Raw genomic sequence first — 144,179 nt, 5'->3', positions numbered from 1 at the left:
TCTCATATCCGAACCTCTACTCATCGCAATGCCTACCATATGTGTGTGACCCTCTAGGCCCAATATCGAGCTGGCCGTGAATCATACCTGTCAGAACTCCTTCTAGCTCAGTGAATTATTATCTCTGTAATAATTCACTCGACTCATCGACTACGGACGTACTAGGCCACTACGCCGTAGTCCCCAGACGATACAGGGGAATCCAATCCATTGGACCTGTCTGTCCTCAGTTACCGTGTACCTATAGTCCCTCATCCATCTAATATTCCAAAGACCGTATATCGAGCATGGTGTTGTCAGACCCATACGGTTTCTTCTCGAGTCTCGCTCTAATCGGATTCTCCCGGAGAACTCTTTCTCCCTTAACCCGAATGACCCTGGCTAGGGATTTGTTTGAGCAAGAACACATGGGATATTCCTCTCAAGATGCCGAGAGTGGATGATCCTCTATCGACACTCAATAGCCCTCGTAAGGTCGACTACCACTCCCAATGACTAATTGTACTAGATCTGGGACAGCCAAACCTATAAGTCTGGTATCAAAGAGTGGAGCACTAATATAGGACATCCTTGGTGTCTCAAGTCTAAGGACCAGATACACCACTAGGACTACGGAATCGCTGTCTGACAATAAGGCATCATCAACCATCCAGCATTCCGTAAGTGGATCAATCAGTGAACTCATTCTCCAATGAGCACCTGTACTGTATCCCTAGTGTCCCTACACAAGCAGCTATGAGACCAGCTGCATCCATCATATGGACGGGTATACAGCACACCAGTATGTCCGGTTATCACGATATCCCTCTCGAATAACCTATGACCGGGATTATTTAGGATATATGTTTAAAGGTGAATCGATCTCACTATCGTGATCTCATCACGATCCGATTCCCATTGCACAAATCCAAGGACATCACAATATATATATGCATTTATGCAATAGTTATAAAGTGATATACGCCAAAATATAATAAGCAAAAAGATTCTATATCAAGTCACATGTGCCATCACTCATGTGATTGGCTTGTTGGGCACCTATGACTAGCAGGGAATGTGTATGATTAGCTTATAAGGGCCTAATGAGTGTACTACATAACATCCCGCTTAAGCATTTTGGTCCGTGGTTGTAAGGATCATAATTGAGTTATTGGCCAGTTAGTTCATCAGACTCGGGTCGTGACAATCGGGACAAGAAAATCAAACATTGTGCTAAGAAGTAAATTTAAAAAATTAAAAAATGAGCATGATAATTGCATGTTAACCTCTTATACGCAGTGTGAAGAATTAGATTCATATAAAAAGGAAAATTTAGTATTACAACAAACTTTAGAAAATTTTAAAATTGGAAACAAATCTTTAAACATAATCCTTGTTAATAAGAGTCATGTACGTTGAAAGGAAGGAATCGGCTTTATGAGTAACACTCAACAAAAGACAACTACTTTTGTTAAAGGACCTACTTTACATGTTCCCTCTATGGTTAGGTATAATTTTTGTGGTAGATGTTGTCATTTTGCTTATAAATATTCATTCAAAAATTATGACTCACATAAATTAGTTTGGGTTCCTAAAGGAATTATAAATGACTTTATGCCTAAAGATAAGATAGATAGATGTAAACATAAGAAACCAAAAGTCAAATGGGTACCTATAGTAAACCCACCTTTCTTGTAGAAATGTCTACAATCGAGAGCTAGGAGCAAAAGTTAAAATTTTGATAGTGGATGCTTAAGGCATATGACCGAAGATCCAAAATACTTCACTAAGCTCACTAGCCGAAACAATAATAATAAAAGAAAATTTATTGAAATTAGAATTATTGGCAACAAATCTTTTGATTAAAGATGTTTTGTTAGTTAATGGTTACTGATCTTGATAATTTTTGTGATAAATCTTATTTTTCAATTTTAAACATGATGCATGGTTGATAATTTTTGTGATAAATCTTATTTTTTAGTTTTAAACATGATGCATGGTTTTGACATAAAAAACTTGGGTATGCTTGTATGAAATCAATCACATGAATTGAAACAACTAAAAAGAGAAAAGGATTTTTCTTGAAAATTTCTCAATCTTTATCTTATTGAGTTTTCAATAAGAGATTGATGAATCTATTTATGATATTTTTGAATCTCTGGAACTATAAAAGTGATTTTGATGATTTGAATTTGAATGAGATTTTTTCAACCGAATCATGAACTTTCTTTTGATTTCTTAACTTGAGGTATCTTTTTCGGGAATCAAAATCTTTTTATCTTCTATAATTTCTTTTTTTTATCATTTACTAAAGAGAAAAATTATGCAAACAAACTATGATCTTGAGATTTTTTTATCATTCACTATGATTCTTTCATTTTATTAAAGAGAATTATCCGAATGAATCTTGGTTTCTCTTTTGATTTCTCGGAATTATAACTTAAGATTTTTTTTATAAATCAAGATTGTTTACTATGATTCTTTCTTTTCACTATTTGAATTATCCAAATAAACCATAATATATCACTTGACTTCTTGATGTTTATAATTTGAGTTTTATTATGTACAATTCCTTTGTATCTATAGTTGTATACCTTTTGTCATGATTTGAAAATTGATATAATGGGAAAAGAATTGCAACATTGTATTATTCCCTTCTTTTTTACAATGACAAAGGGGGAGAAAGTTTTGCTAGCTTGCACATTGCAAAGAAAAGAAAAATTACTAGCTTGCACATTGCAAAGAAAAGCAATAAGTGCTAGCTTACTCATCTCAAGAGAAGCAAAAATTGTCATCTTGTATATCTCAAAAGAGAAGTAAGGATTGTTAAACTTGCATATTTCAAGAAGAAGCAAAGTTGCTATACTTGCACGTCTCAAGAGAAGCAAAAAGTGCTAGCTTACTCATCTCAAGATACAAAATTTTCAAACTTGCACATCTTAAAAGAGAATTATTAGCTTACACATTTCAAGTAGAAGCAAATATTGCTAACTTTCACATCTATAAAACTTGCTAGCTTGTATGTTTTAAGGTGATGTAAAACTTGCATGTTTCAAAAACTTACTAGTTGCACTTTTCTCTTTTTTGTTGATGACAAAGGGGGAAAAGTTATGATGATAATTTAAAATTTGAATCTTGCATGGTATGATGTACTTTAATGTTTTCAAAGTTATAATTTAAATTTTGATGTTTTGGCATTATACATCATGATGATGTGAAATTATGTTTATAATGATGATGTAAGTAATGTTTATTTTGATACAATGTGTTGCATATGATTAAAATCATTTCAACTTGGATTAGAAGGATATCATTTATTTGAATTCAAAGTTTAATTCAATATGATATCATTTATCATAGTTAGATTATAAGTTGAGTTAGTATTGAGAGGTAATCCCACTAACTCAATTAGGGGCCAACTAGGCCCTCAACAAGGCTAAACTAGGCATGTTGAACAATCCATTCAACACTTGAAGTCACGAACAGTGATGCCACCGCCTAGTGACTCAGTCTCCTAGGTGGTATGGGCGATGGTATCACTAGCAATTAATGTTGTCAGGCGGTGGTACCACCCTTGTTAGGCGGTGGTACCACTAAAGCTCAGTCTCCAAGCTTTGTCAAGCAATCGTACCACCCAGATTGGGCAGGGGTACCAACTAGTGTCAGTCTGCAGGCAAGAGTACCACCCAATAATGGTGGTGGTACCGCCAGTACCCCAAAATCCAAGGATGTGATACTTTTTTGCTCCAATTCTGAAGCCATTGGGGCCTATAAATACTCCACCATTTTCTGCATGAAAGGGCATGAAAGTGTGAACAATATCTTGAAATTTTGGGGTGTTAAAAGTGTTGTAAAAGTGAAAAGAGTCCTCCTCCCTTTCTAGTGTTAAGATTATTCAAGAGAGTTGTGAGGTTTGTAAGGGTTATCTCCTAAACCTATAAAAATGAGAAAGTGCTGTAAAGAGGTGGTTGGTCTTCACCTATTAAAGGAAGACCATTAGTGGATGTTGGTGACCTCGACGGAGGAGGAATCGAAAGTGGATGTAGGTCACAAAGACCAAACCACTATAAATTTTGGTTTGCATTTCTATTATTCTCATTTACTTACTTTGCAATTGCTTCACTTCCTCCTTACTTGGCTTTCACTACCCTTACGAACAAACATACTTTCAAGCTATTTTTCGAGATCGATTTTTGTTCAATGTATAAAGATTTTTAAACCAACGCTTTTATCCACCAAACTAATTCACCCCCCCTCTTAGTGCTGACTCGATCCTAACAAATGGTATCAAAGCACGGACTCTCGATTTGGTTTAAAACCCAAGAGAGATGACTTTTGCCGACAATCAAGAGGGTCATTCAATTACACGTCCACTCATATTCAATGGGACATATTACAAATATTGGAAGACTAGAATGAGGATCTTTCTAATTTCAATGGATTTTGAGTTATGAAACCTTATGAAAAATGGCTTTCAAAAGTCTTCTCTTCTAATGAATGATTGGAATGAGTTAAAGAAGAAGACTTTCGCTTTAAATGTCAAGGCTATGAATGCTTTATTTTGTGCTTTAGATAAAAACGAGTTTAATCGAGTGTCTATTTGTGAAATAGCTTTTGATATTTGGCATACACTCGAAATTACTCATGAAGGCACTAGTAGACTAAAGGAGTCGAAGATAAATATATTAGTTCATACTTATGAATTGTTTCAGATGAAGCCAAGTGAAACTATTGTCGATATGTATACCCATTTTACTAGTATCATCAATAGTTTGAAAGCTCTTGGCAAATGTTTTTCAAACTTTGAACTTGCTAATAAAATCTTGAGATCCCTTCCAAAGAGTTGGGACCCTAAAGTAATGGTTATTCAAGGGGCTAAGGATTTAAATAACTTTCCTCTTGAAGAACTTATCGGGTCACTAATGACTTATGAGATGACTTGCAACACTCATGAAAAGCTTGACAACAACCTTCCAAAGAACAGGAAGGATATGACATTAAGAACTCATGAAAACCACTTGAAAGAAAATTCAAGTGATGAGGACTATGATGATGACTTAGCACTCTTGACAAGAAAGTTCAAAAAATTCATAAAAAGGAATAAATTAAAAAATAACACTAAAATAAAATTGAACCCAAGAAAGAACAAGTTATATACTACAAATGCAAGAAGTTAGGACATTTCAAAAGCGAACATCCCCAAGCAAACAAGAAGCAACCAAAGAAAAAGAAGGCTCTTAAAACAACTTGGGACGGCTCAAGTGCATCCGAAGAAGATGAGCCAACCAATATAGAGCAAGTTGCTCACTACACACTAATGGCTATCGAAGATGAGGTAAGCAGTTCATTGGATGCAAATTTATCTTTTAATGAATTACTAAGTATTTTTCATGATTTATTTGATGAATGTAAATTAGTAAGTAAAAAATATAAATTGTTGAAAAAAGAGCATACTTCTCTTATTAGTGATTTTGATAGATTAAAAATTAAGCATGATGAAAGTTTAGCTCCTTACACAAAATGTGATGAATTAGAAATGCTTAAAAATAAGAATTTGCAACTACATGAAACCTTAGAAAATTTGAAATTGGTAGCAAATCCTTAAACATGATTCTAAGAATCGTGTTCATAAAAGAGATGGAATTGGCTTTATGAGTAACACTTATAAAAAACCAACCATCTTTTTTAAAGGCCCAACTTTGCATGTTTCATGTCGAAACAAATGTAACTTTTATTACAAATTTGGACATATTCTTTATCAATGTCCGTTTAAGAGATGTAGTCCACAAAAATTGATTTGGGTTCCTAAAGGAACCATTAAGAACTCCATGTAAAATGATAAGTTATGTCGATCGATTTTTGAGGCACCCAAAGTCAAATGGATATCTAAAAATCACCATTTTTTTGTAGAAATGTTTACCATCACAAGCTAGGAGCAAGAGATGGTACCTTGATAGTAGATGCTTAAGACATATGATTGGAAATCCATCTCAATTCTCTAAGATCACTAGCATAGACGAAGGGTATGTCACCTTCGGAAACAATAACAAGGGTAAAATCATTGGCAAAGGAACTATAGGTAAAAATCTAACTTTTTGATTGAAGATGAATTGTTGGTTGATTGCTTAAAGTATAATCTTTTGAGTATTAGTCAATTATGTGATAAAGGATACATCATTAGATTTGAATCCAATACTTGCATTATTAAAAAACCATACAAAAACACATCTATGATTGTCCTAAAATAAAATAATGTATACATTATTGACATTGATGATCTTTGTAATGAAATATGTTTTTCAGTTTTGAATGATGATACTTGGCTTTGGCATAGAAGATTAGGTCATGTTATCATGAAACTAATCTCTCAAATATCATCCAAAAAACTTGTTAGAGGAATTCCTAACATTAAGTTTGTTAAAGATAATGTGTGTGATGCATGTCAACTAGGAAAATAAATAAAAAGTAGTTTCAAACCAAAGAATCAAATAAGTACCTCTAGACCATTGTAATTGATCCATATGGACTTATTTGGACCAATTGATACATCAAGCTTAGGAGGTAGCAAATACGTCTTTGTCATTGTGGACAATTATAGTAGGTACACTTGGACATACTTCTTGGCATACAAAAGTGATTGCTTTTGGTATTTTTCTAAGTTTTGTAAACTTGTTCAAAATGAAAAAGGCTTTATGATTTCATCAATTCGAAGTGATCATGGTAGTAAATTTTAAAACCATGATTTCTAAATTTTTTATGAATCTAATGGATACAACCATAATTTCTCTACTTCGAGAAATCCTTAAAAAAATAGAGTAGTAGAAAGAAAAAAAAAAGAAATTTATAAGAAATGGCAAGAACCATATTGAACGAACATAACCTACCCAAATATTTTTGAGCCGAAGCCGTTAATACGGCATGCTATGTCATGAATAGGGTTATAGTAAGACCATTATTTTTCAAAACTCCTTATGAATTATGGAATAACAAAAAACCCAACATTTCATACTTTAAAGTTTTTTGTTGTAAATATTTTATCTTGAATGAAAAAGATGCCTTAGGAAGATTTGACGCAAAATTTGATGAATGGATTTTTCTTAGCTATTATTCTATTTCTAAAGCCTTTTGTATTTTTAACAAAAGAGCTTTGATTAAGTTGTCTTTAATAAAGTTTCTGAACTTAAGAAAAATGAGTTTGATGATGATCTTAATTTTGATGCTTTGAATTTAAATGAACCCTCTCCTCCAACTAGCAACTTGAATATATCTTCTTCCAATACATTCTTACCCAAGGAATGGAAGTATGTAGATGCTCATCCTAAGGAGTTAATCATAGGAGATACATCAAAAGGGGTTCAAACTCGTTCTTCTCTTAAAAAATTTTATGTCAATGCCACTTTTCTTTCTCAAATTGAACCTAAATGCATTGACGAGGCCTTGAAAGATGATTCATGGGTTATCGTAATGCAAGAAGAGTTGAACCAATTTGAGAGAAACGAGGTGTAGAAGCTTGTTCCTAATCTAAATGACCATTTAGTTATTGGTACTAAATGGGTTTCTAGAAACAAGCAAGATGAATTTGGAATCGTGGTTAGAAACAAGACTAGATTAGTGGCCAAGGGTTTCAACCAAGAAGAATGTATCGATTATAATGAAACCTTTGCTCTTGCATGATTAGAAGCCATAAGGATGCTTCTTGCCTATGCTAGTAGTAATAATTTTAAGTTATTTCAAATGGATGTCAAAAATGCTTTTCTTAATGGCTTTATTTCTGAAGAAGTTTATATTGAACAACCTCCGGGATTTGAGAATGATAATTTTTTGAATCATGTGTTTAAATTAACTAAAGCTCTCTATGTATTAAAACAAGCCCCAAGAGCTTGGTATGAGAGAGTTAGCTCCTTTCTTATCTAAAATAATTTCTCTAAAAAAAAGGTCGATACTACATTGTTTATCAAAAATTTTGAAAATAATTTTCTTGTTGTTCAAATTTATGTTGATGATATTATTTTTTTTTCTACAAATGAATTCTTATGCGAATCGTTTGCCAAGAGTATGAGTCAAGAGTTTGAAATGAGTTTAATAGGTGAACTAATTTTCTTTTTAGGCTTACAAATCAAACAACTTAATGATGGTATTTTTCTTAGTCAAACAAAATATACATTAGACTTACTAAAACGGTTTAATATAGATAGTTCAAAGGCTATCAATACTCCTATGAGTAACTCCACTAAGTTAGACATTGATAAAAGTGAAGAAAGCTTCGATCAAAAAGTTTATAGGGGTATGATAGGTAGTTTGTTAGGATCAAGAGCACTAATGGGGGGGGTGAATTAGTGCAGTGGAAAACTTTCAACATTTAAAACTACGTTCATACGATAAAGGCGATTTTAGTAGAAAAATCGATTCGTAAATCACTTTAACTTGTGATTAGGCAAGAAGCAGTTAAAACGAATCTGTTAAGGCAGTTTACAGTTATGATGGAAATCAGAATGTAAGCGCAAACTGAAATACGATGTTCATACGGTAAAAGCGATTTCAGTAGAAAAGCTAATTCGTAAATCACTTTAACTTGTGATTAGGCAAGAAGCAGTTAAAACGAATCTCTTAAGGCAGTTTGCTGTTGTGATAGAAATCAGAATATAAGCGCAAACTGAAATACGATGTTTGTATGAGAAAAGCGATTTACATCTAAACACGATTCGAAAAATATTGAGCTTGGAAATGCAATCATAAAAGCGCAGAAGGAAGTAAGCTATGAAGGAGGTTTGTAGTAAGGATAATAAGCTCAAAGTAAATGCAAACCAGAGAGCAGCGCGATTTAGAGTGGTTCGGTCAATCTTGACCTACATCCACTTCTGGCTTCCTCCACCGATGAGGTCACCAATGTCCACTAGAGGCCTTCCTTCAATAGGTGAAGGCCAACCACCCTTTTACAGATTCACTCCTTTTGACGAGCTTAGGAGACAACCCTTACAAACTTTTCTCTCCTCTCTTGAAAGTTTTGAACTTGGAAGAAAAGAGGGAGAAGAACCTTTAGCTTATACAACACTTTTGAGCTCAAAAATCTCAGAGTAAGATCAGGATTTTGGTGGTTTTTCGTTGCTCTTTCATTGCTGAAAGAGTGGGATATTTATAGGCCCCAAACTAGTTTGAATTTCGAGCTCAAAATTGTCAATTCTCGAAATTTCGAGGTCTGGCAATTGCACCGCTTGACTGGGGCGGTTGCACCTCCTAGTAGAGCTCGAAGACTGAGCCTCTAGGCAGTGCCACTGCTTGTCAGGGGCGGTTGCACCTCCTGACAGAGCTCGGAGACCGAGCTCAGGCGGTGCCACCGCCTGACTAGGCCGGTTGCACCGCCCAGCCAAAGCTCGGAGACCGAGCTCAAGCAGTTGCACCAATGTTCGAGGCGGTTGCACCGCCCAACCAGAACTCAGAGACTGAGCCCTGGGCGGTGCCACTACCGACTCAAGCGGTGCCACCTCTGGGCGAGAGATCTGGGTCCGAATGGGTTGATCTATTCGACCCAATTTGGTTCTTTCAAGGGCACAATTGCCCCTAGATAAGTTAATGGGATCACCTCCCATTTCTAACTTAATCATCGTGCTAACTATGATAATTCTTAAGACTTTTACTACAGCTTGCTCCGGTGCGTCAATCGCTTCTTCCGACGAGCTTCCGGCGAACTTCCGATGGACCTCTAGTGATGCTCATGCGAACTTCCGGCAAACTCCTGGACTTTAGACAATCCACTTGGCGAGTTCCGACGAGCTTCTTTTGGTAAGCTTCTGGACTTCTCGGATTTGTTCCCATAGAACTTCCGACGACCGTCCGGACTTCCGTCAAGCTCTCGAACTTCCAACGTGATCATAGTCTTGACTCCGGCGCAACTCCTGCTGCATGTCTTACTTTCATCGTAGTTAATCCTGCACACTTATCTCAACATATGGATTAGATAACAAATGACAATTGACATCATCATCAAAATCCGAGATTCAACAATCTCCCCCTTTTTTATGATGATAATCAATTGATAACGGAGTTAACCTTAACTCCCCCTATCTATGTGCCATAATTGAGATAAGTCATTCTTGAATTCAAAGCCTTTGAATTCAAGAGACATATTGATAAGTTAAATTCGTTTAATCTTATCAATACTCCCATCATGATGTATCTCTCTGTATGATGTCAAGACTCGACATCCATTTTCAAATTTCAAATGTTCATTATAGTAATGATAGTAATTCATCGTATGGAAAGATATCAACATGTAAAATTACAATGCAAGTTCTTGATATCTTAATATGATGCAAATATGGCAATCATAGCAAACATGGCATAGCATCAATAATCATATGTCTGCTTCTTTCAACATAATATGGCATTTATAGCATCAATTCATATACTTCTCCCCCTTTGTCATCAACAAAAAGGAGAACGATATAAGCATCTTTTGAATATACGTGTGATGCCATAAGTAGGTTCATATCATTTATATGATACAAATATCTCAAGAAGACCATGACATGGAGATTATTTACATAGAGTGAAAACTTCTTCCTTTTTATTTGTTATTATCCTTTTTGCATGAAGGAGGAAAGCCATTTATGTAGTTCAAATCGATAGCATGCTTTACAAGGATCAGGATATTTATGTGAGTAAAGTCCTTGCAAAAAAATCTTCCTTTTATAAGAAAGAATCATCAAATTTATTTCTCAAAGGTAATATTTTTCACATGATAAGTCTAAAAGCCATGCATTTGCTATATGATTCTTTTTGTCAAGAATTAATGATGTGAATCAAAATCTGAAAGAGAATAATGTATTCATGAAATCCGATTGGAACCGAAAATTTAATTTAACACTTTCATGCAAAACTATGAAAACATGCTCATCGTTTATGAAAATTTTTGTATTAATTTCCAACATGTTATTTTTGGCATGTAATGGTGATTAAGTGATTTGATCATTCAATCAATAAAGTCTGAATAATAAGTTTAACAAGTTTATGCATTCGGACACATCATCATGGCAATACATCAACATCATGGTAATACATCAATATTATTATGTCACATGACACATCAATTTCAAGGCTATATTACTTTCACATTTATCATGGAAACCATGACACAAGGTTTTCAAAGTTGGTATTATAGAAACATTTAATATCAACACGAAATCCGACAATGAGTAATGAGATTGAGCAACGTAACCTTGCATATTCTTGCATCAAGTAACCATAAAGCATTGTGATCAAGGTGAGTAATATAAAGAGTTTACAATAATGTAGTTGTTACAACAAGAGGTTATTGTGTCCATATACAAGTTTTATTCAGGAGGAGGAAAATTAAAGTGCCTAAATAAAGAGTCAAATTGTCAATGAATTAGCTACAGTTCAAATAGGATTTGATCTTAACGGTGTTCAAGCCGATCTTGTCTTTGTTCAAATCGGTCCATCTGAATCCCAATGTCTTCAATGGATGATGCATGAGCTTGCTCAAATGGTTGTGTTTCCTCAAAAGGATAGATCGGATGAGATTGTGTGCCCCTAAAGACTGGTGTTTCGGGTTCTGGTTCTAGTTGAGGGTGATCGGTTCTTCTAGGCATTCTAACCCAATTACCATTTCTATAAACATATCTCAATCGATAAAGTAGATTTTTGTTTATTATGCTAAATCTATCCACTTTCATCACTTCTTCGTCGGGTGGGATTTGGATATCGTAGGCTTTAAGGATTCTAGTGATTATACCACTATATGGAAGCATCATGTCTCTCTTAGATAGTTCTATCATGTTTTGTTGGATGAGGTATCCAAAACATATGTTATGTCCTTTCATGATCCAATACATGGTTCCTAACTCCAATTGACTTGCTTCATCATGATGATATTGTTTAGAGAGAATGATGCTAGTTAGGATATGATGAAGTACTTTAGTGTTTAGTGGTAGTACGTGTTCACAGCTTTTAGAAACTATCACTAAGTTGGGATTACCAAAAATTGTTCCTAAGGCTTCAACATATGTTGTCCCAACTATTTCATTGTCCCATGATCCTCTAAAATAAAGTCCTCTATTTTTTACGGGAATGCCTATCATGTCACAAATGATTTTATCCGTAATAGAGATGTGTTGTCCTAAGAGATAGGTGGACATTCTTTCTTCTTCATCTACTTGTAGATTGTTGTAAAATAGTCTAACAAGTCTTGGATAGATGGGTTCACTAATTTGTAAAATAGGGAGTAGATCTAGGTTGGCAAACCATTGGATTGTCTCTAAGTCTCTTAGTTCATCTAAATCTACATGTTTTCCCTTATTGATACTTCTAAATTCAAAGGAGGAGAATTTTTCAGCATGATACTTTGAATCAAAGAGGGTAAGATCAAAATCTTCCACTAATCTCCTCTTTCCTTTGTCCCTTGAGGATCTTCTAGAGCCCATAACTACTGTTATTTGAGAGGATAGTAATGAGCAAGAGTAAATGAATCAAAAACAGAATTTAGAGGGCTCTTAGAGAATACCTTGAGTGAGATCTTCAAGAGAAGGAGAAATTGTTGATCTTTTGCTTCGAAATGAGGAGGATTTGGGATGCTAAGATGGGAGAAATGGAGGTGGAGAGGCTTTGGAAGAGAAAAGAGGGGAAGGGAGTAAGTTGGGGTCGGTTCCACCACTGGCCCTAGCTCGGTTTAATAGGGTGCAAGATTGCGAGCGGTTGCATTGCTGGCTGGGGCGGTGCAACCGCTTGCAACCTGTGACAGCCGACGATGCTACCGCCAGCTGGAGCGATGCCACCGCCTGTAGGCAGTGAGCACTTGTTTTGACTACTGTGTGGTCTATTTTTAATGTTTCTTACTTGAGAAGAGTTTTTATTTATGGAGCAGTCAACTTTACTTACGTAACTACGTAGGAATTTTCATTTTAAGATGAGACATTTACACAATCAAGATAGATCTAGTGACACGCATATTCTTCTTCAAATGTCGTATTCATGTTTGTGACAGTTTATCCATGTTGGTAAGCTTTGCAAGTTCATGACAAACTTTGCTTACAAGATGTAAGTTCATGATATAGTTGAATTTAAAAGTAACGAACTAATCAGTTTGATGGGATCAAAAATTCAGAGGATATGTGAGGGTACAAATATGGGTTTCCAATTCTGAGGGATCAAATAGGTCTGTATTGCTTTTGTAATTTTAGTTTTCTAATTTTCTTTTTGTTATTTATGCTTAGGGAGCATCACGTGTTCTTTTTGGATCTTGGGTTATGAATATCTAGAATCCAAAGAGTAGGATATTATTTCTTGCTCCCAGCTTGGGATGGTTTACGTTTCTACAAGAAAGGATAATTTTTAGGTACTCATTTACTTTTGGGTGCCTCAAAAGTTGATCTATATTGTTTATCATGTTGCATAGAGTTTATCATGGTTCCTTTAGGAACCCAAATTAATTTATTCGGACTAATTTTCTTGAATGGACAATAATGTGTTTTGTGTCCATGCTTGCAACAAAAGTTGCATTTGCTTTGGTGTCGAATATGTAGGATTGGGCCTTTTATGAAGGTGGTTGGATTTTGGTGAGAATTTCTCACAAATCCGATTCTACTTCTTTTGGGAACGTGACCCTTGTTTGTAAGGATCATGTTCAAAGACTTGCTACCAACCTCAAATTTTTTCAAGGTGTCTATGAGTAGCAAGTTTTGCTTTTGGATAGTTTCTAGATCATGGCATTTAATACAAGAGCCTAAACTATTATGATATCCAGTCTTTAACTTATTGAAATCACAATTAAGACATTTAATAATCTTGCATTCATCAAATAAATCATGGAAGGCATTTAATAACTCATCAAATTATAAATCTGCATCAATTAAATTTGTTACCTCCTCTCTTATGGCCATTAAGACGTAATGAGCAACTTGCTTGGTGTTGGACTCCTCTTCTTCAGACGAGTTCAAATCATCCCATGTTGCTTTGAGCGCCTTCTTCTTTGATGTTCTCTTCTTGGCTTGGGGACAATCACTCTTATAGTGTCTCAACTTTTTGCACTCATAGCAAATAACTTGGTCCCTTTTGGGTTCAAGTTTATTTTTTGCGTCATTTTTAAACTTGTTTCTCTTAATGAATTTTTTGAATTTCCTTGTTAGAAGTGCCAAGTCATCATCACAGTCCTCATCACTTTAGCTTTCTCTCAAGTGGTCATCTAAAGTTCTAAGTGTCATATCCTTCCTGTTCTTTGGAAGGATGTCTTATTGCTCTTCATGAGCCTTGCATGTCATTTCATAGGTCATTAATGACCCGATTAGTTCTTCAAGAGGGAAGTTGCTTAAATCTTTAGCCTCTTGAATAGCAGTGACTTTAGGGTCCCAACTCTTAGGAAGGGATCTTAGAATTTTATTTACGAGCTCAAAATCCGAAAAGCTTTTGTCGAGTCCTTTTAGACCATTAACGACATCCGTGAAACGGGTGTACATGTCGCCAATAGTCTCGCTCAGTTTTATTTGGAAAAGTTCGAAAGAGTGTATCAAAGATTGATTTTTGACTCTTTTACTCTACTTGTACCTTCATGGGTCACTTCGAGTGTATGCTAAATATCAAATGCGGTTTCACAAATCAAAACACGATTAAACTCATTTTTATTAAGCGCACAAAATAAGGCATTCATAGCCTTTGCATTAAGAGCGAAAGTCTTCTTCTCCAATTCATTCCAATCGATCATTGGAAGAGAAGATTTCGAAAAACCATTTTCGATAAGATTCCAAAGTTCAAAATCCATAGAAATAAGGAAGATCCTCATTCGGGTCTTCCAATAGGTGTAGTCCGTCCCATTGAACATGGATGGACGTGTAATAGAATGACCCTCTTGGTTTCCGGTGTATGCCATCTCTCTTAGATTTTAATTCATTTGAGAGTGAACCCCGCTCTGATACTAATTGTTAGGATCAAGAGCACTAAAAGGGGGGGGTGGTGAATTAGTGCAGCGGAAAACTTTCAACGTTTAAAACTGCATTCGTACGACAAAGGCAATTTCAGTAGAAAACTCGATTCGTAAATCACTTTAACTTGTGATTAGGCAAGAAGTAGTTAAAATGAATCTGTTAAGGCAGTTTGTAGTTATGATGGAAATCATAATGTAAGCGCAAACTGAAATACGATGTTCGTACAGTAAAAGTGATTTTACTAGAAAAGTCGATTCGTAAATCACTTTAACTTATGATTAGGCAAGAAGTAGTTAAAATGAATTTGTTAAGGTAGTTTGCTGTTGTGATGGAAATTAGAATGTAAGCGCAAACTGAAATACGATGTTCGTACGAGCAGCGCGATTTAGAGTGGTTCGGTCAATCTTGACCTACATCCACTTCTGGCTTCCTCCACCGATGAGGTCACCGACGTCCACTTGAGGCCTTCCTTCAATAGGTGAAGGCCAACCACCCTTTTATAGATTCACTCCTTTTGACGGGCTTAGGAGACAACCCTTACAAACTTTTCTCTCCTCTCTTGAAAGTTCTGAACTTGGAAGAAAAGAGGGAGAAGAACCTTTAGCTTATACAACACTTTTGAGCTCAAAAATCTCAGAGTAAGATCAGGATTTTGGTGGTTTTTCGTTGCTCTTTCATTACTAAAAGAGTGGGGTATTTATAGGCCCTAAACTAGTTTGAATTCCGAGCTCAAAACTGTCAATTCTCGGAATTCCGGGGTTTGGCGGTTGCACCGCCTGACTGGGGCGGTTACACCTCCTGGCAGAGCTCGAAGACTGAGCCTCTGGGTGGTGCCACCACTTATCAGGGGCGGTTGCACCTCCTGGCAGAGCTCGGAGATTGAGCTCAAGCGGTGCCACAGCTTGACTAGGGCGGTTGCACCACTGTTAGAGGCGGTTGCACCGCCCAGCCAAAACTTGGAGACTGAGCCCTAGGCAGTGCCACCTCTAGGCAAGAGATCTGGGTCCGAATGGGTTGATCCATTCGGCCCAATTTGGTTCTTTCAAGGGCCCAATTGCCCCTAGATTAAGTTAATGGGATCACCTCTCATTTCTAACTTAATCATCGTGCTAACTATGATAATTCTTAAGACTTTTACTACAGCTTGCTCTGGTGCGTCAATCGCTTCTTCCGGCGAATATCCGACGGACCTCCTGTCACGGACAAACTTCTAAACAGGATGTTTGATGTAATGCTTGGGTATGTCCGTGTCTTTTGTTATGTTCATGCTTTGTACAGCATGTAGAGGGACGGCCGAAGGCTTATAAGTCCCATTTTAGTTGGGTCGGTGGCCGCTTTAGGCTTGTAAATAAAGGTTGTGTCATATGGACACGTAGGAGAGATTTTCGGTCTATAATGGACCATTTTACCCTTTGTTGTGCAACTATTCAGAGCTTGTAAAGTCTGTTTGTAATTTGCATTGTCTATGAAGTGTTTTTCGAACATGTTTGCTTGTGGATCCCGAGTGAGGCGTTTTCTCTATCTTGTTCTCTCTTTTGTGGGTCCTAAGGGACCAGGGGAGGCTTCAGGGAGGCTGACCTTTGCGGACGGACACGCAAGGGTGCCGCACGACTTAGGCAAAACCAGCTAAGTCCGTGACAGATGGTATCAGAGAGGGACAAGCACTCATAAAAACACTTAGCATGCAAACGTAGGGGACCTAGCGGGGCTGCGTTCAGGGCAGTCAGCACACGCACGACCGTTTGGGGCAAAACGGGCATTGAGATGTAGGGAAAAGGAGTCGCTCATAGGAGCGGGCATCTGAGATTGGCATTCAGAGGAATGGCCAACCCTTCGCACAAGAGGCACCATGAGAACAGACAAGCTTGGAAGAATTTGAAGCGCACAAAGGTTGGGATGGCTGAGTTTGAGCTACGGCTCAACATTGACAACCATACCTGATGGTGCTCAAGGCAAGCGAGGTGCTTGGCAAAAGGATGAGACCATGCAAGGTGGAATGAGTTGTTCAACGAACAAAAGAGTTATGCAAAGCTCACAGAGGTGAGGGGAATTGCTAGCTCGAAGAATTTGGTACTCATGCAGGGGCTTATATGCGGACGATGGAATGTTCGTGGCCATCCCAAGGCGACCGAAACTCGGCGCCATGGAGCATTGAAACTTTCTCTTCGGCATGTGAAGGATACGTCCGTATGAGGCTGAAGGGTGCAACTAGTTCAACATGTTGCTAGGCCTTGAGGAGTGCAGCGGGGGCTGTATTGACGTGGAGTCGCAATCTAGCAAGTATGTTTGCAGGAGGTAGAACAATGCACAGTTTGTTCAGCAGATCGGAGTAGTCCAAGGGGATGGTGGTCTCCGAAATGAAGAGAAATGTTGCTCCAACAGGATAGTTATCCAGGAGGGAGAAGTCCCGGCTCTCCAGAGGGAGAATCATGTGGGGCGGACCTCACAAGTTGAGGAGGAGTACCTCAACAACCAACAACCTCACGAAGCTCGATGGACTGAGCAAGCGGCGAGGAGTCGTCGCATGATCTCGCTTGAGAGAATTCATTGGTGGATGCATTGCGAGATCAAGTGGGGGAGCGACCCAAAACAACACAAATGAAGGCACACTCGGAGTCGATATGGAGATCAGACTCAAGGGAGGGCTGACCCGTGGAATGGTGGGCGCGAGGGCCACCATCAACTCAATGCAAAAACGAGGAGCGGAGCAACTTGGGTGTAACTTGGCGAAGTACCCAAGCCGCATTAAGGGAGCCAGCATAGAAGATGGAACATGGAGCAGAGGCATAGTGCTTTCCTTGGACAAAGGTCAAGGACATGAACTCTTGCAGAGGCAAGAGCAGGATCATGTTGTTCCATGGGTCATTCATTCTGACGAAGCGGACTCATCTTGCATGGTGCCAAAGACGAAGGGAGCTTCGGGGCACATGCACTTCATCTCGGAGGAGCATTTGATGGAAGAACTAAGGCGATTCAATTTACGGACGCGAAGTTGAGTTCAGAAGGCCTTAGCATGGGGAAAGAGGATGCAGAGGTGGGTACTCTTGAAGAATATGCCACAGTGTTGTCATTCAAGTTGCTATGAAGGAGGCGGTGCGCAGCGAAGATTGTGCTGGTAGGGGCAGAGGCCCAGGATCCAGACAATGGTGCACTGATTGCAGCGAAGTCGGGGGACTTCGGAAGCTACTAGGCGACGGACTATCCTAGAGCGGTGCTTCATCTAGGTGTGACCCAAGAGTGGGTGGATGAAGGTCGATTGCCAAAGGAGCGAACAATATCGAAGGTGGAAGAGACCCTGCGATGTACTAGCAGAGGCCACACATGGAGGGACTGTTGAATCTCGGATTTTGATGATGAAACTAATTGATTGTATTTAAATGTTTGACTACATTTTGAGTGATACAGGTCTACTCGATCAGGATTAGATAATTAACGCAGGAGGAATTGACGTTGTGTCGGAGGAGATCACGTCAGGATATTGGATGGCAGAAGGCTTCGGGCGTCGGGCATCGAGCCAAGAGCGGAATTGCGCCAAGGATATCGGCGTTGTGGAGATCAACCGTCGATTGGGCAACAAGCCGCAAGAGAGGACGATGCGCCGAAGAATCGGACGAAGCGCCAACCAATGACGTGCCGAGCAACAGAATGTCAATTCGCTTTATAATAATTGTCTAGATCGGAGTAGAGTTTTGGTTTGTGTGTGCAGGATTAACTACGATAACGATGAAGACATAAAGCGAAACAAAGTGCTGGAGTCAAGTGCGAAGGATTCGTTGGGAGTTTGAGAGTTCGACGGAAGTCCGAAGGTTCGTCGGGAATGCTGCCGGAACTAGCCGAGAATGAGTAGGGAGCTTGCCGAAGGGTTTTTCGGAAGCTCGCCGGAAGGTTCGTTGGAAGTTCGCGGAGCTCGCCGAGAAAGATCGGAGCTTACCAAAGAAGCTCGTTGGAACTCGCCAAGATCAAATCGTAAAGTCTAGGAGCTTGCCGGGAGTCCGCAGAATGGTTTTCGAGAGTTTATCGGGAGACCGTCGGAAGTTCGCTGGAAGCTCGCCGGAAGAAGTCTTGACTTGTGGACTTTGTAATAGCTTAGAAAATGTCTTTAAATTCGTAGTTAGCACATTAATTAGGGTTAGGATTAGGTGTTAATCCTATAACCCAAGTAGGGGCCAATTAGGCCCAAGTTCGGACTAGTTTGGGGCAAGATTGAAGCCCAACTAGTGGCTGAAAACACTGTAGTCGGGCTGAAAACACTGTAGGCGGTGGCACCGCCCAACACCCGAGAGCTAGGCGGTGACACCTCCTGGCTGGGCGGTGGCACCGCCCAGCACCCGAGCCCTGGGCGGTGGCACCGCTTGGCTAGGCGGTGGCACCTCCAACAGCGGGAACCCAAAGAGAATTCAAATTTTGAAGCTCAAATTTGAATCCTCTTGAGGCCTATAAATACCCCTCAAATCTCAGCTGAGAGAACAACTTTTTGAGCAGCAAGTATTTGAGAGAAAAGCCTTAGAAAAGTGTTAGCTTGTCTTGTTTTCAATTTGCTAGTGTTCACCTCCTTCTTTCTTGTTGAAAATCTGTAAGAGAGTGAACCGCTTGTAAAAGTTGTAAGAGGGGTATTCACCCTTCACTTTCAAGAGATTTGCTAGTGGAAGGTGGAAGCCTTATCGAAGAAGGGCCTCGCAAGTGGATGTAGGTCACTTGACCGAACCACTTTAAAAACGGCGTAATCTCTGGTTTGCATTTCTTATTGTCATTTACATTACTGCAAATCTTCTTACTTGCTTTGTTTCATCATTACCTTTGCTGCGCAACTTTAAGAATACGCTTTCAAGTTAAGCTTTTCAAGTTCCGTTCTTATCGTACGAAAAATTTGTCGAAATCAATGTTTTAATCCGCTGCACTAATTCACCCCCCCCTCTTAGTGCCACTCCGATCCTAACAATTGGTATCAGAGCCACGGTTTTCTACTTTGGTTTAACACCCAAATAGAAATAACTCCTTATGGCTTTCAAGAGGGTCACTCTCTCATTCGTCCTCCCTTTTTCAATGGGACGGACTACACTTGTTGGAAAACTCGAATGAGAGTTTTCTTACTTTCTTTGGATTTGAATTTATGGGACATAGTCAAAAATGGATTTGAAATGTCTTCTCTCCCAAAGAACCATTGGAATAATTTGGAGAAGAAGATGTTTTCTTTAAATGCAAAGGCTATGAATGCCTTATATTGTGCACTTGACAAAAGTGAATTTAATCGCGTTTCGATGTGTGACTCGGCTTTTGATATTTGGAGAACTCTAGAGGTCACTCATGAAGGCACTAGCCGAGTGAAAGAGTCCAAAATCAATATTCTTGTGCATTCTTACGAACTTTTCCGGATGAAACCAAGTGAGTCCATCGGAGACATGTACACCCGGTTCACGGATGTCATCAATGGACTCAAAGCTCTTGGTAAAAGTTTTTCTAATTTTGAACTAGTCACTAAAATCTTAAGATCCCTTCCAAAAAGTTGGGATCCAAAAGTTACGGCCATTCAAGAGGCCAAGGACCTTAAAACATTCCCTCTCGAAGAACTTATTGGGTCTCTAATGACCTACGAAATGAACAATGTGACAAAAAAGAAACTCGAGAACAACCTTCCAAATGATAGGAAGGATTTGGGACATAGAACACATGAAGACCACTCGAGCATAAGCTCAAGTGATGGTGAACTTAAACTACTAATGAAACAAAAATTAAAAAGCAAAAAGAATGGAACTACTTGCTTTGAACGCAAGAAGAACAAAAGTTGGGATGAATTGAGCTCTTCCGAAGACGAGGAGAAAATCAAGAAAGGCGAGGTGGCAAACTATGCCTCACCCTCTTTCAACAATGAGGTAATCAAAATCCCACTAATTTATTTCGATATTACATAATACTTTCTTGAGTTATTTTTAATTTAGTTTAGGATTAATTTTCTTGAAAATTGCATGTGTTATGTTAATGCAGTAAAATGTTAAATATAAATCTAATGCTTATACACCTAGTAAGATTAATCTTATATATGTGCTTGAGAAGCAAGAATTTGTATTTTGACGATTTCCATATTGATTTTCAATGACGATGCATGACTTTTGAACGGAAGGCTTGATGATTTTTTTTTTATGAACCTTATCTTTGGTTTTTAAACATGATGTATAGTTTTGACATAAGAACAAAAATTTGAAGCATGCTAATATAAAGTCAATCATATAAAGTAAAACTAAAGAAATTTTAAATATCTATAAGAATCATTCAAAATTATGTTCAATAAGACCTTACTTGATGTTGTAATGAAACCATTGAAAGTTTTGATGCTATGATTTGATGATTTTATGCATGAGATTGTAAAGTTATACATGATGATTTTTATGATTTATTGGTCTTGATGGTTTTTATGATAAAATTCATTTTTCGATCCTAAATGTTGATGCACATTTTTATCTAGCATAAATGACATGAATTTAAATAACTAAAAAGAGAAAAGCATTGTTCTTGAAAATTATTTTTCTCTATCTTGTTGATTTATATGAATCCCTTGAAAATGATTTTGGTTTGATGATTTGAATTAGAAATGAGTTATATCAAAATCATGATATTGATTTGACAAAATTGAATGAGTTGAAAACAAATAATGATTTTTCTCTTGAATACAACTTGTAATATTTTTACATATATATTTTCATCTTGATTTCTCGATATTCGATACATGAAATTTTTCCATGAATCAAAATTCTTTCATGATGTGATTCTTCTTGGTATTCACTAAAAATGATACATTCAAATTAACCTACTCTACTTGACATCTTGATAATTTATGACTTGAATATCATGTATAATATGCTCATAATGATGATTGAGTTATGTATGAAAAATGGAAGATATAGTTTTAAAATTTTGCATGTTCGAATTTGAAAATATTTGATATGCATGAAAATATTAAACATTTTGAAACCATGTTTTAGTGTTATGCTTAATGATCATGCTTAATAAATTTCGAAATTATGGATGATGAATCTTTTACGATTTATGGATCATTGATTTTTACCATAATGAAAGTACCTTATTGATTTTTGTTGTAATAAATCTTACTCTTTCGGTTTTAAACATGATAAATGTTTTTATTTGGTATAAATGAAACAAAATCATATGTTTTGAAATAATTGAAAAGAGGATAACATTCTTGAAAATTATTTTGCTCAATCTTATTGATTTTGATGAATCCATTTGTATCATCTTTGTGAATCTCTTGGATTTTGATAATGATTTTGATGATTTAAATTTGAATAATTTTTTATTGAAATCATGATCTTGATCTCTTGAAATTCATAACATGAAATCCTTTATGAATCAACATTTTCTTTTATATTTAAACGGAGATTTGTCGAAATGTTTCATAGTCTTTTAGTATTCATAATCTTGACAATTATGTTTTGAAACTTTATGTAAACCAAGAATGTTCATCATGATTCTCTCTTTGAATATTTAAAGAGGAGAATTTTCTAGATGGTTCATGATTTTGATGATTGAATATTTGATATGCAGGAATTGAGATCTTGCTCTCCTACCACTCTTTTTGCTATTCACCAAAAGGAAGACTAATTCTAATAAACCATGATATGCTATATGAATTTTATTGTATTCATGAAGTAAGATCTCATCACTAATTTTTGTTTATATTCCTTTATGTGATGATATGAATGTATGAAACACTTATGATATGATTTTTTATACAATTCTAGGTATTCGTGAAATATTAATCTCATCACCCAATTAATTCCTCTTGATACTCCTAATGTGATGAAGTGAAATTATGCATGAAATACAAATGGGGATAAGTTTTTGGTAGGATATAATTTGACAAATTGATACCATCATGATATGAAACATTTATGATTTGCAATGATATATGCAATACTTGTGCTTTCTAATTATGATGTGATGTATTACATATGATGTAAATTATGATTTAAAATACTATGAGTTGTCGCTAAAATGATGTATTATAAATATTGATTTAATGTTTTGTATCATGAATACTCTAAATGATGAATATTTGGTATCATGATCAAAATGTTGACAAATAGTTAAAAATTTTATTATCATGTATGATATCCTTATAATGTTGATCGATTTATTCAATATCATGCATGAATAAATATAAGGTTTTTGAAAATGTGCATATTCTAATTTGAAAATATGATGATGCACAATTAAGATTGATACTTACCTTTGTCATAATTGATGTAATGGGTCTTCCCTTCTTTTTGACAATGATAAAGGGGGAGATAGCTTGCTTGCACAAGTCAAGAAGATGCAAAAACTTGATTGCTTGCTTGCCTATCTTAAGTAGCAAAGATTGCTAACTTGCTTATTTCAAGAAGCAAAAGTTGTCTTCTTGAACATCATTATCTTGCCCATCTCAAGAAGCAAGACTTGCAACCTACACATTGCAATAGGAAGTAAGAATCGATAGCTTACACACTTCAACAAGAAAGCTATCTTGTATTTGCTTTTGAAATTTTTACTAGCTTGCATGTTACAAAACTTGCTCACTTTTTCAAATACTTTGCTAGCTTGCACTTTGTAAAGGAAGCAAAAATAACACTTCTCAAAAGAGAAGAAAAACTTACTGTATTGAACATCTTTAATATGCTAGCTAGCATGATGTACAATTTGCTATTTTGAATATGACAAAGAAATACTATCATGCACATTGCAAAGAAAAGCAAAGTGCAATCTTGCACAAGTGTTGAATTGCCATGATTGAACTTAAGAATCTTGCTATACTTTTGTGCTTATATGTTGTGATGAAAATCTAGCTTTATGTTGTAAAAACTTGCATATCTTTTAAAATAGCTAGAGCTACTTCTCCTTTTTGTTGATGACATAGGGGGAGAAGTATATTGATGACTTCATGCATTGAATTAAATATTTTATATATTTGCATGATAGTTTAAATGTTTTTCATAACATGTGATGAATGTTACTTGGATTTGGGATAATCCAAGTGTTTTATCAATGGCATATTGATAGGGGGAGTTTAGTTAAACTCCGGGGAGTTAAGGTTAACTCCGTTAGTCATCAATTAGTTGTCATCATCAAAAAGGGGGAGATTGTTGAATCTCGGATTTTGATGATGAAACTAATTGATTGTGTTTAAATGTTTGACTACATTTTGAGTGATACAGGTCTACTCGATCAGGATTAGATAATTAACGCAGGAGGAATTGACGTTGCGTCGGAGGAGATCACGTCAGGATATTGGATGGCAGAAGGCTTCGGGCGTCGGGCATCGAGCCAAGACTGGAATTGCGCCAAGGATATCGGCGTTGTGGAGGTCAACCACCGATTGGGCAACAAGCCGCAAGAGAGGATGATGCGTCGAAGAATCGGACGAAGCGCCAACCAATGACGTGCCGAGCAACAGAATGTCAATTCGCTTTATAATAATTGTCTAGATCGGAGTAGAGTTTTGGTTTGTGTGTGCAGGATTAACTACGATAACGATGAAGACATAAAGCGAAACAAAGTGCTGGAGTCAAGCGCGAAGGATTCGTTGGGAGTTTGAGAGTTCGACGGGAGTCCGAAGGTTCGTCGGGAATGCTGCCGGAACTAGCCGAGAATGAGTAGGGAGCTTGCCGAAGGGTTTTTCGGAAGCTCGCCGGAAGGTTCGTTGGAAGTTCGCGGAGCTCGCCGAGAAAGATCGGAGCTTACCAAAGAAGCTCGTTGGAACTCGCCAAGATCAAATCGTGAAGTCTAGGAGCTTGCCGGGAGTCCGCAGAATGGTTTTCGAGAGTTTATCGGGAGACCGTCGGAAGTTCGCTGGAAGCTCGCCGGAAGAAGTCTTGACTTGCGGACTTTGTAATAGCTTAGAAAATGTCTTTAAATTCGTAGTTATCATATTAATTAGGGTTAGGATTAGGTGTTAATCCTATAACCCAAGTAGGGGCCAATTGGGCCCAAGTTCGGACTAGTTTGGGGCAAGATTGAAGCCCAACTAGTGGCTGAAAACACTGTAGTCGGGCTGAAAACACTGTAGGCGGTGGCACCGCCTAGCTGGGCGGTGGCACCGCCCAACACCCGAGAGCTAGGCGGTGACACCTCCTGGCTGGGCGGTGGCACCGCCCAGCACCCGAGCCCTGGGCGGTGGCACCGCTTGGCTAGGCGGTGGCACCTCCAGCAGCGGGAACCCAAAGAGAATTCAAATTTTGAAGCCCAAATTTGAATCCTCTTGAGGCCTATAAATACCCCTCAAATCTCAACTGAGAGAACAACTTTTTGAGCAGCAAGTATTTGAGAGAAAAGCCTTAGAAAAGTGTTAGCTTGTCTTGTTTTCAATTTGCTAGTGTTCACCTCCTTCTTTCTTGTTGAAAATCTGTAAGAGAGTGAACCGCTTGTAAAAGTTGTAAGAGGGGTATTCACCCTTCACTTTCAAGAGATTTGCTAGTGGAAGGTGGAAGCCTCATCGAAGAGGGGCCTCGCAAGTGGATGTAGGTCACTTGACCGAACCACTTTAAAAACGGCGTAATCTCTGGTTTGCATTTCTTATTGTCATTTACATTACTGCAAATCTTCTTACTTGCTTTGTTTCATCATTACCTTTGTTGCGCAACTTTAAGAATACGCTTTCAAGTTAAGCTTTTCAAGTTCCGTTCTTATCGTACGAAAAATTTGTCGAAATCAATGTTTTAATCCGCTGCACTAATTCACCCCCCCCTCTTAGTGCCACTCCGATCCTAACAGGGACCACAATTCGAGTTCATCCCACAAGGATCAGAATGCAATGGAGATGTCACCCGGAGGCGACATGGTGCAGCGAATAGTGGCAGAACAGTTCGTGGCAATGCGATACACACAATCTGCCCCGTGAGGGACAAGATCATACGGAGGTATAATCGGGAGCTACTGGGAGCTCCACTTCGGTGAACAACACGATGGTAAGAAGGGCTATGGATTCAAGAGTGAAGGCCATGGTACCACAGAGGTGGGTCTTCCGTGCGTGCATCGAATTTTGCATCGGATGAAAGTCTTGGTCATCAACATATGGGGGCTGTGTTCCACCAAGGGAAAAGTTCGAATGCAAGTACCAGTGAGTCCCATGGGAGGGACTTGATCATACAACGGTATGATCGAAGCAGCTGGAGAGTTGGACTGCTCCAGAGCTCATATTTGCTTAAGGGAGCCCGACAAGTCAGAGGACAAGGTCGAGTAAGCGAATATTGCTACCAAGGAAGCTAAGGAGAGCAGAATCGGTATAAACCCTACAACGTGATGGCAAAGGCCATGTATGGGAATTGCAGTCCGTCTTTCCATCGACCAAAGGGAGCTGCTTAGAGAACACAGAAGTGTTGAAGCAGGGGGTCGAAAGGGGCGAGGAAGCGACGATGAGTCTAGAGGGACTTAGCTACCCAAAATCCAGCATCAGTTAGAATGGAGGTGGACTCGGAGGAGTACCACAGAGGCATGTCTACTGATTGTGAAAAAAAGGGATGCAGATGCGAGTCGACGGATAGTAGTGCCATGGGCATGGCAGCGCCATGGTACCGCAGAGGCGGGACTTCCGTGAAAGTCATTGATCCCTTGGTCTCATGAAGGGAGAGCGCTTGGTCGTGAAAGGGGCCAAGGAGGTGGAGCATGCAGAGGCAAACTCCAAGTACCGAGATAAGGTGGAAGGGCAGAGGCCAAGAAACTTCGTAAGACCGGTGTCAATGAGTTTCTCATCAAGATAGCCGAAGGTGAAGGACTTCGGGTCATGCAAGAGTACACGACCAAGGAACGAAGTAGTCAGTACGCGGTGCTGGACCTTTGCTACTCAGGGGAGTAGGCGACAGAGTTGATGGAGAAGATGGTACAATCCCAGAGGTGACCAAATCTATTAGGAAAATTACTCCAAGTTGGGGTGAAAACTTCCTGCATTCCAGAAGTTCAATGGCATTGAGAAGGTGAATCACAGTAGCTAACTCAACGCAAGGAGTGCAAACACTTCAAGTGCTTCAGAAGTGTGAGCAAAGAGCAGGCGAAGGCCAGTAACCAGCTCGATGTATGGAGTACAACCTCGAGGAGGCGGGCGAAGTCAAGTAACCTTTGCCTTCTCAACTCTTAAGAGAATGGGCAAAAACGAGTACCCCAATTCTCTAATCTATCCAGTAGAGGAGCTCTGCATATGTTCAAAGACCCTTCGAAGATAATGGAAGACAATAGTTGTCAAATCCTCACCAATGGTGATCAGTGCTACTGAGAGTAGATTGTCCGCTTCATTTCCCGACGAAATGCCAATCGAAAGCGAAAGTGATGCGAACCTACTTGGATGTGACAACTAAGTGGAAGAAGAGTCAATGAGCAAATTTTGTGGAGGAAGGACCCAGAACTTCAGAAGTTCGCGAGACGATGCTCGTTAAAGCTCCAACAAGCATCCACCCAGTTCAAGCAGCATGAGGCATTTGAGATACTAGCGTAGTAAGAATGGTCTTTTCCTTCATTTGAAGGATCCGCAGGGACCAACAGGGATCAACACAACTCAGCCAACCCCACACCGGAGTCAGAGTCATGGGTGAGTTGAAGCAGCATGGTGGATCAAAGGTTCGACTACTCGAAAACAACAGTAGAGAGCAGTTGGGAGCCAAGGGACGCATTGCAGCTGGAGCAAAAGATTGAAGACTCAGTAGAGGCGAGGAGTTGTAGTGTCGACAAAGGCATCGACGAGGACGTCGAAGGAATAAGTGGGGGAGAATGTCACGGACAAACTTCTAAACAGGGTGTTTGATGTAATGTTTGGGTATGTCCGTATCTTTTGTTATGTTCATGCTTTGTACAGCATGTAGAGGGACGGCCGAAGGCTTATAAGTCCCATTTTAGTTGGGTCGGTGGCCGCTTTAGGCTTGTAAATAAAGGTTGTGTTATGTGGACACGTAGGAGAGATTTTCGGTCTGTAATGGACCATTTTACCCTTTGTTGTGCAACTGTTCAGAGCTTGTAAAGTCTGTTTGTAATTTGCATTGTCTATGAAGTATTTTTCGGACATGTTTGCTTGTGGATCCCGAGTGAGGCGTTTTCTTTGTCTTGTTCTCTCTTTTGTGGGTCCTAAGGGACTAGGGGAGGCTTCAGGGAGGCTGACCTTTGCAGACAGACACGCAAGGGTGCCGCACGACTTAGGCAAAACCAGCTAAGTCCGTGACACTCCGACGATGCTCATGCGGACTTTCGGCAAACTCCTGGACTTGCGACGATCAACTTGGCGAGTTTCGACGAGCTTCTTTTGGTAAGCTCCTGGACTTCTCGGATTTGTTCCCGCAGAACCTCCGAGGACCGTCCAGACTTTCGTCAAGCTCTCGAACTCCTAACATGATCATAGTCTTGACTCCGGCGCAACTCCTGCTATATGTCTTACTTTCATCGTAGTTAATCCTACACACTTATCTCAACATATGAATTAAAAAACAAATGACAATTGATGTCATCATCAAAATCCGAGATTCAACATAGTTTACTATACTTCACCGCAACTAGTCCGGACATTATGTTTAGTATAGGACTTTGTACTAGGTTTCAATCTAATCCTAAGTTATCTCATCTTAAAGCAGTTAAACGAATTCTTTAATATCTTAAAGGAACCAATAATCTAGGATTATGGTATCCAAAATCCAAAAACTTTAACCTAATTGCCCTTTTTAGTAATTAGCAAAAAGAAACATGGGAGTTCAAAACAAGATAGAAAAATATCATGTATCAAATATTGAGAAAGCAAGATGATGATTCATATAAAAAATATTACAAGTTATAATCAAAAGAAATATCATCATTCATTTTCAACTCATTCAATTTGTCAAATCAACAAATTATCAAAATTACTTTCAAGAGATTCAAAATGGCATAAATAACTTCATCAATCTCTTAGTGAAAAATCGATAAGACAGAGAAAATTTTTTTTTTAAGAAAAATACTTTCATCTTTTTAGTTGTTTCAATTTAAGTGATTGATGCTATTTTCTTTTATGCCAAATCCATTCATCATTGATTAAAACCGAAACACAAATTTTATCATCAAAATCATCGTGACCAATCACATTAAACTTAAGGCTTCTTTTAAATAAGAGATTTGATTTATCATTTTAATTCTAATGATAATATATATATTTTTTTATGTGTTTCATTTTATGTGATTGATTTCATATAAGTATGCTCAAGTTTTTTATATGAAAACCATCCATCTTGTTTAAAATCGAAAAAGTAACTTTCATTACAACAAAGATCAATAAACCATAAATCACAAAAGTCATCATGCATAATTTCAAAATATAAACTCATTAAGCATGATTTCATTAAACATAAGGCATCTTCAATCAAAATTAAAAAGTAATACGGAAATCAACATGATACACACTATTGCTTCTTAATGTTGAATCTCGGATTTTGATGATGAAGTCAATTGTCATTTGTTGTCTAATCTATGTGTTGAGATAAGTGTGCAGGATTAACTACGATGAAAGTTAGACAAGCAGCAGGAGTTGCACCGGAGTCAAGACAATGATCACGTTGGGAGTTCGAGAGCTTGACGGAAGTCCGGACGGTCGTCGGAGGTTATGCGGGAACAGATCCGAGAAGTCTAGGAGCTTGCCAAAAGAAGCTCATCATATCTCGCCAAGTGGATCGTCGCAAGTCCAGGAGTTTGCCGGAAGTCCGCAGGAGCATCACCGAGGGTTCATCGGATGATCGACGGAAGTTCGTCAGAAACTCGCCGGAAGAAGCGATTGACTCACCGGAGCAAGCTGCAAAAATTGTCTTAGGATTAATCGTAGTTAGCATATTGATTAAGTTGGAAATGGGAGGTGATCCCATTAGCTTAATCTTGGGGCAATTGGGCCCCTGAAAAATCAAAATTGGGCCGAATGGAGCTACCCATTCAGACCCTGATTGCACTAGGAGGTGCAACCGCCCAAGCCAGGAGGTGGCACCGCTTGGGCTAAGTCTCCCAGGGAGACTGGGCGGTGCAACCGCCCCAGCCAGGAGGTGGCACCGCCTGAGCTCAGTCTTCGAGCAAGACTGGGCGGTGCAACCTCCCCTGACAGAGAGGTAGCACCGCCTGAGCTCGGACTTCAAGCTTTGGCAGGCGGTGCAACCGCCTTAGTCAGGAGGTGGCACCGCCTGGGGCTCAGTCTTCAAGCCAGACTGGGCGGTGCAACCACCCCTGACAGAGAGGTGCAACCGCTTGGGCTTAGTCTTCGAGCTCTGCCAGGCGGTGCAACCGCTCCAATCAGGAGGTGCAACCGCCTGATCCCGGAACTCTGGGATTTGATCATTTTGAGCTCCAAATTTGAACTGGGTTGGGGCCTATAAATACCCCACCCATTCAGCACTGAAAAGATATAGACCTACACCGAAATCTTAATCTTTTCTATGATTCTAAGAGCTCAAATTTGTGTAAAGCCCAAAAGTTCTCCTCCTTTTGTTCTTCAAAGTTTTGAGCTGTAAAGAGAGGAGAGGAAAGTTCTGTAAGGGTTGTCTCCTGAGCTCGTCAAAAGGAGTGAAACTGTAAAAGGGCAGTTGGCCTTCGCCTGTTGAAGGAAGGCCTCTAGTTGACGTCGGTGACCTCGTCGGTGGAGGAAGCCAAAAGTGGAGTAGGTCAAGACTGACCGAATCACTCTAAATCATGGTTTGCATTTACTTTGAGCACTTTATCATTTCTGCAAACCTCCTAAATAGCTACTGCCTTCTGCGCTTTTACGAACGAGTTTCTAAACTCAGATCTTTCCGAATAAGCATTTAGACGTAAATCGGCGTTTTCATACGATCATTACATTGCAGTTTACGTTTACGTTTTAACTCCAATTATAATTGCAAACTGCCTTCTGTGGATTTACAGAACATATCTCTAAGTTCAGATCTTTCCGAATTTGCGTTTAGACGTAAATCGGAGTTTTCGTACGATCATTATATTGCAGTTTACGTTTACGTTTTTACTCCAATTATAACCACAAACTGCCTTCTGTGCATTTACAAAACATATCTCAAAGTTTAGTATCTTCAAAGTTGACGTTTAGACGTAAACCAGTTTTATCATACGAACATCGCATTTCAATTTGCGCTTGCATTCTGATTTTTATCATAAGCTGCAAATTGCCTTTGTAGATTTACTCTAACGTCATCTTAAGCTAAAGGAGTCTAAGAATCTGGTTTTATATCGAAAGCATCTTTGTCGCAGCTTTCGATTTTAATCGCCGAAAGTTTTCCGCTGCACTAATTCACCCCCCCCCCTCTTAGTGCTCTTGATCCTGACAATTGGTATCAGAGCAAGGTTAACTCTCTAACGGATTAAAACCCAAGAGAGATGGCATATGCTGAAAACCAAGAGGGCCATTCTATTACACGTCCACCCATGTTCAGTGGGACGGACTACACCTACTGGAAGACCCGAATGAGGATCTTTCTTATTTATATGGATTTTGAACTATGGAATCTTGTCGAAAACGGATTTTCGAAGTCTTCTCTTCCAATGATCGATTGGAATGAATTGGAGAAGAAGGCTTTCGCTCTTAATGCAAAGGCTATGAATGCCTTATTTTGTGCGCTTGATAAAAACGAGTTTAATCGTATTTCAACTTGTGAAACCGCATTTGATATTTGGCACACACTCGAAGTGACTCATGAAGGCACAAGTAGAGTGAAAGAGTCAAAAATCAATCTGCTATTACATTCTTTCGAACTTTTCCGAATGAAACCGAGTGAAACCATTGGCGACATGTTTACCCGTTTCACGGATGTCGTCAACGGTCTAAAAGGACTCGGAAAAAGCTTTTCGGATTTTGAGCTCGTAAATAAGATACTAAGATCCCTTCCTAAGAGTTGGGATCCTAAAGTCACTGCTATTCAAGAGGCAAAAGATTTGCGCAACTTCCCTCTTGAAGAACTAATCGGGTCATTAATGACCTACGAAATGACCTGTAAAGCTCATGAAGAGCAAGAAGACATCCTTCTAAAGAACAGGAAGGATATGACACTTAAAACTTCAGAATGCCACTTGAGAGAAAACTCAAGTGATGAGGACTGTGATGATGACTTGGCACTTCTAACAAGAAAATTTAAAAAATTCTTTAAAAGAAACAAGTTTAAGAATGATGCAAAAAATAAATCTGAACCCAAGAAGGACCAAGTTATTTGCTATGAATGCAAAAAGCCGGGACACTACAAGAGTGATTGTCCCCAAGTCAAAAGGAGAACATCAAAGAAAAGGCGCTTCAAGCAACATGGGATGACTCGAGCGCGTTCGAAGAAGAGGAGTCCAACACCGAGCAAGTTGCTCATTACGCCTTAATGGCCATTGGAGATGAGGTAACAAATTTAATATATGCAGATTTATCTTTTGATGAATTATTAAATGCTTTTCATGAATTATTTGATGAATGTAAGACTATTAGTAGAAAGTACAAATTGCTAAAAAAGGAGCATGATAGTCTTATTTGTAATTTCGATAAGTTAAAAGCTGAACATCATGATAGCTTAAGCTCATGCATAAAATGCCATGATCTAGAAACCTTCCAAAAAGAAAATATGCTACTTAAGGACACCTTGAAGAAATTCAAGGTTGGTAGCAAGTCATTGAACATGATCCTTACAAACAAGGGTCACGTTCCCAAAAGAAGTGGAATTGGATTCGTGAGAAGTCCTCACCAAAATCCAACCACCTTCATAAAAGACTCCATCTTACATGTTCGACATCAAAACAAATGTAACTTTTATTGGAAATTTGGACACAAGACACATTATTGTTCATTCAAGAAAATAAGTCCAAATAAATTGATTTGGGTTCCTAAAGGAACCATGATAAATTCTATGCAACATGATAGACAAGTTAGATCTATTTGTGAGGGACCCAAAAGCAAATGGGTACCTAAAAATCATCCTTTCTTGTAGAAAACTAAACCATCGCAAGCTGGGAGCAAGAGATGATACCTTGATAGTGGATGCTCAAGGCATATGACCGGAGATCCATCTCAATTCTCTAAGCTCACTAGCATAGACGAAGGCTATGTCACCTTCAGAGACAACAAGGAGGGTAAAATCATTGGTAAAGGAACCATAGGTAACAAATCCAACTTTTTTATTGAAGATGTTATGTTAGTTGATGGTTTAAAACATAACCTCTTGAGCATTAGTCAATTATGTGATAAAGGATATATTATCAGATTTGAATCTAATGCTTGCATCATTGAAAAACCACACAAAAACATATCTATGATTGCATTAAAACAAAATAACGTATACACTATTGACATCAATGACTTGTGTAATGAAATGTGTTTTTCTGTTTTGAATGATGATGCTTGGATATGGCATAGAAGATTAGGTCATGCTAGCATGAAACTAATTACTCAAATATCATCGAAAGAACTTGTAAGAGGAATTCCTCATATCAAGTTCATCAAAGATAATGTATGTGATGCTTGCCAATTAGGTAAACAAATTAAGGGTAGTTTCAAATCTAAGAATCAAATAAGCACCTCTAGGCCCTTACAATTGATCCACATGAACTTGTTCGAACCGATCTCCATATCAAGCCTAGGAGGTAGCAAATACGCCTTCGTCATTGTGGATGACTATAGCAGATACACATGGACTTACTTCTTAAAACAGAAAAGTGAATGCCTTAGATATTTTACCAAGTTTTGTAAACTTGTTCAGAATGAGAAAGGTTCTATGATTTCGTCAATTAGAAGTGATCATGGTGGTGAATTTCAAAACCATGATTTCCAGGAATTTTGTGAACTCAATGGATACAACCATAATTTCTCTACTCCTAGAAATCCTCAACAAAATGGAGTAGTAGAAAGAAAAAATCGAAATTTACAAGAAATAGCAAGAACCATATTGAATGAACACAACCTACCCAAATATTTTTGGGCCGAAGCCATAAATACTGCATGCTATATTTTGAATAGAGTTCTAGTAAGACCCCTACTAACCAAAACTCCCTATGAGTTATGGAACAACAAAAAACCCAATGTTTCATATTTTAAAGTCTTTGGGTGTAAATGTTTTATCTTGAATGAAAAGGATAACTTAGGAAAATTTGATGCTAAATCCGATGAAGGAATCTTTCTTGGTTATTCTTCAGTTTCTAAAGCCTTTCGTATCTTCAATAAAAGAACTTTAATTATCGAAGAATCCATTCATGTTGTTTTCAATGAGATTTCCGGAATCAGGAAAAATGATTTTGATGATGATGTAAATTTTGATTCCTTGAATTTAATTGAAACCCCTTCTCCAACTAGCAACTTGGATGCATCCACTTCCAAAACATCCTTACCCAAGGATTGGAAGTATGTAGATGCTCATCCCAAGGAGCTAATCTTAGGAGACACGTCAAAGGGGGTTCAAACACGATCTTCTCTTAAAAATTTTTGTGCGAACGCCGCCTTTCTCTCCCAAATTGAACCCAAATGTGTTGACGAAGCCATGAAAGATGATTCATGGATTATCGCAATGCAAGATGAATTGAATCAATTTGAGAGAAATGAGGTGTGGAAGCTTGTTCCTAGGCCAAATGACCAATTAGTTATTGGTACTAAATGGGTCTTCAGAAACAAGCAAGATGAAAATGGTATCGTGGTTAGAAATAAGGCTAGATTAGTGGCCAAAGGTTTCAACTAAGAAGAAGGTATCGATTACGAAGAAACCTTCGCTCCTGTGGCTCGATTGGAAGCCATAAGGATGCTCCTTGCCTACGCTAGTAGTAATAATTTTAAGTTGTTTCAAATGGATGTTAAAAGCGCTTTTCTAAATGAATTTATTTCCAAAGTAGTTTATGTTGAACAACCTCCTGGATTTGAAAATGATAGCCTCCCTAATCATGTGTTTAGATTAACTAAAGCTCTCTATGGTTTAAAACAAGCCACAAGGGCTTGGTTTGAGAGACTTAGTTCTTTTCTTATCAAAAATAATTTCACAAAAGGCAAGGTTGATACTACATTGTTCATCAAGAGTTTTGAAAATAATTTTCTCATTGTTCAGATTTATGTTGATGATATTATCTTTGGCTCTACAAATGAATCTCTTTGTGAATCTTTTGCTAAAACTATGAGTCTTGAATTCGAAATGAGCTTAATGGGAGAATTAACATTCTTCTTAGGCTTACAAATCAAACAACTAAGCAATGACATCTTTATTAGTCAAACTAAATATGCTATGAATTTATTGAAAAAATTTAATATGAACAACTCAAAGGCTATTAACACTCCTATGAGCACCTCCACTAAATTAGAAATTGATGAAAGTGGAGAAAGCTTCAATCAAAAAACTTATAGGGGTATGATAGGAAGTTTGCTTTATCTCACTAGAACCAAACCAGACATCATGTTCAGTGTTGGACTTTGTGCTAGATTTCAATCAAATCCTAAGATATCTCATCTCAAAGCAGTTAAAAGGATATTTAGATATCTTAATGATACCGCAAATCTAGGATTATGGTACCCAAAAATAGAGAATTTTGAGTTAATTGCTTATGCTGATGCTGACTTTGCTGGCTGTAGACTAGATAGAAAAAGCACATCAGGATCATGTCAATTTTTAGGAAATGCCCTTGTCTCCTGGTCATCTAAGAAACAAAACTCGGTTGCACTATCAACAACCGAAGCTGAATATATTGCAGCTAGTGCATGTTGTGCACAAGTTGTGTGGATGAAAAACACCTTAGAAGATTACAAAGTTAATCTTAAAAATATTCCCATTAAATGTGATAACACAAGTGCTATATGCTTGACTAAGAATCCTATACAACACTCAAGAACAAAACATATTGATATTATACATCAATTTATACGAGATCATGTTACTAATCATGACGTAACCATAGAGTTCATTGATACTAAACATCAACTAGCTGATATCTTTACAAAACCTCTAAGTGAAGAACAATTTGATTTCATAAGAAGAGAATTAGGAATGTTGATGTGTCCGAATAAATAAATTAGTCAAAATTATTTTTCGGACTTTATTGATCACCTGATTGCCATTACATAACATGTGTTGAAATGTTTTGTCTTCATGATTATATTTGAAAATCTGTAACATAATCTTGTCCGAATGCATCTCATTACCTGAATGTTATAAATCAGATTTTCTCGTACACTTTTATGATAAATATGTTTCTGAAATAGATCTGATGAAGTGATTCCTGCGTATAAATTCCATCTTGAAATATCTATACTTGTACAAAGGATTATAACAAAAATGGGGAAGAAGTATTCAAAGCAATCTATGTATAATGCCTTCCTCTATATGCGTGCTTATAATATTTTCCTAGTATCACAACTACCATGCTTTTTGTTGATGACAAAGGGGGAGAGATATATGAATTGATGCTATAAACACTAATGCAATGATTATGCCATGCTTGCATCACCGAGAAATATATGAATTGATTAGATGCTATAATTATGCCATCCTTGCATAACCAAGAGACATATGAACAGATGCAATAATTTACATTATGCCTTGAGTTGATACCTTACCATGTGAAGAAATGCAAAACATGCTAAAAATATTTGAAATATGTACATCATGTAATGATATCAAAACATTACTTCACAGCTTTACATGTTGATATTCAACTACATGATGAATAATTACAATCACCATCATATAAAATCTGATGATGGATGTCAAGTCTTGACATCATCCTTAGAGAGATACATCATAATGGGTATCATGATGGGAGTATTGATAAGTTCAAATGATCTAACTTATCAATATGTCACTTGAATTCTTAGGTCTAGAATTCAAGATTGACTTATCTCAATTATAGCATATAGATAGGGAGAGTTAAGGATAACTCTATTATCAATTGATTGTCATCATAAAAAAGGGGGAGATTGTTGAATCTCGGATTTTGATGACGAAGTCAATTGTCATTTGTTGTCTAATCTATGTGTTGAGATAAGTGTGTAGGATTAACTACGATGAAAGTTAGAGAAGCAGCAGGAGTTGCACCGGAGTCAAGACAATGATCACGTTGGGAGTTCGAGAGCTTGACGGAAGTCCGGACGGTCGTCGGAGGTTCTGCGGGAACAGATCCGAGAAGTCCAGGAGCTTGCCAAAAGAAGCTCGTCATATCTCGCCAAGTGGATCGTCGCAAGTCCAGGAGTTTGCCGGAAGTCCGCAGGAGCATCATCGAGGGTTCATCAGATGATCGACGGAAGTTCGCCGGAAACTCGCCGAAAGAAGCGATTGACTCACCGGAGCAAGCTGCAGAAATTATCTTAGGATTAATCGTAGTTAGCACATTGATTAAGTTGGAAATGGGAGGTGATCCCATTAGCTTAATCTTGGGGCAATTGGGCCCCTGAAAAATCGAAATTGGGCCGAATGGAGCTACCCATTCGGACCCTGATTGCACCAAGAGGTGCAACCGCCCAAGCCAGGAGGTGGCACCGCCTGGGCTAAGTCTCCCAGGGAGACTGGGCGGTGCAACTGCCCCAGCCAGGAGGTGGCACCGCCTAAGCTCAGTCTTCTAGCAAGACTGGGCGGTGCAACCTCCCCTGACAGAGAGGTAGCACCGCCTGAGCTCGGACTTCAAGCTCTGGCAGGCGGTGCAACCGCCTCAGTCAGGAGGTGGCACCGCCTGGGGCTCAGTCTCCGAGCCAAACTGGGCGGTGCAACCGCCCCTGATAGAGAGGTGCAACTGCCTGGGCTCAGTCTTCGAGCTCTGCCAGGCGGTGCAACCGCTCCAGTCAGGAGGTGCAACCGCCTGATCCCGGAATTCCGGGATTTGATCGTTTTGAGCTCAAAATTTGAACTAGGTTGGGGCCTATAAATACCCCACCCATTCAGCACTGAAAAGATATAGACCTACACCGAAATCTTGATCTTTTCTGTGATTCTAAGAGCTCAAATTTGTGTAAAGCCCAAAAGTTCTCCTCCTTCTGTTCTTCAAAGTTTTGAGTTGTAACGAGAGGAGAGGAAAGTTCTGTAAGGGTTGTCTCCTGAGCCTATCAAAAGGAGTGAAACTGTAAAAGGGCAGTTGGCCTTCGCCTGTTGAAGGAAGGCCTCTAGTTGACGTCGGTGACCTCGTCGGTGGAGGAAGCCAAAAGTGGAGTAGGTTAAGACTGACCGAACCACTCTAAATCACGGTTTGCATTTACTTTGAGCACTTTATCATTTCTGCAAACCTCCTAAATAGCTACTGCCTTCTACGCTTTTACGAACGAGTTTCTAAATTCAGATCTTTCCGAATCAGCATTTAGACGTAAATCGACATTTTCGTACGATCATTACATTGCAGTTTACGTTTACGTTTTAACTCCAATTATAACTGCAAACTGCCTTCTGTGGATTTACAGAACATATCTCTAAGTTCAGATCTTTCCGAATCTGCGTTTGGACGTAAATCAGAGTTTTCGTATGATCATTACATTGTAGTTTACGTTTACGTTTTGACTCCAATTATAACTGCAAACTGCCTTCTATGCATTTACAAAACATATCTCAAAGTTTATTATCTTCAAAGTTGACGTTTAGACGTAAACCGATTTTATCATACAAACATCGCATTTCAGTTTGCGCTTACATTCTGATTTTTATCATAAGCTGCAAACTGCCTTTGTAGATTTACTCTAACGTCATCTTAAGCTAAAGGAGTCTAAGAATCTGGTTTTACATTGAAATCATCTTTGTTGCAGCTTTCGATTTTAATCACCGAAAGTTTTCCGCTGCACTAATTCACCCCCCCCCCCCTCTTAGTGCTCTTGATCCTAACACTTAAAAACATACATAAGATTAATTTTATTAGGTGTACAAGCATTAGATTTATATTTAATATTTTATTATATTTTCATATAACATGCAATTATCATTATCAATTTCAAAATTACTATCATGATCCTAATTTTTTTTTATATTTTATTATTTTATTAATAATTTACATATAATTTTTTTAAAACTAATTTAAAAATAACTCATGAAATAGCATCATGTAATTTCAAAATAAAGTAAAGAAGTTTCGTTTGAGTTATTTACCTCATTGTCGAGAGTCACCAAAGCGTAGTTCGCCACTTCGTCTTCATCGGTTTGCTCATTGTCTTTGGATGCACTCGTTTCGTCCCAAGTCATATTGAGTGCTTTTTGGTTCTTTGGTAGCTTCTTCTTTTAAAGTTCATTTTTATTTTTTGATTTTTATTTTAAGAATTTTTTAAGCTTTAATGTGAGGAGTTCAAGGTCATCATCATCATCACTGTCATCACTCAAGTGGTATTCAATTGTTCTAAGTGCCAAATCCTTCTTGTTCTTTGGAAGGTGGTTCTCATGTTCATCATATTCATCATGTGCCATACAACTCATTTTATAGGTTATTAAAGACCTAATAAGTTCTTCAATCGGAAAGTGGTTCAAGTTCTTTGATTCTTGTATTGCCGTTACTTTCAAATCCTAATTTTTAGAAAGTGATCATAAAACTTTATTTACAAGTTCAAGATTCGAAAAACTTTTACCAAAAGCTTTTAAACTATTGATGACATCCGTAAAACGGGTGTACATGTCTCCAATAGTCTCACTTGATTCCATACAAAATAATTTAAAATCATGTATCAAAATATTTATTTTAGAGTTTTTAACTCTACTAGTGCTTTCATGTGTGATTTCGATTATATGCCAAATGTCAAAAGCCGTTTCATAAATAGAAACTCGATTGAATTCATTTTTGTCTAAGGTACAAAATAAAGCATTCATAGCTCTAGCATTTAAAGAAAACATTTTCTTCTCTAAATCATTCCATTTGTTCATTAGAGTAGAAGAGTTTTAAAAACCAAATTCGACTATATTCCATAAATCGAGATTCAATGAAAGCAAAAAAACTCTCATCCGAGTTTTTCAATAAGTGTAGTCTGTCCCATTGAACATGAGAGGACAAACGATAGAAAAGCCCTCTTGAAAGCCATTTCTCTTAAGTGTTAAACCAAGTGAGAAATAACGTGGCTCTAATACCAACTGTTAGGAATGAGTCGGCACTAAGAGGTGGAGGTGGGGGGGGGGGTGAATTAGTGCAGTGGATAAAACACGTTGGTTCAAAATTTCTTCGTACGATAAAAATCGATCTCAGAAAGATAACTTGAAATCTTATTCGTATATGTAGTGAAAGCAGTAGGCAAGTAAAGTAGTTTGCAGTAAAGGTAAATTGCTCAAATATAAATGCAAACTATTTTATAGTGGTTCGATTGTTGTGACCTATATCCACTCCACCGATTCCTCTTCCGTTGAGGCCACCGGCATCCACTAACGATCTTCTTTCAATGGGTGAAGATCAACTACTCTTTTACACCCCTCTTCTCCTTTTCATAGGTTTAGGAGTCAACCTTTTACAAGTACTCACTCCTCCCTAACCAGAATTCTAAACTTAGAACTAGAGGAGGGATCTCTCAAGTAATTGTTATAGCATTTTTTCACTTTTAAGCTCTTTGTGCTTATGTATGTTAACCAAGGATGAGAAGGGTACTTATAGGGCTTAAGTGGATTCAAACTTGGAGCATAAAATGGTCTCATCCCAGGTCCTGGCAGTACCACTATCTATGCTGGGCGGTACCATCGCCTATAGCACTGACATTGGGTGGTACCATCGCTTAGTCTAGCGGTACCACCACCTAGTCTAACAGTACCACTGCCCTATCTGGTGGTACCATCGCTTGACAGTCTCTCGGAGACTGTGTCTGGGCGGTACTACCACTCAGATTGGCGGTACCATCACTTGACATAATCTGAAAGACTGTGCCACGATGGTTCCACCTGTTTGGTTATTATTTGGGCCTTTTTACTTGGCCCAATATAGCCCAAACTTTGGCCCAATTGGCCCATAATTGAGTTGGGCTAATTCCAATCCAATTATGTGCTAACTATGAATTTTATGGCATACACTAAGCAAATTAAGTCTGGTTAGTCTAGGTTTCTTCCGACGATCTTCCGGCGAACTTTCGATGATCTTTCGACAATGTTCCAATGGACTCCCGGCAAGCTCCTAGACTTTATGATGATCTTCTTGGCAGGTTCCGATGAGCTTCTTTGGCAGGCTCCTAGAATTCTCGGTCAATTCCGACAGAACTTCCGACGAATGTTCGGACTTTCGACGAACTCTCAAACTCCCAACGAAATCTCATTCTTGACTTTGGGACTTCATTTTGCTTTATGCCTTTATCACTATCATAGTTAATCCTATACACTTAAAACCTACTTCGATCTAGATAATTATTATAAAGCAAATCAAATGTTGTCCGACATGTCATTGGTTCATCGATGCTTCGTCCGAATCTTTGGCGCATCGTTCTCTTTTGCGGCCTATTACCTAATTGGCCAATTGACCTCCGCAAATCTAATATCCTTGGCGTAGTTTTCGCTCTTCTTGACTCGATGCCTTAACTTATGGCTCGAAGCCTTATGCCGATACGTCGACCGATTCTCTTGCTCGATGTCTAATCTTCTAACATATTTTACTCCGGCCCAACATGATTCTTCCTATTTTAATTGTCTCTCCCTGATCGAAGCTTCATACGTCACTCAAAACGTAGATCAAATCATAAACACTATCAATTAGTTTCATCATTAAAATCCGAGATTCAACATATTCTACTTATAACATAAGGTTTACAACCACAAATACAAAGGAATTTCACATCATGTTATGAAAGATAATATCAAATATCATGTGAATGCTAAAAGACATGATTCATTTTGAAAAATCTTTTCTTAAATAAAAAAAAAATCTTATGAGATCAAATAGTAAAAGATATTCAAAAGAAGTTTTAAGTCATGAATTCCTAAATAGATATTCTCTTTAGTAAACAACAAAAGAATTATAGGAGAATAAATAATAAATGATCTTGATTCATGCATAAGAATTCTCAAGTTGTCAAGATCATGATTCATATATCAAAGAGTTTCAAGTTATAATTCTTGGAATTCAAGATCATGTTATACATAAGACTCATTCAAATTCAAATTGTCATATTATTACTTATCATCAAAATCACTCTTCTTAATTCATAAAAAAGATTCATCTCTTAGAGTCACTTGTGGAAAAAAAAATCGAAAAGCTTTAGAGATATTTTCTAGAAACATGTATTATTTCCTTTTTGTTTCAATTTAAGTGGTTTGATTTCATACAAGCATGCTTTTATCTTTTATGCCATACAAAAATATGCATCATCGTTTAAAATTAAAAAATCAACTTTCATTACGACAAAGATCAATAAGCCATAAATCATGCATAATTTCAAATTATAAGCTCATCAAGCATGATTTTAAACCATCATTACTTCAAATTATCACTAAATTATTACATCAATAAATCATCAAGCATGTTTTCATTGAACACAAAGTATCTTCAATCAAAATAAAAAAGCAATATGAAAATCATCAAGATACACATTATTGCTTCTTAAAAGCATACATAGGATTAATCTTATTAGGTGTATAAGCATTAAATTTAAATATAATATTTTGTTCCTTTATTATACGAGATACAATTGTCATGATCATTTTTTTTTTAATTTATCAAAAACACTAGAACGAGGAGCATGATATTTTTTACCCTTTTTTTATTTTACTACTAACTAATTTAAAAACAACTCATGATAAACATCAAATTATTTCAAAATAAACTAAGGAGATTTTGATTACCTTGTCGTCGAAAGCCGTTAAGGTGTAGTTTGCCACTTCGCTTTTGTTAGTTATTTTTTCATTTTCGGATGTACTCGATTCGTCCCAAGCCACCTTGAGTGTTTTTTTCTTCTTTTATAGCTTATTATTTTTAGGTTCATTTTTATTCTTTAATTCTTGTTTTAAGAATTTTTTAAGCTTTGTAGTAAGAGTTTAAAGTCATCATCACTTGAACTTTCACTCGAGTGGTCTTCAATTGTTCTAAGTGCCAAATCCTTCATGTTCTTTGAAAGGTTGTTCTCAAGCTCTTCATAAGTATTTCAAGTCATCTCATATGTCATTAATGACCCGATAAGTTCTTCGAGAACAAAGTGGTTTAAGTACTTTGATTTTTAGACTATTGATGACATCCGTAAAACAAGTGTACATGTCTCCAATAGTCTCGCTTGGTTCCATGCGAAATAATTCAAAATCACACATCAAAAGATTTATCTTAGAATCTTTAACTCTATTAGTGCCTTCGTGTGTGGTTTCAAGAGTGTGCCAAATATCGAAAGCGATTTCGCAAATAGAAATATGATTAAATTTATTTTTATCTAAGGCGCAAAACAAAGCATTCATAGCTTGACATTTAAAGAGAAAGTTTTTTTCTCAAACTCATTCCAATCGTTTATTGGAAGAGAAGACTTTTGAAAACCAAATTTGACTATATTTCATAAATCGAGATTCAACAAATGCAAGAAAACTCTCATTCGAGTTTTCCAATATGTGTAGTCTGTCCTATTGAACATAGGAGGACGAACGATAGAAAAGCCCTCTTGAGAGCAAAAAAAAAATATTTCTCTTAGGTGTTAAACCAAATGAGAAAGACATGACTATGATATCAACCGTTAGGATCGAGTCGACACTGGGGGGTGAATTAGTGCAGCGATAAAAATATGTCGGTTCAAAAAATCTTCGTATGATAAAAATTAATTTCAAAAATATGAGTTTAACTTGAAAGCATATGAAAGAGTGTAATGGAAGTAAAGCAAGTAAGTAGTAAAGGTAAATTGCACAAAAGAAATGCAAACTAGATTTTTATAACGATTCAATCATCGTGACCTACATCCACTCCACCGATTCCCTTTCCGTTGAAGATTAACTACCCTTTTACACCCTTCTTCTCCTTTTCATAGGTTTAGGAGACAACCTTTTACAATCCTCTTTTACAAGGTATCCCTCATACACCTCCCTCAGAACTCTCTCTAAGCTTTAGGAGGAGGGAACTTAACTTTCTAATATGCTTTACAACTTTAGAATCATAGAGTTTTGCTCAACATTCTTGCTACTCCATGTAGGAATAACTGGGGTATTTATAGACCCCAAATAACTTTAAAACTTGGAGTCAAGATTCAAATCCCTGAGATTTCGAGGTACGGGTGGTACCACCGCCTGTAGCCTAACACTGGATGGTACCACCACCTAGAAGATTGTGTCTGAGCGGTACCACCGCTTGACATAGTTTTGGAGACAGTGCCACGACGGTTCCACTTGTTGGGTCATTGTTTGGGCCTTTTCACTTGGCCCAACATAGCCCAAACTTGAGCCCAATTGACCCCTAATTGAGTTGGTCCAATTGTAACTCAATTATATGCTAACTATGAATTTTAAGACATACACTAAGCTAAATAAGTATGGTAAGTCTAGGTTTCTTCCGGCGAGGTTCCGACGATCTTTCGACGATCTCTCAGCAATGTTCCAGCGGACTCCCGACAAGCTCCTAGACTTCACGACGATCTTTTTGGTGAGTTCCGATTAGTTTCTTTAGCAAGCTCCTGGACTTCTCGATCAATTCTGGTAGAACTTTCAACGAACATCCGGACTTTCGACGAACTCTCGAACTCCCAACAAAGTCTTGTTCTTGACTCCGAGACTTCATTTTGTTTTATGCCTTGATCACTATCATAGTTAATCCTGCACCCTTAAAACCTACTTCGATCTAGATAATTATTACAAAGCTTGAATCAAATATTGTCCGACATATCATTGGTTCATCGACGCTTCGTTCGATTCTTTAGCGCATCGTCCTCTCTTGCATCCTATTGTTTAATCGGCTAGTTGACCTCCGCAACTCCGATTTCCTTAATGTAATTTCTAGTCTTCTTGCCCGATACTCGAACCTATGGCTCAAAGTCTTCTATCGATACGTCGACCGATCCTTCGGCACGACATCCAATCTTTTGACATATTCTACTCTGGCCCAACATGATTCTTCCCGCTTTAATTGTCTCTCCTTGATCGAAGTTTCCCGTGTCACTCAAAACGCAGATCAAATAAACGCTATCAATTGGTTTCATCATCAAAATCTGAGATTCAATAGTGATGTCCATGGATATGTGCAATAAGAATCGGATCGTGATGAGATCACGATAATGAGATTAATTCACCTTTAAACATAAATCCTAAATAATCCCGGTCATAAATCATAACTTAGATTGATTTAGAAGATTGAGGATGAAGGATTCAACACTTTCAATAGAGATTGCAGATTTAAAATAATGTTTTTTAAGCTCTTTTCTTGCTCACTCAAGCAAGAATAAGTAAGATATATATAGGCCTAAAATGACTTTAAAAATAGAGCTAAAAAGTCTTATTCCTGGGTTTTCAGGGTACTTGCAGTACTATCGCTAGTGTTGGGTGGTACTGCTACTTGCAGCACTGAGTACTGATGGTATTATCGCTTGATAGTCTAGAAGATCATGTACTGGTAGGACTATCGCCAGTCTGGGTGGTACCTGTTGAATCTCGGATTTTGATGATAAAATCCATTGATGGGTTAATTTATCTAATCCATATTATTGAGTTAAGTGTGCAGGATTAACTACGATAACCAGAAAACACAAAGCAAGGATACCGGAGTCAAGTTCGATGGACGTTTAAGAGTCTGAAGAATCGTCGGAGATGCTGCCGGAACCAACCGAGAAGAAATAGGGAACCTGTCGGAATTTTTGAAAGTTCACCGAAGAGATTGTCGGAGGTTCACGGAGATCACCGAGAAGGCTCGGCTACTCATTAAAGTCATCACAAGTTAGGGAGCTAGCTGGGAGCCCATCAGAAGAAGTTCGTCGGAAAGCTCGCCGGAACAAGACTCGACGTTCGTGGTTGAAAAATTGCTTAGGATGTGTTTTGTTATGTAGTTCACTTATAATTAGGATTAGGATTAAGAGATAATCCTATATCCTGGTTAGGGGTCAACTGGGCCCAAAATTAGACTTGGTTTGGGCTAAATTTGAAGCCCAACAAGTAAACCGAAGGGTCTAGCGGTGGCACCGCCAGACTGGGCGGTTGCACCGCCCAGCGCCCGAGAGCTGGGCGGTGCCACCGCCCAGCACTGTCAGTGTCTGACACTGACAGGCGGTGGCACCGCCAGCATCGGGAACCCAACGAGAATTCAAATTTGGAGCCCAAATTTGAATCCTCTTGAGGCCTATAAATACCCCTCAAATCTCAGCTGAGATTACAACTTTTTGAGAAGCAATTGATTGAGAGAAAAGTCTTAGAAGAGTCTTTGTTAGTCTTATTTTCAATTTGCTAGTGTTCACCTCCTTCTTTCTTGCTGAAAATCTGTAAGAGAGTGAACTGCTTGTAAAAGTTGTAAGAGGGGTATTTACCCTTCCCTTTCAAGTGATTTGTTAGTGGAAGGTGGGAGCCTCATCGAAGAGGGGCCTCGCAAGTGGATGTAGGTCATTTGACCGAACCATTGTAAAATCGGCATAATCTCTGGTTTGCATTTACTTATCGTCATTTATATTACTGCAAACCATTTGTACTTTAATGCTATACTATTTTGTCTCCGTCTTACTTATCTCTTCAAGTTAAAATGCAATCGAAACGGTTTTAAATGAAAACGTTGCTTTTATCGTACGAAGTTTCCGAAAAGTGTTTAAATCGTGAAAAGTTTATCGCACTTCACCGCTGCACTAATTCACCCCTCCCTCTTAGTGCCGCTCCGATCCTAACAATTGGTATCAGAGCAAGGCTCACTCTCTTAATACCCAAAAGAGAAGGCTTACTCTGGCATGCATGAGGGTCATTCTATCACACGTCCACCTTTGTTTAATGGGTCGGATTATACTTATTGGAAGACTCGTATGAGGATCTTCCTCATTTACATGGATTTCGAGCTTTAGACTATTGTTGAAAATTGATTTCAAAAATCTTCTCTTCCGATGAGCGAATGGAATGAATCGGAGAAGAAGGTTTTTGCTTTAAATGCAAAGGCTATGAATGCCTTGTTTTGTGCACTAGACAAAAATAAATTTAATCGTGTTTTAATTTGTGATTCGGCTTTTGATATTTGGAGAACTCTTAAGGTCACTTATGAAGGCACTAGCCGAGTGAAAGAGTCCAAAATCAACATTCTTGTGCACTCTTATGAACTTTTCCGAATGAAACCAAGTGAGTCCATCGGAGACATGTACACCCGGTTCACGAATGTCATCAATGGACTCAAGGCTCTTGGTAAAGATTTTACTAACTTTGAACTAGTAACTAAAATCTTAAGATCCATCCCTAAAAGTTGGGATCCAAAAGTTACGGCAATTCAAGAGGCTAAAGACCTTAAAACATTCCCTCTTGAAGAACTTATTGGGTCTCTAATGACCTATGAAATGACATGTCAATCTCATGATGAGCTCGAGAACTCCCTTCCAAAGAACAGGAAAGATATGACACTCACATCACAAGAAGACCACTTGAAAGGAACATCAAGTGATGAGGACAGTGACAATGACATTGCACTTTTGACTCAAAAATTTAAAAAATATTTAAGAAAGAATAAATTTAAAAATAATACAAAAAATAAGTTCGAACACAAGAAGGACCAAGTGATTTGCTATGAATGCAAAAAACCGGGACACTACAAGAACGATTGCCCTCAAGCCAAAAAGAGAACATCAAAGAAGAAGACGCTCAAGGCAACGTGGGATGATTCAAGCGCTTCCGAAGAAGAGGAGTCCAACACCGAGCAAGTTGCTCATTACGCCCTAATGGCCATCGGAGAAGAGGTAATAGATTTAATTGATGCAGATTTACCTTATCATGAATTATTAAATGCTTTCCATGAGTTATTTGATGAATGTAAGACAATTAGTAGAAAATACAAATTGCTAAAAAAGGAACATGATAGTCTCACTTGTGATATCAATAAATTAAAAACTGAATATCATGATAGTTTAGCTCCATGTATAAAATGCCATGATCTAGAATCTCTCCAAAAGGAGAACTTGCTACTTAAGGACACCTTGAAGAAATTCGAGGTTGGTAGCAAATCTTTGAATATGATCCTTACAAATAAGGGTCACGTTCCTAAAAGAAGTGGAATCAGATTTGTGAGAAGTCCTCACCAAAATCCAATCACCTTCATTAAAGGCCCCGTCTTACATGTTCGGCACCAAAGCAATTGTAACTTTTGTTGCAAATATGGACATAAAACTTATAAATGTCCATTCAAGAAAATTAGTCTGAACAAACTAATTTGGGTTCCTAAAGGAACCATGATCAACTCTATGCAATATGATGAACAAGTTAAATCAGTTTTTAAGGCACCCAAAAGAAAATGGGTACCTAAAAATAATCCCTTCTTGTAGAAACATACACCATCACAAGCTAGGAGCAAGAGATGGTATCTAGATAGTGGATGCTCAAGACATATAACTGGAGATCCATCTCATTTCTCTATGCTCACTAGCAAAGAAGAAGGGTACATCACCTTCGGAGACAACAACCAAGGGAAAATCATTGGCAAGGGAACCATAGGTAACAAATTAAAATTTTCTATTGATGATGTCTTACTAGTTGATGGATTGAAACATAATCTCTTGAGTGTTAGTCAATTATGCGATAAAGGTTATATCATTAGATTTGAATCAAATGTATATATTATTGAAAAACCAAACCATAACATGACTATGATTGCATTAAAACAAAATAATGTCTACACCATCAACCTTGATAAACTAAGTAATGAAATGTGCTTCTCTGCTTTAAATGATGATGCTTGGCTTTGGCATAGGAGACAAGGCCATGCAAGCATGAAACTAATATCTAAGATCTCATCTAGAGAATTAGTGCGAGGAATTCCAAATATAAAGTTTATTAAGGACAAAGTATGCGATGCATGTCAACTAGGTAAACAAATAAAAACTAGTTTCAAATCAAAAACTCAAATTAGCACCACTAGACCATTACAATTGATTCATTTGGACTTATTTGGACCAATTGATACGACAAGTCTAGGAGGAAGCAAATATGCATTTGTAATTGTGGATGACTATACTAGATACACTTGGACCTATTTCTTAGCTCACAAAAGTGATTGTTTCAAGTGTTTCTCTAAATTTTGTAAACTCACTCAAAATGAAAAAGGTTTCATGATTTCATCAATTCGGAGTGATCACAGTGGCGAATTTCAAAACTGTGACTTTCAAAATTTTTGTGAAGTTAATTGATACAATCACAACTTCTCCACTCCGAGGAATCCCCAACAAAATGGAGTAGTTGAAAGAAAAAATAGAAACCTATAAGAAATGGCAAGAACTATGTTAAATGAACATAGTTTACCTAAGTATTTTTGGGCCGAAGCCGTAAATACGACTTGCTACATCATGAACAGAGTCCTAATAAGACCATCCTTATAAAAAACTCCCTATGAATTATGGAATAACAAAAAACTAAATATTTCCTATTTTAAAGTTTTCGGTTGTAAATGTTTTATTTTGAATGAAAAGGATGCCTTAGGAAAATTTGATGCTAAATCCGATGAAGGCATCTTTCTTGGTTACTCTTCTGTTTCTAAGGCTTTTCGGGTTTTTAACAAAAGAACTTTGGTAATAGAAGAGTCTATTCATGTAGTTTTTAATGAAATTTCTAATTTAAAGAAAAATGATTTTGATGATGATCTTCATTTTGATAATTTGAATTTAAATGAACCCCCTCCTCAAAATAGCAACTTAGATGCACCTTCTTTCAAAATTTCCTTACCCAAGGAATGGAAGTATATAGATGCTAATCCAAAGGAGCTAATTATAGGAGATACATCAAAAGGGGTTCAAACTCGTTCCTCTTTCAAGAATTTTTGTGCCAACGCCGCCTTCCTTTCTCAAATCGAACCTAAATGCATTGACGAGGCCATAAAAGATGATTTTTGGGTTATCACAATGTAAGAGGAATTGAATCAATTTGAGAGGAATAAGGTATGGAAGCTTGTTTCTAGACCTAGTGACCATTTAGTCATTGGTACTAAATGGGTCTTTAGAAACAAGCAAGATGAAAATGGTATCGTGGTTAGAAACAAGGCTAGATTAGTGGCCAAAGATTTCAACCAAGAAGAAGGTATCGATTACGAAGAAACCTTCGCTCCCGTGGCTCGATTAGAAGCCATAAGGATGCTCCTTGCCTATGCTAGTAGTAATAATTTTGAACTGTTTCAAATGGATGTCAAAAGTGCTTTCTTGAATGGTTTTATTTCCGAAGAAGTATATGTCGAACAACCTCCCGGATTTGAAAATTCTCTTCTTCCTAATCATGTATTCAAATTGACTAAGGCTCTCTATGGCTTGAAACAAGCTCCTAGAGCTTGGTATGAAAGGCTTAGTTCCTTTCTTATTTTAAATAATTTTACCAAAGGCAAGGTTGATACTACATTGTTTATTAAATATTTTGAAAATAATTTTCTTATTGTGCAAATTTGTGTTGACGATATTATTTTTGGCTCTTCGGATGAATCACTATATGAATCATTTGCCAAATGTATAAGTCATGAATTTGAAATGAGTTTAATGGGTGAATTAACTTTCTTTTTAGGATTACAAATCAAACAACTTAGTGATGGTATATTTCTTAACCAATCTAAATATACATTAGAATTGTTAAAACGATTTAACATGGATAATTCAAAAGCAATAAACACCCTTATGAGTACTTCGACTAAGTTAGATATGGATGAAAATAGTGAAAATTTCGATAAAAAAACATATAGGGGAATGATAGGTAGTCTACTCTACCTCACCGCGACTAGACCGAATATTATATTTAGTATAGGATTTTGCGCTAGGTTTCAATCAAATCCTAAATTATCTCATCTTAAAAGTGTTAAAAGAATATTTAGGTATCTTAAAGGAACTCCAAATTTAGGATTGTGGTATCCAAAATCTAAAAAATTCGATTTAATAGCTTATGCAGATGTCGATTTTGGCGGGTGTAGGATAGATAGAAAAAGTACATCCGGAACATGCCAATTTTTAGGACATGCACTTGTTTCTTGGACTTCCAAGAAACAAAATTCAGTTGCACTATCTACGGTGGAAGCCGAGTACATTGCTGCAAGTGCATGCTATGCACAAGTTGTTTGGATGAAAAATACATTAAAAGACTATGGAATTCACTTTAAAAATATTCCCATAAAATGTGATAATACTAGTGCCATATGCCTTACTAAAAATCCAATTCAGCACTCTAGAACTAAGCACATCGACGTTGGGCATCATTTCATACGCGATCATGTCCTTAATAATGATGTTGTTCTAGAATTCATTGACACAAAGCATCAATTAGCAGATATATTTACAAAAACTTTGAATGAAGACCAATTTGAATTCATTAGAAGGGAATTAGGTATGTTAAATTGTCCATAAACAATAAACTTGTTCGAATGGATTTTCCATAAAGTTTTTCATCTTCTCTCCGTTCCTCGGTGAATCTAATCCTTCTCCTTCAATTCTAAATGACATGTTAAATTATCTTATCCTACCTTGAGTCAAACACCGCTCCAATCTACTCAAGATTAATGATTTTATGACATTTTGTGAATCTCAAAATTGATTTTTTTGATTATAAGTTTCAAGTTGACAATTTGAATTTGAATGAGTTTGTATTCGAATTATGATCTTGACTTATTGAAGTTACTACTTGAAATTTTTTATCCCAATCTCTTCCTTGTACATCTATAATTTCTGTTATTTATAGAAAGAAGAGATTCGATAATATGGATGAATGCTGAATTTTCCTTTAAGATGAACTTTGCATAAATATTTTAGCATACTTAATTTTGAATGTTAAAATCTTTGTGCTTCAAGTCTCATTCCCTTTTTGTTGATGACAAAGGGGGAGAAAAGTGATGACTTGTATCATTTTAATAGCATGACTTATATGAATTGTAAAAGCTTTTCAAAATCCTTGAGAATATGCCTTGCAAAATCTTTGAGAATATCGCAAGATCGATTGATCATATTGAAAGCATGTCTAACATGTATATCATGAAATTCATGTTGAAAATCTTTATCTCCTGTCGTAGTAAAAATTGTCTCTTATCATTCGATTTGAAAAGGATTTTCATCGAAGTTTTGCATTTACATTATGCTTAATGAGAATAACGATAAGTTCTACAGTTAGAACTTATCGGTTTATGCTTGAATTCAATGGGATGGAATTCAAGTGTTTTTATCTTCTCATAATATGGCATATATATAGGGGGAGTTATGTTTAACTCCGTCATCAATTGATTGTCATCATCAAAAAGGGGGAGATTGTTGAATCTCGGATTTTGATGTTAAAATCAATTGATGGGTTAATTGATCTAATCCATATTATTGAGTTAAGTGTGCAGGATTAACTACGATAACCATAAAACACAAAGCAAGGATACCGGAGTCAAGTTCGATGGACGTTTAAGAGTCCGAAGAATCGTCGGAGATTTGCCGGAACCAACCGAGAAGAAATCGGGAACCTATCGGAATTTTCGAAAGTTCGCCGAAGAGATCGTCGGAGGTTCACGGAGATTACCGAGAAGGCTCGGCTACTCATTAAAGTCATCGCAAGTTCAGGAGCTAGCTGGGAGCCCATCGAAAGAAGTTCGTCGGAAAGCTCGCCGGAACAAGACTCGACGTTCGCGGTTGAAAAATTGCTTAGGATATGTTTTGTTATGTAGTTCACTTGTAATTAGGATTAGGATTAAGAGATAATCTTATATCCTAGTTAGGGGCCAACTGAGCCCAAAATTAGACTTGGTTTGAGCTAAATTTGAAGCCCAACAAATGAACCGAAGGGTCTGGCGGTGGCACCGCCAGACTGGGCGGTTGCACCGCCCAGCACCCGAGAGCCAGGCGGTGGCACCGCCCAGCGCCCGAGAGCTGGGCGGTGGCACCGCCTGGGGTGGGCGGTGGCACTGCCCAACATTGTTAGTGTCTAACACTGACAGGCGGTGGCATCGCCAGCATCACAGACCGTGTGATGTGTGTGTACTTATGATTATTATTATTAGGGCATGTGAGCCTCCATTTTATTTCTTGTTTATTATCGGGCCTACGTGCTAATAATTAAGTTGTAATCACACGAGGAGGTGCAGTAGGAGCATGGGAGAGATAGCGGGACCCATGAGATGGACGATCGTGATGCATGGAGATGTGTTGAGATACCGACAGAACCGACGAGGATAAGATGTACGATCATACGACATAGAGATACACCACTGCACACATAGATCTTGATGTGAGTGATTAAGCCCACTGGCTCGGGCCTGATCACATTAGGCGGTGGTCCATGATTATCTAATGTGATTGCTCAAATGATGTGTGATTGCTTATATTCATACTAGATATGTATGTATATATTTGCACGCAATATAGATATATATTAAATATGTATATGTGTGACACGTTATATTAGGAGACAAAAAAAAAAAATCTCCTCTATTTATAACTTACTCAGCAAGTCACTTGAGAAGTTCATCTCATCTGAGTGTAGCAAAATCTAAATTTGCATCAACCATCAACGAAACCAACCGGCAAAAATATCTTTAAGTAGCGAGATCAACAATTAAAATGAAAGAAACCTAAAGAGAACTACTATAACAACCATGGAACATTTGAAGAATATCACCAATTCCATCTACCATGGAATAAAGACAAAGCATGAAATCAAATGGATATTACTAGAAAACACACATTGTAGGCTAAGAACAATGCAAAACGAAGTAGTTGTTTACTACCAGGGGCAACTGTGGAAAAGGTGACGATGATTTAAAAGACTAAGTGTAACTTCCATCACATCCTTCTCACCTCAACTTCTTTAACAAGGAAAAAAATCATTGAAACCACAAAGAAAGCAGCAGACAGATCAGCCAGAAACAGTTGTATTCAGAATGGACTATGTGCCACTATACCACACAGTTGCTGACACCATCCCAAGCCACTGTCCCTCTAATGCATAATCCTATAAATCCTATGATTTTAATGAATAATTATAATGCACAATTCCATGAATCAATGACAATATGGCAAGGGACCTAACGCAGGGATCCCATGATTTTAATAAAATTGCTCAGTTGAACTACAGAAATTTTACATGTATAACAGCTGCCATATATATGTCAGCTAAAGAAGCAAACTTTATAAGCATCAATTAGGCCAAAGTAGTCAGTCCTAACCAATTCTAAAACTCACAAGCCCAGAACTGTAGCCAGACTTTGTAAGTTGCATAAAAGAAAATCAAAAGGAAAAAAGGGCTATCACTGTCGAAGAGGTTTAAAAAATCATTAATTTTCCTCAACTGGCGTACATAAAGATGCACATAACTACCACCGTACAACTACAGTCAACTATTGTCGCTAGACAAATTCAGTACAAGCTTGAAACTTTTTATCAGATATTTCACATGCTTAAACTCTGACTACCCTGGTCATCAAAATAAAAAATTGCCTGGTGCAGTTGCTCAAGCATGGCAGGCTGGTCGGTGTAATAACTGGTCATAAATTGCTGCCATACATATGGATCAAACAAATAATTCTAGCACACATGCTCACGTAGTCCAACACACTAGCACATACAAGCAGGCTTAAAGGCAGCAAACCATGATCATAAGTTCAGATGTTAAATTATCCCAGAAGTTCTTTTTCATAGTGGAACAAAAATATAGAAAAAACAAAAACATCAGAAATCTAAGATAACTAGAAGAGAATAAATGAATGATATCCAAAAGCAATATAAATCCAGAAAAAATATGAAGTCAAAACCAATTGATTTTACATCTTGAATCGTGGGTTTGTAAAATATGAAGTCAAAACCAGAAGTTCTTTCTCATTTAAGCTATGTTTTCTTCAAATCTAAGTGAGGCCTTCTGTCCTTTTCTGAAACCACCAACCTTGATGCTCATTCATTTTTCTGCATATGATCCTGCTTATTTGTCCTATTGGTCCCTTCACATCCCTCCAATCATAATCTCCATCTACTACATTCAAATTGATTAACCAACAGTCAGATAGTACATGTTTGTAAGTTGCAATTAGTAACAAACAATGACAGATGTGGTCAAATACAGGCAACATTTTTAAAGATAAACTAATAGCTTGAGGGTATTTATCATTTCAGTTCTGGGGTTGCAATCTTTATTTTTATTTGCCCATGCAACATGACTTTGACAGAAACTTAAAAGTCCACGGAACCACAGAAAAATTGCTGTGACCAAGATAAATGAATCATACCATTTTGTCTGCAGGAACAAACAAGCACTAGGAAATGCATGTTTATGGAGCAATAGAACACCCATCCCTGGGAAACTAGAGCAACAAACAAGAGAGAATATACCTCCTCCGCTTTGTAATCTTATCTTAGTGTGAACAAGATACCTCCTCCACTTTGCAATCTATCTTAGTTTAAACTATGCAACAACAATGAACGAAAGTCAAATTACCTGAACAGAGAGGTTATATATAAAGTCATCTGTGCATGTTCCCAGCGCCTTCTAATAACCTTTTACAGTTTTGACAGCAATCATTATGTCATTATCAACACATTTGTCAAAGGAACTCTACTCAACATAACAAAAAAAAAAAACTAGCTTTTGCACAATGTCAAACACTAAATTGCAGCATTGTATCAGCAAAATTTGGCTGTTGGTAACATTTACTAAGCATGAATTGTCAAGAAGCTACAATCTTAAAGGACTAACAGATTTCCACATCCTCAAATCTAAGAGCAATAAGCTAAAAAGGACTAACGGATTTCCCCATCCTCTCCAAGTTCTCCATCTTCAAGTTCCTCGTAACCACCATTTCTCCGAGATCCATCTCTATCTCTCTTATGCCTCTTGTGCCGATTTTCAGCATCAGAATCAGAAGCATAAGCATGCTGCGAAATTACCAAGTTAGCCTTTCCAATGTTATTAAATTTACATGTGCAACATTACTTTTCAGTAAATAAAGCAGGATAAAAATGTATACATATTACATCTTTTGGCACCTTTCTAGATTTCTTGCGATCACCACTATGTCTCCTGGACTTCTTAGACTCCTCTTTCTCATCCTTATCGGAGCTCAAGTCATCTGCTGTGCTATGATGACGTTTCCGGTGTTTCCTTTCTTTATCCTTGTCTCGCTTCCTGTCCTTCGAAACATGGCCATCGATCAGATCAACATTATCACTCTCAGTTTCATCCTTTCTTACACGATCCTTCCCCTTTTCTTTTTCACGTTCTCTCTCTTTTTCCTTTCTCTCTTTCTCCTTTCTTTTCTCTTTATCTTCTCTTTCTTTCTCTTTTTTTGCCTGTAATGCAATCATAAGTGATCAAGATCAATATTTCAGATAAGGAAAAGTAATTCACAAGTTCCTGAAACATAAACATTCCAAGTACTAGCCATTAACAGCTGTTCAGAATTCACAACTGACAAGATAGCACAAGTGGAACTTATTGATGAATATGAACAGATGTAGAGAAAAGTTTTAGGCCATTGCATAAACTAAGCTTCATGTTTGACCTGTTAATGCATATAACAAACTAAAGAAAACTGGAACAAAATTAACCCTATTTGTTTTAACCTTGACAAACTTTGACATCAATGGTAAAAGATACTGCAATTGTGGCATCAGATTTGTCATGCTCAATCCGTTTTGTTTTCTTGTTTCATGGAATGATAGCAACCATAACTAAAATATATTGTTTGTTCCAAACATGGAAATGAAAAGGTAATACTAATTCAATTACAAAATAAATAAACTACAGTTACATTTTGGTCCTAATGATATCTAATCAACAAAGCATTAAATGTCGGATACCAGCAGCATGACATCCAACATAATGGTCTTAAGCAATAACGTGAATATAGATTAATGTGGCAGTTGATCATATGACAAATAAATGTCCACTATTACAAGATACATTGACAAAAGGTGAGCATGCTAAATGCCCATAGCAGAGAGAACTCAGAAACCACTTAATTTGAGCTATAATAAAGTATAATAAAATTATTTAATACCCAACAATTCCATCATGCACATAATAACACAATATATATCAGTTGTCTTGAAAATGAAATTGATCATTGCTTAGGTAAGTAAGCTGTAACCAACAGTTCAGAAAAAACATTGAACATATATTAATCGCAAGATAACTTACTACCTTTTCTTCTTCCCTCTTGCGTTCTTTTTCTTTCAATTTCTCTTGCAAATGAGCAACATAGCCCTCAAAAATCTCTTTTCCGAAAGTGTCATCATCAATCGACCTTAAAACAAAAGTCACCAGATATTCATAATAACAGATACTTAACAATTAGATATAACACATGAACAAAGAGGATAGTCTGAATACCTATACTCTTGGCTGTCTTCAAAGAGTAGTTTGCACTCCTCCCACTTTGAAGATGCAGTTATTTCCTTCAATAAAACAAGAAACTAAATTTGGACACGGTGTCAAAGTAAAACATCAACACGTTGATAGACACATGAAACACTTAAATCTGTCCTGAACTTGGTGACTAGTACCTTAATCGAGTACAACAAATCAGAGAAATTATCTGCAAGACGTTGGCGCTTTTTAGCCTCTTTTTCTTCCTTCTCACGAAGCCTTTCCAGTAACTCATCAAACACAAGCTACAAACATTGAAAAGCCTCACATCAAGTCCATACCATAAGGCATCCAAAGTTGCTGATATTCAAGATGCACTCGTGCACCAAGGTATCTTTAAAGCTAGGACAAAGTACCTTAGAAAAATATAAATGTAGAAAGATGTAATCACCAGTCACTAATATTGAGGAACCCAGAAAAGAAAAAAAATGGCTCGTTGGGTTCAAAGGCTGGAGTGTTATGTCAATTGTAAAATGCATTAATACAAATGCATGAGAAAAAAGAGGAAGAAATCAGCAGAAATAGTAAACAACAATCATAGTGGAAAATAGGAGTAACAAAAAAAAAAGGGAACAAAGACAATGAGGACAATGAATTGATATGTCAAAGCCGACTTGATCAGTTTCTTTTCCTTTCTGATAAAGAAACATCATCTTTATTGCCAGGCCTTTCTCCTTTTCCCAAAGAGAACTTTGGTCTTTTTCTATAAATACTCCTACTATGATGCTTTGCATAACATGGAAACCAGAGCTAGCAATAAAGATCCAGGCCATCTACAAATGCCTTTTAAACACTAAGCAACTTGAAAAAACTCACCGCACAAGCCTCTTAACATGGATTTTAAACATGAGCAACTCGAAAAAGCCTAGAGTGCATGTGGACAATGTAAGTTCAATGAGGTTTATGCACCAAAAATGAGACTACGGCTCAAAACCGGTGCACCTTAATTTGTCCCAAGCATGCCTTTTATATAACAATGAAGACAGAAAAACAGAACAAAAAGGAGTATACAACCACCTTAGTCACAGTGTGAAACTTTGATGCCAGAAAAAACATACGCTGGATTTGAGAACAGCGAATAGGCTATTAGCAGAACTTACATAATGAATAGGATCACCAGATAAAATAGAAATTTTAATAAGATAGTTTGTAAGAACAATATAAGAAATGTATTTTATTAAGGTAGTTTAAAAATAATATCCATGGGTTAAATAAAAAATGAGGTACTTGTCAAACTTCAGATCACTTGAGCCCTAGATATGATTGATACAAATGTGTACAATAAAGAGCACACCTCAGTCGAACATTCAGACATATGTCCAAAGCAAGAGCAAAATATAATGCAATGACTCAAAGAACAAGCTTTTTTCCAGATATTATGCCTGATAAAAAACATAAACATTTACCCAAGAGTTTTGTGAAAGATTATAGAAAAATAAACAATATTCAATATTCCCCTAGACGAGAAGCATACCAAACATGATTTCAATAGAAATCAATTTACTCATTTGCACAACTAGGACAATCGTAAGCATGTCATACCAGTTAGCAGCCAAATATAAGAACTGATTACTGACATTACTGGCTGAAAACACTTGAAATTGCAATTCCCTTTAGCTTTGCCATCATGCACCACTTTGTGGAAAGTTTAATCAGGCCATCTAAAATTTCTAAAATTTCATAGATTTCCAGACCGAGACATGAAATCATTTGTAGCTCTACGCCACCTCACCTTCAATTGAAGGTAACTCAACTGCTAGTCTAAATCCATATGAAGCAAAGAAGTATCTTTGGCAAGGAGGACATGTTATAAAATGGCATTTTCATTTGCAATCTTCTTTGTTATTTTTAGCATGTTACTGAGGTGAAAGACCATCATAAAGACACCTCATAGAGTTTATGCAATAAACTTTAGAGTACTAAGAAAGCCTTTGACCTAGGACTAACAAATAGTCCACAAATAAAGAAAGGGCATGCCTACAATTAAGAATAAGAATATGTATATGTTATATTTATGCTTTTCTCCTCCTGTCTAAGTAGGAACCTAAGGATAAAAACAAGGTTCTACTACAGAATAATAAATTAACATCCTATCATATGAATAGGGCTTTCCCGTAGTCAGAAGGTAGCAGGAACCTGTTGGTGCTGAAGGATCTACAGTATAAGAACAATGCTTTGTTGAATAAATATTAACTCATTAGCTACAGAAGTACATGTGACCCAAAAGAAGGTAGTATGATGTTTGTTGATAACAAAATACATCTTTGACAACTAACCACTCAGAAAATATGAGATAGTAAAAACACAACAGAGGAGAAGTTACCTTCAAGTTTATCTCAGATATTCCTTTCAGGCTATCAATACCAGCAACAGAAGCTTTGAAGTCCTCAAATGTCCACGATGAAGCCAAACTAATCTGGAAGAAGGTATTCATAATGTTAGGAGCCTGAACTGGATCAGAACATTCTGAATTTAAATACCAATAGATTACTTTTCCAATCTTCATGGCATCTTTAATTTGAGTCTTGTCTTCATGGTACTGCAATATAAAATAAGAGAGAGATAAGTTCAACATCAATAGGTTCTTAAGAATTAAAACGTTAACAACATTGGCATTGCCGAATAATGTCATCACAATTTAATAATTGTACCTAGCACTAAGCCTATTGCTTTATTAGTACGGAGTCCCTTTTTTGTTTATAAATGCACACCACGGCTGGCCTTTTTAACTTTTTCTCTTTTTTTTCTACTACCTACACCTCCTCCTCCTTTCCCTCTCTTTCTCCTCCTCCAGCTCCACCTCATCCTCCTACAGACAGTTGTACACAATGATACCAGTATTATGACGATCCAGTCATTGAGCAATATTGCTACCAGTCCATGATTGCATTAACAATCATGGAGATACAGTATGGGGCAAACGTTATTATCAATTTGTTCAGTTTTCTGTTTGGATATATTATCTAATAACACATAGGCTTTGATTGCCAAACATTAACTGACAAACATTGTTTTCCTCAAACATTCAGGTTATATCTTTTGTTGTTTTACCAATCCCCAAACTAGACTGTTGCACAATGTTTACCTACTGATGTATCAAGCTCTTCAACAACAGCAAAAATCCAGAATATGATTTTATTACAAAAATGATGGCAATCTTTTATAACATAAATCGTGTGCCTTCAAAGATAAAATCTAATTTTATTGCAACATCTCAAATAGATAATTAGCAAAAAATAGCATTACATAGTAGGTAAAATAAGGAAGAAAAGAAATACCTGCTTCTGAAGTTCCTCAGCAACATCTTCAAAGAGATCTTTGGGTGTTGAACCTGTTGCGTTTGATGCTACTGCTAAGTAAGGTGGCAAATCTTTGACCTGCAAGGAGCAGTTGCAATGTAAACAAGAAGATACGAGGATAAATATGTTTCCAATGAAATCTTATATAGCAAAAGTGACAAAAATCACCAAGTACCTGGATGCAATAATCACGCCAGTGAGTTTTAGCTGTAAGAATTCCTTCAGCTACATGTTCCTCCATCAACTTACGGAACTCATCACGATTTTTACGCTCTGCACGTCGTAATTGTTCCTGAAAGCCCAAAAAAAAAGATATTAGTATATTGCAAGTCAATACAGAATTTACAATTATATTAGGATTCTGAAGCACCTTTTGTATCTTCCTCTGTTCCTCCTCTTCTTTCTCTAAATCATGAATATATTCCTGTAATACAATGAGTGAGCAATAGAGCCTCTCATCATCAACAAAAATGAACAAATAACCTGGAAAATCTCCAATCGATCAATCTTTTCAAGTCGAGAACATCTTTCATCATCCTCCAGACGATCTTGGACTTTTCTCCATTGACTGTTTGCCTGAAGTAGAGAAAGAATGCAGAAGTCAACAAAACATCACAAACTTAACTATCTCATCATGTCCAAAAACAGTTGAGTAATGCCTTGCCTTGATGAAGTCACAGGATTCAAGAAAAGCTCTATATTCCAAAATGTATTTTTTATGATCCTCAGCAGCCTTTGCTCGTTCCTGCACCAAGATCGATATGACAGCAATTAATTGGAAGGCCCACAAATAAGTTGTACGAATAAGAAACATAAAGCTAGTAAGTGTGAGAATAATGCGGTCATCAGAAAAGGCATGAAAAGAAGATTCTTAACTTTTAAAACAGGGCAGTATCATAAATTTCACATTATACAATGTAGTTTGATGAAATGTAGCATACCACGGCACAGAATCACATTGTACTATTCTACTAAATCATCCTGTCCCAACTTATTTCTACAGCAACAATGAGTGCAGAAGCAACAAGGCACAACTGAATGCTCATCAACAATAAATATGTTTGTTTAATAAATTAATATTCTCATTAAGAGTGCCAATGCATTAGCATAATGATGGGACCATTATCATGCATGCCCATAGAAAACATAACACCAGGTCCTAGTGTCTCTTTGTAAAACAGGGAGGCACATGCACAATGCAAAGAATTTTGAATTTTATAACTGTCATACTGAATTGGGCTATGATATGCAAACATATATTTTGCATAAGTGTAGTATGGGCTTTTTGAGGTGGGAAGAAACAAGTAGTTTTTGCAAAAGAGCAATAGTGACTAGAAAGAGGAAAAAGGTATTTTTGAATCTAAAGAATGCTCATATCTTATCTTCAAATTACAAAATCAGTGCTTCCACCTGGTAAAATAAGGTAACTGGTCACTATATGAACCGCAGTATAGCAATCCCCAATTTGCATTTGGTAATAACACCTTCCTATGGGAGGGGGAGAGATAGAGAGAGAGAGAGTCACATGCACCAAACTAAATGCCAAAAATTTTAGTTAAATGTCATGGTCCTTTAAAGTACACAATTATGGGAGCACTTTCAGGCACCAAACTGACAGTTCAGGAACTAAAGATCAAGGTGAATGACAATAAGAGAAAGGAAAGGCAGTGCATAACTTATAGCCTTTGATTCTGGAAGTATGTTATATATTTCAGGTGATGCAAAATGAGAATAGGAGTCAAAAGGTTGCCAAAAATAATCTGCAACTAATTGAACTCCCTGCAAATGTGTCGGTTATTGATCTCAAACACATGCATGATTGATTTCAGTCATTTTTATTTATTACTTATAATCCAACATTACACTTTCTTAAGTTAAAGACAGACAATATCAATTGCCCAAGCAGAAGTACTATAACATTAACTATTCAAAATGTAAGTTTGACACAGCATTCACTCAACCTGGAGGTTTAATAAAATTATAAAGCTGCATAATTTCATAAGAAAAATCACTACTGCATGAACATAAGATTCTGCTAATTAAAATTTCTTCCTATTTCAACCTTCTTCTGCAGCTCCACTAAATAACTTTCAAAAAGATCCTCGCGCTCTCTTGGCCGTTCAACAGCACTGAATCGTTCATCATCCTCGAACATGGTTATAGCTTTACTGCAAAACAGAATTGTCATTTTAAGTATTAACTATGAACAAAATCCACAGAAAACATATCACAAGCTTTACTGAAACAAAAAACTAGATTCTGCATACAAAAACCCTGTAACCTAAAAACCACTCGATTCCACTAACATCATATTAATAGTCAAGAGCAAACCTCCATCTAGTTGTTGATGTGAGTTCCTTGCATTCCTGCATAATAACCAAATTATATCATTAAAAGCATGTTATTTGTGGACCATGTATAGAAAAAAAAAATGGAACTTACTTCTAACATTCTAGTAAAGTCTTCCCGTGCTTTCTTCTGTTTAATACGTCTCTCCTCAGCTTCTTGTTTTTTCCTTTGGCCCAGGTACTAAGACGAGAGAACTTTGATGAGCACTTAAACAAATTATTAAATGACATGGTTTAAGCACGTACTAGGGAAACTAAAAACCAAGCTTGCATTTTTACAGTACATCTGAAATTTTTCTCATGAGCTCACCTCATTAAAAGCCTGTTTTCTTTCTCCAAGTGTTTTCAGGGCACCATACCTTTTATCATTGATGATAACCCTCATTGTCTAAGAAATTTCAAGCAAGAAAATCACACAGAAAGCAGCATTAACAGACTCCAAGAAGTAAAGCTTCTGCATATCCTTTGCCCTAAAAGAAGAGGAACAGAAATCCAAGAAAAAAAGAAACATACCTGCTCCCAAGTCCAATCAGACTCAACATTGGAAGATTCCAGTAAAGACTTAAAAGCATTTTTTGCCTCCTAAAAACAAACATGATTCACAAACTTCAATAAAACAAAGAAAGTATCAACATTATGGACCACATTATATTACCAGCTTATTAGCATAAACCAATGGTTCTTCATCAACCGTTTTCTCTTCTACTGCAGTAACACTAATTTTCCCAGCAACCGGCATAGCCTTTTTGACTTCCTAAAGCATCAGCATAGACACATCACAGTTTATCCAAATTTTTTTAAACAAAGTGCTTAAGTGAATAACACACATTTTAGAACTATCTTCCAAAAAATACAGGCAACAGAAAACAATCCAGGGTGGGATACTTTTTGACGATATCAAGTTCTCAACTATAGAAATCAACACCCATCTAGGGTAAGATGGCAACTCACCCAAAGAGCCTAAAGCAGGTACTTTTGGAACTCATAAATCAAACAAGTCCACAAAATAGACTAAAGCGGTCAAAAATTGTTATGGTTGACTTTAAATTGAGTGGGTTGTTACAAACTCATCTTCCAGAAGTAGATGAATCAAGACTGCCTGGCTCAATACGTAGAAAGAACAGCAAATCATGGTTGTCAAAAAAAAAAAAAAGAAACCCAGCAATAGACCTACCATATAGATCAAATATCGCCAATACACCAAGGCAGTATCCTAGCTAACAATGTTAAAAGTCACCATCATTTTTAGAATCAGTACATAGATAAGTGAATTCTCATATTATTGTTCAAAAACCAACTTGTCTCAGTAAATCAAACTTTGAAATAGCAGAATTATAATATTCTAGAAAATTCAATAATAATTAAATATAATAAGTTGTATAACCAATTTGGCTCGGAAAAAAAAGAATGTACATGAATATGAACTTATCTTGAATCAATCAACTTATACTGAATATCTGGCACTCGTATTTTTCCATATTATAACTTGAATATATGCTTCAATAATATGGATACTTTTGATTGTATATGTTATATACTGAATTTCTAGGACTCATATTTTATACTTGAATATATGCTTCCATAATACTGATACTTATGATTGTAGATGTGCATACATAGTGATCCAGGCAAGTTAAGCATTCTCTCTCATTTCCACCACCCTCATCATCCTGATCTGCCCCATGGACCTGAGCACAACATCCACTCATTTGTGGGTGGCAACTTTCTATTTATATTCAGCCATGGCTAATACAGAGGTGATTTTTTTAATTAGTTAATAACAAAAATTGTTTATATAAAAGTATACATATATTTCCATCTTTATCCATCTAGTTTCCATTTGCTAACCTAAAAGTAGATATCATGGAATATTCCTGAGTGCTGGAGAACAGGTCTTCATTGCAATGATTACTTGTCAAAGTTTCCTAAATACAAGATTTAGCAGCGCAATAATTAAAATGGCCTGGTGCACTAATACAAGATATTACTATTTAGCCCCATAAAGAAAAGTTCTTAAGTACAGATGTTTAACAAAGCAGAGCCATGAAGGGATTAATTGATATATAAGATTTTTTTTTACCAGTCTTCAGATAAATAAGAATATAAGGAATAAAGTAAGCAGATAAATACAGAACCCACCACACAATCTCTCGGTAATAAATAACTTACATGTAATTTAAATCTTGACATTTCAATCCAAATCCTGTACTTAGTGTCAAGGTATACAATTTCGAATAATACCGCTTAGTACGGGCGGTCCATACCGGTCCATCAACTGACCGGTACATACATACATACATATATATATATATATATATATATATATACTTTTATAAAAGACGACGCCGCGTCGCCTTTTATAAGAATATTTATATATATAATCTTATATATACACGCGATGCGACGTCGCGTCGCCTCGGCGACATCGCCCCGCGTGGGAGAAGGAAAAGGCGACGTCGGCGAGGCGATGTCGCCTTTTATAAAAAATATATATATAAATATATATAATCTTTTATATATAAATATATATTTATTAATTTATATATATATAAACGAGGTGACGTCGTCGAGCCTAGGAAAAGAGAGAGGTGCCGACGTCACCGATATATATATATACCGAACGATATACAACTCTGTATACAGTGTCATACCGTACCGAGCGAACGTCGAAACTCCGATACGGTATGATATTTCAATCCTTGCTTAGTTCATTAGACAGAAACTTACTTAGAGCCTGATCTTACAATCATGCACTTGATCTTTAATAGGACCTAACTATAAAGTCATGTAACATGGTGAGAAACACGCTCAGTTCTACAACTGATTTGAATGTGCTCTTCATGGGAACCACCATCCATCACAGCATCACTAGCCCACCAAGGCCATGCAGACATTCAAGGATCAAAAAGCAAAAGAAGTTTGGTAGAGAAAACACATTAAAACCCAAGAATTAAAATTTTGACATAGAAGTGGTACCATACAATGTAATGTGTGTCGGAATGGTTCAATAACGGCCAATACAAGCGGAAAGAGAAAAGGCACAAAGGAACAGCAACACAGAGTGGAGAAATGGCAGCAATGGGGAGGTGAACATGACGAAGAGGAGACAACCTCATAAAAAGAGAGACAAGGACAAAGGGGCAAGGCCAAGGTGGCCACAAAGGCAAAGTTTGAGACGAAGGCAAAAGAGGAGAGAGAAAAAAAGTGGGAGACAGACAGATAGAAAGACAAACATGTAAGCTTCAAATAAGAAACAAAAAAGAATCTGTTGTTGCTGATACCATCTAGTACAACTCAGGACAAATAATCTTACTGGCAGCACAGTAAAACCAGAACAGTAAGCTTACCAGGCAGCAAGCATTGTTCCGAACTGAACCAGTAGATAATGTTCTAGTGGTTGAGTACAGTCAAAATTTAAATACATACTATGATCTCTAAATTTTTATAACTAAACTATATAAAAACAGTTTTTATCTCTAGTTTTTTCATGAAGCACTTATCCAAAATCTATTGCTGATCTTTATTTTCTCAATCAGTCAAGGTTGAAAGCATTAATGGTTTCTTAATTTTTTATTTATTTAACATATTAGTCATATGCTTACAAGGGCAAGATTGTGTTCATTAACCCCTTCTAGGCCTTGCATTGGCAGGAGCCTCTCGTACACTACGTAATCCTTTCTTTACATGTCAAATCAGTTAAACATTATTACTGCAATAAAATAACGAAAACTTGATAATAACTTAATCAAAGATATTGACATCATACCTCCAGATCGTTAGCAGAAGTTCCATCAGGCACACTTGAAATATTTGTCAGGGATGAGTTGTCATGATTACTCCTGCAAGACATATTATGAGACACAAAGTAGGCTACATTTTCAACAAAAAGAAGAACAATAAGAAAACACATATTCTAAAAAGCCACATGTCCAAACCTTATTACAGTGGTTGTAGCATCAACAGGAACAGAAGGAAAACCAGTACTTGAAGAAGCAGAAGCAGATACAGGAGTTACCAAAGTGTGAAGATTTGGCACACCAACAGTGGGTTCTGTTCCTGAAGAAGAACTAGAATTGGTACCAGCAGATATTCCAACAGCAATAGATGTTGGTTTCAAAACTGTCACAGTTGATTGGATACCAGAAATAGCCGGCATCTGCATTTGGTTAGAAAACATCGGTTGTACAGCAGGAGACAGAGCATTTGTGGAAGAAGGCATTTCAACAGAAAGAACAGTTGATAAGACAGACGTAGCAGCTGTCCCTGTTTCTTTTGGTGCTGAATGAATTGCAGCCTTCTCGGCATGTTCCCGGGCTAGCTAAAATTGGAACAGAAATATTATCACAACTAAAACTAAATCAGGAAGGAAAGAGAATGTAAGAAACAAATAAGAAAGCAAAAACCTTGAGATCATCAGGTATCGTCCATTTAGATTGCTTTGTGACCTTGTTATAGTAGTATCTACAACATATCGAGAAGCAAGAAAATTTGCAGTTCTTTATTAAGGCATATAAAGAGTTACAAAATTAGCAGATATAAAAAAACCACTAAAACATGACACAATTACACACTTCCGACTATCTGCAGTGGTGAATTCCTTCCAATCAGTCGATGCATCTGCCCTCTGCCACAGATGAACATGTTCAGTAACTTCCAACAACTAGTGCAACACTTCCAATAAGCCAAAAAGTGAAAGGTAAAATCTCAACAAAAAAATATTGTACTATAAACATAATTATGGAATAGACCATGATCATAGATCAAATAAAGTTACAAATGCCATAATCTATGGGTATTGGTGTGATGTTGTAACATACAAATATCAGGTCAAGCAATTATCTTAGCAACACAATGTTTCATTTTTCACTGAGAATGACTCTACATACTCAGTAATCAGGACCGTTAAGCTCAACCAACTTTATCAGAAAGCAAATTCACCAGAAGAACAATGAAGAGAATTATTGATAAAGACTGCAGGATGTGAAACACAAGCCTGTAAGATGAACTAACCCTCACTTAGGACACTCATCTTATTCAAAATAAGAACAGAAACAAGGAAAAAATATCAACCTGCAGAAAGTAGAATAAGATACAATCTTATAGACAGAAAGATAGAAGTTACTCCATTGCAGAAAAAAGTGAATGGTCATGTTTATAAGTTGAATCTGCTGTTTGACAAATAAAAGACAGTTAAAGAAGTATAATGAAAAGAAATAACAGGATAACATTAGATATAATCACGAATTCAAAGAAAAATCATATATGAAGTACATTTAAAATTCATAAAGTGACAAAACATTATTTCAAGAAGACACTTTGCAGATAGCATTAGAAATGAAAATGAGTTTTATAAATAGGCGAAAGAATTGATAGATGCATCTAAAAAATGAACATACAGAACAAAAACTAAGAAAAAAGAAAGGATGAGAGTGCCAGAAAAATTGAAATAAGTTAACTACAAAGAACACTGAAAACTAAAACAAAGGATGTTTTTAAATAGTCATGTCCAAACCCTGGAATATGGTCTGAACAAGTGGTCCATTGCTTAAGCATGGTCACTTCAAGAAAATCTCAATTTAATATTAGTAAGAAAAACTAAAGGAATATAAAGTAACAGGTACTCGATAATTATGAGAATAACTAAACAAGATGGGAAACCGAGTAAAGCTTGGACACAGATAAACTAAGCAGTTAAAGCAAAATTATTTAACCAGATGAATGAACACAATTATTCAGCATATCTGTGCTAGTTTCAATAATATATAAACTATAAATACAGAAAATGCATTCCACCAAGCATATGGAAGTCCTTTTTTTGTGATATTTCAATTTAATGCACTTGTGCCTCAATAATGCATAAATTATAAAAAAATTAGTTTTAATTAAGATGTATTTTCTGCAAACAAACAAATAAGAGTTCTCGCATTGTACAAGAATAGGCATGGCAAAGCTGGTACATACTAGTATTTTCAAAAGGCGCTCAAGCGCTCGCCTAGGTGCTCAAGCGAGTAGAGGCGAGGACCGAGCGCCTCACAAAACCCCCAAGCATAGTGCTTCAATGAAGCACTACTTGGGCACTTGCCTGAGCCTAGGTGCTATGCGCCTCGGGCAAGCGCCTAAGCCAAATTTGGTCAAGTTCAAACTTTGGTTCAATTGGACTTATAAGTTGGTTCAATCGGACCAACTAACATAGTTACCCTAACACCGTCCAACCCCCTCGCCCAACCCAATAAAAGAAAACAATGGTGAAATGAAACCCTACATATGTCGCCTTTGTTCGCTATGCTAGCTGTCGTCGACAACCTTGTCTAGTCTCGTTCACCGCTGCAGCTCAGCTGTCGTCACTGCAACTCGTCCGTCATTGCAGCTCATCCACCACTGTAGCTCGTCTAAACCCTAAACCTCTTTCACCACTATAGCTCTGTCTGTTGATGTAGTAGCACCGTCTGCCACCAATGGCAAACTCTTCCATTGCTTCCATCGTCCACCGTTGTAGCTTTGTCTGTTCGCAGCTGCATTTTCGTTCACCACCCTCTACTTCCCCCACCTTCCCATTAGTTAAACTGCTTTGTCCATTCCCCCACCTTACCGTTAATTAAACTGCAAACAAACGTGCAGCAACTCGTTTGGAGCAGTTTAAATATATTTGTTGTATCTAGGGCAATATGCACTTTGATTTATACATGAAACTCCGTTAGCTTTTACTTGATGATGTCTTAGAGCAGCAAAAGCTTCCTGGTTAACAAGATGCGTTTGGAGCAATTTAATTCTAACATAGGTCTTCATAACCATGTTTAGTACATTCTTATTTAGCTACATATTATTTTAATTATAATATTTAAGAGTACCTCGCTTCGCTCGGACGAGCGCCTAGCACCTTGAGTGTTTTGGAACCTTGGTGCTTTTTGGTGCCTAGCAATTTTAAAATTACTAGTACACACTCATGGAATTCACTGTACCAATGAGACACAATAACATGGAGGATATGCTATTGTGAAAATTATCATGCATGTGACACCACATCATGCCTTGTGAAAATTAACAAGGTGTGCAGTTACAACCAACTTGATAAATGCTATACTTATTCAGATGCTATCTGATAAATCAGAAATAATATGTCAAGAAGCTATTGGATAATTTGTTTCATGAGTTTTGGTCCAATGTTCAGTGAATTGTGTTGTTCGGACATCATGATCTGTCCTATAAATGAACTATCACAAGGCAACAATCAATCTTATATGGCATCTCATAGCAACCACCTTCATTTTAACTCCTATGATAGGCATCCAGATAAAAGCAAAATGTGTTATCAAACAGAACTTCTCAAACTCTTCTACAGTATATAAAACCATTGATAGATCAGCTGTCACGTGTGACAAATATGTGCTAGCATAGCATGCCATGGTATTTTACAGACAAGTGGAAATATCCACTGTATTATACTATGCACCAACAAGCTCAAAACTGTTATGGAAAATAAAGGAAGAAAGGTTAATAAGGCCCACACAGAATCTTGTTAGTAGAAACATGCAGCCCTATGTATCACACATATCAAGATGCTGCAATCCGTCTTTTTGTAATGGTTGTTTGGTTTAAGTGTGACATGTTGCCCAGGTCCAGCCAGCCGTGTCGTAGAACAATGTTGAACAACAGGACTCCATAAGCATGATACACTTATTTTGTGCTAGTTTCCAATTGACATGGCAAAAATCAAGATCTAAAGTGCTGAGCCCATGCCTAGTGTACATTGGTGCTGACTCCTTTCATTAAAATGCAGACATCACGTGCAGGGCATGTGCACAGAGACCGATGCAAACAGATTATACTATCTGCCTCCAAAAACTTTACCGCCCAAGTCGGTATGGTATGGGCCATATGGACCGGTCCAACTAATGACCGAGACATGGATCACCCGAGTCCCTATCGGCACGCCCCTACGTACTATGTGTTGGTACACCAATACAGACCGATATATAATGACTCAACAAATCTCCAAACATGGTCCAATACCCAAAATAGTGAACCATGTTTTTGCCAATTAAATTAGCTGCCTAAAAAAGGTTTAATCCTTCTCGATAGCAATAAAAAAGCAAAAATGAAAGACAATTGAAATCAGGGTTCTCAATTTCGATGAGTACCGCCCGATACGGGCAGTACGTACCAGTCTAAGAAGATACAGGTACATAGACCATCCTCTACCGAACAGTACCAGTGTTTTGACCAGTACCAAGGCGTGCCGACTGGTACCGAGGCATACCGATTGGTACCATGACGTACCAATCGGTATCGCCTCAGATTTCGACCGTTACTAAGGTATACCGATTGATACGCCCTGACATGATAGGTGAAGGTATTTTTAAAGTATTATAATGTACCATAGGTACGCCCTAGCGTACCGACAGTATATACCGATCTGCTCAGTACGCCGATACGGACCGATATTCAAAACCCTGGTTGAAACTAAAAATTCTGTATAACTGCACAAGTTATTGGGTATTATGAAGCACAAGGTCAAGAGGACAAAGGCGGTTTCATGCATTCAAACAAATAAGACAAACTCAGAATAGAAGAGAAAAAGGCTCCATTTATTATAAGTGATGAATTAATCAGACATCAGAATAAACTTCATAAATATTCAGAATAAGAAATTATGCTAATAAAAAGATGGCATAATAACAAGTGCTAGGAATGTAAAGATTGCAAACCAACAAGAGAAAAGAGCAGAAGAATAATGCCATTAGCCAACTGTGCCTATAGAATTCTATAAACAGCAGTTAAGAGTTAAAACCTAGTAATTTGGCTTGAGAGATATATCATATGATGAGAAAAGTAAAAAATTTCTAATAAAAAGGAAAGGTAGTTTCTTGGATAATGTAGCAAAGAAACACAAAGAATAATCAAACATTTCTTGCATAGCCACAAATACTAAGTAGCAAAAAAATTCATGACAAATAAAAGGTAATAAAGGGATTAAAAAGACATTTAAGCAGTGAGTAGTCGACTAGTTGTGTAATGATCAACTACAATTGGGCAAGCAGGCATTATGATCTCAAGAAATGAAAACCGAAAAGCATACAAGGACAATACTAAATATTAGCTTCAGCAAACTATTCTCACATTCACCAACAAGAATATAGCTGGTTATAATATTTATGCAAGTTACAGACAAATGTGTAAGATCAGATATTTTGAAAAACAGATAATGCAGAAAACATTCACACATAAACCATACCTCCTTTGTGAGAATTTATATCATGTACCTGTTAGCAAACTTAGAACTAATTAAGTAAAAAAAACAGCATGAGCACATTGAATTTTCCACCATCATATACCACAGTATGGAAAGAATTCAATTCATTATTCATTTGAAATGGGGAGGCATTAAGTTATCCTTCAAAAAGTAAAAAATCAAAAATAACTAATTAAGATGTACCGCAGAAAAGAAAAAGATTTGACCATTTTGTGCTTTACAAACATTGAGCGAAAATAACCTCAAGAATAGATTTTTTCAGCCATTGGATATCTACAATTACCATCAAATTCTGTTAAAATAATTAGGCAGTTGATAGTTAGGACAAATGTTGTTTGCACACCTTAAAAGACAAAGTCTTGCATCATACTAAGTATATATTGGCACTATCAAGTTTCAGCATGTAAGTTGCAGCATCCGATTGAGAAAAAATGATTAATTAGATAAGGACATGTGCTATCAGGATCCATGTGTGATATTCTAACTAAACTAGTCAGTGTCACATTTAACAGTTGAGAGAATCTTTCTTAGGGTCACAAAATACTGATCAGATATTGTCCACTTATTAATACTAAATAATCTTACAACTAATGGGAATTGTTCACCATGTTGTGAAATTTTCTAGAAATAAATAAAACATACAAGCTAGAATACTAAATTCCATATATGATTTGAAGTGCAAACATAGACATTCAATATGCATACAGAAATATTATGGATCTTGAAAGTTTGAACTGTCTAAAATGGCATAATCTCAGCATGCAAGCAGGAGCATATGCTAATATATCAAAGTGGAAAATGAAACTGCAAATTTGTTTGACTAATGCAGTACAAGAAATATCTAAAGGTACTTCTACAATAAGTAGTGATCTCAGTAGGTGAAAAGCTGTGCAGATGCAACCTACCAAAACCTACATTGGCTGAAATGAAAAGAAAAGAAGCACCACCAAACTTTCATGTTAACAGCTTAAGAGTGGTAAAATGCATCTGGTCTTGGTAGTTTGTGTCTACTGGAGATTAGACCCACCACAAACAGTGAAAACTGCCCCTTAATAAAATAAAGATAAATAGCAACAATTGCCTGCCTTGAGAACAGTGAAACCTCGCCTTCATAATGACCATATAGGGCAGTCGTTTTTAGCTCCAGACGTGCCAAAAGACATCTACAAACCAGTAGAAGAACATGCAAAGAAACAGAGGATACAAATAAAACATTTTTTATCATCATGGTAGCTACAACTGTCAGGATTCATGAAAGGAACCATAATTTAAATCAATCAATGGCATTATCAAATGAAGTTCTATTGCAAGAAATAAGAATATACATGTTTAATCAAGTGATTCACCTCAATAGGCGTCATTAACTCAAGTGGCTTCTCCCAGACAGATTGCCTAGTCTTCTTATTATAATAATATCTAAAGAAGAAAATATTTTGATGAATTAGAACAAAAAAATTGTACCAAAACCATATGAATGAAGTAATAAATATGAGATAAAGTGCTGACATAATTAATTTTAGTTGAATGTTAGCATGGAATATCAATGATATTAATTGAACAGTAGAAATCAATTGGTATTGATTAAATAGCAATTAATAAAAAAGAATACAGTTTTTTTTAGCCAGAGAAGACAGTGAGCAAATTGTGTAATCATTCAGCACAGACCTTTTACCATCTGCAGAAGTGTGCTCTTGCCAATCAGAAGCCTGTTCAGTAGAGCTAGGTTGTGTAGTTTGTGCCTACATTCAAAGAGGAAAAAATGTTAAGAGAGAATAACTAATATTTACTGGAATAAATATAAGAGTAGGCAATTCCTCCCAGAGAAACTAAATAGCAGAAAAGTTTCGCACAGGTGCAGTGACAGAAGAAGCTGATGGTTGCTGTGCAATCTGGATCACAGGTGTAACATGGGGTATACTCTGAGTCCCAGGTGTAGACCAGGGTTGTGTTACTGAAGGGGCAGGAGTTTGCATCTGTGATGCCACCTGATACTGGGGAGGAGCATTCATACTATTTGGTGCCTGGCCATAAGATGTTGCAAACTGCAACAATCCAGCATCGAAATATCAAACAACACATCAATAAAAGCAACCAAAAAACCTAGGGAAAAAACTTAAATATATGGCTTGCAGATATTACCGTATAAGACGAAGAAAGGGGCATTCCTACACCAGGCAAATTTGGTAAATTGCTTGGCACCTGAGCATTCTGCTGAGGTGGCAGTGATCCGGATGAGATAGGTCGACTTGCTTGAACATATGGCAATGGAATCGCTTGTGATGAAGGCGGCACTTGACCTGGTTGGCCTGAAATTGGGGGCAAATGCTGTGTTGATTGAGGAAAATGAGGCATTTGAGATTGACCAGCAGGCATGGCAACATTTGGTCCAGGCATTCCTTGAGCAACGGGCCGGAATTGCTGAGAGGCTGCTGGTACAAACTGATGTGTTTGCGGAGTTGGAACCATTGTTCTAAACTGCAATATAAACATAATAATATCCTTTCAGGAAAACAGATGGAGGAAATCAAACAAATCAAGAAAGCCAAATGCAAACAATGAACTGCATATACCTGCATAGGCATGGGGGGAACAAAATTTTGAGGTGGGCCAGCAGACCCAACTACTGCAGGCCTAAGCGGCTTTAAAATGGAAGGCAACACATTATTTTCATGACATGAAAACAATAACAAACAGAAAATAAATTGAAACAGAACAACTCAAGATTGACTACTTTTATGTGACCTTCCACCAGTCAAGTATAGAAGGAAATTGAGTACAAATTCAATAAGGGAGCAAAGTCATTTGAAAATTATGTGCTACCTGTGCCCCAGAGGACTGTGGAATATTGGCCATTCTCCACAGATATTTGAGTGAACAATGAAAAACAGCTGTAAACAAAAATCAACCACAAAAATGAATCTCCAGGTTGGAATGAATATAAAAGATAAAGTAAAAAAATAGTACACAAACAGAAGAATTGGAGGAAAAAAAAAACATGAATCGTTACCATGAAAAAAACTTGAGCCTCACAATCAATTTAGTGACTTACATATGACATGTATGGACAAAAATCTCATGATGTTAATCTGAATACAGCAATTATCAAACATTAACTGACACTAGTGAATGGCAACAGCAGCAACTTCAAACGGCACCGACATTTTGAGAAGATGACAGTGGCGAGAAGGCTCGCAAGACATCAAACACCAACGACAATGACAACAGTGCCGTGTCAAGATGCCAACGGCAAGAAGAGAGCTCACGAAGTAGCGATAGCAGCGTTGCAAGAAGAGGGCTTGTGTTCGCGAGCCCTAGTCGCTATTTTAGGTTTTTTTTCTTTTTTAGATAGTGAGTTGGATGGGGCCTATCGTTGTTTCAGTTTTTTTTTCTGAGTTAGATTGGACCGCCAGAAACAGGGGTGGTCCACGTACCAATCCACGCCAAAAACAATAGGTACCACACATTTCATGTTGTTTCGGGTAGCACGTTAGCCCTTGGGCAGGAACATCAAAATGCACAATGGTATCCCAAGAAATTTAAGCTTGTTGCCTTGTCTAGAAAAAGAAAGTATACAACTTATGAGATTCAAGCACAGATACATTTAATCATTTTATTCATATCAGTGACATGTCAAACATAAATAATTTCTAGTTCCTTGTATATTATCCATAGTCATCAAAATCAGACCGAACACAGTGGTTAGACTGAAAAAACTGGGAATCAAACCATTGCCCGATCCGATTCACTCATTGAATCAGTTATGTTAAAAAGCTAGAATGAACCAATTGACATTATTTATTTTTGGATAACCCACGTGATCTGATCGGCTTTTGGATAACTCGCTGATCCAATTGGTTTTTGGATACCCGCATGAACCTATGGGTTTTTCAATAACCCGCATGAACCGATTGGGTTAAAAAAAGATCTTTTTATTACTTGCTTAAGAGGATATCTATGTCAATTTTGAAATTAAGATTAATGTGACAAAGAAGATGATTCTTGTTCAATCGTTTCTCTCTTTCAACCACATATCATCCTTCGATCACCTCTCTCCTCCGCCTCCACATTTTCCTCCAACTATCGTTATCTCTCCACCCCTTCTCTCATGTATCCCCTCTTCACCTCTTCTCCCTTTAGTCATCAAAATGCACGAGTAGTAATCGGCATTTTGATTGCTAAAAAGCTATCCATTTTTATCTTAAAAAATCTCAGATGCATATGTTATTTAAGTCATGATCACTATGTTGGATAAACCATTTCTTCTATATCGTTGAACATTATATTCTGAGTTGGATTCAGTAATTATTTTTTAGATTTTGTCATGTGTTATTAAATATAGATAAAAGTTTATATTTATAATGTTGGTTGATGTTATCATGTTTATCATATTCTATTGCATTGAAGTTGTGTTCTCATTTATCTAAAATTGTACCTTTTTTATTAATTTCATATTTTAGATTTTTAATATATATAATTTTAAATTATTTATATAGTTTATAATAATTTAAATTAAATATGTGGTTCGACCATTTAACCCACCGATCGAATGACTCAATGACCTAAAACCTGGTTGGACTGCTTTCCGATTCGTTTTTGATAACTACGATAGTAACCCCCTCATTTTTCTCCGTTGTCTCCTTCCAACCAAACACCAAAAGAACTTTCTTGCTAGCTAAATTTATATGCAGGTAATCATAGTCTAAAATGGGATGTTTGGTGGATAAAAAGTCATTGGTTCTTTAGTTTTACTTAAGAAGCAACGAAAAGAAAATTTGACAAAACTCCAATTGCTCATTGTTCAGATGATCTTTCTAAATCTATTTTAATTCACGTATTTAAATATCAACTATTCTGTAGAACCTAGCATGCCAAAGAAATACTAAGACAACACAGAGAGGTGTAACCCTTAATGCATATCTACTTTGTAGCTTGTATTGCTTGATCCTAGACAACATCAGTAGAAAAAAGAACTTGGTAAGTGCTTATACAGTGTATTAAGTACCATGCCAACACATTATTAGTAATATTTGGCAAAGAAAATTTTAGTCCTTGATTGTCCTTGGCCCTTGTCTTCTTTAAATTTATTCAAATATTGTTATGATAAACATAATGCTACTGCAATTTAGAAACCAGCACCATATCCTTCGACTTCATAGATTTAATTATTTTCCATTTTACTGCATAAAATATACCTAAAAGCAAACTTATCATAATCCTTATAGAAATTACCTTGAGATCTGTTTGTTCAAAATGTTATGCTTGTAAAACTTAATTGTCAAAAAGTGACAGACAAGACATGAAGAGAGATCATAGCTATACATGTAACAAACCAAAAAAAGGCCAGGAATCCATATAGAGAATTTCTATAGCAAGGTAGGTCGAGATGAAGGTCACTAATTGTCAATCAATTAACCACTGGATTGCTGTAAAGAATACTTGTGGTTACTAGTAAACCAACACTTGTGGTTACTAGCAGACCAAATATTAATTCCCCCACTTTAAAGATGCTCCAATCTCACGCTCCTAGGATGAAAATTTAGTAGGACTTCATTCCCACTTTTTTCTTTTTTTGCTGCTATCCAATCTGGTTATGAGAACATTGTCCATTTTCCTTATAATTGGACTGCCTTACCTGTAAATTGTATGTTATTAAAGATTTTGTTTGTATTGCTTGAAGCTCCTCAAGAAATGTAGAGTTAAAACAAAGTGTCCCGACCATACATTCATTGTCGAAAAAATGTCAAGATGGTCTAGCGCATAACAATATACTCATTGCCCAGAAAACCTACAAGATAATCTGTCTTAAAATGGTTATGAAAACAAGCATCCCATATATTCCCATAAGTTGATCAAACATGTCCAGGTTGCTGAAAAAAGTACAGAAATTTAAAACTTGTGTTTTGTTCTGCAATGTACGATAGTTTATAACTTGCATAAGAAATGTAAAAACAAAAGGCAGAGAGTAATAAAAGGAATAACAACTGACGAGCAAAGAAAGAAGAGGCTGTTTACACTCCATAACAGGCCATCGTCTAAGGGGATCAAAATCAACGAGGGAGATAAGATAACTCAATGAAGGCAGGGCGAAAAGAATCAAAAAAGAAAGAAAGTGGGGTAACAAAGAGATATACTCCTCCTTAATCTATTAAGAAAAGAACAGGGGAAAAAGGAATAAAAAAGAAAGAAGGGAAAAAAAGAACAGAAAGGCCCTCGTTGATCTATCAAAAAGGAAGAATGCAACCCCTCTCTGATCCGTGATGCAACAAAGAGAGAGGGTAGAGGGACAGCAAGCTGCCGTCGAAGGAAGCAAGAGCGAACCCTAGGGTTATCTTTTTCCGATCGTCGTTAAATTACCATCCACAAGACGACGTAGGGTTTCCGGAATCACGACAACTAGACGGAAAAGCAACGAGGATCAAAAAATACATCCGTATTTGAGGAATCAAAGGTGAGGTTTTCGGGATCACGAAAATTAGAATATAGGGGTTTGGGGATCCAGCAATTACCTGTCCTTGGGAAATCGAAAGCTCGATGGGCGAGAGGAAGGAGGGTTTCTCCTGGCCTATCCACTCGCTCTTCAACACGAGACTACGAAGGGCGTAGGCGGACGCGAAGGCGGAGACGGACGCGAAGCCGGAGGCGGTGAAGACGGGGTTTTGCGCTACAACGTGAGTATGCCCACAGGCGAACCGCTTAGGTTTGGGCACAACGGGCAAAGAGCGGCACCATATATGTGGCCGACCGCGAAGACCCAGCAATTGTGATCGGACCCAAATTTGATCTTGGGCCGCCTGGTACATTAGGATTGGATATTCTTGTAAGAGAAAAGCCCAACGATGAAGATGTTGATGGGCTTTCCAGTTATGGAGAGAGAGAGAGAGAGAGAGAAAAAAAGAGAGATACATATATATATATATATATATAGAGATGTTGATGGGTTTTTCAGTTATGGAGATATATATATACATATATATATATATATGTATATATATATATATATAATGATATAAGTAGTCTATGATAATTTTATCTCTCTTATTAAAAATTCTAAAAAAATTAAAATTGTGAGATAGCTCAATAGTTTGAATGTAATGATTTTTATTTTTGGCACAGATTGATTGTAATGTCCCTCTTTTGTGCACTTCTTTCTTAAAATCTCCTACTCTCATATGGTCTCTGTAAAAATAAAAAATAAAAAAAAAGACAATAAGATGAATATATATATATATATATGGCATCCTTCTTGCCTCATCTTAACATAATGATGTGGTCATAATACGATAATAATGCTTTTACAATATATTATTCTTTTGCTTTGAATTATGTGATATTTGTCCCCAAATTTAATACATTCTCAACATTCAATAAGAGTATAACAGCATATTTTATTAAACATTTTATGTCAAATCTATATAATTGAGTGAAAATGACATAAAATTAATAAATTTTATAATTTTATTTAGATTTTATTTTGAATTTGGAGGTAATGTATTCAAATTTAATGTATTTTCATCATCATATTGTAGTTGAATATTACACCTTCAATATAAGTATAGGAACACACTACGTTCTTTTTTAGCTCATATTTACACAATAAAGTGACCATAACACGATAATGAAGATTATAATTTATAGTTATTTTTATTTTATTTTTGAAAAATCATATTCATATTTGGTACATTTTTAGCATGATAATATACCTGAACATATATAATGATGTTCAATATGATTATAAATGACATATTTTGTTACCAATTTTAACTCAGATTTACATGATATTATGAATGTCATAAAATGATATCTTTTTACTTTAATTTAAATTTTAAATATTTGTATCATGGAGGATTGGCACATTTTCATTATCATGCCTATCTGTCAAGAACGATCGTCGTGCGCCTGCAACAACTCTATTCAACGAACTGTTGGTCGTTTGTGTTTACTTGTACAGTTGCGTGGCAATATGTTTTAGTTTCGTTTTATACCTTTTTGCTTGTAAAAATGTAAGTTCAAACAAGTTACAGCACTACAATGCGATCGCTCAACGAACCGAGCAAAACAGCCCAAAACAGCTTAGTTTTTGCAAGCCATTGGTTGTTTTCTGCAGTCTGCTGCTACACGTGAAATGTCAACCATCTCAGCACCCTGGAACCACCCGAGGGGCACCATGGGGGATGGGACTTCGATATAGTGTCGGGCATTGAACAATCTGTTGAATCTCGTATTTTGATGATGAAATCACTTGATATATGTTTATGATTTAATCTGCATTTTGAGTGACACAGGATGCTTTGATCAGGATGAGACAATTAAAGCAGGAAAATCATGTTGTGACGGAGGAACATGTCAGAAGATTGGACGTCGAACCGGTGGATCGGTCGACGTATCGACATAAGGCTTCGGGCCGTGGACTCGGGCATCGGACCAAGAAGAGCAGGTATTGTGCCAAGGATATCAGAGTTGCGGAGTCAACTGGCTGATTAGGCAATAAGCTGCAGGAGAGGACGATGCGCCGAAAAATAAAACGAAGTGTCGAGGGACCAATGACATGCCGGACAACTTGATTAATTGCTTAGGATTAATTGTCTCGATCGAAGTTTTGTTATAAGTGTGCAGGATTAACTACGATAAAAGTAAGACTTGCAGCAGGAGTTACGCCGGAGTCAGGAATATGATCACGTTAGGAGTTCGAGAGCTAGATGGAAGTCCGGACGGTCGTCGGAGGTTCTACGGGAACAGATCCGAGAAGTCCAGGAGCTTGCCAAAAGAAGCTCGTTAGAACTCGCCAAGTGGATCGTCGCAAGTCCAGGAGTTTGCCGGAAGTCCGCAGGAGCATCACCGAGGGTTCATCGGATGATCGACGGAAGTTCGCCGGAAACTCGTCGGAAGAAGCGATTGACGCACCGGAGCAAGCTGCAGAAATTATCTTAGGATTTATCATAGTTAGCACAATAATTAAGTTGGAAATGGGAGGTGATCCCATTAGCTTAATCTTGGGGCAATTGGGCCCCTGAAAAACCCAAATTGGGCCGAATGGATCTACCCATTCGGACCCTGATTGCTGTGGGAGGTGCAACCGCCCAAGCCAGGAGGTAGCACCGCCTGGGCTAAGTCTCCCAGGGAGACTGGGCGGTGCAACCGCCCCAGCCAGGAGATAGCACCGCCTGGGCTCAGTCTCCGAGCGAGACTGGGCGGTGCAACCGCCCTAGTCAGGAGGTGCAACCGCCTGAGCTCGGTCTTCGAGCTCTGGCAGAGAGGTGCAACCGCCCCTGACAGGAGGTAGCACCGCCCAGAGGCTCAGTCTTCGAGCTCTTCCAAGCGGTGCAACCGCTCCAGTCAGGAGGTGCAACCGCCTAATCCCGGAATTTCGGGAATTGACAGTTTTGAGCTCCAAATTTGAACTGGGTTGGGGCCTATAAATACCCCACCCATTTAGCACTGAAAGGTAACAAACTAACACTCGAAATCTTGATCTCTTTCTGTGATTCTTAGAGCTCAAAATTGTTGTAAAGGCCAAAAATTCTCCTCCCTCTATTCTTCAAAGTTTTGAGTTGTAAAGAGAGGAGAGAAAATTTCTGTAAGGGTTGTCTCCTAAGCCCGTCAAAAGGAGTGAAACTGTAAAAGGGTGGTTGGCCTTCGCCTATTGAAGGAAGGCCTCTAGTTGACGTCAGTGACCTCGTCGGTGGAGGAAGCCAAAAGTGGAGTAGGTCAAGATTGACCGAACCACTCTAAATCTTGGTTTGCATTTACTTTGAGCATATTATCTTTACTGCAAACCTCCTCTGAAGCTTACTGCTTTCTACGCAACGCATATACGATCGGGTTTCAAGCTTTGCACTTTCCGAATCAACGTTTAGATGTAAATCTGCTTTTTCGTACGATCATCATATTTCAGATTACGTTTACATTTTGATTTTTACCATAACTACAAACTGCCTTTATACCCTTGCTTAAACTGCATCTCGCATAATCAAGTGATTTACGAATCAGCATTTAGACGTAAATCAGTTTCTTCGTACGAATATCGTATTTCAGTTTGCGCTTATATTCTGGTTTTCATCATAACTGCAAACTGCCTTCATAGATTGACTTTAACATCATCTTGCTTGATCTTAAGTTAAAGTAATCTTAGAATCGGCTTTCAAACAGAAATCGTTTTTATCGTTCGAACACAGTTTCGTTTTAATCGCAGAAAGTTTTCCGCTGCACTAATTCACCCCCCCCCCCCTCTTAGTGCTCTTGATCCTAACAATTGGTATCAGAGCGGGGTTAACTCTCTAACGGATTAAAACCCAAGAGAGATGGCATACACCGGAAACCAAGAGGGTCATTCTATTACACGTCCACCCATGTTCAGTGGGACGGACTACACCTATTGGAAGACCCGAATGAGGATCTTTCTTATTTCTATGGATTTTGAACTTTGGAATCTTGTCGAAAACGGATTTTCGAAGTCTTCTCTTCCAATGATCGATTGGAATGAATTGGAGAAGAAGGCTTTCGCTCTTAATGCAAAGGCTATAAATGCCTTATTTTGTGCACTTGATAAAAACGAGTTTAATCGTGTTTCAACTTGTGAAACCGCATTTGATATTTGGCACACACTCGAAGTGACTTACGAAGGCACAAGTAGAGTGAAAGAGTCAAAAATCAATCTTCTGTTACATTCTTTCGAACTTTTCCGGATGAAACCGAGTGAAACCATTGGCGACATGTTTACCCATTTCACGGATATCGTCAACGGTCTAAAAGGACTTAGAAAATGTTTTTCGAATTTTGAACTCGTAAATAAGATTTTGCGTTCTCTTTCTAAGAAGTGGGATTCAAAAGTAACTGCAATACAAGAAGCTAAAAACCTAAACAACTTACCACTTGAAGAACTAATTGGTTCGTTGATGACATATGAAATAGTGCACAATGCACATGATGAACATGATGAACAAAGTCACCTTCCAAAGAACAGGAAGGATTTGGAACTCCGGACAAATGAATACCACTTGAGCGATGACTCAAGTGATGAGGACAATGATAAACTTGAACTTCGAACACTAAATCTTAATAAGTTTATTAAACAAAAATCTAAAATAGACAATGAACTTGAACGAAGGAAGAGGCCAAAGAAGAGGAAGGCAACCAAGGAAGAATCAAGAACTTTCAAAGGTGAAACGGCGAATTGGGCTTTGACGGGCTTCGACAACAAGGTAAGTAACTCAACTCTCTTGAATTATTTTGAAATTACTTGATGCTCTCATGATGTATTTTCTTTTTTAGTTTAGAATTAATGTTAAAAAAAAATTATGATCATGCTAGTAATTTCGAAAATGATAATATTGCACATTTTATGATAAACAAACAAAATAATTTTGATTGAAAATATGAAATCATGGTTAAGAAGTAATAATGTGTATCATGGTGATGTCCATTGTTATTTCTCGATTTTGAGTATATTAAATCATGTTTAATTTGAAGTTACGATTAATGAGTATATATTTTTGAAATTATGTAGGATGATTCTTGATAATTGTGGATTATCGATTTTCATGATAATAACAGTGGCTTTAAAAACTGATGCATGTTTTCATTTGACATAAATGAAAAGACATGTTTACATGAAATCGATCACTTAAGATGAAACACTTGAAGGGGGAAAAATATATTATCAATGAAATTATGAATCTATTTATGTTATAAATTTTGTGAGCCATAAAAATGATTTTGATGATTTAAATTTGAAATGAGTTTTATCAAAATCATGATCATGATTTGTCAAATTGAATGAATTGAAAATGAATGATGATTTTTCTCTTGAATAATTTTTCTCTTGAATGATTGTGATCTGTATTCCTTGTATTCATGATATGATTTTTATGCAATTCTGTGTATTTATGAAAGGTTTATCTCATCACCCAATTATTTTCTTCTTGATATTCCTTATGTGATGATATGAATACACGAAATATTCATTAATTTATTTTAATGTATACAAATGAAAAGTTATGATCATGCATGATAGGATATAATTTAACAAAATTGATACCATTATGATATGAAATATTTATGATTTGCAACGATGCATGCAATACTTGAGCTTTTTAATTATGATGTGATGCATTGCATATGATGTGAATCATGATTTAAAATGCTATGAGTTGTTGCTAAAATGAAGTATTATAAATGTTGATTTAATGTCATGAATGCTCTAAATGATGAATGTTTGGCATTATGATCAAAATGAAGTGATAAATACTTAAAAAAATATTGATTTAATGTTCAGTATCATGAACACTTTATTATCATACATGAAAATGATAATAAATACTTTGAAAATAAATATTTGTATCATGTTAGATGGTTTGACATATTGTGCATGATAAGCTATAAAGATAATTGAAACAATGATTGAAATAATAGGAATGATGATTTGGAATCATATAATAATGAGTTTATATGTTTTAAAAATATATATGATAATAATGATGCATGCAATGATGAAATATTCATGATAAAATAATTGTTTTGACAATCAAGACTTGAATTTTCATCAATGCTATTTACCTTTGTCATAATTTAGAAATTAACGTAAAGGGTCTTCCCTTCTTTTTGACAATGACAAAGGGGGAGCAAAACATGCTTAAAAGCTAATTTGTAGCTCATATAATTCAAAAAGAGGGAGAAAGAAAATAATTACACTTCTCAAAAGAAAAGGAATTGCTATCTTGAACATCACCAAGAAGTGCTATCTTACAAATCTCAAGATGCACAAATACAAACATGCAAAATTTGTAATTTTGCACATCATTAAAATTTATGATGCTTTGGTGATTATGCATGTTCTAAAATGTTATAAGATTCACTAGCTTGCATGATGTAGAACTTGCTATATTAAACATCACCAAGGAATGATATCTTGCAGAAGCAAAAAGTTAACTTGCACATGTAGCAAAACCTATATTTGAAGAAGCAAGAGTTGCTTTCTTGAACATCTCAAAATTACTAGCTTGCACGTCTTAAAATTCTAAACTTGCCATCGTACTACCATGATGATGAGCATGCCTTATCTTCATGATTGTATTTGAAAAACTATGGTAAAAATACGTCCTAATGATTCAACGTGTTAAAATTATTTTTTTTGAACTTTCTTATGATCAAATCACTTGATTGGCATAATGATTTTACACAATTACATGTTGGAAATTATGTGCTTGAATACAAAACTTCCATGATAACAAGCATGCTTTACCTTCATGATTATAATATCTATAGCAAAACCTTGTCCGAATGCAAGAAAGAGTCAAATTTCATTTTCGGATTCTCTTGATCCCAATATATCAAGTTTACTCTTTTCCGAACTCAACAAACATATGTCATATCAAGTTTAGTTCATATCATTGATTTTTGACATATGTAATCAACTAGCAAATACATCTCTCATACACATATCATGTGAAAAATATGTTTTTTTTTAGAAATGGATTTGATGAATATGGATGAAAGTGTTTTTACTTGCAAGGATTTGTTTCACATACATATCTTGATCCTTATAAAAATGAAGCATGATTTAATCTCTCATCGATTCTAACTTCACTCGAAGTAAACTCACAAATAGCATGTATCACAAATAGTCTTCCTCCTTCATGTAAAAAGATAATAAAAAAAAAAGAAGTTTTCAAAGCTATCTCCATGTCATGTTTTCCTTGAGATGTTTGTATAATTGATATCCTATCACTCATTATTGGAAAATGACATGAACCTAGTTATGACATAAATAATTACAAACACTTATGCTTAAAATTTGCTTATATCGTTCTCCGTTTTGTTGATGACAAAGGGGGAGAAATATATGAATTGATGCTATGAACACTGATGATATGCTTGCATCATCAAAGAGATATATGAATTGATGCTATGATTGCCAAACTTGCATTATGCCATGTTTGCATCATGCGTTAAGATATCAAGAACTTGTATCGTAATTTTACGCGTTGATATCTTACCATGCGATGAAATGCTACAATTGATAAACACTTGAAATGTTTGCGTTATGATATCAAAAGCTTACATTGCAATTTTACATGGTGATATTTGATAATAGCAAACTTGCATGATGATAAAACTTGATATTATGTTTTTCATGCAATGAGTTGAACTAATATTTCAAACACTTGATTGTGGTACTTCTCCTTTTTGTTGATGACAAAGGGGGAGAAGTATGTTGATGACATAACATGTTATGCATAAGTTTATGCATAAGTTCATGATGATGTGTTGCAAGTATTCATGATGAATATTGCAATGACTTGAATTCAGTTTGAACTCAAGGTTCTATCAATATGACATATTGATAGGGGGAGTGTGTTTAAACTCCGGGAGTTAAGGTTAACTCCGTCATCAAGTAGTTGTCATCATCAAAAAGGGGGAGATTGTTGAATCTCGTATTTTGATGATGAAACCACTTGATATATGTTTATGATTTAATCTGCGTTTTGAGTGACGCAGGATGCTTTGATCAGGATGAGACAATTAAAGCAGAAAAATCATGTTGTGCCGGAGGAACATTTCAGAAGATTGGGCGTCGGGCCAGTGGATCGGTCGACGTATCGACAGAAGGCTTCGGGCCGTGGACTCGGGCATCGGGCCAAGAAAAGCAGGTATTATGCCAAGGATATCGGAGTTGCGGAGTCAACTGGCCGATTGGGCAATAGGCTGTAGGAGAGGACGATGCGCCGAAGAATAAGACGAAGCATCGAGGGACCAATGACATGCCGGACAACTTGGTTAATTGCTTAGGATTAATTGTCTCGATCAAAGTTTTGTTATAAGTGTGCAGGATTAACTACGATGAAAGTAAGACTTGCAGCAGGAGATGCGCCGGAGTCAGGACTATGATCACGTTGGGAGTTCGAGAGTTTGACGGAAGTCCGGACGGTCGTCGGAGGTTCTGCGGGAACAGATCCGAGAAGTCCAGGAGCTTGCCAAAAGAAGCTCGTTAGAACTCGCCAAGTGGATCGTCGCAAGTCCAGGAGTTTGCCGGAAGTCCGCAGAAGCATCACCGAGGGTTCATCGGATGATCGACAAAAGTTCGCCGGAAACTCGCCGGAAGAAGCAATTGACGCACCGGAGCAAGCTGCAGAAATTGTCTTAGGATTTATCGTAGTTAGCACAATGATTAAGTTGGAAATGGGAGGTGATCCCATTAGCTTAATCTTGGGGCAATTAGGCCCTTGAAAAACCTAAATTGGGCCGAATGGATCTACCCATTCGGACCCTGATTGCTGTGGGAGGTGCAACCGCCCAAGCCAGGAGGTAGCACCGCTTGGGCTAAGTCTCCCAGGGAGACTGGGCGGTGCAACCGCCCCAGCCAGGAGATAGCATCGCCTGGGCTCAGTCTCCGAGCGAGACTGGGCGGTGCAACCGCCCCAGTCAGGAGGTGCAACTGCCTGAGCTCGGTCTTCGAGCTCTGGCAGAGAGGTGCAACCGCCCCTGACAGGAGGTAGCACCGCCCAGAGGCTCAGTCTTCGAGCTCTGCTAGGCGGTGCAACCGCTCCAGTCAGGAGGTGCAACCGCCTGATCCCGGAATTCCGGGAATTGACAGTTTTGAGCTCCAAATTTGAACTGGGTTGGGGCCTATAAATACCCACCCATTCAGCACTGAAAGGTAACAAACTAACACTCGAAATCTTGATATCTTTCTGTGATTCTTAGAGCTCAAAATCATTGTAAAGGCCAAAAGTTCTCCTCCCTCTGTTCTTCAAAGTTTTGAGTTGTAAAGAGAGGAGAGAAAATTTCTGTAAGGGTTGTCTCCTAAGCCCATCAAAAGGAGTGAAACTGTAAAAGGGTGGTTGGCCTTCGCCTATTGAAGGAAGGCCTCTAGTTGACGTCAGTGACCTCGTCGGTGGAGGAAGCCAAAAGTGGAATAGGTCAAGATTAACCGAACCACTCTAAATCTCGGTTTGCATTTACTTTGAGCATATTATCTTTACTGCAAACCTCCTCTAAAGCTTACTGCTTTCTGCGCATATACGATCGGGTTTCAAGCTTTGCACTTTCCGAATCAGCGTTTAGACGTAAATCTGCTTTTTCATACGATCATCATATTTCAGATTACGTTTACGTTTTGATTTTTACCATAACTACAAACTACCTTTATACCCTTGCTTAAACTGCATCTCGCCTAATCAAGTGGTTTACGAATCAGCATTTAGACGTAAATCAGTTTCTTCGTACGAATATCGTATTTCAGTTTGCGCTTATATTCTGGTTTTCATCATAACTGCAAACTGCCTTCATAGATTGACTTTAACATCATCTTGCTTGATCTTAAGTTAAAGTAATCTTAGAATCGACTTTCAAACAGAAATCATTTTTATCGTTCGAACGCAGTTTCGTTTTAATCGCAGAAAGTTTTCCGCTGCACTAATTCACCCCCCCCCCCCCCCCCCCCCCTCTTAGTGCTCTTGATCCTAACACAATCTTTCGTAAGTTCTCATATTACCTTGACGGGAACTTGTTGTCGCACCCGACACCCACTGAGCAGCTGTTTGTGGACTTGCAGCTGTTCGTTCAACCTTTTAAAGTCATTGTTTTCTCTCCCTCTTTTCTCTTGTGCATGTAAGGTGTTTGCTGAATTACTTGTAAAGCTTCCCTTTTCGTGAGACATCGGGATTTGTCCATCACTCGTTCTTTGAATTAATCAACTTTCTCTTTTACAGGTCCTTCGGGACCTGAGTGAGGTTGCAACTTAGCTAACTTTTGCAAACGTATATCGCAAGGACGCTTCACGACTTAGGCAATCCAAGTTAAGTTCACGTCTTGACTGCAATGGTGCATCACGGCTTAGCAATTCTAGCTAATCCCGTGACATATCGCTGATATAATAATATTTAATGCTAGTATAATAATATATTATATTATTCTTATTATTTTATATTCACATAATAGATTGATCATAATACACTGTTAGATTCATCGTAGGCTCTTCGCATTGACTGGTATTCTCTCACCCTCTGCTCATATCTTCAATAGTTAAAAGAGAACGAAAGAAGTCTATCAAAAATCAATCATTGGTCGATGACCCCCTCACTCCCTCACCCTTCATCGGGAATTCACGCATAGACAACCCTCAGTTGGTTGAGGACCATGGCCCCCTCCCGCCAACGATCTCGCTAAACCTTGTTAGCACATCTCATCTTCGTTAAGAGTTTTTTTTAAATAATATATTCTTAGAACCTAGAGTAAACCTCATTATCGTCGTTTAAAGTAATGATGAAATTGGATAAACGACTGCATGCATACGCCATGTGTGTTGGCTTTGCTATAGATTACCTCGATAAAACACTTGTCCGAGGCAATGTTTTATGATATTTTCTTAAGAACTTCGCATGGTAAACGATGAAGGTGGAACCTTTCTTCTTATTGCCCTTTAAGAATGTCATAGTTCTTTTATTACAATTGCCATGACTCATCTCTTTCGCCTAAGTAAAGCAAAAGTGTGAAGACTTGGATATTCCTATAGTCATTCTCTTCTTCATTTGCAGAAGGAGAGAAACCATGGGAGTATGCGTTGAAAAAGATAACAATGAAAATGATGAACAATACTATAGAAATCAACTATAAATAACAAACACAAGATCAAGAATATTATAAGAAATGTATTTAGGCTTGAAACGTATATAAATACTTTTAAAAAAAGATATTTATATTATATTCTCAATAATATTGTTATGAGTTTGATGTAAATAGTTTTAATGGATATGATAAACCTTTAGAATATCTATATTAAGCAAGCAATAAAGAATATTCAAAGAAGAATTAAAGTGTGTTCAATTCAATCACTTGAAAAGTTATTTTTGAAGTCAAGCAATAAAAAAATTAAAAAAAATTATTTATAATTTACTCTCAAATACCTATTTATAGATATTTTCATAAAAAACATAATTTTTGATAAATAACTACTAAAATAACTACAAAAGAAATTACCTTTTCAAATGTCCAATAACTATAAAAGAAGCTACCCTTTTTTTAATATTTGAATAATTTATAATAGTTATTCAAATATAAAAAAAATTCTTCAAGTGATTAAATAGTATTTATGAATAAAATAATATATCCTTCGATTTGAATATTATCTTAGTGTAAGCATCATATCGAAATCCCAAATAGCATAAGGGCCTTGAATTTGTTATTTCTAGTGATAACTTTGGTGACACCACACACATAAATATAATATTCTAATATTCCTTACAAATTCTCGCTGAGCATTAATATGGCATTGGGCTCATTCAAGTTCATGAACTTTTATGAGAAAAACTCCAACTCTTAATCGAAGCGATACCACTTTTAAATTCATATATGTGAAGTTTTTACAGTACCTTTATCACTTTTTGATATACTTTCCTAACTTAACTAAACTTCATTAAGAGTATAATTAACTCAACCTTCTTTCGGTGACAACCAACACTTTAACATTTTTAGATGAGACTAGTAAAATATTTCAAAATGCTAAATCCTTCCACATGTCAATGATTTATTCTTACTCTTTGAATTCTTCGTTACTCATTTCATAATGTTGAGTAGGGTTGCTATCATTGGTGGATCTTTTATTCAATGAGTTTTAGCCCTATCCATTTTGATATTAATCTTATAACTCCTCATGTAAGAGGTTTGATAAACGGATCAGCCAAATTCTATTTATTTTCACAAATACGAGTGAAATAATCTCACTCTTAATTAATTTTCTCACATAATCATGTCTAACACTTATGTGTCTTGACTTTCCATTATATATTTTATGTGTCTTGACTTTCCATTATATATTTCATCGTATATGCTAAAATGACTTGACTATTACAAAAGTATAGAAATTAAATTCACACTTTTATAAATCAATATAATTTATAATAGAAAGTCCTTCAACCATTTAACCTTTGCTTCTATTAAAACAATAAATTCTGATTCAATAATTGAATGAGTTATATATATTTGTTTCTTACTCTTCCAAAATATAGCACTACCTCCCATGATGAAAACCCAAGATGGATTTGTTATCTCCTAATCAGTGCTTTCGAAATAAAATTTTAATTTAAAAATTTTTAATCGAAATATATATATCAAAAATATATTTAACTTAGAATATTAGTAAGAGTAATGAGTAACTAAATTAGTTAGTAATAGCAAGGAAAAGTATAAAGAGAAATGTAAATCAGATTTATAGCAGTTTGGTTATTCCGACATATGTCAACTCCCGATTCCTCTTCCCCCGAGACCATCAGTTTTTATTACCTATCTTCTTTTTAATGGACGAAGATCAACTACACTTATTACCACTCTTTCTCCTTTTCACAAGCCTAGGAGAAAACATTTATACATCTCTTTTATAAGAAAACATTATACATACCTTAGAATAATTTATAAACTTAAGAAGGAAGAGACAATACTTTTCAAGAGAGTTTACACACTTCAAATTACAAGGTTTTCATGTTTTTACAAAATAAGCAAGATATTTATAGATCTCAAATAACTTTAAAAATAAAACTAAATATTTAAATTTAATTTTTAAAATATTAACAATACTATCACTTGCGTCGGGCGATAATAGCAATCAAAAGAATGACTTGATATAAAAAAAAGGTATAGCCAAACCAAACAAAAAAACGAGTTGCGAGCTGTAAAGTTGACAAAGTAATATGTCATGTTATTTACATGTCTGTTATGAAAAGTAAACGTCGACACGTTAAGGATTCACGTCAATCGTAAGATGCGATTTTTGTCTCCAAATGATTCTACTGGTCGTATTGAGTCAATTCACGACCTTTGTAATCAAATTTAACCCATATGTACTTCAATCCATCCTGTTTTGCAATTGGTATATATCTAAGATATATCTTTTCTTTTGGTCTATTTGGATTATATATATATATATATATATATATATATATATATATATATATATAGTTTAAACTATGAAATTTTTCTAGCATGGATTCTACTATTTGATCCATTAATATTAACAAACGAGATCGAGTAAATCATGGAACTAAAGGAAAATGTAATTTTGAATCTCACATCACTACCGCAGAGCTCTCTCCCTCGAACATTTTCATATATATTATTAAATCATATAGCGGTATTTTTCAATATAGTGGAAGAGAATTTGACTTTTCTCTCTTTTCTTTTGAAATTCAATTTTTATATATCGATAGTTCTCGGAAAGACTTATAACTAAAGGTCATTTTCTTATTTGACAATTGGTTATCTATCTAACTCAACATTTATTATTTCCTATCATTTATCTATTTCACATGTCAACATTAAATCTTATGTATGTTATCTCAAAATGTGAGGTTTATTTATTTATGAGAATTATGATATAATATATTTATATAAATATAAATAATACACATTATTAGGCATATTTAAATGACTATTTATATTAATTTACATTTAGCACATTGTAATTTCCTGATGCTAAAATGTTATTGGAAATGTAGGGATTTCAACTTGCATATGTATAGGTATTAACACTATTTTAATATATATGAATTTTATTTAATATATAATAATTTATAGGATTTTCATTATGATTATTAGTAAATGCATATTTATATTTTATTAACAAATTTATTAATTAATATTTGATTGTGTATGCAGTTATGTATATGCACGATTTATATCAAACATGAAATAAATTACATGTTTATTCTTATTATGAATGTTACCATAAAAAATGACACGATTATATGATTTGTCATAACAACCTTAATAAATACACTATTGCCTTGATATAATCGAGTACGATAGGTTATCATATAATATATCATATAATAGTATAAATTCAACGTCTGATATCTTATAGTAATGAGATCGAATATGGCAACAATATTAAAGAAGGTTATTGTCACATTAAACCCAATGTATAAATGGCCTTAATAAGGGTTATAATATAGGATTTTTTTGAAGGAGATTCAAATAATAATAAGTTGATTAATTGACCAAGGTGCATAATAAAAAATAAAACACATATTTGGTCAAGGGATATTATTTTATTACTCTTAATAGATATATCAGAAGAGTGTTAAGTTTGAAAGATATTCAAAATAGTATTTTTCACGAGATGTGACTCTAATTATATGAGACTCTTTTTATTTGAAAGAATTCGTAAACGATCATGACTAAAGATTTTAAATTTTTTTTAAATACTTTCATTAACAAACTAGTTATACTTTACTAGGAATGTGAAATATCTGAAGTTGTATTTTACATCATGTGTGAGTTAATTAAGGTTTGAATCAAACGAACATAGTTCAAATTTGATTTGCTTCGTTTCCTTTATATAAATATTTACTTGGAAATATAACTCACTATCCCACGGTAGATGCACCATTAACTTTTTATTTCATTATTTTTATTTTTTCATTCACTTATTTGCTTATTTGTTATAATAAAAAAAAATTAAGGATTTTATGAAAAAATATTGGAACCTAAAGGGGAAACTTAATTTACCTTCGAGATACTTTTTAGTCGAACAAAGAGAATTCTTCCTCTTGGTATATATTCAAAATCACTTAATTGTGTTACGAGAAATGTTGAATTTTGGATTTTAATAATAAAATCAATTGTAAATGGTAGAAAAGTGTGCAGGATTAATTACGATAGTAATAAGACATAAAGCAGGTATTGTACCGGAGTCCAAATCGAGATCTCGTCGAAAGTTCAAGAGTTCGTCGAAAGTTCGAACGTTCGTCGTAAGTCCGGACATTCTGTCACGGACAAACTTCTAAACAGGATGTTTGATATAATGCTTATGTATATCTGTGACTTTTGGTATGTTCATGCTTTGTACAGCATGTAGAGGGACGGCCGAAGGCTTAATAGTCCCATTTTAGTTGGGTTGATGGCCGTTTTAGGCTTGTAAATAAAGGTTGTGTCATGTGGACATGTGTGAGAGATTTTTGATCTATAATTGACCATTTTACCCTTTGTTGTGCAACTGTTCAGAGCTTGTAAAGTCTGTTTGTAATTTACATTGTCTATAAAGTGTTTTTCGGAGATGTTTGCTTGTGAATCCCGAGTGAGGCGTTTTCTCTGTCCTGTTCTCTCTTTTGTGGGTCCTAAGGGACCATGGGAGGCTGACCTTTGCGGACGGACACGCAAGGGTGCCGCACGACTTAGGCAAAACCAGCTAAGTCCGTGACAGATGGTATCAGAGCGGGACAAGCACTCATAGAAACACTTAGCATGCAAACATGGGGGACCTAGCGGGGATGCGTTGAGGGCAGTCAGCACACGCGCGACCGTTTGGGAGAAAACGAGCATGGAGATATAGGGAAAAGGAGTCGCTCGGAGGAGCGGGCATCTGAGATTGGCATTCAAAGGAATGGCCAACCCTTCGCGCAAGAGGCACCACGAGAACAGACAAGCTTGGAAGAATGCGAAGCGCACAAAGGTTGGGATGACTGAGTTTGAGCTACTACTCAACGTTGACAACCATACTTAATGGTGTTCAAGGCAAGCGAGACGCTTGGTAAAGGATGAGACCATGCAAGGTGGAATGAGTTGCTCAACGACCAAAAAAATTATGCAAAGCTCACAGAGGCGAGGGAAATTGCTAGCTCGAAGAATTTGGTACTCATGCATGGGCTTGTATGCGGACAATGGAATGTTCGTGGCCATCCCAAGGTGACCGAAACTCGGTGCCATGGAGCATTGAAACTTTCTCTTCGGCATGTGAAGGATACGTCCATAGGAGGCTGAAGTGTGCAATGAGTTCAGCATGTTGCTAGGCCTTGAGTGGTGCAGCGGGAGCTATATTGACGTGGAGTCACAATCTAGTAAGGGCCTTTTCAGGAGGCAGAACAATGCACAGTTTGTTCAGCAGATCAGAGTAGTCCAAGGGGATGGTGGTCTCCGAAACGAAGAGAGATGTTGCTTCAACGGGACAGTTATCCAAGAGGGATAAGTCCCAGCTCTCCAAAGGGAGAATCATGTGGGATGGACCTCACAAGTTGAGAAGGAGTACCTTAACAAACAACAACTCCACGAAGCTCAATGGACTGAGCAAGTGGCGAGGAGTCGTTGCATAATCTCGCTTGAGAGAATGCATTGGTGGATGCATTGCGAGATCAAGTAGGGGAGCGACCCAAAGCAACACAAATGAAGGCACATTTAGAGTCGATATGGAGATCAGACTCAAGGGAGGGCTGACCCGTGGAATGGTGGACGCGAGGGCCACCATCAACTCAATGCAAAAACGAGGAGCGGAACAACTTGGGTGTAACTTGGCGAAGTACCCAAGCCGCATGAAGGGAGCCAGCATAGAAGATGGAACATGGAGCAGAGACATAGCGATTTTCTTGGACAGAGGTCAAGGACATGAACTTTTGCAGAGGCAAGAGCAGGATCATGTTGTTCTATGGGTCATTCATTCTGACGGAGCGGACCCATCTTGCATGGTGCCAAAGACGAAGGGAGCTTTTGGGCACATGCACTTTATCTCAGAGGAGCATTTGATGGAGGAACTAAGGCGACTCAATTTGCGGAGGTGAAGTTGAGTTCAGAAGGCCTTAACACGGGGCAAGAGGACGCAGAGGCGGGTACTCTTGAAGAATATGTCACAGTGTTGCCATTCAAGTTGCTATAAAGGAAGCGGTGCACAACGAAGATTGTGCTGGTAGGGGTAGAGGCCTAGGATCCAAACAATGGTACACTAATTGCAGCGAAGTCAAGGGACTTTGGGAGCTACTAGGCGATGGACTGTCCTAGAGCGGTGCTTCATCTTGGTGTGACCCAAGAGTGGGTGGATGAAGGTCGATTGCTAAAGGAGCGAACAAAATCGAAGGTGGAAGAGACCCTACGATGTATTGGCAGAGGCCACATATGAAGGGTTCACAATTCGAGTTCATCCCACAAGGATCGTAATGCAATGGAGATGTCACCAGGAGGCGACATGGTGCAGCGGATCGTGGTGGAACAGTTTGTGGTAATGCGATACACACAATCTTGCCCCATGAGGGACTAGATCATACGGAGGTATGATTGAGAGCTACTGGAAGCTCCACTTCGGTGAACAACACGACGGCAAGAAGGGCTATGGATTCAAGGAGTGAAGGCCATGGTACCACAGAGGCGGGTCTTCCGTGCATGAATCAAATTTTGCATCGGATGAAAGCCTTGGTCATCAGCATATGAGGGATGTGTTCCACCAAGGGAAAAGTTTGAATGCAAGTACCAGTGAGTCCTATGGGAGGGACTTGATCATACAGCGGTATGATCGAAGCAGTTGGAGAGTTGGAATGCTCCAGAGCTCATATTCGCTTAAGGGAGCCCGACAAGTCAGAGGACAAGGTCGATTAAGCGAACGTTGCTACCAAGGAAGCTAAGGAGAACAGAATCAGTGCAAACCCTACAACGTGATGGTAGAGGCCATACATGGGAGTTGCAGTCTGTCTTTCCATCGACCAAAGGGAGCTGCTTGGAGAACACAGAGGTGTTGAAGCAGGGGGTCGAAAGGGGCGAGGAAGCGACGATGAGTCCAGAGAGACTTAGCTACCCAAAATCAAGCATCAGTTAGAATGGATGTAGACTCGGAGGAGTACCACAGAGGCATATCTACTGATTGTGAAGAAAAGGGATGTAGATGCGAGACGACGGATAGTAGTGTCATGGGCATGGCAGCACCATGGTACCGCAGAGGCGGGACTTCCGTGAAAAGCATTGATCCCTTGCTCTCATGGAGGGAGAGCGCTTGGTCGTGAAAGGGGCTGAGGAGGTGGAGCATGCAGAGGCAAACTCCAAGTATCGAGACAAAGCTGAAGGGCAGAGGCCAAGGAACTTCATAAGACCGGTGTCAATGAGTTTCTCATCAAGATAGCCGAAAGTGAAGGACTTCGGGTCATGCAAGAGTACACAACTAAGGAACGAAGTAGTCAGTACGTGGTGCTGTACCTTCGTTACTCATGGGAGTAGGCGGTAGGGTTGATGGAGAAGACGGTACAATCCCAGAGGCGACCAAATCTATTAGAGAATTACTCCAAGTTGGGTTGAAAACTTCCTGCATTCCAGAAGTTCGATGGCATTGAGAAGGTGAATCACAATAGCTAACTCAACGCAAGGAGTGCAAACACTTCAAGTACTTCAGAAGTGTGAGCAAAGAGCAGGTGAAGGCTAGTAACCAACTCGATGCATGGAGTACAACCTCGAGGAGGCAGGCGAAGTCAAGTAACCTTTGCCTTCTCAACCCTTAAGAGAATGGGCAAAACCGAGTACCCCAATTCTCTTATCTATCTAGTAGAGGAGCTCTGCAAAAGTTCAAAGACCCTTCGAAGATAATGGAAGATAATAGTTGTCAAATCCTCACCAACGGTGATCAGTGCTACTGAGAGTAGATTATCCGCTTCATTTCCCAACGAAATGCCAATCGAAAGCGGAAGTGATGCGAACCTACTTGGATGTGACAACTAAGTGAAAGAAGAGTCAATGAGCAAATTTTGCGGAGGAAGGACCCAAAACTTCAGAAGTTTGCGAGACGATGCTCGTTAAAGCTCCAACAAGCATCCACCCAATTCAAGCAGCATGAGGCATTTGAGAGACTGGCGCAGTAAGGATGGTCTTTTCCTTCATTTGAAGGATCCGCAGGAATCAATAAGGATCAACACAACTCAGCCAACCCCACACTGGAGTCAGAGTCATTGGTGAGTTGAAGCAGCATGACGGATCAAAGGTTCGACTACTCAAAAACAGCAGCGGAGAGCAGTTGGGAGCCAAGAGACGCATTGCAGCTGGAGCAGAAGATTGAAGACTCAGCAGAGGCGAGGAGTTGCAGTGTCGACAAAGGCTTCGACGAGGACGTTGAAGGAATAAGTGGGGAGAATGTCACGGACAAACTTCTAAACAGGATGTTTGATGTAATGCTTATGTATGTCCGTGTCTTTTGGTATGTTCATACTTTGTACAGCATGTAGAGGGATGACCGAAGGCTTAATAGTCCCATTTTAGTTGGGTTGGTGGCCGTTTTAGGCTTGTAAATAAAGATTATGTCATGTGGACACATGTGAGAGATTTTCGATCTGTAATGGACCATTTTACCCTTTGTTGTGCAACTGTTCAGAGCTTGTAAAGTCTGTTTGTAATTTGCATTGTCTATAAAGTGTTTTTCGGAGATGTTTGCTTATGGATCCCGAGTGAGGCATTTTCTCTGTCCTTTTCTCTATTTTGTGGGTCTTAAGGGACCATGGGAGGCTTCGGATGTTAGGATTGAGAGCACTAAGAGGGGGGGGGGTGAATTAGTGCAGCGAAAAACTTTCTGCGATTAAAACGAAACTGTGTTCGAATGATAAAAATAGTTTCTGTGTAAAATCTGATTCTAAGCAAGATGATATTAAAGTTAACCTATACAGGCAGATTGCAGCTATGATGAAAACCAGAATACAAGCGTAAACTGAAATGTGACATTCGTACGATAAAACCGGTTTACGTCTAAATGTCAATTTTGAAGATACTAAACTTTGAGATATATTTTATAAGTGCACAGAAGGCAGTTTGCAGATATGATTGAAATCAAAACGTAAACGTAAACTGAACTGTGATGATCGCACGATAAAGCCGATTTACGTCTAAACGCATATTCGGAAAGCTCTGAACTTTGAGACTTGTTCGTAAAAGCGCAGAAGGCAGTAGCTATTTAGGAGGTTTGTAGTAAAGATAAAATGCTCAAAGTAAATGTAAACCGAGATTTAGAGTGGTTCGGTCAATCTTGACCTACTCCACTTTTGGCTTCCTCCACCGACGAGGTCACCGATGTCAACTAGAGGCCTTCCTTCAATAGGCGAAGGCCAACCACCCTCTTACAGTTTCATTCCTTTTGACGGGCTTAGGAGACAACCCTTACAGAAATTTTCTCTCCTCTCTTTACAACTTAGAACTTGGAAGAAAAGAGGGAGAAGAACTTTTGGTCTTTACAACAATTTTGAGCTCTAAGAATCACAGAAAAAGATCAAGATTTCGGTGTATGTCTATATTCTTTCAGTGCTGAATGGGTGGGGTATTTATAGGCCCCAACCCAGTTCAAATTTGGAGCTCAAAACTGTCAATTCCCGGAATTCCGGGATCAGGCGGTTGCACCTCCTGACTGGAGTGGTTGCATCGCCTGGTAGAGCTTGAAGACTGAGCCTCTAGGCGGTGCCACTTCTGTCAGGGGCGGTTGCACCGCCTGCCAGAGCTCGAAGACTGAGCTCAGGTGGTTGCACCTCCTAACTGGGGCGGTTGCACCGCTTGCCAGAGCTCGAAAACCGAGCTCAGGCGGTGCTACCTCTTGTCAGGGGAGGTTGCACCGCCCAGTCTCTCTCGGAGACTGAGCCCAGGCGGTTGCACCTCCTGACTGGGGCGGTTGCACCGCCTGCCAGAGCTCGAAGACCGAGCTTAGGCGGTGCTACCTCCTGTCAGGGGAGGTTGCACCGCCCAGTCTCGCTCGGAGACTGAGCCCCAAGCGGTGCCACCGCCTGCCTGGGGCGGTTGCACCGCCCAGCTTCGCTGGGAGATCCTCTCTTGGGCGGTGCCACCTCTTTCACTATTTCAGCTCACTTGGTTTGGCTCCAAACTTGGCCCAAACCAGTCCGAACTTGGGCCTAATTGGCCCCTACTTGGGTTATAGGATTAATACCTAATCCTAACCCTAATTAACATGCTAACTATGATTTTAAAGACATTTTCTAAGCTATTACAAAGTCTACAAGTCAAGACTTCTTCTGGCGAGCTTCCGGCAAACTTCCGGCGGTCTTCCGATGAACTCTCGGAAACCATTCTGCGGACTCCCGGCAAGCTCCTAGACTTCACGATTTGATCTTAGCGAGTTCCAACGAGCTTCTTCGACAAGCTCCGATCTTTCTCGGTGAGCTCCGCGAACTTCCAACGAACCTTCCGGCGAGCTTCCGAAAAAACCCTTCGGCAAGCTCCCAACTCATTCTCGGCTAGTTCCGGTAGCATTCCCGACGAACCTTCGGACTTCCGTCGAACTCTCGAACTCGCAACAAATCCTTCGCGCTTAACTCCGACACTTTGTTTCGCTTTATGTCTTCATCGTTATCATAGTTAATCCTGCATAATTAAAGCAAAACTTCGATCGAGACAATTAATCCTAAGCAATTAACCAAGTTGTCCGGCATGTCATTGATCCCTCGACGCTTCGTCTGATTCTTCGGCGCATCGTCCTCTCCTGCGACCTATTGCCCAATCGGCCAGTTGACTCCGCAACTCCGATATCCTTGGCGCAATACCCGCTCTTCTTGGCCCGTTGCCCGAGTCCACGGCCCGAAGCCTTCTGTCGATACGTCGACCGATCCACCGACCCGACGTCCAATCTTCTGACATGTTCCTCTGGCACAACATGATTTTCTTGCTTTAATTGTCTCATCCTGATCAAAGCATCTTGCGTCACTCAAAACGCAGATTAAATCATAAACATATATCAAGTAGTTTCATCATCAAAATACGAGATTCAACATCGGGGAGGTTGACCTTTGCGGACGGACACGCAAGGATGCCGCACGACTTAGGCAAAACCAACTAAGTCTGTGACAGTTCGTCGGAAGTTTTACCGGAACCAACCGAGGAGTCCAGGAGCTTGCCAAAAAAGCTCATCAGAACTCGCTAAGAAGATCATTGTAAAGTCCGGGAGCTTGACGGGAGTCCGTTGGAACATTGCCGAGAATTCGTCGGAAGATCGCCGGAAGCTTACCGAAAGAGAATTGACATACCGGAACAAGAGTGCTTTGATTATGTCTTAGTTATTGTAGTTAGACAATAGATTAAGTTAGAATTGAGAGGTAATCCCACTAACTTAATTAGGGGCCAATTGAGTCCTTAACAAGGCTGAATTTGGTTGGATTAAACAGCTCATTCAGCCCTTGAAACATGGCCGACGGTGGCACTGCCTGGGAGACCCACTCTCCCAGGTGGTCTGGGCGATGGTACCGCCCAGTGTCAGACTGTAGATAGTAGTACCTCCCAATAATGATGGTGGTACCGTCAGTACCCCGAAATCCGGGGATGTGATACTTTTTTGCTCCAAAGCCATTGGGGCCTATAAAAATCTCACCCTTTTTTGCATGAAAAGGCACGAAAGTATTGGTATAATCTTGAGTTTTTAAAGTGTTAAAGAGTTGTAAAAGTACTAGAGTCATCCTCCTCCTTTTCTAAGTATTGAGATCATTCAAGAGAAGTGTGAGACTTATAAGGGTTACCTCCTAAGCCCGTGAAAAGAAGAAAGCGCTATAAAAGGTGGTTGGTCTTTGCCTATTGAAGGAAGACGTCGGTGATCTCGACGGAGGAGGAATCCGAAAGTAGATGTAGGTCACAATGACCGAACCACTCTAAATTCTGATTTACTTTTTATTTGTGTAATTTATTATTGAAACCTCCTTAATCTTCTTTTTGTACTTTTACGAAAGCATTTAAATTTAATCTTTCTCCAAAACGGATTGAATCGAAACGAATAATTTTTTGGAATCGGGTTTAATCGTGAAAGTTTTTTACTGCACTAATTCACCGCCCCCTAGTAGGAAGAAGATATGACTTTCTCTCTTCTTCTTTAAAATTAAAATTAAAATTAAAATTATTATTTATCTATGGTGCTTGAATCGTTTTCAAGCGGAATATTTTTTATTTTTAATATTGTTAATCGTTTTTATTAAATTTAGATTTTTGTTATTGTTCTGACACAATTGTTCAAACGCAATTAAGTGAACATCAAATCACAATTTATATTTAGTTTGTTGAGAAAGGGAAAATAACTTTCTTATCACAAGCAGCCGAACACTATATTAAGATTAGATCGACTAATTCTCAATCCTCCTTATAGAAGGTGTTTAATGCGAAGGCAATATAGCCAAAATTTACGTGTCTCCTTGTGGGTAACATTCGAACACGAGAGACAGAATATAATTCCACCTGTCTTTACCCCTTTGTGTCTAATCCATATGACTTTTTAGGCATCGACATAGCCGCGGGATCGTCCCGGGACGCGCGGGTACGGCTCCGACGACGACGAGTCTCCTGTCAATTTGGGCCGAGCGGGAAGGAGAATCATGCCCCGGGTGTGGGACCCAAGTTTCACGGATATGCTTTAAGTGTATCGTACATATAACGCCAATAACAGGACAGGTAGATGTGACGGGTACACGATTCACTGGTTGCAAAAGATTTCCTGGACCCTTCTCCTCGTCCGCCGTGACGCGACGTGGCGCGTCCGCTACCAAGCAATACCTTTATCATCTTACCTGTGACCCACGCGGTGGGGCCCAGCCATACGGCGACACCACCTGATCCAATGCCTGAGACGGGTAGCCGACGACGGGGTTGGAGTAGGCATTCTTCGGATCCCCTCCCCGCTACGCGGCCCGGGGCGAGCGGGACTCGATCTCCCACGTTGAGGAGACGTGGCATGCTCCAGAGAGTGCCACGTCCGCGATCTTTTTGCGGGTCACTTTTCCACCGGCCTTTATGGACGCTTTTTCGGCCCCACCTCCTTCACTCGTGCTTCGAGCCCGGGGCCGGCTACGGTACGCACTGGGGCGCACTTTAGCCGCGGCCCGTGCCTGCGACGCCAGGTTATAGATCTTATTGGGATACGGATCATGGCAATGAGAGAGAGCGAGAGGAGGAAGAGGAGGGGGAGATTTGAAGGGCTTATGTGAACATCGATCGGCGCCTTCTCCTCTTGGGCATCTCTTGTTGCCACTCTTGCTACCTCATCGGCTTTGCTTTACTTGGATTTTCGTCTTGGTGGTTTACAGTTCTTATTTGGTGAAGGGATGGGGCGATAGTCAAGGGAGGTAGAGGGTTTGATGGTGGTCGCGAGGATGGGGGGAGAGAGGGGTGAGGAGAAGGGAGAGCAGCGGTGGAGAGGCCGTAAGGAAGGGGGTAGCGGCGGTGATGGTGATGCCGGAGGCCACCAGTTCTTGGACCGGAGCAGGGTAAGGATACTGCTGTGCGAAAACGATCCCAAGAGCTCGCAGGAGGTTCTTCAGCTCCTCCTCAAGTGCTCCTACCAAGGTATTATCCTCCTTTTCAGCTCATACGGATGCATAGGCTGCATCAGGTTTTCTAATCAAAGCCTTTATTTGGTGGTCGTTAAGAATCAGAAAGGACACATCTTTCTGCAAATGAATCCTTTGTTCAAAGGAAAAAGAAGGGGGAAATCGCTGGGGAAAATATATTCAGCCTTTTTCTTCAATTGGTGACTCTTACACTAGTAATCAATTAATTTGCGAGGAATCATTTGCATCATTGCTCTCTTAAAATAATTATTTCAAAAAGCAGGAAACCATATCTCTATATCTACGAAATAAATGGAATCTTTTTCGCGTTTTGGTGCAAATCCCCTGATTTTTTTCTTATTTTGTTTTGGTGGTAGTGTGAGCCAAGATTTTTATTTTTCTTGTTCACGTGGTGGCCGATTAGCTGGGTCTGTATTGTACTCTTTCCTTACTTGCAGTAATGTTTCTGATTAAATAAATGGTGGGATTTTTGTTTGATATGGTGGTATTTCTGAAATCCGAAAGAATAGATGGTACTACCTTTTGATTCACAAGCTTTAGTAAAAACATCCAGCTGATTAAACTTGTCATGTTTCAGTAACCTCCGTGAGGTCTGCCAGACAGGTGATTGATGTGCTTAATGCCCAAGGACCAGAAATTGATATCATTCTTGCGGAGATCGAGCTTCCAATGACCAAAGGACTAAAGATGCTTAAGTATATCATGAGGAACAAGGATTTGAGTCACATTCCTATCATAAGTGAGCTTATTTAGCTAGGAGCTATTGCCTTTTCGCCTCCTGTTGGAAGTCAATTAAAAATCCTTGTTGCTTACTTCCCATTTCTTCCCCAGTAATGTCTGCTCAAGATGAGGTGTCAGTTGTCGTGAAGTGTTTGCGACTTGGGGCAGCTGATTATCTTATGAAGCCATTGCGAACAAATGAGTTGTTGAACCTTTGGACCCACATGTGGAGAAGAAGATGCATGGTACTGCTTGACATGAGTTTCCTTGATTTTTTGTCCTACTTCTGATGTGTGAAATATGTAATTACTTCAAAAGTTAGAAGTGGAATTTATTTGTATTTTGTTCACCAGCTTGGCCTGACGGAGAAGGATGTCTTGAGCCATAATTTTGAGATACAATTTTCAGATCCTAGTGATGCCAACATGAATAGTACAACTCTTATTTCAGATGACACAGATGATAAACCCAGTACAATTCCAAATTCAAAATCGAACAAGTCAAATTATCCAGAATGCGAGGTAAGATCATTCTAGATCTTGTTACTTTTTAGTTGAGGTGTATTTGTTGAATAACGCAGACTCCGTTGATATTCTTTAAGATTTCACTTCATAGTCTGTCACATATTGCTTGGGTTAGGGTTATTTAATTTTCACGAACCTAGATTCTTGCAGAAAGAGCATTACTTGTCATAATTTTCATTCTGTAAATCAAACAATATATGCTATGTGGATTGACATTAACTGATATCATATTGTCCAGTCCCATGTCTCTTCTGCGGTGCATGCTTGCAGTAATCCTTTACATGGTGTACAACATATTCCAAGGGATTGTGATCATGCAGGTAACTACTACTGCCTTTCTGTATGTGTCTTTAGTTTTAAGAGGCTGCCTTTGTATAGGTATCTTTTTCTCCAATTGTCATCGAGAAACTAACTGTTTTACTAATATCTTCAGGGGGAGTAATTTCACTACCTAAGAAGACTGAATTAAAGGTCGGTGAATCTTCTGCCTTTTTGACATTTGTTAAATCCAGTATGGCAAGCAGAACTCCTCGTATTGGTGTTGACATGAATTCTACTCCATCAAAACCCTCAAATTTTGAAGAAAGCTCTATTGCAGTCAGGCATGTGGAGAGATATACTCCTGGAAATGGCATCATAACCAGTGGGCACATAACAACGCCAGAGTATCCCACATTATGTCTATCTTCCATTGAGGAGCCACCAACGAGGAATGAAGTTCAGCCAGATGTTTCTGGAGTTCCACTTGTCTTCTCTTTACCATTTTATTATCCAGGTGCGATGGATCAGAACATTATACCTACACCTGGACATTTGTTTCAGTGTAGCTTAAATGATTTGCAAGAGCACTCTTCACCAGCCTTGCTACCTCACTTTGTTCCTCATATTCCTCTGATGCCATCATTCCCATATCAGACATTTGGCATAAATTTGCAATCAAGTCACATTGCTGCATCAACTGTCTCTTCATCAATGACTAGCTCTCCTATGCTTGAAGTTAAATCTGGTCGAATAGAAAAAAGGGCAGCGGCACTCATCAAGTTCAGGCAGAAAAGAAAGGATCGATGTTTTGATAAGAAAATTAGGTATATAAATCGAAAACACCTTGCAGAGAAACGACCAAGAGTTCGAGGGCAGTTTGTGAAGCAAGTGACCAATGTGGATCTAAACCAAAATGTGCTTGGTGGCAGTGATGGTGATCTCAGGGATGATGAAGATGATGAACCTACATTGAAGGAACTAGAACTTATTTCTTCTCCGGAACAGAATGCTCCTGACTGTTAAATCAAAGCTGGCAATTACATCATAGACTGCTGATGCTTAAAATGCAGACGGAAGATGTAATGGTCCCAGGATTTTCCACACTCGGTGTTGGCAATACTTCCCATTCAGGCTGCATATTGTCAATGAATTGTGTTGTTGCTGCTAATATGTTCAAGAATTTTTTCACAAAAGATATGTTCAAGCTGCTAATATGTGTTCAAGCTGCTATAACTTTTCTTCTCTGGAGCAGAATGCTCCCGACTGTTAAATCAAAGCTGGCAATTACATTGTAGACTTCTGATGCTTAAAATGCAGATGGAAGATGTCATGGTCCCGGGATTTTCCACACTCGGTATTGGCAATACTTCCCATTCAGGCTGCATATTATTAATGAATTGTGTTGTTGCTTCTAGTATGTTCAAGCTGGCAATTTGTGAGGATGATAACATGAGGCGGCAAAGACATTTAGGTGGTATTGTTGATTAACCTTATTCATATAATGTTTTTTTTTTTTTTTGCATACATTCGCTTAATATAGGTGACTTATTTATCAGAGTCACAATCTACTATTTTCAAATAATTTGATCTCCTTAACTTTATTGTGCATTCTTGAACATTGTGATGCTGGTATGAATAAAACCTTTATAGGAAGATGCAGATACAATCATTTAAACTCCTTGTAGATTATACTGCACTGTGTTTCGTCTTTAGCAACAAATTTCTAGGAAATCCATGCATCAAAATAGGTAGATGCAGATACAATCATTTAAACTCCTTATACATGGTGCCGCACTGTGTTTTCGTCCTTAGCAACAAATTTCTAGGAAATCCATGCATCAAAATTTAATAGGGAACTGCATTGCACTCTTTTGAATATCAGGCTCGCATCATATACAACATCTATGATGAATAACCAGCCATATTGTTGGGTGCAAAACTGTAGCCTTTCCATTTATTTGCATCACTTCCATCGAGTTTGTAATTAATCCTTCTATTATATTTGAGTCCGTTTGACTAAAATTAGTTTATCTATATGTTGGGATAATCATGAACTATACTGCTAGAACTGAACAATAAATTCACTGATTTTATTGGATTCTTGTGCAACCAAGTAATGCAGTTGGGCCACCCAATCGAAGGTCATACACAACACAAACATAGTCCAAAGAAGCCTTTGTTCAATGTGTTCAAAGGTGTGTTGAGGCCAAGGTTTCAAATCTTAACCATACCGAGTGGTACAAATTGGTGATTATCAGTGTCCAACCATTATGACACAGCTCTATACTAGTACAATGCTTTTCCCCTCAAATTTTTATTTTTTAATTCATTGATATTGGATGGTATAGGACAATATACTGCCACAACCATACAAATCCAGTAAGTTTTTGGACCAAATTTAAAACCTTGGCTGAAGCTAATGGTCATTTATTTTTGGTTCAGGTCAGGTTTATTTCAATTCTTTGATTTGATAGCGTCCAGTTTAACTGAGTCTGTGTGGGTTCAGATCTGGTTTGGGTGTTAAAATGCACTGATATGTAATTATAGCATGAACAATAAGGCTCCCAGTATCTTGATCAACATAGATCAAGATACTATTTCCCTCCTCATAACATGGATTTGAATTTCAGTCTATGCAGTGTCTGCCAGCCATATCATCTATCACGCCAACATTCTATGGTTTAAACATAGGGGCCCTTGTCTGTCAGTGGGCTTATTATATCTTTAGCTATTAATTGACCACTTGACAAGATTATTTTGTCTTCTTTACATCAAGCAAGAAACTGTGAATGTTTTTACCATACTATGTGAAATAAGAGATGTTGTGGTGTTTTGTTAATTGTTAAAGGAGTAGAAAGGAGAGAGTTCATGGCTCATTAAGTTTGTTTATAGAAACTGGTGGTTTTAACTTCTGTGGCGACTTATGCATGTACCAGTATAAATTGTTGTAGTAGAAATCTTTCACTCTATGTATGGGTTATCTTTGAGCCATTCATAAGTGGGAGAGGCTATTAAAGCTTGCTTACTCGTGCAATTTGATCTCTTGGGAGGGATCAAATTATTATAGTTTGCCTCTAGTAGCTACTACACGGAATGGCAAATTTGTTTGCAGCTACTTTTTCTTTTTCCTTCACCACTAGTCTCTTTTACTTTTTCTCTTCTAACATTTCTCGTTTGACTTTTTTGTCCTGGTTAATTGAGTGGTTGTCATTATTCTGGAACAGATTGTTGGTCTCCATGCAATGACCGACCCCTTAATTCAGTTTTAGGTAATTGTCTAAATTGCAAAGCATCAGTATATGGGCTGTCATAACACTCAAAAAGTATCATACTATGTCATTCACCAAGTTTGCTACTTAATAAAAAAAATATTTTTTTAAATTAAACTATGGATGTTATCAAGGTCTAAAGACCTGACTCTAAATGGTTGGGATATCAGAGCTTATCGTTGTATTCAAAAGTGCATTTGGACAATTTCTATTGTTTAAAACTCTACACTAGTATCGATTGCAAATGTGTGTCAGATTCTGTTTGAATTGATTGACAGCATTCCTAAGATGAACGATGTTGATCTTATTATTCTGGAGTGTAATTTAATTGTGAGTTGAATTTATGAATCCAGATAGTATCACTTCAATAGTAGTGTAGTGTTTACTTCATTTTTTATCTGACTTGATATAGAATTTATTAGCACATTTATCTTCTGTTTTAAAATGTTACTTTTTTTTTTTTTTTTTGATTTAAATCACAGCAAAAGGGTGTTATAAGAATAATGATTTCCGTTGCCGGGACTCGAACCCGGGTCTCTCGGGTGAGAGCCGAGTATCCTAACCAACTAGACTACAACGGAAGGCGGGAATCATGCGTCGTATTATTTATATATTGTGTTTTTTTTTTTAAATTTAGTGTTATGATTCTGCTAATTTCTATTTAGAAATAAAAAACAAGCTCCGTATAAAGCAACAATAGCCAATGAACCACTTAGATGAATAAGAATAGAATATCATGTTATTGCTTATCATTATGTCGATTTGAACACGTTATTGCCGTGCAAAAAATTCATATGATTAATACATAATAATAATTGTTGTTGTTGTTGTTGTTGTTGTTGGCTTAGTCGATTCTTCACATTCCCCCAATATAATTATTGCATGAATTCAACATTATCTTCTCTTACTGTTTAAAAAAAAAATTAATTTATATAAGATATTAGGCATCTCTCTATCTAATAATTTATTCAAACTTTTCAACTTTTTGAAATATTTTAATTATCAGAGGAGTGTTTATTGGGCATACCCCCCCGATAATATCATCTTACAGAAAATCCAATTGGGCATCTTCGTATTTTAATAGTAGCCTGGCTATGATGAATTGGGATCTTAGAGCTAATTTAGTTAACTTCAAATCTTCTCAGATACATCGAACAATCAAAGTCTATCGTGATAGCAACCAACAATCAAAATCTATCGTCATAATGGCATCATCATTCGCTAGTCAAAAAACCAACACATACTAGTTGGCGATGATGATGATGCCCTGATTCCTCTTTCAACCGTATCCCACAGACAATAAAAACTTCTGAAAAGGTTTATTCATACAACATCATCCATGCAAATATACCTCACCACCTCAGTCCTATTAAACCTATTGATATATTCCATCACCCATCCCAGTAAATAATGCAAAATATGGTCCACACAATGTGTGACACTCGTGAAAGTTTCGGGACATGTTGCTCCCAATTAGGTTCAAATCTATCATACACCACACATAGGGTTCTTTCGTCGAATCATGTGAAGTAATGTGTCGCTTGGGGAGTGATTGGAATCGGACCACTCGAGTCAATTTTTTTGATGGCTCCACCAAAACCATCGAACATGTCATGGCTTATGCATGGCCATGGTGGGGATAGATGGCAACCATAGTGGCATCATAATAACATCATTTGGTCTGTAGCATGAGAGACCAAGTCTACCATATGACTGCCGATTGCATCTCGTGGACCTGCCATCGAGAGAAAGTAATCATACACCACCCTTTTTTTTTGGTGTCTTGACTTTTATAATTTTTTGGGGGTAGAATTTTATTGTTTCCATCAAATGGAATAATCAATATCCAATTTTGAAGTTAAGCAATCGATAATTCTCGGTAGTAAATAGTAAAATGAAAGTTTTAAGATTCTGCCACAATTTAGATCCCTACTTGGAAGTTTTTAAGGAAAACAAAAAAAAAAAAATAATCCAAAATTACAAACCATTCTACCTAAATATTATAAACAATTATTTAATGACTCTATTTATTCTTCATTCCGAAAATTATATTTATGGGGCTAAAGAAATCTCCGACTGTTTGATAGTGCCACACTCAAATTAAAGATGCATTGCTTTTGTGGACCATGTTGGGACAAAAAATCAAAAGAAAGCACTTGAGGGGGGAATTGTTGCAGGCCTTTAATCTTTAATTATACCATTGGGTAGAACAATTCTAAGTGGGAGTGGTTCGCAGGAAAGATGCTGTCACTCACTCACTCACTCCTATGGCAATAAAATGTGGAGATCCCTTTCATCCGACATTATCTCGCTCGTCTCTTCTATGAAGTTGCTTGTCTCGGCAAAAGTGACAACAAGGCATGAAAGCTCCTCGGGAGACGGTGGCAACGCATCCAAGGAACCATCGGTATCATATGATATGATATGACTCACTAAAAATACCGATAGACAAGTGTTAAAATTATATATGTATCCCTTTGAAGTTTGTGATTTCATATTTATCCTTCCAATTTAGTGCATATATAATATACATATGTGCAAAACTCAACAGCTTTTATCACTATTGTTAGTTTAAAATAGTTGATCATTAATATAGTAATATTAAGATTTAAACTAACATTAACATCGGTCTTAAAAAATTGTTGGGAAACGTGATATGCCAAATAATTATTGAAAATAATAAGGCACATTTGAGTTTATCGGTTTAGTAGGTACTTCAAATTTTTAATATGTTCTTTGGTTTAGTAATAACCATGGCTAATAATAGTCATCAATTTGGGTTTATCAAATATTTAAATATTTTGGTATATATATATATATATATTTAAATATAGATTATTTGGAAGGATATCTAGTACTAAATTTAGAGGAAGCAAATATGGTAATTACAATCCTTGGAAGTATAGATATGCGAACCCCACTAAGCTTTGCTAAAAGAAAAGTGGTGGATGTCACTACAAGTGGATTAAGCTTTTACTAAGCTCTATCTATATCCTCTTCTTTACGTTATCTTCTTTATTTGATATCTCTTCATGCATCATCCGCCTCTATGAGCAAACTTGATGGTATGTATTCAAGAGAGAGTGGAGAAAAGAAAAGGCATGTTGACTACTTTTTACAGGATTCAACTAATTATGAGTTTTTCTTTTTTTTCGGTGATGTCTTTGTCGATAACCTCATTAAGCATTCTGGTTTCCATCTTCATCCCTATCTTTTTCTTTGTTTCACCTTTCCCTTCAGTGTAATAAAGAAAAAAATTTATCTTTCTGTAATGGTTTATCTTTCTGTAAACAATTTGGTTTTTATGTAACCGGGAAGCGGGATCCAAAATATTATAAGAAATGATAAGCACAAAGAACTATATAGAAAGCTTAAAATGCTTACAATAGATTGGATATAAAGAAAGCTTGAAATGCTTACAAGGGATTGCTAGAGGATGGATTTCAGCTCAAGTAAGACTCTGGTTTTTCGACCGATGTCTTGCAAGAGACTAAGCTAGAGAATATATAGAGGAAGAGGGATAGAACCGGGTGCTCATTGGGCCCCATCGCATTCTTATCCTTTCATCAGATATTTCTCTAGCTTCTTGACGAAGGAAAGCATATTCCTTGGCATAGTTATTAATGGTACTATGAGCGGCTCCCCGGGGCTCAGCTCATTTTCCTTAGTAGCTAAGAAAAGTAAATACATCCAGCTGTTGCCAACTGGTGGACACTACAAGTGGTTCCTGGAGGCTTTACTTGTCTTTACTTGGCGGCGAAGAGAAAGTAGATTCCTTCAGCTAATTGTAGGGGTCCGCCACTCCCTAAAGGCTGAAGCTGGTTGTCCTTTGTGAGACGTCTTTTGCTAGGGATAGGGACGTCTCCAATTGCTGTTGCTGTTTGAGGACAACTGGCAGCCAGTCCTTGTACCAGTTATCCCTTCCTCCACTCCTTCTTTTGTATTCTTCCGCTTTGATTGAGTGGATGTTTCTGAATTGTTGAAGCGCCTCACATGCTTGTCGGGCGGCTTCCTTCTGGATTGCTCCAAGCCTTCTTTCAGACAATCCTTGTTCTTCAATTGGGATTCCTTGTCGTGTTCTGGTTCTGAGCTTATCCAGCTCTTGTTGATATTGTCTGAGGAGATCACATGATTTATTAACTGATTCAGGTATAATGCTGCTCTGGGGTCTGGTTTGGCTTGTACTTCCTGGGTGGCTTCTGTGAGTAGTAGTAATGTTTCGCTCGGCCATCCTGCAATCAGAATATTTATTAATCGGGATAAAGAGTCGGCCAGAACATTACTTGTACCATCAATGTGTTCGAACTTGATATCAACGCCGCTTCCCGTGATGTAATCTACGAAGGCCATCCATCTGACCCTGGATGGTTTATTCTGGGTAGATTTGTTGAAGAAGCTTATGATCGCCTGGCAGTCTGTCCTGATGATTATTTCCCTTTTGTCCAGGAAATATATTTTTAGTGCTTCCAGGGTTTTCATGACTGCATGCATTTCAGCGTCTATGGTGGATTTAATTGGGTTGAACTTTCCACTAGCGTAGGCGCATATTTTTTCAGTGCTCTTTGGGTCATGCTTTTGTTTCTTCCATTTGCAAATACCTCCCCACCCTTCCATGCATCCATCAGTTTCCAGTATTATGAAGCAGTCTTCTGGAGGTACCTCTAGGTCTGGGAGATTCTGTACTAGTCTTTTGATTTCTTTGACCAGTTTCCAGTCTTGCTCATTCAACCTTTTTTCCCCAGTTGGGCTTGTTTTTGAATATAGTGGGCCTAAGAGTCTGCCCAAATTAGGAATGTAACTTCTTGCATAATTTAGAAGTCCTAACCACGACCTGAGGCCACTTTTGGTGGTAAGATCTTCTTCTTGATATTCTGTTATCTTCCTGATAATATGGGGTTGCAACTTGATCTTGGAGTTTCCCAGAACTGCTCCAAGAAATTCAATCTCTTTTACGGCAATTTTCATCTTTGTTGGACTTAAAATTAAGCCGTTTTCCTGGCATATCTTTAGCATCTTAGCCAGGTGCTGTTTATGATCCCTTTCATTTTCTGAGAAAATGAGAATGTCATCAATATATACTGCAATAAATTGTTCCGTACCTTTGAAGCAATTGTCCATTTTTCTTTGGAATATTGCAGGGGCATTTTTGAGACCAAATGGCATCACCAGCCATTCATATAATCCATCAGGGACCCAGAAAGCAGTCCATTCAATGGAATCGGGGTGCATGGCGACCTGATGGAACCCTGATTTTAGGTCAAATTTTGAATAAATTTTACTATTGCTGACCTTTTTGAGGATGGTGTTGATGCCTGGTAGGCTGTATTGATCCTTCTCCGTGATGTCATTTAGCCTTTTGTAATTAAAGACCATCCTTTCCTTTCCCCTTTTTTCTATCCCCGTTATGGGATCAATAGTAGTTCCTGAGTTGACAATTATAGCAGTGGTTCTGTGCTTGCTTTTGCTTGGCCTGATTACCTTTATGTCTAGTAATGCTTTTATATGCTTAGAGAAGGCCTCTTTTGCTTGTGGTGTCAGATGTCTCAGGGGCTTGTCTTCTACCACAAAGTCTGGATTTTTGATTTCCAATTTGCATGTAATTTTATTCTTTCCCCAATGTTTAAGCGGATCTTCTCCAATGTAGCCTTGGGCTTTTAGTTGATCCAGCAGATTCCCAAATTTTTTTTTTATATCCCCATCATCTTGTTGAGTTTCTGCTGAATATAGTACTGCTTCTTGGATTTGGATGTAATCTTCTTCTTCCAAATCTAATTCTTCTATTGCTGCAGCTGTCGAGATATAGGGCAAGGTATTGATAGTAGTTAGATTTTTGTAGAATGTAACAGTGTTACCTTCAATCCTGACTCCTCCTTGCATTGCCCTTATGAAATTACATCCAATTATCATCTGGATGTCATCCCCAAGCTTCATTGTAAAAGCATAAGTATAGGGGATCCTGAAAGTATTATTCCCAATAGTCATTTTTCCTCCCTTTAGTTTTTTGTTTGCAGTTGTTTTGGAGGTAATCCCACTGAAGTGTACTATATAAGGATTTTCTTCTAATGCAGCTTCTGGCACAGCCCTTTCGTCTATGCAGCAGGTGGTTGCACCTGTGTCTAAGATAGCATTTACTTCAAAAACGGGAATATTGAGAATTTCCATTTGTACCTTAAATTGAAGAGCATGTTCTTGGCCTTCCTTGCTCCTCCTGTTTCCTTTGTCTTCATTGACATAATTTTTTGGGTTTCTTCTTCTAGAAGGACGAGGGCTCCCTCGCCTTCCTTTTCTTCTTCTTCTTCGCTTTCCTCCATTATTCTTTTCCCCAATCTTTGTATTTCCCTTAGGAGGTCAGCCTTTTGCAGTCGCAGTTGGTCTACTTCCAGTACTTCTTCCTTTAATTTTTCGTAATTTGCCTTTAATTCTGTTACCTCGTTCTGGAGGCGGAGGTTTTCTTGAGCCACGGCTATAGATTGAGCATGCATCTCTTCTAGCTCCTTGGCCTTTTGTTGTTCAGATTCCACAGCCCCTTTAAGCCTTCTTATTTCTGCTTCACAATGATTGATAAAATCTTGCTGTTGTTGAAGTAAGTTTCTAGGCTCGTACCTTGGCGGTTCCTCCATCATAACAGGGGTTCTTTTGTCAAAATAATATATGCTGCACATTCCACATGAAGTAATTTTACATAATGGACAGTGTCTTCTGTGTCTTCTTTGGGAGATCCTTTTGCAGCATTTGCATTTTTCTAGTTCCGGTGGGAGCTCAGTATTTATTTCCCATATATGTCTGCATTCTGCTTGAGCTTGTGAGACCCGGATCTTAGCACGATAGCCTGTCTCAGGGCCTATCCACCAAGTCCTGTTGTATTCGATTAAGGCAAATATTTTATAAGTAAAGGAGTGAATACCATGCTGTAGGTCTTCAATGTCCTCTCCTTCAGAGATTGAGTAGATCGCATCACTTTGATTCTCTCCTTCCTGTACTGATAATATCTCATAATCCTCTGGGATATCTAGTTGCTCAAACACTGCAACTCTCTTGATATTTTTTTTATCATTAGGACATTCCCTTGCAAAATGTCCTTCCTCTCCACAAAGATAGCACTTACATTTCTTATTTCTGATTAAGTGCTTCCTTTTTTCAATCCTGGCATGAGATGAGTGGGGTTTTCCTTTGTAAGTAGTTGATCTTCTTACCCCGAATTTTCTCTCAGGCTTGTTGTAGTATCCTGGAATAGGGATTTCGTTACAGAAAGATAAGTCCTTTAGCGCTCTTCTGAAGGCAGCATCTTTGCATTCTGCTTCCAGGTATTTATAGGAGAAAAGTACTCTTGGGATTACTCCTATGGTGTTTCCTCTGTATTTTGCTTCAAAAGCTTCTTTGATCCTTTTTCCCAATTCTCCTGGCATCTTGGACCATAATTTTTCAGATAACTCTGGTCCTAGGAATAGCCTTCCTGTTTTTGATGCTAATCTCATATAATCATTTAAGAATTGAATAATATTTTTGAGATTAGTACAGGATAACCTTTCAAGGTCTCTGTAGGCTTCTTCTTGTGCCGTGGTGGATCCTTGGAATGGGTCTTCCAGTATGAATATTGTCCTTAACTGTGAGAGGATGTTTTGCGTTCCTCCCGTTCCATCCGCATTCGCCATCATAGTTGGTACTCTTCTGGGTAGGCCATTCTCCATTGGATCCATGCTAATTTTTCTGCTTCCCCGAGCAGGTTTTCGATGAACTCCATTTTTGCTAAGGGGTCAGTAAATCCTTGTAAAGATACCAAGTTTTTCGTTACTGATTCCCACCTCATGAAGACTTCATCAAACATCCCTAATTGGGATGGGATTATGAACATAGCTCCTTGCTGCTGGAAGGCCGAGGGGAGGTTCCAGGCTTCTGAAAAGTTCTTTGTCTTGAACCTAGGTCGTCTTGAGTATCCCTCATATTCCGGCCTTTGGCTTGTAGACTCCATATTCACAGCAGGGGGATAATTTACTGGCCCCATAGTTGAGTCTGTTGGTGGCCTGTAATTTGAAACAGCAGATGATGAGTATACCTGTTGGGATAATCGCGCAAGTTGCGGATACTCCATTATCAGTTCTTCTTCTAGTCCTGCTGCAATTAATTCCTTCTGATGCTTCCGGGGGTATGGCAGCTTCACATCTTCTTCTGTGCTGTGATCATCCCGGAAATAAAAATTGAGGTTTTCTTGTAATCCTTCGGCCTCATTTTCACTATCTTCTACTTGGATATTGACAGCTATTGTGTGGCTTCGTATTTCCTCCTCATCGCTGAACGTTTCATCATCAGCGTTGTTGTACTGGATCCTGCTAGATGCTGATGCAGCTTTGTAATTTTCAAAACTGATCGAGATTCTCCCATCGATCAGGTTCCGACTTCTGAGCTCAGCAGGTTGCATGGGGATCGAGACCTGCGTAGGCCTGATCATCCAGTCTCTTCCTTGTATTTCCGTTGTGGAGTAACTCCTGCCTGGCAAAGCCCTTACACCATGGCTTGTTAGGTAGTCCACCACCCCTGAAATTTCATATGCAAAGGCGACATTCGGGGTATTTGAAAGTCGCCCCACCATTCCCCTGGTGATTAGCAGATTTGCTTCTCCATTCTGCCTTGTGTCATATCCACGGGTTAGTATAGAAAGTTGTATATTACGGTAAAAATCTCCTATCGTCATCATGGTGTCTGGTACAACGTAGACCAATTGACTCCCTCTAGTCAGGTCTACTTCCATAGTTGCAATGATGGACCTGTCATCAGCCCATCTGTTGTCGCGGAACACCAATAGTGCTAGTGTTCCTTCTTCTTGTCGGTGGAGTGTTTGAATCCTTGTTTGAAGGATCCCGAGATGAATGTACCTCATTCCACTTCGGATCAGTTGGTCAAAACTTTGTTCTTGTATAAAAGCCCTGTCTTCCTGGTTATTTGTGATCAACATGGCTTCTTCAGACCGGTGTGTGTAGACCCTATGATGTACATCATCTCTTCTTGAATGATATAGCACCTCAGCAGGTGCTATTGCAGCCCTTTCCCTCATAGATAATTGTAGTTGTGCTTGAGGGTCTATCTGTTGTTCCAGAATTTGTATATTTGAGTTCGTGTTTCTGGAGATAAGCTGTCCGAGTCGTCTTCTGGCGTTGAATATTCTCCTCTGGTTTCTCCTGTAATTCCTGATTTGGTCTTCCACGAGAGGAGTTGATGTAGATACTTCTTGAGTTCTGGTAGTCATCTTCTTGCTTCTCGGAAGATTTTTATGGGGTCTTTGAAAACCAGAATTTTTCCTTTTGCTTCTTTAGGTCTTTCTGAAGGACCTAAGTTGAGATTTGCTAGTTTGGAGATGAGTTCGTCCGGTACTATTTGGGATTGTATAGTTTTTGATTGTTGTAACTCCCGTATTGTCTGTAGTTCTGTTCGTATTCCTTTTATGTCCTCAGCTATTTGTACTAAAAGCTGTATTTGCACATTGTGCTGTTTAATTACAGCTGTCTGGTGGCTGAGAGTTCCTGGACAATCACTGGTTTTAAGAAAACCAAGTGATGGAGGGTCAATAGGTTCAGTGGCCTTAAGAGCTTCTTTGTAGGATTCAGTACTCCTTGAGGATATGTGGCTCATCCAAAAATTTGTTTTTCTATTTTGGATAGTAAGATTTCAATTCTTTGGAGTTTTTGATCAAGGTTTCGTGAAAGCCGTAAGGCTTCTTCCTCAATAAGCTTAGGCTGCTTAGTTATTTCAAACAATAGCTTTTGAACTTCAGCTTGGGTGAGAGGCTTATCCTCAGCGAATAAGGAAGTTAATGTTTTTACTGAGGATTCGAGCCTTTTAATCCTGTGCTCGAGGTTTTGGTTTTCTTCAAGCAGGAGCTTAAAGTTTCTTAGATTTACCCTGCTTGAGAGACAAGTCCGGTCATAAATGACTGAAATGTTATGAGCTAGTTCTTTCTTAGTGGGTTTTGAAGTCTCCGCTAGATTTAGGTAGTCCAGATGGGAGGTATGGGAGTCTGTATACCATTTTTGAATAGCTTCTTCCCAAAGCTTAGACATATGCTAAATATGCATTGTTTTAGATCTACTTACGTTCTTAACTTTGAGGGCTTGCGTCAAAGGTCTTACTGTGGTTCCCTGACCTGGTTGCCTTCCTCGGGCTCCTCACAAGTTTTAAACCGTAAGCGACGTTTCACAAAGCAATCTTAGCATAAATATCATAGCAATTCGGTTAGAGACTATATCAAAACAGAATACAACAGGCTCTGATACCATAAACAATTTGGTTTTTATGTAACCGGGAAGCGGGATCCAAAATATTATAAGAAATGATAAGCACAAAGAACTATATAGAAAGCTTAAAATGCTTACAATAGATTGGATATAAAGAAAGCTTGAAATGCTTACAAGGGATTGCTAGAGGATGGATTTCAGCTCAAGTAAGACTCTGGTTTTTCGACCGATGTCTTGCAAGAGACTAAGCTAGAGAATATATAGAGGAAGAGGGATAGAACCGGGTGCTCATTGGGCCCCATCGCATTCTTATCCTTTCATCAGATATTTCTCTAGCTTCTTGACGAAGGAAAGCATATTCCTTGGCATAGTTATTAATGGTACTATGAGCGGCTCCCCGGGGCTCAGCTCATTTTCCTTAGTAGCTAAGAAAAGTAAATACATCCAGCTGTTGCCAACTGGTGGACACTACAAGTGGTTCCTGGAGGCTTTACTTGTCTTTACTTGGCGGCGAAGAGAAAGTAGATTCCTTCAGCTAATTGTAGGGGTCCGCCACTCCCTAAAGGCTGAAGCTGGTTGTCCTTTGTGAGACGTCTTTTGCTAGGGATAGGGACGTCTCCAATTGCTGTTGCTGTTTGAGGACAACTGGCAGCCAGTCCTTGTACCAGTTATCCCTTCCTCCACTCCTTCTTTTGTATTCTTCCGCTTTGATTGAGTGGATGTTTCTGAATTGTTGAAGCGCCTCACATGCTTGTCGGGCGGCTTCCTTCTGGATTGCTCCAAGCCTTCTTTCAGACAATCCTTGTTCTTCAATTGGGATTCCTTGTCGTGTTCTGGTTCTGAGCTTATCCAGCTCTTGTTGATATTGTCTGAGGAGATCACATGATTTATTAACTGATTCAAGTATAATGCTGCTCTGGGGTCTGGTTTGGCTTGTACTTCCTGGGTGGCTTCTGTGAGTAGTAGTAATGTTTCGCTCGGCCATCCTGCAATCAGAATATTTATTAATCGGGATAAAGAGTCGGCCAGAACATTACTTGTACCATCAATGTGTTCGAACTTGATATCAACGCCGCTTCCCGTGATGTAATCTACGAAGGCCATCCATCTGACCCTGGATGGTTTATTCTGGGTAGATTTGTTGAAGAAGCTTATGATCGCCTGGCAGTCTGTCCTGATGATTATTTCCCTTTTGTCCAAGAAATATATTTTTAGTGCTTCCAGGGTTTTGCACTTACATTTCTTATTTCTGATTAAGTGCTTCCTTTTTTCAATCCTGGCATGAGATGAGTGGGGTTTTCCTTTGTAAGTAGTTGATCTTCTTACCCCGAATTTTCTCTCAGGCTTGTTGTAGTATCCTGGAATAGGAGATTTTTACCGTAATATACAACTTTCTATACTAACCCGTGGATATGACACATGGCAGAATGGAGAAGCAAATCTGCTAATCATCAGGGAAATAATCATATTTCCTGGAAGCACTAAAAATATATTTCCTGGACAAAAGGGAAATAATCATCAGGACAGACTGCCAGGCGATCATAAGCTTCTTCAACAAATCTACCCAGAATAAACCATCCAGGGTCAGATGGATGGCCTTCGTAGATTACATCACGGGAAGCGGCGTTGATATCAAGTTCGAACACATTGATGGTACAAGTAATGTTCTGGCCGACTCTTTATCCCGATTAATAAATATTCTGATTACAGGATGGCCGAGCGAAACATTACTACTACTCACAGAAGCCACCCAGGAAGTACAAGCCAAACCAGACCCCAGAGCAGCATTATACCTGAATCAGTTAATAAATCATGTGATCTCCTCAGACAATATCAACAAGAGCTGGATAAGCTCAGAACCAGAACACGACAAGGAATCCCAATTGAAGAACAAGGATTGTCTGAAAGAAGGCTTGGAGCAATCCAGAAGGAAGCCGCCCGACAAGCATGTGAGGCGCTTCAACAATTCAGAAACATCCACTCAATCAAAGCGGAAGAATACAAAAGAAGGAGTGGAGGAAGGGATAACTGGTACAAGGACTGGCTGCCAGTTGTCCTCAAACAGCAACAGCAATTGGAGACGTCCCTATCCCTAGCAAAAGACGTCTCACAAAGGACAACCAGCTTCAGCCTTTAGGGAGTGGCGGACCCCTACAATTAGCTGAAGGAATCTACTTTCTCTTCGCCGCCAAGTAAAGACAAGTAAAGCCTCCAGGAACCACTTGTAGTGTCCACCAGTTGGCAACAGCTGGATGTATTTACTTTTCTTAGCTACTAAGGAAAATGAGCTGAGCCCCGGGGAGCCGCTCATAGTACCATTAATAACTATGCCAAGGAATATGCTTTCCTTCGTCAAGAAGCTAGAGAAATATCTGATGAAAGGATAAGAATGCGATGGGGCCCAATGAGCACCCGGTTCTATCCCTCTTCCTCTATATATTCTCTAGCTTAGTCTCTTGCAAGACATCGGTCGAAAAACCAGAGTCTTACTTGAGCTGAAATCCATCCTCTAGCAATCCCTTGTAAGCATTTCAAGCTTTCTTTATATCCAATCTATTGTAAGCATTTTAAGCTTTCTATATAGTTCTTTGTGCTTATCATTTCTTATAATATTTTGGATCCCGCTTCCCGGTTACATAAAAACCAAATATGATAATGGTATCAGAGCCTGTTGTATTCTGTTTTGATATAGTCTCTAACCGAATTGCTATGATATTTATGCTAAGATTGCTTTGTGAAACGTCGCTTACGGTTTAAAACTTGTGAGGAGCCCGAGGAAGGCAACCAGGTCAGGGAACCACAGTAAGACCTTTGACACAAGCCCTCAAAGTTAAGAACGTAAGTAGATCTAAAACAATGCATATTTAGCATATGTCTAAGCTTTGGGAAGAAGCTATTCAAAAATGGTATACAGACTCCCATACCTCCCATCTGGACTACCTAAATCTAGCGGAGACTTCAAAACCCACTAAGAAAGAACTAGCTCATAACATTTCAGTCATTTATGACCGGACTTGTCTCTCAAGCAGGGTAAATCTAAGAAACTTTAAGCTCCTGCTTGAAGAAAACCAAAACCTCGAGCACAGGATTAAAAGGCTCGAATCCTCAGTAAAAACATTAACTTCCTTATTCGCTGAGGATAAGCCTCTCACCCAAGCTGAAGTTCAAAAGCTATTGTTTGAAATAACTAAGCAGCCTAAGCTTATTGAGGAAGAAGCCTTACGGCTTTCACGAAACCTTGATCAAAAACTCCAAAGAATTGAAATCTTACTATCCAAAATAGAAAAACAAATTTTTGGATGAGCCACATATCCTCAAGGAGTACTGAATCCTACAAAGAAGCTCTTAAGGCCACTGAACCTATTGACCCTCCATCACTTGGTTTTCTTAAAACCAGTGATTGTCCAGGAACTCTCAGCCACCAGACAGCTGTAATTAAACAGCACAATGTGCAAATACAGCTTTTAGTACAAATAGCTGAGGACATAAAAGGAATACGAACAGAACTACAGACAATACGGGAGTTACAACAATCAAAAACTATACAATCCCAAATAGTACCGGACGAACTCATCTCCAAACTAGCAAATCTCAACTTAGGTCCTTCAGAAAGACCTAAAGAAGCAAAAGGAAAAATTCTGGTTTTCAAAGACCCCATAAAAATCTTCCGAGAAGCAAGAAGATGACTACCAGAACTCAAGAAGTATCTACATCAACTCCTCTCGTGGAAGACCAAATCAGGAATTACAGGAGAAACCAGAGGAGAATATTCAACGCCAGAAGACGACTCGGACAGCTTATCTCCAGAAACACGAACTCAAATATACAAATTCTGGAACAACAGATAGACCCTCAAGCACAACTACAATTATCTATGAGGGAAAGGGCTGCAATAGCACCTGCTGAGGTGCTATATCATTCAAGAAGAGATGATGTACATCATAGGGTCTACACACACCGGTCTGAAGAAGCCATGTTGATCACAAATAACCAGGAAGACAGGGCTTTTATACAAGAACAAAGTTTTGACCAACTGATCCGAAGTGGAATGAGGTACATTCATCTCGGGATCCTTCAAACAAGGATTCAAACACTCCACCGACAAGAAGAAGGAACACTAGCACTATTGGTGTTCCGCGACAACAGATGGGCTGATGACAGGTCCATCATTGCAACTATGGAAGTAGACCTGACTAGAGGGAGTCAATTGGTCTACGTTGTACCAGACACCATGATGACGATAGGAGATTTTTACCGTAATATACAACTTTCTATACTAACCCGTGGATATGACACATGGCAGAATGGAGAAGCAAATCTGCTAATCACCAGGGGAATGGTGGGGCGACTTTCAAATACCCCGAATGTTGCCTTTGCATATGAAATTTCAGGGGTGGTGGACTACCTAACAAGCCATGGTGTAAGGGCTTTGCCAGGCAGGAGGTACTCCACAACGGAAATACAAGGAAGAGATTGGATGATCAGGCCTACGCAGGTCTCGATCCCCATGCAACCTGCTGAGCTCAGAAGTCGGAACCTGATCGATGGGAGAATCTCGATCAGTTTTGAAAATTACAAAGCTGCATCAGCATCTAGCAGGATCCAGTACAACAACGCTGATGATGAAACGTTCAGCGATGAGGAGGAAATACGAAGCCACACAATAGCTGTCAATATCCAAGTAGAAGATAGTGAAAATGAGGCCGAAGGATTACAAGAAAACCTCAATTTTTATTTCCGGGATGATCACAGCACAGAAGAAGATGTGAAGCTGCCATACCCCCGGAAGCATCAGAAGGAATTAATTGCAGCAGGACTAGAAGAAGAACTGATAATGGAGTATCCGCAACTTGCGCGATTATCCCAACAGGTATACTCATCATCTGCTGTTTCAAATTACAGGCCACCAACAGACTCAACTATGGGGCCAGTAAATTATCCCCCTGCTGTGAATATGGAGTCTACAAGCCAAAGGCCGGAATATGAGGGATACTCAAGACGACCTAGGTTCAAGACAAAGAACTTTTCAGAAGCCTGGAACCTCCCCTCGGCCTTCCAGCAGCAAGGAGCTATGTTCATAATCCCATCCCAATTAGGGATGTTTGATGAAGTCTTCATGAGGTGGGAATCAGTAACGAAAAACTTGGTATCTTTACAAGGATTTACTGACCCCTTAGCAAAAATGGAGTTCATCGAAAACCTGCTCGGGGAAGCAGAAAAATTAGCATGGATCCAATGGAGAATGGCCTACCCAGAAGAGTACCAACTACTGATGGCGAATGCGGATGGAACGGGAGGAACGCAAAACATCCTCTCACAGTTAAGGACAATATTCATACTGGAAGACCCATTCCAAGGATCCACCACGGCACAAGAAGAAGCCTACAGAGACCTTGAAAGGTTATCCTGTACTAATCTCAAAAATATTATTCAATTCTTAAATGATTATATGAGATTAGCATCAAAAACAGGAAGGCTATTCCTAGGACCAGAGTTATCTGAAAAATTATGGTCCAAGATGCCAGGAGAATTGGGAAAAAGGATCAAAGAAGCTTTTGAAGCAAAATACAGAGGAAACACCATAGGAGTAATCCCAAGAGTACTTTTCTCCTATAAATACCTGGAAGCAGAATGCAAAGATGCTGCCTTCAGAAGAGCGCTAAAGGACTTATCTTTCTGTAACGAAATCCCTATTCCAGGATACTACAACAAGCCTGAGAGAAAATTCGGGGTAAGAAGATCAACTACTTACAAAGGAAAACCCCACTCATCTCATGCCAGGATTGAAAAAAGGAAGCACTTAATCAGAAATAAGAAATGTAAGTGCTATCTTTGTGGAGAGGAAGGACATTTTGCAAGGGAATGTCCTAATGATAAAAAAAATATCAAGAGAGTTGCAGTGTTTGAGCAACTAGATATCCCAGAGGATTATGAGATATTATCAGTACAGGAAGGAGAGAATCAAAGTGATGCGATCTACTCAATCTCTGAAGGAGAGGACATTGAAGACCTACAGCATGGTATTCACTCCTTTACTTATAAAATATTTGCCTTAATCGAAAACAACAGGACTTGGTGGATAGGCCCTGAGACAGGCTATCGTGCTAAGATCCGGGTCTCACAAGCTCAAGCAGAATGCAGACATATATGGGAAATAAATACTGAGCTCCCACCGGAACTAGAAAAATGCAAATGCTGCAAAAGGATCTCCCAAAGAAGACACAGAAGACACTGTCCATTATGTAAAATTACTTCATGTGGAATGTGCAGCATATATTATTTTGACAAAAGAACCCCTGTTATGATGGAGGAACCGCCAAGGTACGAGCCTAGAAACTTACTTCAACAACAGCAAGATTTTATCAATCATTGTGAAGCAGAAATAAGAAGGCTTAAAGGGGCTGTGGAATCTGAACAACAAAAGGCCAAGGAGCTAGAAGAGATGCATGCTCAATCTATAGCCGTGGCTCAAGAAAACCTCCGCCTCCAGAACGAGGTAACAGAATTAAAGGCAAATTACGAAAAATTAAAGGAAGAAGTACTGGAAGTAGACCAACTGCGACTGCAAAAGGCTGACCTCCTAAGGGAAATACAAAGATTGGGGAAAAGAATAATGGAGGAAAGCGAAGAAGAAGAAGAAAAGGAAGGCGAGGGAGCCCTCGTCCTTCTAGAAGAAGAAACCCAAAAAATTATGTCAATGAAGACAAAGGAAACAGGAGGAGCAAGGAAGGCCAAGAACATGCTCTTCAATTTAAAGGTACAAATAGAAATTCTCAATATTCCCGTTTTTGAAGTAAATGCTATCTTAGACACAGGTGCAACCACCTGCTGCATAGACGAAAGGGCTGTGCCAGAAGCTGCATTAGAAGAAAATCCTTATATAGTACACTTCAGTGGGATTACCTCCAAAACAACTGCAAACAAAAAACTAAAGGGAGGAAAAATGACTATTGGGAATAATACTTTCAGGATCCCCTATACTTATGCTTTTACAATGAAGCTTGGGGATGACATCCAGATGATAATTGGATGTAATTTCATAAGGGCAATGCAAGGAGGAGTCAGGATTGAAGGTAACACTGTTACATTCTACAAAAATCTAACTACTATCAATACCTTGCCCTATATCTCGATAGCTGCAGCAATAGAAGAATTAGATTTGGAAGAAGAAGATTACATCCAAATCCAAGAAGCAGTACTATATTCAGCAGAAACTCAACAAGATGATGGGGATATAAAAAAAAAATTTGGGAATCTGCTGGATCAACTAAAAGCCCAAGGCTACATTGGAGAAGATCCGCTTAAACATTGGGGAAAGAATAAAATTACATGCAAATTGGAAATCAAAAATCCAGACTTTGTGGTAGAAGACAAGCCCCTGAGACATCTGACACCACAAGCAAAAGAGGCCTTCTCTAAGCATATAAAAGCATTACTAGACATAAAGGTAATCAGGCCAAGCAAAAGCAAGCACAGAACCACTGCTATAATTGTCAACTCAGGAACTACTATTGATCCCATAACGGGGATAGAAAAAAGGGGAAAGGAAAGGATGGTCTTTAATTACAAAAGGCTAAATGACATCACGGAGAAGGATCAATACAGCCTACCAGGCATCAACACCATCCTCAAAAAGGTCAGCAATAGTAAAATTTATTCAAAATTTGACCTAAAATTAGGGTTCCATCAGGTCGCCATGCACCCCGATTCCATTGAATGGACTGCTTTCTGGGTCCCTGATGGATTATATGAATGGCTGGTGATGCCATTTGGTCTCAAAAATGCCCCTGCAATATTCCAAAGAAAAATGGACAATTGCTTCAAAGGTACGGAACAATTTATTGCAGTATATATTGATGACATTCTCATTTTCTCAGAAAATGAAAGGGATCATAAACAGCACCTGGCTAAGATGCTAAAGATATGCCAGGAAAACGACTTAATTTTAAGTCCAACAAAGATGAAAATTGCCGTAAAAGAGATTGAATTTCTTGGAGCAGTTCTGGGAAACTCCAAGATCAAGTTGCAACCCCATATTATCAGGAAGATAACAGAATATCAAGAAGAAGATCTTACCACCAAAAGTGGCCTCAGGTCGTGGTTAGGACTTCTAAATTATGCAAGAAGTTACATTCCTAATTTGGGCAGACTCTTAGGCCCACTATATTCAAAAACAAGCCCAACTGGGGAAAAAAGGTTGAATGAGCAAGACTGGAAACTGGTCAAAGAAATCAAAAGACTAGTACAGAATCTCCCAGACCTAGAGGTACCTCCAGAAGACTGCTTCATAATACTGGAAACTGATGGATGCATGGAAGGGTGGGGAGGTATTTGCAAATGGAAGAAACAAAAGCATGACCCAAAGAGCACTGAAAAAATATGTGCCTACGCTAGTGGAAAGTTCAACCCAATTAAATCCACCATAGACGCTGAAATGCATGCAGTCATGAAAACCCTGGAAGCACTAAAAATATATTTCCTGGACAAAAGGGAAATAATCATCAGGACAGACTGCCAGGCGATCATAAGCTTCTTCAACAAATCTACCCAGAATAAACCATCCAGGGTCAGATGGATGGCCTTCGTAGATTACATCACGGGAAGCGGCGTTGATATCAAGTTCGAACACATTGATGGTACAAGTAATGTTCTGGCCGACTCTTTATCCCGATTAATAAATATTCTGATTGCAGGATGGCCGAGCGAAACATTACTACTACTCACAGAAGCCACCCAGGAAGTACAAGCCAAACCAGACCCCAGAGCAGCATTATACCTGAATCAGTTAATAAATCATGTGATCTCCTCAGACAATATCAACAAGAGCTGGATAAGCTCAGAACCAGAACACGACAAGGAATCCCAATTGAAGAACAAGGATTGTCTGAAAGAAGGCTTGGAGCAATCCAGAAGGAAGCCGCCCGACAAGCATGTGAGGCGCTTCAACAATTCAGAAACATCCACTCAATCAAAGCGGAAGAATACAAAAGAAGGAGTGGAGGAAGGGATAACTGGTACAAGGACTGGCTGCCAGTTGTCCTCAAACAGCAACAGCAATTGGAGACGTCCCTATCCCTAGCAAAAGACGTCTCACAAAGGACAACCAGCTTCAACCTTTAGGGAGTGGCGGACCCCTACAATTACTGTTGCTGTTTGAGGACAACTGGCAGCCAGTCCTTGTACCAGTTATCCCTTCCTCCACTCCTTCTTTTGTATTCTTCCGCCACAATTAGCCTGTTGTATTCTTCCTTGTGAATGATGGATAAGACTGTGATATCATGGGAATCTGATGCCAGAATGAGATTTGCTCAATCTGGCTTCTCTTCTTTGTAACTTTTGAACGTTGACTTTCACGTTGCTTGCTAGATCTTTGGAAGCTCTTGAACACGGTAGTGTCTTCTTCTTCTCTTCTTCTTCTTCTGAGTTAGATTTTAATATATTTAATTGGTTAACTTGTTATTTCCTTTTTGGAAAGATGATGAACATAAAAAGAAAGAAGAAGATAAATTAAGGATGATAGAAAAGAAGAATAAAGACACTTGAAGACAAAAAAAAAAAAAAAAAAAACTTTTATCAATCACAATAACTTGTAAATGATACCATTTCGATTCCGATCTAATTTGAATTTTAAATATCAAGTATCATTTCTCGATCGAAGTTGATCAAATTCATGCATAATGACTCAAATATATCGTAGTCTTCTTCGAATCATCATGATATTATCTCATCGATTTGTAAATTTATGAATTAATAGACCCCATCTTGTAGATTGAATGATAATGATGAAAAAAATTCACATGCCATCGTAACGAGAGATACACATTAGTTAGTGTTATCTTTTCGATGGAAGTGAAGAGCACTAGAAAAATAATATATGAAACAAAATCATTCCCCTTGTCCAAATATCACTTGTCCTTTTTCTTATTTTTCTCCTTTCATCCCATTCTATTATCTATCGAACAGTATCTTAATAGTTTTAGAATTTTTATTAAAATAATTATGTTTAAACAGAAATAAGGAATTGATGTCGTTCATAGTATGTAAAAATGCATAATAAACATTTGCAACTAATTCTAACAAAAAGATTTAATATCATTTACCTTAAAGAATCCTTTCTTGATTTCATTATGATTTGATGGCTTCATCTTTCCTCTCTATAATTTGGGTGTAGAACATGTGGCACAAGAAAAATGAAATATAAGGGAAAAGCTACCTAAAAAGAATAATACGAAAAATACATAATTTATTCATTTAAACAAAATTTCTTCTAAAAAAAAATTATTTTTATATTATTTAGCTTTGCAAAGTTTATGATTACTATTTCTGTCTCTTAAATTTGGTATATATGTGTTGAGTTTTGGATTTTGATATCGAGATCAATTGATAAATTTTATAAATTAATATTATATTAAGTGATGTAAAGAAAACTTCGACAACCAAGGATAAATATCGAGCCATGGAGTTGGATATTTTGTTGGAAGATTATCATGTTGGAAATTGGATATTAATCTTAAGGATTGATCGATGTGTTGAAGATAGAACTTCATGCTAAAGATTTGAGTATCACATGGAATATCACGTAAGAAGATTAGATGTTGTGTTAAAGTCAACTTATTGGAAGCATGAGTGATGTTTAAAAAAACGAACAACATGTCCAAATATTTGATAAAATATCGAAATAATTTATTATTGTTTTAAAATCTTATGCCAAGATAATTTGGTTTGTAATTGAGTTTCAATTAAGTTCTTTTATATTGGGCTAAGATCAAAATAGATTAAATTTGAGCTAAATACGAGTTAGATTTCGATCTTTATTGGGTTAATATGTTTGAACGATGGTACCATCCAAAGGAGTAGTACCGTGGATTGCATAGGTGATGTCATTTCGGTATAGTTGGTAATAATATAACGACAGTAATATTATTAGTAACACTAAATTTGGATTTTTCTTTTTTATGATTTACACTTTTTTTTTAATTCTTTGAGTTATATAAATACCCCGTTATATGCATAAGGTTGAGAGTTATCCATTTTTATCTTTTCGAAATCTCAATCGAGTTACTAAGTTTAGAAAATGTGAGATTATTAACAGTAATAAGTATAGAAATAACTTGTTGTAAAGATTTATTCATCTTCATCAATTGAAAATAAGATTTATAGTGAAAGTGGAGGAAAAATAAATCGAGATAGAGATAGATGGATGACCGAATTATTATAAATCGATATATTTATTTTTTAGTTAAATTAGTTTTTAATGTTTATTTATTTTCTTAATAAAAATTTTAAATTTATTTTTAAATTTACAATAATACTGATTCAATATCGTAATAATATGTTACTCTTATCCTTCACGCTTACACTGACATATCAAATATCTATCTAACAACTCGAGTTAATTACTAATAAATATATTATAATAACTAAATAAAAATAAAATATAAGATATTTAAAATATTCTTAATATTATACTCCTAATTATAGTCGATGATAGTTTCTAGAATGTATTAGCTAAAGATTATCAACAATAAGTATTGGAATAATTATTTGATTATCTTAGGATCATTGCCTCTTTAAAGTAAATTCGTCTCTTTTCTTGAACATTTACGGGACTCTATTTTTCGTTTAGTGAGACGGGCCAATACAATTCAACAAGAAACGACATACACTTCATATTAAAAAGATCATTTAATTCGAACAAAATAAATCTCTCTAAAATGAATACTTTATAAGAATGATTAGGAAAAATATCAAAATAAATTAATTTTTAAAATGAAGATTATTTAAAAAAAAGAAAAGGACTAGTAGTAAAGCATGAGTCATTCAAAACTAATTCTTTTTCACATCGATGTGATAAGACGTGCCACGACTCATGTCGCGAAAAGGAACAGACTGTCATAGACTCTTTATTACATATTTTTCATCGTAGAGTTTTTGAAATAACATAAAAAATTACCACTATGAATATTAATATAAGAGTAGATTTTTCAAAAAAAAAAAATCTCTTTTTATGTCTCCCCAAAAGTGCCTTCTATTTTGAACCCCTTATTACTATTAATAAATATTTACTATTTATAATCCCTTAAAAATTAATAAAACTATTCATAATCCTTTAATTTTATTTTTATCATTTTTTATTTTCTTTCCCAAAGTCTTTGCCCACGCACCTGACCTAGAAAATGATGTTTTCTATATAAAAATATTAAAATATTATAATAAATACTAAAATTTATTTCTCATCTCATCCTCTTCTTCATCTTCGGTTTATCTCATTTCATCATTTATTCCTTTTTATTATTTTATGTCACATCCGATAATTAAGAGGAGAAGAAGGAAGATAAGATGGAGAAAAAGAAAAAAAAATAAATTATAGGCAAAAAGTGAAAATATTTTATTAAAATTAAGTTATAAATTGAGGGCACACATGTCTATTTATAAAAAGATAACTTAAAAATATTCAAAGTTCCTATAGTTGCCTATCCCTTTTTTCTTATGGATTGGTCCAATCATAGTATTTTAATACTATATTATAGTATTTTTAATACTATAAATATAGTGTAAAATTATTTTAAAAAAATAATAATATTTTTACAAAATTTATTCGAAACCATTATGTTTTCATACTACATTATAGTATTCTTCTTGAGAACACTTTAACATAATGCATAAATATTGTAACTAAACATCTATAGAAAAAGAAAAAAAAGAAATAGGTATTTGACTATCAAATCAAGGATATTCCAAGCATTAAAAATAATGTAGTGTTAAAAAATAAGATACTACTAACTCAAAAAGAGGGATTTTTTTTCCCCCCCAAAATTCAACCTTCATGTAACTCCGATCATTGCTTTGACCCTCATAAAAAAAAAAAAACAATTAATTATCTGACAAATATATATAATATCTAAATTATTCCTACTATTATCATTTTCAAAGGGTATTAAAATAATAATAACTATGATTGTATCATAGCCTAGCTCTTATTCAATTAAGTATTTTGAAACTTAATTATTGAGTGGTCAAGGGGCAATGCCTTATCTTCTTCTATTCTACTCCCCTCCCCTTTGTAAAGCTTCGTGAGAATAGTGTGAAGGTGACCTTTAAGGATTTTGGTCACATCACAGAAAAAATAATTGCTTTTTTCTAGAGTCCATGTTCATGTTCATGTTCATGTTCATGTTCCTGTTCCTGTTCATGTTCATGTGCATGAAAGAATGTTTTAATCTTTCTTTTTCATGTTTTTGTTTTTATTGCAGCAACAAATTTTCCTACCTTTCATGGAAATCAAAAGATAAGGATAAAGATCGGACAACATGAGCATCATACATTTTGACTGATACATAAGATGAACTAATTTCTTTTTAGAAGCTAAAGAAGGTGAATAAATAATGGTGTGACAGTGTAAGTGTATTATTCTGCTCACGTGAATAAACAAGGATAATTGAAGTCTCTATTTATGCTATAATCATTGTAAGAGAATGAATGTTCAAAGCAAAAAGAAGAAAGCTTTTGCGTTGTATTATTCTGCTCACGTGATAAATGTGGAAGAATTCACCCAAACAATTTCATATTGTTTCAAACTGTGACTAATATGATTAGATTAACAATACGTAGATGATATGATTTCATAAGCCATATTAAGATGTTTTTTTATTTAAGTTTGTATTAAAGTATATTTTTTCTAATATGTAGTTAAGGATATGTTTTTATACCGATCCCGAGGAGAAAAAAATATTTGTCAACTGGATTTCTAAAAATATTCTTATAAATATTCTATAAGAAAATAATTCGTAATCGAATTAATCATGAACTTTCAAAAATATTTATGTGAATATTTCATTTGAGTGATGAGTAATTAAATTATATATTTTCTCTCACACAAAAAACCTTAGCATCAAATTAAGAACCAGCAGTAATATAATTAGATGCAACACGCTAATGATTTGACTAATCATTATCAAGATGTTCTTTCTCGTCAACATTTATGCAGTTTGTATCGGTTCTTTTTGCTGAGAGAATTTCCAACAAATGCAAATGAGAAGCACTGTAAACACTTTATTAACCTCGTAATCAACCAAAACAAATAAAGTGAAATCGTTGGTTGCAATGACCCATGCATGGCACATGCGCTCCCCCAAAAGCAGAGCTTTGGGGCAAATGTCCATATTTAAGCCTCTCTTATTCCACACAATATTCATACCCAATCAACAAAATCTAAAAATTACCCACTTGCCAACCATTTGTTTTTTTTTTTTTTGAATTATCTCATGATGTGCTCATATTCTCTCCGATCCCCCACACTCATTTTAGACAGAGGAACGGTGTGAGGAGTCGTCCTCCCACAGAGAGAGAGAGAGAGAGAGAGAGACAGAGAGACAGAGGGAGAATAGTGCGAAGAGTGGGGAGAGAAGGGCTTTTTCCTCTCCCTCCCCCTCCTCCTCCTCCTCCTCCTCCGCCTCTTTCTCTCTCTCTTCCTCTCCTTTCTTGCTTCAAAATAAAGTGTGTAACTCTCTCTATCTCTCTCTCTCTCTCTATGTATATACACGTATAGCCAACTCCTTAAAGGTCTCTCCTTTTCCGTTCTCTTCACAGAAAAAGTAAGTGGAAGACGCTGCCATGGCCGATTCCGGCGACCAGAAGAGGCATTCCATTGTAAAGCTCGCTCTTTTCGTGGGCTTCGGAGACTCCGCGGCCGCCGCCCGCTCACCCCGGAGCTTTGCCGCCGGCGACGGCGCCGTGGGCCTCGCCATCGTCGCCGCCATGAGCGCGGCCGCCGAGGAGCCGGGCGCGGTCCTGACCCGGTCCGAGCCGATCCCGATCGGCGCCGTGGTGGCGAAGCCCGGGTTGAAGGCCGCCTCCCCGAAGAAGGGGGAGGCGGGGGAGGACGCGGAGCTCTCCGAGAGCTACACTTGCGTGATCTCGCACCTCGGAGGGAACAGGGTGAAGAAAAGGGTCTACTTTGGCGATGGCGACGACGGCATGCTCTTCGAGCCTCCACCGCCTCCGGAGTTAGCGGAGCCGCCGTTCGTGGTGGCTGAGTTCCTGAGGTGCTGCTTCCTCTGCAAGAAGAAACTCGACGGAATGGACGTCTACATGTACAGGTGCCCGTTGATTTCTTCCCTTCCTTCTTCCTGTTTGTTCTGATGCTTATAAATTTTGGGATCGTTGAATCATGTCAGATAGCAAACCTATGATCTTTGGAATTTTTCGTGGATCTTTTTCTTTCTTTGAGGTGGTGGTGGGGACATCGGTGGTTCTGTCATCAGACACATGCTGTTTCTTTAATCAAATTATGCTACTATTTTTTTTATTTTTGTTTCATTCTTCTTTCTGCTGGTGACTGAAGAACACATAATTTCCACCTGATACAAAAATCCATGGATTTTACATACTTGCATGTAACCCATTCATATACCTAATTCATGCATAAGAACATTTTATGTGGTGACATATATCTGCTTATTACTTGAATGCATTTGTACTTGTATGAAACTTTTTCAGATGTGTTCATATGTAAAGAGTTTGCCCTTCCACAAAATTATCCTTCTTAGAGTCTGAATGTGAACTTTGGACAAATCGAGTATTCATATATCATGGTGTTCCCTTCCAGCCTTTGATCAATTGTTTCCTTCTTTCTTTCATGCTTAATCTTAGCCTTGACCAATAGGGTTCTAATGAAAAACTCTATTGTTTATTTTACTTGTAGTCTGTTTTCTGATTTGAGTTCAATCCTTCTTATGATAGGGTTGTTCAGAGTGATCATAGGGTCCATATACTATATAATCATTGTTGTGTAACTTTTGCAATATAACCATTATGATGTATCGATGGTAGCTAAGCTTCTTGATAATATTAGAAATTATTGCTTTGAGATTTTATGCTGATTTTGGTAATTTTGAGAGCATTTTTAGTTTTCCAACAATCCAAGTTTAAAAAAAAAAAACATCACAATCAATTCTCCTGACTCTGCACAAAAATATTTTTATCTAAATTTGTAAGCATAAAATCATTAAATAGAGTTGAATGGTATGTAGATGCTTTTCTCCTAACAGTCAGTCAACATGTACAACCAAAAAAGATAGGGATATCTGAAGTTGACATTGATTTCATTCTCTCAAGTTAGTTGACCTAATGAGCTGAATTTTTAATTGAACTTATACTTGTCTGCTACTGAAAGAAACAGTGAGATGGATGAATAGGTAACTTCAGTGATTGTGTTTCTGGGATCAATTTGAATTTCTTCTTCAGGGTTTAATATTTCTGTGCAAAATTACAAGTATCGTATATGTTTGTTGACGGGCAGAAGTTTTGTTGGCAAATAAGAAAAGCAAGAAGTCTTAGCTGATCTTCGATGCCTGAACTTATAATCTATCTAGCACTTGTCTCAGTTGCCAACTCTCTATGCTAAAACTTTCAGTTCAGATTAGAATGTCAACCACAAGTATGGATGTCTCTGCATGTTCCTTTTCATCAAGCAATCTTTAAATAGAAATTCTAGATTGAATAATATAAACTTTCTTCTTGTGGAACTTCAAAGTCAAAATGTTCTTGTGCTTGTAGTTGCTACAGAACAATTTGAGCTACCCCTTTTCTGAGGGGAGAGAGTGCCAGGAAGTTTAAGAAACTGATTTAAACTACTTGTGCCAAGACATTCTATGATTTACATATTCTTATCCTAAGCTGGAAACAACCTCATTCTCATTTGGTAGCAACTCGACTACCTCACAAATATGTGTTACTCTTATTCGTATTGGTCTATATGCTGTTGCGCTATACATCTGAAACTAGTAGAAAGAGTAGAATCGGAGTCCTAAGATTGTAGATTATGCATTGCATAAAATGATGCAATTTGTCCACAGTATATTGTTCAAGGTTCTTCAGAAAGTTATAATGAAGATTGTGTGTACTCCATAGCACTATGTAATCATAGATTGTTTCCTTTGGTCAGACATTATTAACTCCTGTGTTCTTATGTCGTTCATCCTAGAGAAGTTTTGTTGGAGATGGATCTTTGTATTAGGTACTCCATATTCCGCTGTCGTTGAACTTAATTTTGGAACATCTATTCAAACCTGTTCTGTTTTTTATCACATTGATCCTCTCTTCGGCACGCAATGATGAAGACTTTGTGCTTGGTACTATTTTCCTCAAAGTACATCTCTTGTTAATTTGTTGTATGATTATACCAGTCAAACTTGTGAGCTTTTCTTTGCAATCGAGGAGTCTCTGTGTGAAGTCCTCGTTCACTATTGTTTGGTAAGTCAAAAAAGAGTGTACTAATAGAGCATTCTCCTACAATTTTGTTTTTGTTGCAGAGGAGAGAAGGCCTTCTGCAGTGAAGAGTGCAGATACCAGCAGATGCTACTAGATGAACTCGGCGAGAAGTTTAGCTCTGGAGCACTGAAGAACTGCGAATGCTCTTCGGTTCCCTTCCGTGTTACGACAGGTGTTGCAGCTGCTTGATCGTACCAAGTAGTAAAACTAAAAGGATAAGAAAGATGAATAAGTGGAAGGGTTAAAGGAGTTGATAACAGATACTTCCAGTATAAATACAGTATTCATAGAGGAGTGTATGTACCAAGAATGGAATACATAAGTTCCAACATATATGAAAGAAAACATTAAAGATTTTGGACATGAAGGTGTACGCTAGTGTGCTTGCTGTGATCTCTGTTTTACAGTGGAAGAAGACATTTGGAATTCTATTGCTCTAATGATCTTCTGTGAAAGATCACCTCACCATTGCAATCTACCCCTTTGAGATAGCTTGATTCATGGACAATCATCATATGAACAATGTGTGTTATCTTGGTCTCATTTTCTCTCCCAAATTTATGCCAACACATGAATGATTTCCCCACAAAATTTTATGCACACAGCAGATAATTAAATCCCCATTTATTTGAATCTAGAGGATCCTCTCAAACATTAAAATAAAAATACCATTTATTTGCCCAAAAATAATAAGAAAACCAACTAGACTACAGCGGTTGACTCGCTTATTTTTCGAATTATTTCTCTTCCTGCACGCAATGCTTAGAACCTCCCTTGTCTTCTCTCTCATCAGTCTGCCTTATTTTCTCAATGGTTGACTCGCTTAATAAGCTTTTAAAAGAATTTTTCGGAGGTCCAAAGCTTAGCACGACATCAGAGGAGAAGGCTCGTCTTCTTCATTTAATTGGAGTTCTACCGATCTTAACATGGGATCAAGGTCAGCTTGACACAATTTGATTTGTTTCTCACGAACAGGAAAGAAGAAAGATGGGAAGATGGTTTCAGGGGGGGAGAAGTGTCATCCCTCGCCGGCAGCTATTCACTTTTCTGCAACCTCACCTGCAGCTATCAGCAGTAGTAAATGCCTTCTTTGGTCTTCTCTACCATCTTCAATATGCTTCGGAAGACAGACACCTCGCAGGGGATTCTCAGCACTCCTTCCTGCTCGAAGCCATACTCCTCTTCTGCTTCTCTGAGCAGAACTGCGAAGGCCGTGTGACTCAAACACTCGGTTGGGATCACGAATCTCTGCATCTCCTGTCCGACACACACAACGAAGCATCCCTTTGGGATGTACCCGGAGAGGGAGAGGGCCCTCTTCAGGAACCTGATGCTCTTGCTGCTGCCATCGCCTGCAACTGCAAGCTTCTTCCATTTCTTCAGCATCTGCTGGTAACTGACCAACTCGGTGATCTTGCTGAGCTTCTTGGAGTCCATGGATGCTGGGTGGTGCCTTGGCAATGCCTCAAGTGCGAGGCAGTGTGGTTGTGTTTGTAGTGGCTCTGGTGATGCTGTGGATCGATCTCTGAGAATTTATAGGAGTTGGGACTCAGAGTTGGACACTTTCTTGGCTTATTTATTGGATAGTGGGAATATTTTATCTGCCCAAATTAGCTTCTGTAGGTGAATGGATGCGTGATTAGAAGATTAATGTATACGTTAATCATCAATTAAGAATAACAATTATAGATCTTGAACTTAATGCCTTTGCTGGTTGACATGGCTATCACCGAAGGAAGATATCCATTGTTCTTATACAGCAAAAAGGTTTAACTGGTTTCGGAGATCCATGCAACATCATCACAACCATAGATTTGTCAGAACATAATGTGGGTCTTTGGAATTGATTCCAATCGCAGAGCGGCTGCATGCAATCTTCAATTGCAGATACAGCTCTTGGCACTTGCTGTCCTATCTTGCAATTCTTGTGCCACCTTAAGTATATAATATCATATTGTGTCAACTGCCAACTTTTATTGATTAATATCATTCACAGCTTCATAATGCAGTGGTCATAACCTATTATTAACATGTCAGATGAAGAAGAGAAGACTACATTTGAAAGTCTTCTTTCTGTCATAAACTAGGATGTTCTTCATTGACTGTTCTCTCACTAGAATGCCCACTTGTTCTTTCCAATCATTTAGCAGTTGAGCATGGTAAACCTTTATATATATATATATATATAGATAAATTCCATAGGTATGGCCAAATCTCAGGATCCGAAATTTCTCCTCTTCTTGTCTGATTTTACTGCATCAACCACCATATCTTATTTTTTATTTAGTAAATAAGGTGGCTATTGGAACTCCATTTGAATAAAAGGCATTCTAGCTGACAAATTCTAAAGGTATACTTACTGTTAAGGAAAAATTGAAACTAGAATGATACACATTTTCAGAACTTTGAAAACAGATGTCTAATCTGAAAATTGATTTTTTAGCTTACCTAAACAATTAAATATCCATCAAAACTCGACATCGATATATGAAGTTACGGAATTTAAGCTTTTAATTAAAAAAATAAATCAGTCTTACACTTTCTTTTTTGAGGTGATTTGTTATGATTTAATGAAGGAAAAAATAATCATCACTTAGTGCAACAACAAGGAAAAAATAATTACAAAACCATCCAAACCTATCAATGACTACTATAGTCTGCTCAAAATTGTAGTTCTTACAACTTTTCCATCTTCTTCTGCACATAAAGTAGAAAGGACCAAAATATGAGATCTTAAGGCATCAAAATAGGATACAATCCACATGTTAATAAACCCTACCTCCTCTTGTGCCAGGAATCTGGAATGTATCAAACATTGATCCACATGCTAAAACCAAACAATGAAGCTGACACCCTAACAGAAGACTGCCCATCATGAGGTTCATGCACCAAGTGAACTCTTCATTTGCTGATTGCATAATGATAAGCAACCACTGTCTATTTGTTGGTTGGCACTGCTAATTACATGTTTGCAGCAAGTTAATCAGTGGTGGTATATACGATATGTCGTATCTTTCGATTATTATTATTATTATGATATATATTTTTTATTTTATATTAGATGATGAATATATATTGTGATATCCTTGAATCTGTACAATGAAAAATAGATCATGAGACTAATTCACCTATAAACATAGATCGTTAAATATTCTCGGTCATTGGTTACTCAAGAGGGACATCGAGATAATTGGACAGATCGATGTGCTGTATATATGGTGAAAGCAGTTATTCTTATAGTTTTTTGTGTGGGGATATTAGAGATATAGTGTATGTGCTCATTCGAGAATGAGTTTATTGAATGATCTGTTTATAGAATACTGGATGATTAATGATACCTCATTGTTAAACGACGATTTCAGAGTCCCACTTGTGTATTTGGTCCTTAGATTTGAGACACAAAGGATATCTTATTTGAATACTTTATTCTTTGATATCAAACTTGTAGGTCTGGAAGTTTCGAATCTAATATAAATGGTTATTGGGAATGATATGTAACCTTACAAAGGTAATTGGGTGTCAATAGTAGATCTTCCACTCTCAATATTATGATAAGAATATCTCATGTATTCTCACTCAAGCAAATCTCAAGCTAAGGTCATTTGGATCGTGATGAAGCCGATAAGCATGAGACTCGGATTAAGAGAGGAGTTCTCTAGAAAAATACGATTAGAGTGAGACTTAAATAGATTTCGTATGGGCCTAATAGCACCATTCTCGATATACAATCTCTGAAATATATAGAGATTTTATATGAGATTTTGTATACGATCGAGAGGACAAGACGGGTGATCACCATGGAGATGCGTCGAGACATATATAGAGATTTTGTATGGGATAAGGCCTTTTGGCTTAGGCCTGATCATACTAGGTTCTAGTTCACGATCATCTAGTGTGGATGCCTATATGTGATATATGTTTATTTCTACACACACTAGGTACATATATATGTATATATATGTATATATATAAATACATATATATATATACATATATATACATATATATACATATATATATATATATATGTATATATATATATGTATATATATATATACATATATATATATATATATATATATACATACACACATATATATATATATATATATACACACACACACACATATATATATATATATATATATATATATATATATATATATATATATATATATTTGTATCCGATATAAAAATATATTAAATATATATGTGTAACGCATCATATTTAACTACAAGATCATATTAAATTGGAAACCCCTTCAATAATAATATTAAGTCGGTAAATATGAGACGATTAGATTGACCCACGTGATCTTCCATCATTATAGGCAGAAATCATTTTTTGATATGGACTGAGTTGGTCGAGTCCCTTGAGACTCACCTATATTGGGATTTGAGATATTACCTACAACATTGAGATGTCATCGGTGACCTGAGGACATGGTATGCTTGGTCGAGTCCCTCGAGGGTGTATCATCTAATGAGACTCATCTTGTAATGATTGTACTAACTTAATCAAACATCATGGTTGTGTTGAATCTTAGATTTTGATGATGAAATTAATTGATGAATTAATGATTTAATCTATGTATTGAGAAAAGTGATGTAGGACTAATTATGAACATAAAAAGGCAAAACAATTAAAGAAGAATCAAATGTTAGGCTAGAGTCAAAGATCGGGCATCGAGTAATTAGGATTGCTTGCATTGTAACTATTTAGCCTTAATTATCGTAGTTAGGATTTCAATTTGAATTAGTTTTGGGAGAAATCATACTAGCTCAATTAGGGGCCAACTAGGCACGAATCAAGGCTGATTTGGGCCAGATGGATGGCCTATTCAGTGATCTAGTGCCACACCAGGCGGTGGCACTTCCTGAGCTAGTGGTGGAACTACCTGAGGCTCAGCCTCTCAGGTAGTCTAGGCAATGGTACTACCTAGATTGGGTGGTGGTACCACCGATAGTTAATGCTGCCAAGCAGTGGTATTGCCAAAGCCTAGTTTCCAAGGCTCTATTAGGAGATCGTACTGCCTAGACTATATGGTGGTACTGTTAAGATCAAGAGTCGATATTAAGAGGGGGGGTGAATTAGTGCAGCGGTAAAATAACGTCAGTTTAAAAACTTTCGTACGATAAAACCATTTCTGATGTAAAACCATTTTCGGAAACTTAACTTGAAAGCGAGTTCATAAAAGTATTGAAGGTAGTAAGCTATTGAAGAGGTTTGTAGTAAGGTAATAGCAAGAATAAATGCAAATCAGAGAAGACGGCTGTTTATAGTGGTTCGGTCATTCGTGACCTACATCGACTCCTCTGATTCCTCTTCCGTCGAGGCCACCGGCATCCACTAGAGGCCTTCCTTCAATATGCGAAGGCCAACCACCCTTTTACAACTCAATTCTCCTTTTACTAGGTTTAGGAGATAACCCTTACACCCCACTCACTCCTCTCTCAAACTATTCTAACACTTAGAACGGGAGAAGCTCACACAAGATTGCAGCAGCGTTTCTATACTTTTTACCCTCAATACTTGTGTGCTTTAACCAGGGATGAGAGGGGTATTTATAGGCTTCAAGTTGATTTAAACTTAGAGCCTAAAAACATCTCATCCCGGGTTCCCCGGACACGGGCGGTACCACCGCCTGCGCTGGGCTGTACCACCGCCCAGGTTTGGTGGTACCACTTCCTAGGAGGTTGTGCTGGGCGATACCACCGCCCAGACTAGCATTATCACCGCCTGACACCCTATTAGGGGTGGTACAATCGCCCAGACTGGCAGTACCACCGCCTAACATAGTATGAAGACTATGCCACGATGGTGAGTCTTCTTGGGACACTGTTTGGGCTTCTTATTGGGCCTAACACAGTCTTACATGGGCCTAGCTAGCCCATAATTGGGTTGGCCCAATCCAAGCCCAATTACGTGCTAACTATGATTCCTAAGACATATTCTAAGCTAAACTAAGTCCGTAAGTCTATTCTTCCGGCGAGCTTCCGGCGAACCTTCGATGAACTCTCGGTATTGTTCTGGCGGACTCCCGGCAAGCTCCTAGACTTTCGACGATCCACTTGGCAAGTTCCGATAAGCTTCTCTGGCAAGCTCCGTGACTTCTCGGCTGGTTCTTGCAGAACTTCCAACGAACGTCCGGACTTCCGACGAACTCTCGAACTCCCAACGTGATCTCGATCTCGACTTCGAGACTTCATTTTGCTTCATGTCTTGCTATCGTAGTTAATCCTACACATGTAAAACAAACTTCGATCTAGACAATTAATACCAAGCATTAATCAAGTTGTCCGGTATGTCATTGGTCCCTCGACGCTTCGTCCGATTCTTCGACGCATCGTCCTCTCTTGCGGCCTATTGCTCAATCGGCCAATTGACTCCGCAACTCCGATATCCTTGGCACAATACCCGCTCTTCTTAGCCCAATGCCCGAATCCATGGCCCGAAGCCTTCTGTTGATACGGCGACCGATCCACTGGCCCGACGTCCAATCTTTTGACATGTTCCTCTGGCCCAACATGATTTTTCTTGCTTTAATTGTCTCATCCTGATTGAAGCATCCTACGTCACTCAAAACACAGATTAAAACATAAACACATATCGATTGGTTTCATCATCAAAATCCGAGATTCAATAATCTCCCCCTTTTTGATGATGACAACTAACCGACGACGGAGTTAACCTTAACTCCCAGAGTTTAACCAAACTCCCCCTATCAATATGTCATATTGATAGAACCTTGAATTCAAACCGAATTTAAGTCATTGCAAATATTCATCATGAATATTTGTAACACATCATCATGCATAACATGATCATACTTCTCCCCCTTTGTCATCAACAAAAAGGAGAAGTTCCAACTCTCATGGGTTTAGAGATATCTAAGTTTAAATCATTGCATGAAAAACATAATATCAAGTTTTATCATCATGCAATTTGAAAGCTAGCAAATTTAAGGATGTTCAAGAAAGCAACTCTTGCTTCTTGAAATATGCAAGTTGCAAGCTAGTAAATTTTTGCTTCCTTTGCAATGTTTGAGCTAAAAATTTTGCTTCTATTACAAAGTGCAAGTTAGCATGTTTTGCATCTTGAGATAGGCTAGATAGTACTTTTGGTATGCAAATTTATAGTATGCAAACTATCAAATTTTACACATAAAAGGTTAGCAAAATTTTACATCTTTTGAGATGTGCAAGACGGACTATTTTGCCTCTTTTTGAAATGTGTAACTTGGCAAACATTGCTTCTCTTGAGATTTACAAGATAGGACTTCTTGCTTCCTGTTTTAGATTAGCAAGCTAGCAAGTTCACCTCTTTTCGAATTGTGCAAGCTAGCAAATTTTTTTTCTAGCATGTTTTGCTCCCCCTTTGTCATTATTAAAAAGAAGGGAAGACCTTTTATTTCGTACATTCAAATTATGACAAAGATAAGGTAACAAAAGATGAAAAAAATCAAGATGTGAATATCAAAACAATTTTTCATCATGAATATTTTATCATTGCATGCATCATTATCATAAGTTAAAGTATTGCATGCATAATTCCAAATCATCATGTATATAGAATATAAAATCATCATTACATGCATGATTCCAAATCATCATTTATTTCACATCATGATGGTACCAATTTTGTCAAATTACATCGCATGATCGAAACTTCTTATTTGTATACATCAAAACAAATTAATAAATATTTCATGTATTCATATCATCACATAAGGAATATCAAGAAGAATTATTGGGTGATGAGATAAATATTTCATGAATATAAGGAATTGCATAAAAATCATATCATGAAATATTTGAACATGTGAATACCAAAAGACATGATTTCTTTTGAAAAAAAACCTCCTCATAAATAATCAAAAGAAAATCTTAGGAGATCGATTAATGAAAAAATCTTGATTCATAATAAAGTTTCATGTATCGAATACCGAGAAATCAAGATGATAATTCAAAAAAAAAATATATATCACAAGTTATATTCAAGAGAAAAATCATCATTCATTTTCAATTCATTCAATTTGTCAAATCAACATTTCTTGGGTATGCATGATATCAAAACATGGCTTCAAATCTTCAACATATAACATGCATAAATTCAAAAATTGAAAGGAGAAGGGAAGAATTCAAAGGTACAAAGATTTCAACCTTCTCATGAACAAATGAAGGATCAAGACATGAATCTAAAATTCCATGAATCATTTCGACAAATCTCCTTTTAAATAAAAAGATCATCAAAGGAAATCTCATGTTATTCCAAGAAATCAAGATCATGATTTTGATAAAACTAATTTCAAAATCATTTTTATGGTTCACAAAATTCATAACATAAGTAGATTCATGATTTCATTTATAACATATTTTCCCTTTTTTAAGTGATACATTTTAAGTGATTGATTTCATATAAGCATACTCAAGTTTTTCGTATGAAACCGTACATCATGGTTTAAAATCGAAAGAGCAAATATCATCATGAAAATCATCAAGATCAAATAATCATAAAATCATCATGTATAACTTTGAAATCTTATGCAAAAAATCATCAATCATAGAATCAAAACATTTAATATTTTCATTACACGATTATGCATTACTTCAAATCAAATATGATTTCATTTAATCAAAATCGAGGAATAATTATGGAAATCAACATGATACACATTATTATTTCTTAGCATGATTTCATAAGGTATTATTAATCAAAATTATTTTGTTTATCATAAACATACAATTTTCATGATT

General features: G+C 37.6%; 4 protein-coding genes and 1 non-coding gene across 8 annotated transcripts; 2 read left to right on the top strand and 3 right to left on the bottom strand.

The window, feature by feature from the left end:
• Nucleotides 1-55,409: 55,409 nt before the first annotated feature.
• Nucleotides 55,410-78,806, bottom strand: LOC135650087 (pre-mRNA-processing protein 40A-like). 2 transcript variants are annotated; one of them, XM_065169212.1, is made up of 30 exons: nt 78,615-78,806; nt 74,929-74,996; nt 74,679-74,747; nt 74,248-74,583; nt 73,959-74,150; nt 73,774-73,847; nt 73,455-73,524; nt 67,430-67,482; nt 67,262-67,319; nt 66,999-67,176; nt 66,794-66,914; nt 66,625-66,697; nt 63,514-63,612; nt 63,372-63,440; nt 63,169-63,246; nt 62,953-63,039; nt 62,842-62,876; nt 62,573-62,678; nt 61,175-61,255; nt 60,994-61,086; nt 60,881-60,934; nt 60,686-60,802; nt 60,490-60,588; nt 59,703-59,750; nt 59,535-59,627; nt 57,349-57,456; nt 57,176-57,240; nt 56,987-57,089; nt 55,819-56,133; nt 55,410-55,719 (listed from the first exon to the last, which is right to left on the bottom strand). In XM_065169212.1, exons 2-30 carry the CDS (start codon nt 74,959-74,961, stop codon nt 55,585-55,587), a joined length of 3,042 nt encoding a protein of 1,013 aa, XP_065025284.1. In that variant the 5' UTR covers nt 74,962-74,996; nt 78,615-78,806; the 3' UTR covers nt 55,410-55,584. The 2 variants fall into 2 exon arrangements, with proteins under 2 accessions (XP_065025284.1, XP_065025283.1); XM_065169211.1 differs by having other exon boundaries at nt 55,831-56,133; nt 66,794-67,176.
• Nucleotides 78,807-102,637: 23,831 nt separating this feature from the next.
• On the top strand, nt 102,638-106,073 carry LOC135648868 (two-component response regulator-like PRR1). Of its 2 annotated transcripts, none has more exons than XM_065166847.1 (6): nt 102,638-103,146; nt 103,751-103,890; nt 103,983-104,116; nt 104,225-104,392; nt 104,634-104,715; nt 104,829-106,073. In XM_065166847.1, the coding sequence occupies exons 2-6, from the start codon at nt 103,821-103,823 to the stop codon at nt 105,677-105,679; spliced, it is 1,305 nt and encodes a 434-aa protein (XP_065022919.1). In that variant the 5' UTR covers nt 102,638-103,146; nt 103,751-103,820; the 3' UTR covers nt 105,680-106,073. The 2 variants fall into 2 exon arrangements, with proteins under 2 accessions (XP_065022919.1, XP_065022918.1); XM_065166846.1 differs by having other exon boundaries at nt 102,641-103,146; nt 103,729-103,890.
• A 2,360-nt stretch (nt 106,074-108,433) lies between these two features.
• TRNAE-CUC (transfer RNA glutamic acid (anticodon CUC)) lies at nt 108,434-108,506 on the bottom strand. The gene has a single exon. It is a non-coding gene; the product is annotated as a tRNA-Glu (tRNA).
• Nucleotides 108,507-132,504: 23,998 nt separating this feature from the next.
• Nucleotides 132,505-135,785, top strand: LOC103998425 (FCS-Like Zinc finger 13). Of its 2 annotated transcripts, XM_009419900.3 has the most exons (3): nt 132,505-132,647; nt 132,741-133,249; nt 135,464-135,785. In XM_009419900.3, the coding sequence occupies exons 2-3, from the start codon at nt 132,765-132,767 to the stop codon at nt 135,609-135,611; spliced, it is 633 nt and encodes a 210-aa protein (XP_009418175.2). In that variant the 5' UTR covers nt 132,505-132,647; nt 132,741-132,764; the 3' UTR covers nt 135,612-135,785. The 2 variants fall into 2 exon arrangements, with proteins under 2 accessions (XP_009418175.2, XP_009418174.2); XM_009419899.3 differs by having other exon boundaries at nt 132,625-133,249.
• Nucleotides 135,786-136,490: 705 nt separating this feature from the next.
• Nucleotides 136,491-136,859, bottom strand: LOC135649055 (protein SMALL AUXIN UP-REGULATED RNA 12-like). Its single transcript, XM_065167153.1, has one exon. It carries the CDS (start codon nt 136,857-136,859, stop codon nt 136,491-136,493), a length of 369 nt encoding a protein of 122 aa, XP_065023225.1.
• Nucleotides 136,860-144,179: the final 7,320 nt, after the last annotated feature.

The sequence above is a fragment of the Musa acuminata genome, chromosome BXJ3-9, assembly GCF_036884655.1.
Source record: "Musa acuminata AAA Group cultivar baxijiao chromosome BXJ3-9, Cavendish_Baxijiao_AAA, whole genome shotgun sequence".
In the NCBI taxonomy this organism is placed as follows: Eukaryota; Viridiplantae; Streptophyta; class Magnoliopsida; order Zingiberales; family Musaceae; genus Musa; species Musa acuminata.
Note: the sequence above shows the minus strand (reverse complement) of the source record. Positions and strands in the feature narration are given on the sequence as shown.

Bases quoted from the DNA above. Each gene is read 5' to 3' on its own strand.
- LOC135650087 (XM_065169211.1), bottom strand. From the start codon at position 74,961: ATGGCCAATATTCCACAGTCCTCTGGGGCACAG. The intron at 63,040-63,168 runs GTGAGCTCATGA...CTCTCGTCTTAG, and splicing joins GAAAACAGGCTTTTAATGAG to TACCTGGGCCAAAGGAAAAA. The intron at 61,256-62,572 runs GTTGAAATAGGA...ATCTTGGTGCAG, and splicing joins TAGTGGAGCTGCAGAAGAAG to GAACGAGCAAAGGCTGCTGA.
- LOC135648868 (XM_065166846.1), top strand. From the start codon at position 102,939: ATGGTGGTCGCGAGGATGGGGGGAGAGAGGGGTGAGGAGAAGGGAGAG. The intron at 103,147-103,728 runs GTATTATCCTCC...GTCATGTTTCAG, and splicing joins CCTCAAGTGCTCCTACCAAG to TAACCTCCGTGAGGTCTGCC. The intron at 104,393-104,633 runs GTAAGATCATTC...CATATTGTCCAG, and splicing joins CAAATTATCCAGAATGCGAG to TCCCATGTCTCTTCTGCGGT.
- LOC103998425 (XM_009419900.3), top strand. From the start codon at position 132,765: ATGGCCGATTCCGGCGACCAGAAGAGGCATTCCATTGTAAAGCTCGCT. The intron at 133,250-135,463 runs GTGCCCGTTGAT...TTTTTGTTGCAG, and splicing joins ATGGACGTCTACATGTACAG to AGGAGAGAAGGCCTTCTGCA.
- LOC135649055 (XM_065167153.1), bottom strand. From the start codon at position 136,859: ATGGACTCCAAGAAGCTCAGCAAGATCACCGAGTTGGTCAGTTACCAG.